At 39.2% G+C, this 119,448-nt stretch overlaps 2 protein-coding genes and 1 pseudogene across 17 annotated transcripts; 1 reads left to right on the top strand and 2 right to left on the bottom strand.

Annotated features, from left to right (window-relative positions):
• Nucleotides 1-31,144: 31,144 nt before the first annotated feature.
• Nucleotides 31,145-87,972, bottom strand: PGAP4 (post-GPI attachment to proteins GalNAc transferase 4). 11 transcript variants are annotated; one of them, XM_063787619.1, is made up of 6 exons: nucleotides 86,891-87,532; nucleotides 85,700-85,771; nucleotides 71,344-71,434; nucleotides 63,399-63,511; nucleotides 47,123-47,215; nucleotides 31,145-35,156 (listed from the first exon to the last, which is right to left on the bottom strand). In XM_063787619.1, the coding sequence occupies exon 6, from the start codon at nucleotides 35,077-35,079 to the stop codon at nucleotides 33,868-33,870; it is 1,212 nt and encodes a 403-aa protein (XP_063643689.1). In that variant the 5' UTR covers nucleotides 35,080-35,156; nucleotides 47,123-47,215; nucleotides 63,399-63,511; nucleotides 71,344-71,434; nucleotides 85,700-85,771; nucleotides 86,891-87,532; the 3' UTR covers nucleotides 31,145-33,867. The 11 variants fall into 11 exon arrangements, 7 of the variants coding, with proteins under 7 accessions (XP_063643689.1, XP_063643690.1, XP_063643691.1 ...); XM_063787620.1 differs by lacking the exons at nucleotides 63,399-63,511; nucleotides 71,344-71,434 and adding an exon at nucleotides 87,665-87,902 and having other exon boundaries at nucleotides 85,557-85,771; nucleotides 86,891-87,041; XM_063787621.1 differs by lacking the exons at nucleotides 63,399-63,511; nucleotides 71,344-71,434; nucleotides 86,891-87,532 and adding an exon at nucleotides 87,881-87,933.
• LOC129135972 (cytochrome c oxidase subunit NDUFA4-like) lies at nucleotides 59,823-60,116 on the bottom strand (annotated as a pseudogene).
• Nucleotides 87,844-117,852, top strand: RNF20 (ring finger protein 20). Of its 6 annotated transcripts, XM_054658356.1 has the most exons (21): nucleotides 88,117-88,180; nucleotides 88,357-88,512; nucleotides 89,614-89,768; nucleotides 94,421-94,588; nucleotides 94,708-94,855; nucleotides 95,011-95,193; nucleotides 99,250-99,368; nucleotides 101,299-101,445; nucleotides 101,616-101,693; nucleotides 101,878-101,997; nucleotides 105,081-105,260; nucleotides 106,219-106,354; nucleotides 106,676-106,797; nucleotides 106,918-107,288; nucleotides 108,523-108,640; nucleotides 109,229-109,378; nucleotides 111,919-112,131; nucleotides 115,309-115,434; nucleotides 115,598-115,738; nucleotides 116,418-116,519; nucleotides 116,754-117,852. In XM_054658356.1, the coding sequence occupies exons 3-21, from the start codon at nucleotides 89,640-89,642 to the stop codon at nucleotides 116,928-116,930; spliced, it is 2,928 nt and encodes a 975-aa protein (XP_054514331.1). In that variant the 5' UTR covers nucleotides 88,117-88,180; nucleotides 88,357-88,512; nucleotides 89,614-89,639; the 3' UTR covers nucleotides 116,931-117,852. The 6 variants fall into 6 exon arrangements, with proteins under 6 accessions (XP_054514332.1, XP_016816840.1, XP_016816841.1 ...); XM_016961351.4 differs by lacking the exon at nucleotides 88,357-88,512 and having other exon boundaries at nucleotides 87,918-88,126; XM_016961352.2 differs by having other exon boundaries at nucleotides 88,115-88,512.
• Nucleotides 117,853-119,448: the final 1,596 nt, after the last annotated feature.

Here is a 119,448-nt window from a genome sequence, read left to right as displayed (position 1 = left end):
CACATGCACACACACACACACACACACGCATGTACACACAAGTTTGAGAATCAGAAAACGAGGTTTTGGCCCTAGCTTTGCCTTGATGACATTGCCTACTGGAGCGTATTCCCATTAGTTGAGCACATACTGTTAGGAAGACTTTTCTGGGCTCTAGAATGTGTCATTTAATCTCCACTACCTCAGCAGCATAGGCATTGTTTTGGAAAGGGGGGAGATGATCTGGTATCTTCCCCAAGGTCCCACCATTAGTAAGCAGCAGTGTAGGGACTGAAACACAGATCTACGACTCTTAAGCCAACCAGGGCTTTGAATTCTTATCTATACAGCAAAATGGGGGTCTCTTCTAGCTGTGCTATTCTGTGGTCTTTGCTGCCCAAATTGCTTGTTTTTGAGATATATGGTTACTCTAGAAAAAAGAAAATAATTTTAAACAGTAATATAATAAATATAGATTAGAAGATAAAATGTTTTCAGGCCAGGCACTGTGGCTCATGCCTGTAATCCCAGCCCTTTGGGAGGCCAAGGCGGGTGGATCAGCCTGGCCAATATAGTGAAAACCCATCTCTACTAAAAATGCGAAAATTAGCTGAGTGTGTTGGTGGGCGCCTGTATTTCCAGCTACTCAGGGGGCTGAGGCAGGAGAATGGCTTGAACCCGGGAGGCGGAGGTTGCAGTGAGCGGAGATAGGCCACTGCACTCCAGCTTGGGTGACAGAGTGAGACTGCATCTCAAAAAGAAGAAGGAGAAGAACAAGAAGAAGAAGAAGAAGAAGAAGAAGAAGAAGAAGAAGAAGAAGAAATGTTTTCTGTTGAGAAGTGCTGTTGGTATGGATTATTTATTGACTCTTACCTAGAAATCTTCAGAATGCTGGTATGTATGGAAGAAACGGGTAGTTCTAATATCCTGCCTCTTTTCCTCCAGCTATTTGGATTTCCTGCATCTCACTTCAGCACCCTTTAGGAATGAAGAATGCCAGCCTGACCAAATCCAGAACTACACTTTCCTGGAAGCCTGGCTAAAAGTCCCAGACTGGCAAGGGGCAAGCAGCCAGCAGCGTGTGCGGGTGGCAGGCCTGTCAGTGGCCACCTCAGTGCCACCTGCTCTCACACAAAGTGAAGAATGGAGCCACTCCGCTTCCCAGGTTATTAATCCAGTCACCTACAAATTCAACTCTCTGCCCTTCAGAAGGTTCAGCTATAAACTTTCTTGGAGTGCCAGTATAACTTAGTTATTAAGAATGTGGACTTTGAAGTCAGATCAAACTTGTTTCAAATTCCAGCCCAGAGCTTTTGGGCTGGGTTACTTTGGAAAAGTTCTCTAACCTTTTTGAACTTCAGTTTCCTCCTCAGCAAAAATAATAATAATAATAAAACGTACCCTACAACATTGTTGGAGGATTGGGTTGAATAATGAATCAAAGTGTTAAGCATATACCTAGCAAAGGTAAGTACCACATAAATAACACGTCCTGTGATGATCATTGTCACTATGCCTTTCTCCTTTCCACATTCTCCACATTTTTCTCTCCCTCTGTCACCAAAGAGAAGTCCTTTCAAAATTTTTGCTCCCACAGTATTCAATCTCATTATCTCCTGTGTCCTTCATCTGGAATCTTCCATCCCACTTCCACCCTCAAAAGATTTCTCCATTTATTATGTAGAAAATGCAGCTGGAGCCTGAGTTCATCTCAGAGGTTGTATACCCGCATCCAAGAAGAGTACCCCTGTAGAAGGCAGTGGGGAGCTATAAATAAAGAAAGACTTCATCCCCTGTTACATAAACCAATGGTGGGTATAACTTACATTCAGAAAAGATGGAGAGAAGTAGAAGCAGGTTTGAGGAAAATAGAGAAAATGGCAATATTATTTGTGGAAAGTGTAAAAAGGAATGAAGGAGGGAAGATAAATAAAGAGATAAGGCCTTGCACCCATGTTTCCTGAGTTAGAAGCAGATCGGGCAGCTGGAAGACCCAACCTTCCAGGCAGGCAGACAGCTGACCTCGTTAGCACCCCTCCGCCATGTCATTCAAGGTGTGTGGCTGGCCTGCACCAGAGCACGCCTGTCCTCCGTGGCACAGCTGACTCTTAGGCGTGCTAGATCCCCCACTGGGGTGCCAGATGGAGGTGTAAATAAGAGGCTGGAACAAGTTATCTCTGTGGCAGGGAGCCCAGGAAAATTCGTCCAATTGCTGGCACTCCAGCAGGAGGCTGCATGCTCAGTGATCATGACCAGGCAGCAGATGTCCTGGCTTCCTTGGAGGGGAGAAAAGGAGGGTATTCATGCTCTTGCAATTTATTTCCTACCCTGACCCAGGGCGGGCCTGCCCTTTTTGCCACTCCGTTTAATGGCTTTTCTTTGGGTCATTTGCCAAGTGAGAACAGAGACCCTCTGATCCGAAGGAGGAATGGAAAAGCTGTCAGTTAAAAAAAATGGGAAGAATAGAAAGGCAGTCATTTATTAAAAAATAATTATGTTTTTTACCATATGACCCAGGAATTCCACTCCTGGGTATCTACCCAAGAGAAATAAAAACATACATCCATGTAAACACACACCCTAGTATGCACAGCAGTATCATCCATAACAGCCAAAAAGAGGAAACAAACCAAATGTTCATCAACTGGCAAATGGATAAACAAAATGTGATATATCCATACCATGGAACATTATTGACTCATAAAGAGGAATGACGTACTGATACAAGATACGACATGGATGAACCTTGAACACATTATGCTAAGTGAGAAAAGCCAAGCACAAAAACTCACATATTGTATGATTCCATTTATATACAATATCTAAAATATACAAATCCACAGAGACAGAAAATATATTAGTATTGCCTAGATCAGTTAGGGCAGAGGGAATGGGGAGTAACTGCTAATGTACATTGGGGTTCTTTTGGAATGACAACATTTTTCTAAAATTAGATAGTGAAGCTGCTTGCTTGACTTTGTAAATCTGCTGAAGGCCATTGGATTTTGTGCTTTAAATAGATGAATTTTATGATATGCAAATTATGTCTCATACAGCTGTTAAGTAAATGAATAAGTAAAAATATAATAATTATATTCTGGGATGTTGTGGTCAGAGAAAACAAGCAGCTACCTCTTGCTCACAGTGTGTGAAGGTCAATTTGCCAGTCATTTCTCCAGTGCCCTCTCCCCTCCTCCAACCCCAAAGGCATAGTCTCTGACATCTTCTTCCTCAAGATGCATATACTCCCTTATCCATCCTGGACCTATGAGGGAAGCTGCCTATAGAGATTCTGCAAAAGTGAGGGTCCCTTTTGACTCAGGTCTAATAGGGAAGAGAAAGCAGGATAACACATATGTATGTATAGCTCAGATCTCAGCTGGGCTCTCCTTGTCTTTTTAGATACAGAAAGGGCTGGCTCAAATCTTCATTCTACAACTTCCAGAAAGTTCAATGCTTTCCCCTAATTTGGGGGAACTTCCTAAGGGAGTTATGATATTAATGTCACCTTGGCTCAGAGCTTCTCATTTCACTAACTCAGTTCAGTCAAGTACCTGGCTCATCACGGCAGACCCATGTACCAGCCCTGCCAGTGCCATGATGGGAAATTTGGTTCCCTTTATTTGATTTCCATAAAACCCCAAAACAAACAAACAAACAAACAAAAATTTCACTTTCAAAAAGCCTTTATGTAGCCATAACTAAAAGTTTACAAAGAGAAATGGGAATTACATGGTGGCAACAGATCAATTTAAAATTGAGCCTTAATCCTGTCAACTGATCATAGGAAGAGAAAAAGAGACAGAAAATAAACAAAATTGAGCATTAGTCTTCCTTATTTGTAGAAGTCCTTTGAAATACCACACCATATATGAGATATCATGTATGGTGTGTTCCATTCACTGCTTCAAACTCTGCTTCTCTTCTCTCCTTTCTCATCTCTCCTCCTCATATATTTCCTCACAGATTCCACTCAGAGATCTGAGTTACTTTTTCTCCCCTGGGCAGCAGTCTTCAACTCACCTTTAAACTTTATATTTCCAAACAGATCAATGTACTGGCCTATTGTACAGGGCTATCTGCTCTGCTAGCAACAAGTTGACTCACAAAAACCGTTTTCTTCCTTTAACACGTTCCATATTCTTTAAACGGCACTTTTGGTATTGCATCACAATTTTAGTTTCTCTTTTAAGTATATTCCAAGGTTGTGTTTTGAGGCCACAGGAGAGGCAAAGGGGAATGGTATAAATGAGTTCAGAGGAAAGGCAGTCTCTTTTCCTCTGATACTGCAGGGAAGAATCAAAATAAGGAAACTGCAAACAGGTTGGGAATGTGTAGAGTGTTTCTGCTCCGAGATAGAACTCACAGCGTGTTTGTATGAAATGGAGGACGGAGTTGGATGCTGAGCTGTGATGAGAAGCAGTCCTTCTACATATCTGTTTTCTCCCCTACCCCTTTGCCCTGTGACTTTGGGGGTGAAATAGACAAGAAAACACCAGAGAAGAATTAACAAAGGACAACAATTCCTTTATACTCAGATGATGTAATTTCGTTTTCTTGAGCTAAACATGACCAGAACAGACACTGGCCTTGTTAGCTAATCATTGCCAGGAAGAAAGGCAAGGGAAGATACAGGAGATTTTGAACCTGAAGCTATTTTTTAAATAAACATCCACCTTCTTTAAACTGGGTTATAAAACTCAAAGCCCACACAAGAAAAACACTTACACATTTGCTTGCTAAAATGAAGAATAACACTGCTTAAAATTAGGTATGTATCAATGTTTTTATCGTAGGCATGTAGGAAATCTAGCCAAGACTAGAGCTACTTGGTTAGTAATATACAGACTATAAGTATCTGGTGTTTTAGGGACTCATTTGAAATAAAGCAAAGACAATTTTTGAAATGGAGTAAAACAATGCTTGTATCAGCTTCCACACGTGTGTGGTTGTCTGCTGAGTAGAGGCTGAATTGTCTGGCTCCTTAACTTTCATCAGACCAATGCTAGGGGAGAGTCTGAGCTTCACAATCAAGAAAGGCTTTGTGTTAATCTGTTTGGGTTGTGTAGTAGTCTGTTCTCACGCTGCTAATAAAGACACACCCAAGACAGGGTAATTTATAAAGAAAAGAAGTTTAATTGACTTAGAGTTCGGCATGGCTGAGGAGGCCTCAGGAAACTTACAATCATGGCAGAAGGAAGAGCACCTTCTTCAAATGGTGGCAGCAAGGAGAAGTGCCAAGCAAAAGGGGGAAAAGCCCCTTATAAAACCATCAGATCTCATGGGAATGCACTCACTATCATGAGAACAGCAGCATGGGGGTACCTGCCCCCATGATTCAATTACCTCCTACCACGTCTTTCCCATGACACATGGGGATTATGGGAACTACAATTCAAGATGAGATTTGAGTGGGGACACAGCTAAAAGGAATTGCTACAAAGGAATATCTGAGACTGGGTAATTTATAAAGAAAAGAGGTTTATTTCAGCTAACAGTTCTGCAGGCTGTACAGGCATGGCACCAACATCAGCTCAGCTTCTGGTGAGGGCCTCAGGAAGCTTTTTAGTCATAATAGAAGGCAAAGGGGGAGCCAGCATACCACATGGCAAGAGGGAGCAAGAGAGAGCAGGGGGAGGTCCCAGACTCTTAAATAACCAGATCTTGAGTGAACTAGCTGAATGAGAACTCACTAATCACCAAGGGAGTGGTGCTAAGCTATTCATGAGGGATCTACCCCCATGATTTAATACTTCCCACCTGGCGCCACCTTCAGCATCGCAGATCACATTTCAACATGAAATTTGGAGGGGTCACACATCCAAATCATATCAGGCCTAAAATTCATTTTGGATGTTATCACCAAATGAGTTTTACACACAGTTATTGCTTCATGCATGGATTCAAAGCATTACTTTACTAAACGTATAAATCCAATTTATACCACAAGTTTTGGTAACTCTGGTTTTGCCATTTCTTCACTTTTATTATATTTACTGGAAACTTAAAAGTATGGAAGTAGCCTGTGTGTCCCTTGGCCTTTGAAAGGCCCTGTCTTTCACCTATCTTGATTGTTTAAATACATATATATCTTATATATGAATCACACACACACTTACATATATATATATATATCTTTATTTACACACAAATATCTTTATTCCACAGCAAAGGAAAATAAACTTGGCCTCAAGTTCCCTAATGATTTAGCAAACAATCACTGCAAAGAAATATTAGGGGAGGATTGCTTGAAGAAGATGCAGTCCATCCAGTTTGAATGATCTCAGAGGTATCAAGAATGAGAACCTTATATGCTTGTGCCTACACCTTTCCTACGGGAATCATTTTGGAGGGATAGCACTTGTGTGCTTTTGGTATGACACCATCTGATTTGTCTGAAGGTCATGATCAGAAAAAGTTCTATTCAACTTACTCTTGGGCTGTTGTCCAGTAATCTCTTCATAGGCTATGCTCTTTATGAAGTGCTCAGAGATCCCCGTCTGATTAGAAAATTAAGAATAGTTGTGCTATTCTTAACACTGTTTTATTGATTGCAGCTTTATGATGCATTTAGACATCTGAAAGAATATATTCCTCACAATCTCCTTCCAATATTTCTTGCTATTACCTCTTAATTTTTTAAACACAGTTTAGAATGATTTCATGAAGTTCCCAATTTGATATTTTGATTGAAATTATACTAAAGTTATAAACAAATTAGGAAATAATTGATATGTTAGTGAAACTTGCCATCAAGAAAAATAATATGCTTCTGTATTCACATCTTAATTTTTATAATTCACTAAATGTTTGTAGTTCTTTTGACAACTGGCCCTGTGCACTTCTTAAGTTTGTTTTAAGAAGATTTCTGTTATGTTAAATTGGACATTTTCTTATTATATTTTTAACCTATTAATGCTGTTGGAAAATCTATCTTTTTATTATAGGAAAGCTTGAGCCTAGGAGTTTGAGACCAGCCTGGGCAACATGATGAAACCCTGTCTCTACTAAAAATGCAAAAATTAGCCAGGCGTGGTGGCACATGCCTGTAGCCCCAGCTACTCGGAGGCTGAGGCAGGAGAATCGCTTGAGCCCGGGAGGTGTGGCTGCAGTGAGCCGAGTTCACGCTATTGCACTCAAGTCTAGGCAACGGAGTGAGACTCTGTCTCAAAACAGACAAACAAACAAACAAACAAACAGGGAAGAACAAAAAAAGAAAGAAAAAAGATACAAAGGAAGGAAGGAGAGAGCGAGGGAGAGAAAGAAAGGGCAAGTAAACAAGAAAGAAGAAAGAAAGAAAAAGAAAGAGAGAGAAAGAAAAAGAAAGGAAGAAAGAGAGAAAGAAGAAAGAAAGTTGAAAGAAAGGAAGAAAGACGGGAAGGAAGGAAGGAAAGAAAGAAAGAAAAAGAAAGAAGGAAGGAAGGAAGAAAGAGGAAAGCAAGAAAGGAAGAAAAGAAAAAAGAAAGAAAAGAAAAGAAAGAAAAGAAAAGAAAAGAAAAGAAAAGAAAAGGCAGGTGGGCGAGCGGGCAGGCAGGCGACTGACAATTTTAAAACATTAATAACAGCTGAACCGCTGTGGCGGCAGCTGCTCTGGCCGGTGCGAGGCAGCGGCGCCCGGCGCCTGCAGGAGGTGCTGGCGGCCCAGGTTGGAGGCGGGGACACAGTCAGAGCCGGGTGGGGCATGGAGGGCCGAGGTGGGCTATCTGTTTAGGCCGGGACGGGGGTGCAGGGCTAGGGCGGGGACCCTGTCCCGACTGGGTCACTCTCGTGGGAAGAGGGCGGCCGCTGTGTCCAGCAGTCAGAACAAGCGGCTGCGAAGGAGAAACGAAGCGCACAGAACCGTGAGCTCCACAGTGAACGGACTGATCCTTTGCTAGTCCCCGATGCCCGCACTAAACCTGTCACAAGGCGGCGCACGGGTACCTGGTGGCCGAAGAGGCAGCGGTGTCCAGTGAGTTGGATTCTGGAGGCGGTGGGAGCCAACACTTGCTGTGCATCAGTGAGCAGAGCCACAGTCAAATCCATGTGATCTTCCAAGAGCAAGCACAATTGTCCTGTGCAAATCCCAGAGGGATGTTCCAGAAAAGAGAAATAGCAACATAAAAACCATATGTCTCCAGGCAGCTTACTAAAAAGTACAGTTCATAAGTAACCATAATTCTGGGCAACAGCACAGTCTGCTGAACTAACCTTACAAGTACAATAAAATGTGTCACCTTAGCGTATTAAAGTAACATATTATCAGGCAAAGAACAGGTGCTCAGACATATATAAATATCTCCAACAACAAACGGAAAATGCATCTTTATAAAAATCATTTCCAACATCATCAAACAGCATAAAATATTTATAAACAAACCTAGCAAATAGGTAAGATCTCTATGGAGAAAATTAGAAAATCATTTTAATTTTAAAACTTAAATATAATTAAAAATGTAGTACCGTAGTCACTCTGATCTCATTTCAAGTGCTTACTAGCCATGTGTTGCTAGTGGCAAGAGTGTTGTGCAGTGCAGTATTAGACTTCTAAGGTTATAGAAAACTAAGGAAGTTTTTTAGTTTGTTGTGGAGAAGTATGATATGGTTATCAATAAAACTTCCAAGCCTAAAAATATATTACATTTACATAAAGTTCTGTGAGGGATATGGAACCGAATAATGTAAATGTTCTGAACTTTAACATGTAATTTTCTTTAATGGGTATTTAATCATTATCTTGTTTAAGATTCCATGATTTGTACTTAAAAGGGTCACCAATGTTAAAACATACTGGATATGACATCCTTTGGAATTATTTACATTTATAATAGAACATAGATACTCATTTAAAATGCAAAAGTGTATATAGTCTCTCAAAATTATTTTTGAGAAGAATGCAGGTTTTTGTTTGTTTGTTTGTTTGTTTTTAGAGATGGGGGCTTGCTATGTTGCTCAGGTTGGAGTACAGTGGCTGTTCACAAACACAGTCATTGTGCACTACAGCCCCAAACTCCTGTGAGTGATCCTCTTGCATCAGGCTCTGGAGTAGCTAGGACTACAGGCTCAGGCCACCGCTCCCAGCTTGAAGACTGCCGTCTTAAGGGTACTTAATAATTTTTTTCAGTGGATATATATATCTTAAATGTTTTACCTGTCAAAAAGAAAAAAAAGAACAGATGTTGAGTATTATCAAAGTCTTTGGGGCCATTACAAATAATTTTTTTGTTTTTCACTGCTAATATGAATATTTTGATATCATTAATTACTTTATATCATTTGTATCCTTGGAATATTACTTGATTATAAACCAAAGTCCCATGGAATTCAGTCCTGCCACGAACACATGCAAAGTCTTGTAATCAAAAGTAATGAAAAAATAATTTAAAAGCATTTTTGTGTTTCTCAAGGGACATTAACAAAGATCAGATTCATAAGCACAGTAACACTTCTTTATACCCACTTTTCTTTGATTTTTCACTCCATAAATACTCCAGAGTCTCTCACTATCTCACGCCCTCCCTTTCGTCTCTTCCAAAGGTCACCCAGATAAGTCTTTAGAACAGATTATTTTCGGTGCTCCTTCCCTGTGCCACACCACATCTCTTTTCCACAGGAAATTGAAGCCAACACTAGTATTTCTGCTCACAAGCTGCACCAGGGCTCCTGAAAACAGCTGGAGGACATAGAAGCTCTATGCCTCCATTTGTCTGTAATTCTTTACAGAGAGAACTTAAGACCCTCTAAGAAATGTAGTTGTTGTCTCACTCTGGCTGCTTTTCTCAAAAAATCCTCTTGGAAAATTCCTTAAGAATAAAACCATCTATCTTTTTGCTGGACTGAAATTTCCTTGGCCATGCTGTATTATCATCTCTATATATCATATACATGAGATGATATATATATGTACATAGATATACACACACACATACACAGATATGTTTTGGCTGTGTCCCCACCCAAATCTCCTCTTGAATTCCCACATGTGGGAAGGACCTGATGGGAGATAATTGAATCATGGGGGCAGGTCTTTCCCATGCTGCTCTCATAGTGCAAATAAGTCTCATGATATCTGATGGTTATCTAAGGGGCAGTTTTCCTGCACAAGCTCTCTCTTTGCCTTCTGCCATCCATGTAAGACGTGACTTGCTCCTCCTTGCCTTCTGCCATGATTGTGAGGCCTCTCCAGCCACATGGAACTGTAAGTCCATTAAACCTCTTTCTTGTATAAGTTACCCAGTCTCGGGTATGTCTTTATCAGCAGTGTGAAAATGGACTAATACAGTAAATTGATACCAGTAGAGTGGGGCGCTGCTGAAAACATACCTGAAAATGTGGAAATGACTTTGGAACTGGGTAACAGGCAGAGATTGGAACACTTTGGAGGGCTCAGAAAAGACAGGAAAATGTGGGAAAGTGTGGAACTCCCTAGAGACTTGTCGAATGGCTTTGACAAAAATGCTGGTAATGATATGGACAATGAAATCCAGGCTAAGGTGGTCTCAGATGGACATGAAGAACTTTTTGAGAACTGGAGCAAAGGTGACTCTTGTTATGTTTTAGCAAAGTGACTAGCAGCATTTTGCCCCTGCCCTAGAGATTCATGGAACTTTGAACTTGAGAGAGATGATTTAGGGTATCTGGCAGAAGAAATTTATAAGCAGCAAAGCATTCAAGAGGTGACTTGGGTAATGTTAAAGGCATTCAGTTTTAAAAGGGAAACAGGGCATAGAAGTTCAGAAAATTTGCAGCCTGATAATGTGATAGAAAAGAAAATCCCATTTTCTGAGGAGAAATTCAAGCCAGCTGCAGAAATTTGCATAAGTAACAAGGAGCCAAATGTTAATCACCAAGACAAAGGGGAAATGTCTCAAGGGCATGTCAGAGGTCTTCACAGCAGCCCCTCCCATCACAGGTCGGGAGGCCTAGCAAGAAAAGTTGGTTCCACTGGCTGGGTCCAGGGCCCCCGTGCCCTGTGCAGCCTAGGGACTTGGTACCCGGCATTCTAGCCACTCCATCCATGGCTAAAAGGGGACAATGTACAGCTTGGGCTGTTGCCCCAGACTTTGGAAGCCACAAGTCTTGGCAGTTTCCATGTGGTGTTGAGCCTGCAGGTGCACAGAAGTGAAGAATTGGGGTTTGGGAACCTCTGCCTAGATTTCAAAAGATGTATAGAAACGCCTGGATGCCCAGGCAGAAGTTTGTGGCAGGGGTGGGGCCCTCATGGAGAACCTCTGCTAGGGCAGTGCAGAAGGGAAATGTGGGGTCAGAGTCCCCACACAGAGTCCCTACTGGACAGCTCAAGTGGAGCTGTGAGAAAGGGCCACCATCCTCTGGACCCCAGAATGGTAGATCCACTGACAGCTTGCACAGTGCACCTGGAAAAACTGCAGACATTCAACATCAGCCAATGAAGGCAGCCAGGAGGGAGGCTGTACCCTGCAAAGCTACAGGGGCAGAGTTGCCCAAGACCATGGGAACTCATCTCTTACATTAGTTTGACCCAGATGTGAGACATGAAGTCAAAGGAGATAATTTTGGAGCTTTAAGATTTGACTGACCTGCTGGATTTCAGACTTGCGTGGGGCCTGTAGCCCCAATGTTTTGGCCAGTTTGGAATGGCTGTATTTACCCAATGCCTGTACCCCCATTTTATCTAGGAAGTAACTAACTTGCTTTTGATTTTACAGACTCATAGGCAGAAGGGATTTGCCTTGTTTCAGATGAGACTTTGAACTGTGGACTTTTGAGTTAATGCTGAAGTGAGTTAAGACTTTGGAGGACTGTTGGGAAGGCATGATTGGTTTTGAAATGTGAGGACTTGAGACTTGGGAGGGGTCAGGGTGGAATGATATGGTTTGGCTGCATCCCCACCCAAATATCATCTTGAATTTCCATGTGTTGTGGGAGGGACCTGTTAGGAGGTAATTGAATCATCGGGGCAAGTCTTTCCCATGCTGTTCTTGTGACAGTGAATAAGTCTCACAAGATCTGATAGTTTAAAAAGGGGAATTTCTCTGCACAAGTTCTTTCTTCTCTTGTCTGCTGCCATGTGAGACGTCCTTTTACCTTCTGCCATAATTGTGAGGCCTCCCCAGCAATGTAGAAATATAAGTCCAATAAACCTCTTTCTTCTGTAAATTGCCCAGTTTGGGGTATGTCTTTATCAGCAGTGTGAAAATGGACTAATACACACACACACACTCACACACACATATATATACACACACACATACAGTTTATGTCACTATTATACCTCATTGTAAATGAATAACTAGTCTTCTGGATCTATGTTTTTATCTTATGACCCTGGTTAAGATGATTCACTCTGAGAAATGTATCTGTTCTGAGCCTATAAATAAAATCCAGATATGATGCTGCAGGGCTGTAGTTCAAACCATATGTCATGAGAAATTTACCCTGTGAGGCCTGTAGTCTTGTCCTTTTGATCCCTGGATAAACCCAGACACTACCCCCATAGTTGAAAAAATGCCATTAAATTGCATTATATGTAGGGTTTTGCATTCTGCTTTTTTGTGTTCCATTACATCTTGAGCATTTTCCTATGACATAATCATAGAAAAACCATATCTGAGAATGTAATTTTTAATAGGTCTATAATATTCTAAGATATATATATATACATATATATATGCCTTTATTTATTTGACTGGTAGTGTGACAAGTCCCCCACCAGGATACTTAAGGGTATATGTCTGCTGCCTGAACCCTGAAGACTGGGCAGTGACTCACAGTCATGATGCCCTGCAGAGAACTAAACAAGTGTCCCTGAAAACCCAAATATCCCGGAGAGTATCTGAGAACCTACCAAGAAAAACAGTCTCATTGCTCAAACACAGCAGGCAAAGAGCCAGAAATTAGCTTAAAAGCAGTTTAGAGATGGGAGGTGGTGCGGATCTCTAGAGCTGTCCCGCCACCATCCAGGAGTGCCCTGTGCATAAGTCCTAATAAACTCATCTACTCATTAACCTGGACTCGTTCAAGTCATTCTTTGGTCTCTTCATTCCTTCTCAGTTTGGAGGGGACATTAAAGTTCCAAGTTTTTCTTGTAACAAACCAACTTCTGTTATTGGAAGTCTGCCTATTTCTAATTGTTTGCTGTTATTATACATAAAGATGCAATGAATAACCTTATAGGTAAAGCTTTTTATACACCTCTGCTTTTTTCATTCATAAACTTCTAGGACCAGAAATATTAGATCAAATTGAATTAATGCTGTGGCCAACTGCAAATTGTTCCCCAATATCCATTTTCCCCTTCTAAAGTAGTAGAGTTTTAGCTGGGTCTATAGCTACTTCATTAATGATATTTCTATATAGCCAGCCTGGCAGCTAGATGTGCCTGTGTGAGAGGTCTGGCTAGTGGGATGTGAGTGTAATGAAATGATGTGGGCCCATTAAAGAATTATGCTTTGCCAGGCATGGTGGCTCATGCCTGTAATTCCAGCACTTTGGGAGGCTGAGGCGGGAGGATCACGAGGTCAGGAGTTCAAGACCAGCCTGACCAACACGGTGAAACCCCATCTCTAGTAAAAATACAAAAATTAGCCCGGTGTGATGGTGCGCACCTGTAATCCCAGCTACTCAGGAGGCTCAGGCAAGAGAATCGCTTGAACACAGGAGGCGAGTTTGCAGTGAGCAGAGATCACGCCACTACACTCCAGCCTGGGTGACAGAGTGAGACTCTGTCTCAAAAAACAAAAACAAACAAACAAACAAAAAGAATTATGCTCAATTCCCTGTCATTGTTGTTTTTTCCCCAGCTCTTTACTGGTGAGAAGATAGCAAAAGCTGAAGCAGACACAGAATCCATAAGTGGAAAATACAGCGGTGCCATTAAAGGTAATAAAAGATAAAGTTTATCTTTCTTCCAAGCTCTTTATTTTAATTTCTTATAGGATTTTTGTTACTTTTTAATGTTGTTTTAAGTAAAGAAAACTAAAAGTTTAAATCAGTATAAATTTTCATTTTTATATTGTGCCACACCCATTTTAAATGCAAATATAAGAGCATTTAACTCGTGTCGAATCACAAAAATTACAATTTGTATTTTGTGGTTTATACATGGATATGTAGTTCATTCTTACCAGAAGAGTAGGAACAATGCACACACAAAAAATTCAACTGTTTTTATTTCACTACTTGATAAAATATGTTCTATCAACATGCTTTGCCTTCTACCTACTGATGAGTAAGGAAGGACTGACAGGAAAAGGAACTACAGGTTACCCTATTGTTCCCTTTCTGTGTTATTTTCAAAGTAAGTTCCTATCTGATACAGGGAAGTAGCACAAGTAATAAAGGATGTGGTGGGGTTCCTTTGTTGTTCATGTTTCTAACAATGCCATTGCTTTCTTTCTGGAACAGAAGCAAGTCTAGTTTGAATGGAATGCTTGGCCTTTTGGGATCTGTCAGTACTCTCTCCCAGACCCCTGTTAGTCATAGACATAACACACTTAACTTGTACTCACTTGGAGTCTCCCCAAACTCCCATGCATCGTGGGTCTACTGGGATTCTGTGGTCAGAGAGCATTGCCGTTACTACATTCAAACATGGTGGCATGACATGATATACCTACTGTGAATGACAGGTGTCATACAAAGGAAGGACAGATGCACCTACTGTGTATTCCTCTGTTTATGTGCATGCTTCATTGTCCCATTGGATTTGACTTACAAAATACAAATTCAAAGATGAAATTATGAAGAATTTCAAGATGGCAGCAGCAGAGCATTAGGCTACACATTGGGCCCTTCTGATTGTGGGGCTCTGTGTGACTGCACAAGACAAACCCTCATAAAGCCAGCTCTGGGTGGTGGAGCCCTGGACTGCCTGCCTACTGGATGTTAAATGAGATTGAAATAAATTTTGACCTAGTTTAAGCTGTTGTATTTTGAGGTCCCTTTTATACACTTTGCATCCTGACTTATGAAAACACTTTTAGTTCTCAAAACGTACTGCCAGTTGCATAACAAAGAGACTATGTCCCTATGTTTAGTTAACACCCCCATGAGCAGTATATGACCACAAATGTTTCCCTCTGCTCTTGCTATTGTCTCTATTTTGATATTTCAACGGCATGCCCAATTCAAATTCCCCAAACCAAACTCATCTCTCCTCCAATATCAAACACAGACACAATATCAAACACAGCAACTAATATTTATTTAGCTTTTAACATGTACCAAGCGTTTTGCAGGCTTATTTCATTTATTAGGTATCATCATTCATTGTGGCCATTTTCCAGATGAGGAAATGGAAGCTTATGTAACTTACTGAAGGTAATACTGAGCTGAGATATGATTTCAGTATTTATGGCTCCAAAGCCTATGAGCATACCACTTGTCTCTCCTTTTCTATGATGGCAAAATAATTCCTAAAACCATGGTGGTGTGATTGGGAAAAGAAATGTTTTTCTTTACATCTTGCAGCAAATCAATGTCTACAATAAATTCAGAATCCTAGTATCCTGTCAGATCACTCTGTTCCCATCATTTCTACCATTGCCAACACACCCTGAAAACTAGTGTATTCACCTGGGAGAGTTTGCTCAGGGAAGCAGAGGGTTTTTAAAAATCCCCCTAGTGACCTCTTGTGGCTGATGGACACCCTGCTGAGACCCTGCCTCTGGAATCTACCTGGCTTGCTGCTTCATGTTCACCCCTCCCCGGGCTACAGAAAAAGGGCTCCAAGGAAATCAGAGTTAGGAAATGGGTCGTCCCTGGTTTCAAACAAAGGGCATCATTCCAATATGTGTCAAAAATAAGCACAGAAAATTTGTAAGAGAGATGGGTTTTCTGTTTCCTGGACTTGCCTTTCATATCTTTTTTCTTTCTTTCTTTCTTGCATCCTCTCTCATTTTTCTTAATTTAGGTGAGGAGAAAAGGTTGTAATAACATGTAAATCAGATTAGATAAATAATGATGCTGTAACAAGCCTGGTGGCATAATAGTATATACGAAGGTGTTTACTGAAGTAGTGATTTTAACAGAAAATTTATCTATCAATCTATCTATCTGAAGGAGATTTTAAGTGATTGTATTACCTTTATACAGTGAAATACTATAAAGCCATTAAAATGTATATATGAATACACACTACAGACATACAGACATACACACACATACAGGTGACGAAAAGGGTGCAGGTAAAGAAACTAAGTTACAAAACAACTTGCATGTTATCCCTTTTTTGTAACACTGGATGTATGCTTCAATGTAAAGAGAAGATAAATTCACCAAAATATTAACTATGGTGATCATCTCAGAGTGGTGGAATTACAGATTTTTTTTTGAGACTGAGTCTTGCTCTATCGCCCAGGCTGGAATGCAGTGGCATGATCTCGGCTCACTGCAACCTCCGTCTCCCAGGTTCAAGCAATTCTCCTGCCTCAGCCTCCTGAGTAGCTGGGATTACAGGCGCGCACTACCACGCCCGGCTAATTTTTGTGTGTTTTAGTACAGACAGGGTTTCACGATGTTGGCTGGGCTGGTCTCAAATTCCTGACCTCAAGTGATCTGCCCGCCTTGGCCTCCCAAATTGCTGCAATTACAGGCATGAGCCACTGCGCCCGGCCAAGGAATTACAGATTTTTAAAAAATTATTTACAGTTTTCTGTATTGCAGTGGTTCTCAACTTAGTACATTAACAACCTATGAAAAATCTGAATGCTCAGCCCACTCTAGACAAATTAAGTCAGAACTACTGGAAGTGAACCCAGGTTCTAGTAATTTTTTAAATTACCCAGATGATTCAATGTGCAATCAAGCTTGAGAATGAGTATATTGTTTGAATGCTTTACAATCAGTGATCATGTTATAAAGCAGGAAGAAGGGAGAGCCAGAAGAAGTTATCTTCATTTTGCTAATTTATGTGCAGTGTGCATGTGTGTATACTGTGTATGCAGTGTGCATGTGTGGCGGTTGCAGACAAACTAAGGCTAAAGCTGGTAAAAATCCAAAGGAACACAGTAAAGTCACCTAGTTGATCATGAAATCTGGTCAGAAAAACCTGGCTTTGTTTCCTTGTTCTAATACTTCCTGGCTATGTGACCTTAAGCAGCTCACTTCACCTGTTTGAATGTCCATTTTCTTTTCTAGTAAGAGCAAAAGGGAAATTCTATTCCCATAGAATTGTAGGATTCAGTGTCATATTGCATGAACAAGGGCTATGTAAGTTGCTAGTTATAATATGTGGTGGAGTAAAGAAGTAGAAAAGAAAGCAGGAGAAATAACTGAGCACTGAAAGACAAAATATTAACATTCCAGGAATGTTAATATTTTTTGTTTCTCCTGAATGCTTTATTTCCCTAACAAACATAGTTGCTGAGGGCCCGCTTTGCACCAGACACCATTTCAAGGGATAGAAGAAAAAACCTAATGACAGTCTGATTGCCGTCAAGAGGCTCACATGTGAAAGGGAATGAGGAGCTGCAACAAATAGCACAATGCGGTAAGTGCTGTAAAGAGGTGTGCCCAAGGCAGTAAGAGGCGCCAGTGCCTCTTTCAGAGAAGGGGAGGCAAGACTTGTGAAGCCTACAGAGAGCTAAGATCAGGAAATACTGGCTACATGCTTTGTTCTCTAGGGGGAGCTCAAGGCTTTCTCCTTTGATACCTGAATGGAATCAGTACTTCCAGTGAGAAGGGTGTATGTAGATAGATAAGTTGAACTGGGTTAGGATAAATGCTCCAATGCCACTTGATCTTGGAGTTCTTTCTTGTTAGGTATTTTCTATTGAATGGCTTCTTCCTTTGCTCCCGCGAAGCTGGTGCTATGGAAAGACACTGGGTTATCCCTCCCAGTTAAAAATGTTGCTCCCTCCACTTAGAAGACTAAGGAAGAACCAGAGTGAAGGAAGCCCCATGGGCAGGAAGAGGACTCATTTGGGCTCAAGACATTCAGTCCAGCCTAGCTCACAAGGATGGATGAGATCATGATTTGGGACCATAACTTGTCACTTGTGCACATACGCTAAATGGTGGCATTTTTCAAGGTATTGAAAGGAGGTGGCAGGATAGGATTAAGAAATTTGACTCAGACAGGCTTATCAAACTCACTACAACCAACAGATGGTTCTAGATTTTTTTTTTCATTAATGTTTCATGACTATGTGCTCTCGATTTGAAGTTTCAAGGTCCTCTTGAAGTTTTTTGTTCGTTTGTTTTTTTAGACAGGGTCTTGCTCTGTCACCCAGTGCAGTGGTGTGATCATCATGGCTCAATGCAGCCTCTTACTCCTGGGCTCAAGTGATCCTCCCACTTCAGCCTCCCAAAGCATTGGGATTACAAGCATGAGCCACACACACCTGGCTCAAAGTCCTCTTGAATCTGGCAAAAACTCGATTTGGAATTTTCTAAAATTTCTCTTATTTGTTGTAGCAACTGTATTTCATGGGAAGATATTTCTCTGATAGATCGATGCTCTTCTTTTTTATCTCTTTGTATCACCTATAAATGCTCCCATTTGCACACTCTTAAAGAAGTAAGCTTAGGATAGTTTCTGATTGCCTCACATGGAAAGTTAAAATGTAATCTCTCAGAGTTTTTGTGATGTCTAAATGAAGGCTATATAGACAATTTTGATTTTTAAGTTGTTTTTCTTTGCTACTTTGGGCATCAAACTGGGGATAGTGTGGAAACCACCAGTTCCTGAGGTAGTTGTGGCTAGGAAATTCACTTGTATACTAAAGAGCTTCATTTTTTTGTTTGCTGTGTAATTAGAAAGTAACTGGGTCTATGCCTTTATTCTTTGCATGGCAAGGTTTGCCTTGTTAGATACCAGCCAAGGTAGCACCCCGGATATTTGCCAGGCATATTTATCCTTGTCAAAGGCACATTGGCAGTAAAGGACACTGAAGGATCCTGCTTGGTATGACTTCGGTTATCAAGTAAACTGTTGCAGAGTTGTTGGGGGGATCCAGATATACCCCCATATCATCTCTTGCTTCACCTCATCTCTGACTCTAGCCCCTGAGTAAATAGGTGGGTTCTGCTGGGGTCCGCTTCTTGGTTAGCTGTTCCTTCTTGTGACTGAGTTGTAATAGATAGGACTGGCCACTTTTGCAAACTAATCTCATCTGTATTGTATCTTGCAAAAATTCCCCTGTCTGTAGCATGTGACTGACTCTTTTCATTGATTTCTAGCACAGTATAGTGTTCTTCGTACTTTTATCTTTCGTGGCTGATAGAGGGAATCTAACCGTTTGCCGTAGAGGAGATTAGATAAGACTGCTGATGTCAATATTGTGCTCGGAAGATGTTTCTTCTGAATCTCAGTGGGGGGTTCAGAAACTTATCACCTCTCCAGTAGCTTCCCATCGCACTGAGAATAAAATGCCAGCTCCTAACTGTGACCTAAAAGAGCTTCCTTCTCCCACTTCATCTCTGACCACTCCCTCTTTCTCTTTGTACCCCAGCCATACTGACCTTATTGCTCCTTAAACAGGCCAAGCTATGTCCTCCTCAGGAACTTATGCTACTCGCTGTGCTTTCTGCCTGGAATGCTACACTCCAGATTTTTACATAGTTCACTCATTCATATCATTCATATCCCTACCTAAATGTCATTTCAGAGAAGTCTTTATAACACCTTATCAGAAATAACCCACACAACTTCTACATCCTTAAGCAGCTTTGCTTTTCTTTATAGCACTTATCACAATCTGAAATCCTATTGTGTTTTTTGTTTTGGTTTTGTTTGAGATGGAGTCTCACTCTGTCGCCCAGGCTGGAGAGCAATGGCACGATCTTGGCTCACTGCAACCTCCACCTCCTGGGTTCAAGTGATTCTCGTGCCTCAGCCTCCTAAGCAGCTGGGATTACAGGTGTGCACCACCACGCCTGGCTAATTTTTGTATTTTTAGTAGAGACGGGGTTTCACCATGTTGGACAGGCTGGTCTCGAACTCCTGACCTTACGTGATTCACCTGCCTCGGCCTTCCAAAGTGCTGGGATTATAGGCATGAGCCACCATGCCCAACCCATATTGTGTTTTATCTGTATACTTTTTAAACATTTGTTTTCTTGCTAGAATGTAAGCTCTATGGGGTCAGGGACTCTTGTCTGTCTTGTTTCTTACTCTGTCCCCAGACTCTAGAATAGTGCCAGGTGCCCAATAAGTTTTTGTTGAATGAATACATAAATGAATGAAAGTTAGCTTAAATTCTTAAGAGTTAAATGGGATTTTGGCTACAACCTCACCATCTACAAAGCCTGGGAAAAGAAAAAAAAAAAAAAACTAGTGCTGAATCCAATGTTTAGGGATTTAGTGTATTGCTTCTTCTTTAAAGGAGATGGTGCCTGAGACTAGCCTGGGTGCTGAGACCACAACTCAGGCAATTTAAGTTTATGAAGGCTGATCCCACCCACCCCTTTCCAAAACTCTAGGACTACTTGCTGGAATGTGTATTCTAAAACCATACTTCTGAATATTTTTGAAATTGAAGTGCATCTTATAATAAGTATACTCATTTATTTTGCTTTTTTCCCCTAAAAAGCTGTTAAAGAAAGCTAGGGATATGGTATGTCTTTTATAATTGAAGGCTTCTTCAGTTAAAAAAGACAGTATTTTACAAAATTCCTCATTTATAGAATCTTAGATTGATAATGTTACAGCTAGTAGGCATTAAAGATCCAGTGAATTTTAAAGCCTTTTCCATTTTTCCCCCCTTAAGCCTGGTCTTTTTGGAAAGAAATCTTTAGAGAAACTATAAACAAACCAGTGGATAAGAGCACAGTGGGGTGATAGGTGACTCAGCACGCTCACCCCTCCGCTATGCTGACCTACACTTTCAAGGGAGCTTCTGGGAGAGTAACTTGAAACTTAATGGAAAGATACAAGCCGGTTCCTTCATCTTTGGCTGGTGCAAAAACCACTGTTAAAAGTCTTTTATTAAACAACAACTTTATGAGACATAATTGACATAATAAAGTGCATATATGTAAATATAACATTTGGTAAGTTTCAACATGTGTATACACTCACGAAGCCATCACTGCTATCAAGACATTGAACATATTCGTCATCCCGAAAAGTCTTCTTATGCACCTTTGTAAATTCTTCCTCCCTGCCTCACCTCACCTCATCCCCATCTCTAGGCAACCCTTATTTGCTTCATGTCACTATAGTGATGAGTTTGCATTTTCTGCAATTTTACATGAATGACATCATACACACTTTTTAAAAATCTGGCTTCTTTCAATCAGCATAATTATTTTGAAATTTATCCATATTGCTGCATATATCAGTAGTTTTTTTCTTTTCATTGCCGAGTAGTATTCCGTGGTATGGGTATTCTCAATCTGTTTGTCCATTTGCTGCAGATGGACATTTGAATGGTTTCCAGTTTTGGGCTATTACAAATGAAGCTCTATGAATATTCCTGTATGAGTCTTAATATGGACACATGTTTTCTTTCATTGTTTTTGTGTAAATACCTAGAAGCCGAATGGCTGGATCTGATCAAATGGTAGGTATGTGTTTAACTTTTCAAGCAATTGCCTATTTGTCTTTCCAAGTGGCTGTACTGTGCAATAGTTTCAATGGCTACATAACCTCACCAATACTCACTATGTTCAGTTTCCTAAAAGTTTAGCCATTCTAATGAATGCGTGGTAGTATCTCCTTGTGGTTTTAATTTTCATTTCCCTTATGACTAATAATGTTAAGCATCCTTTAATGTACTTATTTGCCATTGTTACTGAGAAAAAGAGGCTCCTTTCCCAATGTGCTAGAAGCCAATGCTATGATACCGGGTTTTTGAGAAAAGAAAATTTTTTTTTTTTTTTTTTTTTTTTTTGAGACAGAGTTTCGCTCTTGTAGCCCAGTCTGGAGTGCAATGGCACGATCTTGGCTCACTGCAACCTCTGCCTCCCGGGTTCAAGCGATTCTTCTGCCTCAGCCTCCCTAGTGGCTGGGATTACAGGCACCCACCACCACACCACGGCCAGCTAATTTTTGGTGTTTTTAGTAGAGATGGGGTTTCATGATGTTGGCCAGGCTGGTCTCAAACTCCCAGCCTCAGGTGATCCACCCGCCTCAGCCTCCCAAAGTACTGGGATAACAGGCGGAAGCCACCACACCCAGCTAAGAATAACTTTTGATTGCAGGTCGACCAACAAGGAGACAGGTGTCCAACTCAAATCTATCTCCTCATGCTGGCTATAAGGCAATACTTTTATGAAGGTTTAGGGGATGGATTCTGGGATTTACCCCTGATTGGTGGACGGAAAGGGGAGGCCTGGAAAGTCCTCTGGCATGCAGTTATCTCTTCATGCTACCTCATGGAATACATGTGCAAATTTGGGGGAAGTTAATATGAAACATGCAGTGGAAATTCAGGCTGTGATGTCAGCAAGCTTGTTCTACACAGACTCCAGTTGGCCATAATGGTTCCAACCGATTTCAGCCAGTTGTTATCCTACAAACAGAGAGAGTTTTCGTGTTTCAGCGAGTTGTTCCTTTTCTTATCTGCCATCCTGAAAACTGAAGAATTTCTGTGTCATTTGTTTCTTTAATCATTTGCGACACTGTTCCACAATCTTCTCTGGTGGCGTGTTTGTAATCACTACTTACGTTTTTTAATTGCCCTCATTTTTGTTTTTGTTTTTAAGATTCTGCAGTAATGACAATTTTTTGAAGCATTGTCTATGCTATTTGTCTATTCTAAAATTTTGTTGACCAAACTACTAAATAAATAGCATTGTTAATGGGAAACGAAGGAGAACTGTGTTAATCTAACAGAGAACTATCACAATAGGTTATTTATGGCACAGACAGAGGCTGTTTACACTTATTCAGGCTGGTAGAACTGACGGTGAATGGGTGGAAATGATGGCATATTATTGGGAGGCAATGGGAGATAGTGAAAGAAGCCAGAAAGGGGAATATTGATTTTTGCCCCATCCAAAGTCTCCCCTCCCACACTGCCTCTATTATGCCAACCCTTCATAGTCTTTCCCCGTCTCCCCAATTTTTTTCATTATTATGGATTTTTTATTTTGTAGCAAATATGTTAAGGAGATGAAGACTAGCTCAGCAGCAGAATCTAGCTATTGGCTATTCATTGTGATAAGCTTGCCAAGAATTTTCAATAGTGGACCACATGATCAGAAATCTATGTGTTGGCAAAATAAAGTTTATATTGATTTCAGTATTAGTGCATAGCAAGTTTTATGTTAAAAATAAGAAGAACTTTATACAAAAGTGCAGTTATAAACCTAGAGTTTGAACTTGTCCTCTAGGAAGCACGTAGTAGAGTGAGGACACTGACCTAGGTTGGGGACAAAACTGTCATTTTGTCATGGAGTAGAATGAATGTGATCCTGGGGAAAGGACTGAAGGGCTTGGGCAAAGGGGAAGTGAAGATTACATTCAAGATGAATAAGAAGAGCAGAAGCCAGCTCTCCTCCCGTTTCCACTTTGGTCTGGAGAGGAAGAGGCGTTTCTGCCACCCCCGTCCCCTCTGTCTTCCTTACTTTTTAACTTCTTCCAGAGGGAGGAAGAATTACTCAAGTATTCAAAGCACAAGGCAATTACCAAACCACATTTCGCTAGAGGGCAGAGTCTCTAAGCTGATGTTCCCTCATTGGCAATTACAGTCCCCTTATTGCAGCACACTGGGAAAGGGCGTGGCCATTCTCTGTCCTGTGCATATGTACTATGTGCATAAATTGTATTTGGTCTGTTCCAGACCTTTTCATCACCCAGGGTGGAAGTGAGGGAAACCTTCCTTAGGTTTCCAAACCTACATGGTATAATCTGATTTGGTTTAACAAAGATCTCTGCCCTGGGAGAGAAATTGGCGCTTAGTTAATAAAAAGGTATTTTATTTTCTATTTGGTATTATTCTCATGTGCATATTCCTTAATTAGAAATCCCTGAGTGGTAGGATTTCATCTCCTAAACTGAACCCCTGACACTAACATAATTAATCTTAAACAAAATTTCTATCCAAAGGGAGCCGAAAAAAGAGGCAATCTTTTTCTAAGCTTATATCTAAGCCAGAAGGACTACAACTAAGGTCAAGGTAACAGGACAAGTTCATAGGGTAGATAATGAAACCAGGTTCCCTTCTTTGCATCATCTATGGAAAGAGGACCATCATTTATCCATTCACTCACTCATCAACCAATCCATCCTTTCATCCATTCAGTCGTTAACACATTTCTGAATTCCAGGCACTGGGCTAAGACTTCATAATACAGTAATAAACAAGTTGGTTATTGTTTGAAGGAGGATGGAAAAAAATGGGGAAAGAGGGTGTATGTAAATTTGTCATGAAAAATATATATATATGAGTCAGAGAGAATGGCTCATGGCTCATACATATATTATATATTATATATATAATGACTCATATATATAATGGCGCGCACACACACACACACACACACACACACGAGTCAGATAGAATGGGAAAGATGGCACAGCATTTTCTTCCCCCCTTGTCCTATGTTGGAGCCTACAATAGAGTGTACTCATGAGAAAGTTTTTGAGATTCTGGACGAAAGCTGTACTGATTGGAAGATCAAGTGACAAAACAAAGCAACAGTTAGAAAGAGGGTCATTGTTTCCACTTTCCCCCAGGACCAAGTACTGACCTGTAAAGTAGATATCACTAGTATTCACCAAAATCTGTTCTTCTCCCTTTTCATATACATGAACCTCTCTGCACTTTTTAGCCCTCTTGCAGTTAAAGTAGAGCCATATTGATTAGTTCCAGCATTTGCAGCCTGAAGCAAAGAGTTAGTGAGTAACCACCATCAAGTTATCAATTTAAACCTGCTTAGTTGACCAGGGAGGCTTCATGGAAAACAGCTGTCCTAAAGGGTTGCCCAGATCTCTGTTAGATTTTGTGTCAGCGAGAAATAAACTTTTATCATGGTAAGCCACTGAGAAGACACTGGGTCTTGCTGCACCAGTCTACCGTAGTCTGGAGAACTGATATTTGGGGAAGCATTAAAAAATAGTACCCCTGGCATAGGCACTGGTGGTTTCAAAACAGCTACTACAAGTAGGGGTAAAAGAGAGGCCTTTCCAGTTACTTTGCAAGGCAGTGTGGAGCCAGAACAGGAAAGGAAAGATAAAATCGATGCTCTGTAATGACTGTAGCTAGCAGACTTCTTTGTGCGTACATACATGTAAGGTAGCTTTTTGCAGACTCCCAGAAATATTTAGTAGGACTTTTGGGGCTTGAGAAAGAATGTTATTGACAAAGGAAACTCTGCATTATTTAATCTTAACATGACTGCTTACATCCAAAGACTGGCGACACATGGTGTCTTTAGGGGCTAACTGAGCTGTGGGATCGATTTCATTAGGGAGAGGTCACAATTCTGTTTCTAGTTGGCAGGAATGATTTTAGTTCCTGTCTTCATCCTTATTCCTTTCTTGAAGAGTAAAGGGTCACACATTGCTCAAATCTCTAGAAATTTCAGGATCTCCTAGGATTCATGTCAGACCCCCCTATATCTTTTCTGGGATACTGTGTTTTTTTGGAGAAAATAATTTAATTTCATTATCATAGTTTTTCTTCTTGAAACTGAATACAGACAGGAAAATACTTTCTGATGCAGATGTATTAACATTTGCATGCCAAAAAGAGCTTCAGAAATTTACAGCATGGTTTATACTATACATCAAAATCCATATGACTACTTTCTAAAATTGTGAATTTATTTTCAAAAAAATAAAAAGCTCTTCATGGGCCCCAAATCAACAATTCAAGACAATTCCACAATAGGTTGAAAATAAGCACAAGCTTCCGTTGCTATCTGGTCAATCCCATGTCCAATCTGAATTTGATTATCTGTACTTCCTTGAAAGTAGCAACAATGATCTTATTGTTTCCTTGATGTTTCATGTTCAGCTGTTCAGATGTCCTATCGTATGAGAAAGAAAATGCAATCTAATGGGCCGCCAGGAATCTAAGAAGCTATGCCTCTCAAAGCCCTTTGATATCTTCAAACAATTAATCTTGTAGCAGCTAGAATATATTTTCAGTAATGTGCCTAACTTAACTATATGACTATATTAAAATAAATCTCCATGTTACTTCAATTTCTAAATAAAATGGCATGAGCAGAAAGGATATTAAAAATCTTGATCACTTCCCCCACCAGCAGGGCAGTTGCTGTTCACATTTTACCCAAGAGCTATCTATGTGCCTCTTCTTCCTAGCCAACAAAAGCCCCATCTTGTTTAGGTGGTGGGTAGGGAGCCACTGAGATCATAGAAGATGGGCCCCTATCCAAGTCCCAAGAGAATTAATTGCAACTGGGCTTGTTCTGTTTTCCTTTGCCTGTGATTGGTCTAGGAGTGGGCATGTGGCCTATTTCTGGCCCTATGAAGCAGAAGGAGAGGTCTGCTGGGAGACTTCCTGAAACTGCTCTTCCTGGAAGGAGGAAAACAAACAAAGCAACAACAAAAGAACTTTACAAGAGAAAGCTTTTAATCCCAGCCCCTTCCTACTCCCATTGAATGCAGCTCTGTGAGGACACAATATTTGAAGCTGCAGTAGCTGAGGTGGCAAAAGATGGCAGAACAGAAGAGCAGACAGAATCTGGGTCCTAGATGACTTCATTGCACTGCTGCAACTGCCTTCTCCAGACCTCTTGCCAGGTAAGAAAATTAAATGTCATTATTGCTTAAGCCCCTGGGAGACTAGATTCTGTTACTTGCCACTGAATGCATCCTAATGCTGTAACCATCTCTTGCACTGAAACCAACTTGCAAAATTTACAGCACAAACTCTGTCCATGTATGAAGAGAATGTAAAAAAGCATTGCAAACATCTCTTTTGGGAAGATAAATGGATAACACCATTTTTTCTTTTCATTTGAGTTGTCCTATCTTTGGCAAGTGAAAGCTGAAAAGCAGAATTTTCACATATAAATCAAATTTCCCCATTTCCCTCCTGGCAAGGGGTAAGAAACTCTTAGCCCATACATGCTTTCTAATTAGTTAAGAATTGGATTTCAAGCCCTACTCTTATTGTTCGGTTTATTCTGCTTAGTTCATTCAGATAAGAGAATCCTTGAAGGTAAGGTTTAGGGTAGTCAAACAGTTATGAACAATGGTTGTGAATTATGACATATTCCAGCATTTTGGAGCAGCAGCTTAGTCAGCTATCCTCAGAGCCAGTCTGAGGACTCTGGCCAATACCAGTGTGGGTTGTCTAAACAAATTAATTTTTAAAAGTAAGGAAAGTGTCTTTTCAGGCCTGTGGGTCCCTATGGAAACACTGACAAGAACAGGTGGAAGAAATATGTGGTCTTCGGTTAAAAACTCTTCAGGGTTCAAAGAAGGGCACTCCCACATCATGTGATGGGTGAGCTCTAGTCATTCTGTGAGAGGAACTCCAGGAGACCAGATCCAACTCGCAATCAGCTATAGTGAAGTTATGATATGAGAAGCACCAACTTGGCACAAGACTTGGGAAAGGCAATGAGGCAGCAGGCAAGCTTTAAGGGATGACACTTACCTTGAGGGAGCAAGGACAAGTTGTGACCTTCCCAGTCCTCTCTCCATTTGCAGATCAGCAAGCTTCTATCAGCAAGGAGGGGTGGACAATGAAACTGTTTGGGTTCAGCTTGATTTGTTTTTTGAGACAGGTATGGCAAGGGGCTGCCAACAAGGTAAGTCATCTTTGGACAAGCCAAGTGCTTTGGGAGACAATTGTTTCTGAAAGTAAGTGTTTGTATCAAACATTCTCTTTGTTAGTAGGAGACATTTTTGTTGGATCATGTTGTCCTCAGCAAAAGAGGTTGCAGAGAAGTTAAGGAAGTTGGGATAACTTAGAGTCTCAGTGCTTTGGGGCAATTTACAGACAGCACTGTGTGATCCTCCCATCTCAGGACTTACATCATGTTGCTAACTCCCCCACTGGGGGCCATGGTTCTGAAAGGAAGAAAGCATGTCTTATTCACTCACCTTTGAGTCTCCAGCACTGAGCACAGCACCTGTCACTCAGTAGGCACTCAATAAATGTAAATTGATATGAAACATGACACGGGGTGCCTTTTACAGAACAAAAATTAATTTGTCCTAAAGGCCTCCAGGGATGCAATTCTGAATTTTAGTATGTGTCTACCTTAGGGTTGAGGTTAATGTTTAAGTGTGACAAGAAAGGGTTAGTTTGGCTGAAATAGTTCTTCCTGTGGTATTAACTGGTAAAATGAAATATAATGTCATTCTAATCTCTTCCAAGCCTTTCCTGATTCAAACATGGAAACGTGTTTCTGCAGATTGGGGCGTTTCAGCTAAAGGTTCAACGAGATTAAAAAGGAGAAAGCTTGAGTCGTTTGAGTCAATATCACAAACAGGATTTAGGTATTCATTAAGATAAGGATAAACTGCTAAATTTAGGTTTACTCATGATTAATTTGTTTGATGTATTTCCTTGCAGAATAATACATGAACTAGATTTTGAATGTGATACAGACACACACCATTTTTTACAATATATAGCTTTAAAAATTTAGATGTATTCTATGTGTACAATCCAGAAAGGAGATGAAATCCTGCCTCCTCTTTTATAAACTTATTTGGAGGGGGAGCTAAATGGAAGCCAAATTTTTGCTGAACTCAAATTGGCCATGGATTCTGGATACACTGGGGCTGGAGAAGGGTATGGTTGAGAAGGACAAAAGGCATTGCACAAACACATTCCTGGAAATAAATCTACACAGACTGGTTGACTTGAAAACTGGTTAATCAGAAATTTTGCCCTGCTTCGGGTAAAGCTAGAAACATTGAATCCCAACTCTGTGAGTAACATGCCTAATAGGAAAACTGAAAATTCTGTGTATTTCTTTTCCAAAATTAAATGGCAACCAACTTTTGCAGAAAAAAAAAAAAAAACCACAATGGGGAATTAGATTACAGCTGTTTGCTTAAAAATTGATAACTGATTTTGTTGTTTCTTTAATGGAAATATTTGTATTGTGCATTCTTGTTGTTGTCTGAAGAAAAATGGTGAGAATATTACAGTGCGACTGCAGAATACAAGTTTGATAGAACTAATCTGATTTACCTTACATACACTCCTCATTTGGGAGAATTTATTTAACTGGTAATTTAATTTAGGTGGAGAGGCACTTTAATTGGAGTTGATTACTGTGGGATTTTTACATAAAGTACGATGCACTCTTGAGTTACAGCACCACATGATGTAAAATTGGGTAATTTTAAGCCACTGGATATTTTTATCCCAACTATAATAGAATTTGCTGAAAAATGCTTATTAATTGAAACTGTTTTCTAGGTTGGATACTATTTGGAAAATCTTTGGGACTATGTCAAAGATGGTTGGAAATTTACTAAAGCTAGCAGACCAAAAAACAAAACAAAACAAAACAAAAAGACTTAATTTATTAGGACTGCAGTGGTGATGTGTTGTCACTTCAGGACACCCCACTACCTGAATTGCAGCAGTGTTGCGAATCATCACTCTTCAGTGAATGGGAATTTTTGGTTTAGTGTTTAACAGATTTTCCTGGTCTTTCTCCTAGCGACTGACACAGAAATACGAAAGAATAAAATGATTCCAAAAAAAAAAAAAAAAAACCTACGTTAACCATTTGGGGGTAAAAACGATGAAAATGTAAAGGCAAATGATGAATTTATCAAAAAGAATGAAGGAACAGATAGCATATGTATGTAGGAACACAGTAGCTTTAAAATATCAGAAAGATGAAGGACAGAAATGCCAAGTGAAGCAGAGGGTTTCTACATTTGTCATCTGCTCTTGCATGTCCCACATTCCCTTATATAATAGATCTTTAATGGATTCCCTACTGTCACAGAACCTTTATAAGACCAGCCTATGGAGAATGCAAAGGAACTAAATAATGGACAGTTAACGTTCTGGAAAAGCAATTTATTATCTTGCTAGGAGCTGGCTTCTCATTGCATTTAGAATAAACTTTAAACAGCTATATCATCTTCCAGGCCTGATATGATCTGGCCCCTGCAAACTTACCTTCACATCTTCCACTCCCATCCTCATTCTTCAGGCTCTAGCTACACTGGCTTTCTTTCATCCTTGGACTTTCTACACTGGTTCTTTCTGCAAGGCCTTTGCACTGCCATGCTCTCTCTGGAATGCTTTTCCTTTGACTAAATTTTTCCATGTAATTCAGGTCTTAGTTCAATTTTAATCTCCCCTAAGAGATTTCCCATCCTATCTAAAGCAGTCTATGCCCTTCCCTATCCCTAGGTCCCGCAATCACATTACCTAGTTAGATTTCCTCCAAACCTCTTGAAATTCCCTTATTTATTCTTTTGAGTTTTTTTCCACTTCACCTTCCCCATAGAACATGAGCTCCTCAGTGTCAGGGGTCTTCTGTTTCGTTCACTGCTATATCCCCAACACCTAGAATAGAACATGACACACAGTGAGCCATGAATGAATGAGAAAGAGTACAGGACTCACAGTGGAACTGCCTATGAACAAAAGGAATACTGGACAAAAAGAAATGGACTAGGGAAGAAAATCAGGAAGAAGAGGAACAAAGAATGGGGTCTAGGGACTGAGAATTGGTTATAGTGTACAATTTTAGCCCCTATAAAAAAGTTTTTTACATGCATTCCAAGCAGAGGGAATGGCAAGTGCTAAGAGGAAGCCTTTCCATCACTACACACAGCTGTTTTTTACTTTGTTGTTGTCAGTGGTTTTGTTTTCAGTGTGTGTGTTGGGAGTGGGGGGAGGATGGGTGTGAGGGATCTCTGCGTGTTTCTCTCAGGGGAAGGCTGGGTTTTCTCTTTCAGCCTACAGGTGTTGCTGCACGTTCTTGGGGTGGCCAATGGAGCACTAGACAGGAATACCACCCATGGCAGCTCTGCAACTTATTCTAAGACTTTTAGGGCAAGAGGCAGGAAAGAGTGAAGGAATGATCACCACTTTGTACCAGGGGTATACCAGTGAGAGGTAAGATGATCTGGGTGGTAGCAGTGACCCCCAATTTTTTTACCCAGAAAAAGATGGATAAATGCTCTGACATTGCTGTGACCCAGGGATCTGTGGCCATGGTTGCTTGTGCAGGCAGCAGCCAATACTTCTGAATGGCTCCCTTGGGACTACAAAACTGTGTGTGGGGGCAGGGAGCCCATACTATTTGCCACATCAGAAAAATCCATTCATGAAAAAGAAAGAGAATGATAAAAGTCTTCTCAGAAAGCCTTAGCAAAATGGGTGCTTTTATTTTCACAGACATGTCTATGCAATACACTCAGTCACAAGAGAGAGCTTCTTAAGCCTGACCATAATTTAAACTCTGAAAGGTGAGTGAGCCTGTTAAGAGACCTCCACCCTTCTAGTAACCTATGTCCCTTGATATGGGAAGGATATCTTAGTTCTCCCTAGCCCCTTGCTTAGGATTAAGTGAGAGACTTCAGCTTTGGTGTAAAGCTGTCAGCTGCCCTAATCAAGGACAATACACAAAAATTAGACTCCTTATAAGAATAAGGGATTAAATGGAGGAAGATCTAGAAGTGGGTGGGAACAAAAGAGCAGAACTGAGCCTGCATCTGCAGAAAATGTCCAAAGACAACTGGCAGAGTTCACTCCATGGGGAAAAGGCATGTTAGTGTGTAGGTAGAGAAACTGGACAAGGAAGGATGGCCTTAGCCTTCCATAATGGAGAAGTCGGGCAGGGGATGTCTGCATGCAATAGACAACTGAATTAGAAAGAGCAGAAATGTAAACCAGCAGTGCTTCCCTATCTTGGGCCTGGCTAGCTTAAAGTGGCTCCACTGTCATTGGTCAAAAAACTTTCATGAGGAGATCCAATCACTAATGCAACAAACTCTAATGAGTTCTAAGTTGGAGAGAGCTCAGTTCTAAAGCTTGGGGGTAGACAGGTCACTGAGAGAGGAGGAATGAAGGAGTGGGATCTGAACATTGTAATAAGTCATCTGGTAGCTCTGATCACTTTGGACATTGCTGGGGGTTACATAACAGCTCACTATAACATTACAACACATACTTATATCTGTTTGCTCCTCCAAACTAACATGACAATGTGTTTCTGCCATCTTAGCTTACAGAGACATGATTTAGTTCAGCTTATACTCAGATTTTACAAAAGAGACTTTGACCACATAGATATTCATAAAATTAATGTGGTTAAGAAAAAAGTGCAGGGGATTGAAGTCAGAAGAGCTCCGTTCCCATTTTGGCTATGCTGCTGTTCAGGTTTGTGACCTGCAGAGCAGTTTAGCATCTCTGGGTCTCAATTTGTTCATCTGTAGAGCGTGGGTGATCAACCTTTATGTAATCCTTCTGTGTTGAGTGGGTCTCAAGATGGAAGCTCACTATGGGAATTTAAAAGCAAACTGTGGCATCAAAACAAACTGGACAATTGCTTGAACTCTAATATCATCATCCATCCTCATAAAGTAACTTGTTGGTCACTAGTCTGACAGTACTGTTAAAAGACATTTATTTGTAACTTTTGAGAAAATAATTTTCAGACTCTGATCTTAGAATAAGCTCATGAGGAGTCTCATTTCCAAGCTGGAGATCATTTCCAGTTTGAATGAACAATTCTTCTTTTTGGCTTGGGTGAAGGTGGGGATAGGTGAAAGCTGAGCTGCACATCCTTCAGAGGTCACAATGAAAAGTCAGTCTTTATTCTAGCAGGGCTTGGTCATCTGGAATAGCTGGTACATAGGTGGCAGCTCCATGCCCTATCTCATACTTTAAACAACATCACCAATATCTTTTTCCGAAATAAGCTTGAGTTGTATATGTTTATTATAGGAGAGAAAAGTTTGCCAAGTGTCTTCTATGGACTAAGCACTTGCTAGGTGTTTTACATATATTCTGCCATTTAATCCTCAAGGCAACTTTAACAGGTAAGTATTACTGTCCTCATTTTACAGGTGAAGAAATTGAGACCCAGAGTGATTATATGACCTGCCCAAGGTGGTCACGTCGTTAGGTCATGGCAGAGATCTGAAATAAAAGTTCAGGTCTTCTGACTTCAGTCGATGCTTTTTTTTTTTTTTTTTTTCTATAACATCATGCTACCTAGAAGAAAAAGAAATGAAGGTAAGCAGTCACCCAGGAAAGTCAGGAAAAATGATATGCTACTTGTAAAGAGCTCCCCTATATTGTATCATTCTGAAATGTCCAATTTTCAAAGAGTCAGAGTAGTACAGAAATGTTCAATGTTAAATCATTACTCAACATAAGCAATCTGACTTTGATGGTTCACAAGCTCTTCCAGATCTTGTCGTGCCTTAAAGTTCTCACTAACAATATCAATTATCAGTGCACTACAGATATATAGGAAAAGAAAATCCCAGGTAACAGAAAAGCCAGATCACCTGCCTCCAAGATGCCGGGCACTGCACGGCTTTTATCAGTTTTTATTACATCAGGTCAAGGAAACAAATGGAATCTATCCACATGGTCCTGCCTCGTTGGGCATATATTCTAAACATACATCCATTTTCATACCCAATGAGAAAGAACTCAATTCCAAAGGATCTCACCTTTCACAAACTTCTACCCTTAAGATCCTAAAACAGTCATATCACTGTGCACATAATTTTTGGCAGTCACAAGCTCTAACACAAAGCAGAGCTTAAAAACAAATGGAGAATATAATCAGTGTTCAAATGCACCCTCACTGGGTGGGTCAGACTGCATGAGGCAGTGTGGCTGTGTGGAGGGAGAGGTCCGGACCTGTGGCAAACTGCTGCTCCTGCCAGGAGGCTACCAAAGCCAAGGCTCTTAACATATTGAGGTTCCTCAGCTGCCCCAGTGCCTATATCTCTAACAACAGTAAACAGTAAAATACCTGCAGGCAACCATGTCTAAATAAAGAGATAAATATTTGAATCTTCAAGAAGTGGCCAACTTCAGAAAGGCATCTCTTGGCACCCTAGAGGAGACTGGGATGAAAGTTGTACCGGAGACTGGAGAAGAGCCCGATGTGTTTCACGAGGTTCGGCTCCACTACATACGCCCTCTCTCCCTTGGCCCTCAACAGCGAGTACAGTGCCATGTCCTTGCCAAAGCCCTTGTGGCAGTACACTTGGGACAGGTAGGTGAGGGTCCGGCGGGCCGCAGGTGCCGGGAAGAGCATGGCTGGGGTGCAACACTGAGAGGCAGGAACCACACTGTACAGGGAAGGACTCAGCCGCCGCAGTTCCAGGAAATAGTGCCGACCCACCAGCTCCACCAGACCCATGCTATACAGGGAGAAGAAGAGCATTACAGGCCAGCTAAACCCTGGGCGGCTGGCAAACCTCATGTATATCCAGGTTAGTAAGGGCCCCAGCAACATGCCTACACCAACCCACTCCAGGATCCGCATGGGCTCTGGATTGATGTAGTGCTGGAGCCTCTCCGGGTGATACAGCTTGAGATAAAGGGCATCTCTGAGATGTGGCTCAGAGAAGCGAGCCCGCAGAAGGTGCTCCAAGACTGGGAAGATCTGCTCTTCTGGTACAGCATCGTCTTCTACCATCAGGACGTAGTCTGGGTTGTAGGTCTGCAGGGATGACTCCAGGCAATAGACATAGTCCTGCTTCTCTTTCTCAAACGAGTTGGTCGAAGGGTCATCACCATAATCATCCTCAGTGCCCTCATAGCGATTGGCCACAGGGACGTACTTGGAGAGCAACTTGGCATCAAAATGGCTCACACTACGCTCCACGTTGCACAGGAAGAGTTGGTGCCCCTCGCACTGGGGGCCACATTGCTGAAGAAGCCGGTGGAACTGGGACACAACCTGCAGGACGTAGTGGAAGCCAGGCTGCCTGTCCACAGTGATGATGGTGATCACCAACCAGGGCCGGGGGGTGGCCTGCCAGACAATGGGCACTGAGCCATTGGCAGAGGGAAGCTCCTCAAAATAGTGGAGGGCAGCCTCACCCTCTTTCAAGCTTTGCTGCAGGAACTCTTGGCTCATTTGGTTCAGATGCCAATGGCGCAGATAGAAGTAAGAGTGTAGAAGTCGGTGACAGGCCAGGGGGGCCAGCAGGCCAAACGTCACCACTGTTAGGATGAAGAGCTGGACAGCAGTGCTGCCCCAGGAGAGTCGCCGCAGCCTCCGGAGGAGCATGGCAGCTGGAGAGGTTGAAGTGCTCATGAGGTCAACTTTTGTTCATGTCTGGTCCCAAGAAAAAACCATCCTGGAACTCAGGCCAGAGTCATCAGAAATCAAACCTAAAGAGAGAGGAAGTAGGGAATGGTAAGAGTAACTTAAAAAAACAAACAAACAAACAAACAAACAAACAAAAAAACAAAAGGACAAGAACTGAGCTCAGCACATATCAAACCAGAAATTATAATTCAAGGCTCTGTAGCTTCTACAGACTCTAAAGTATTTTCTACAGTAAACCATTCTTTGGTTGTGTCTGCTAACAACCTCTGGGATGTTTTTATTATTTCTATGAGTAATACGATCTCAGTGCATTCAACCAAGTCATCACGCCTAAAGATACTTAGTTAGGTTTACAATGCCAGAAAATCTCCATGTAGGCTGTTGGGATCATTATTTCTATTCACCAGCTACACAGACAATGGGTTCTTAAAACGGGGGCAAAAAAGCAAGGCTTGGCACAAAGGAAATATACACATTTAGAGCAAGTTCCAGAATAAGGGCCCAGAAAATACTTGTTGATTAACTGTGCATATAGCAATTTCCAAAAAAAAACTTGTCCAACAAGAGAAGGAATACTTAGGATTCTCTGAAGTATCTTTGTTATTTAATGTCATTTTCCATTCATATGCTTCTAATCTCACACAACTATACTTAACATTGCATATTAATTTAATACTGATTGTTCTCCCATTTTATTTTTATAGATCATGGGAACCAATGAGAGGAAGTATTTCCCATAAGCAAGCAAACTCTAGAGCCCCAGGCTTGGGGAGGGAGGAAACATGTGGAGGAAGATCCATGAGTAGCTTTTCAATGAGGGAGCGGGAGGAAAGGCAGAGGTGAATATGGAAGAGACAGTTGCCCTCAGTTTGGTCCAGGAAAAAATGCTGTGTGATATGATGATTCAGAGCATGGGCCTGAGGCCAGGCTCATATTGGTGTGAATCCTAGCTCTGCCTCTCATTTGGTGGGAAGTTTACCTCTCCATATCTTATATTTTTTAGCTCTAAAATGGCAATAATAATATCTGTCTCATAGGGTTACTGTGAATATTAAATGTGTTAGAAAGCAAAATAATGCAGAGTAAAAATGCCATTAAAATCTATCCATGTGTTCAAACTCACAAAAATATTTTAGAAGTAAGCAGGTCTAATGTTCTGATGGAAAACAGACTAGTGCCAAAAAACAGAATGAAAAGGGCAAAGCCAGTATAAAATAATAATTGCTAGTAAGGTCAATGCAAAACTAAATGGTGTCTGCAGTACAGAAAGTAAATCTCTTGCCTCAGACACATCATAAGGTTTACACACATTTGGAGGAAAACTGTGTAGTTTGTGAGTTATTGCAAAGGGAGGATTGCCCAGGAACCATACGAGGCTGCTGTGGAGCAGACTCAGCCTGTGCTCTCATATCCATGGTCTCCCCTTGGGCACACAGAAAGACCTCATTTCCTAGTTTGCCTTCTCCAGGTGGAGTCATGTGACTAGGGCTTGTCAGCAAAGTGACAGATGTCACACCTGGGACAAGGTAGTTGAGAACAGATGTGCCATCTCGACTTTCTCTTTCCCCATCTGCCAGCTGAATGGAGAGCCCTGGTGGATCTAGAGGAGGTACAGCCACCAGATGGCAGAAGCCTGGGTCCTTGAATCCTTTACATACATATCCCAGTGTTGGGATGGCATGGAACAGATGTCCCTTCCGCTGCCCACCTCCCAGTACCCTCCCAAACTAGAATGGACTGTGTTGTGAGCAATACATAAACCACTGTGTCTAGACACCAATAATTTTTGGACTTTATTACAGAGTTAGCCTACTCTGCCCTCTACAGTTGTGTAGAATACCAAATGTACAGTGACATGGTTAATTTCTCCAGTAGAGAAACAAGTTTCATTTCAGCCACAGAAGCAGATTGTACTATGGGACTCCAAAGGTGAGACAGACTATCCTAGTACTAAGAGATCTGGATAGTACCCAAAGAGGGAACAAAGCAAGGAGAGGTTTGAATTATGCAACCCCAGTCTTGCTGGTTTGTGAACATCCAGCATATTGCAGACTGGTTGCTTCTTCCTCTGCTCTGCTCAGCGCAATGGAGTTAACAAACCATGTGGTTGAACGTGATTGAACGTGGCCTCACCACTTCCACATCACTGCTAATGGAAGCCAATACTAGAATTGGGCTGAACTCCCACTCCTGCAGTATTGGCCTTGGAAAAGGAGGCATTCGAGTGGATTTCTGCTCATACTATTATCCCTGCCTTTGTTATTACCACAAGGGAGCTGGATCAATCTAGAGGAGGGAACTAGAGACAATGAGATAGGGCAGGCAGTTTGGAAAATGCCAGGCACATAGTAAAGGCTATCACTTACTATGATATGTCAGGGGGGAAAGAAATGGAAACACCTAGAACTGACATCAGGAGAACCTTTGGTCCCAGGGAATTTATCCTACTGGGGACAATAAAATCATTAACATCTCACATAGTCCTTTACTTTAAAACTACGTCTGTGAGACTGCTGTTCTACTGACAATCAGGAAAAGAGAGGGATTTGGTTCAGAGGACACATGGTCCCTACCTATATTGATCAGCTTTGCTGGGGTGATTAACAGCCTCAAATCTTTATAACTTAAAGTGATAACATGTATTTCTTGCATACGGGTTTGTGGATAGCTGTGGCTCAGTTGGGGTCAGCTCCAGAATGTAGGTCAGAATTAGCTCATGCCACATGCCCCTCCTTCTAGATCAAGCTGCAGAGGAAACAGCCACCTGGGGCGTGTTCTTACGTTGCCTGGAAGCTGCACAAGTGGCCAAGTCAAAACATGCAGGTACATTTACATCCTTGTTTCAGTGTGCCACAAATCAAGTCCACTCATCATTCATTGGCCAAAACAATGGGACAGGAAGATTTACTCCTCCCACAGAGCAGAAGGAGGGGAAAATGAAGATTCAATAGAAAAAAAAAAGGCAACAGGCCAATTTCTAAATCCTCAGGAGAAAAGAAAGCACCTAGCAATCTGCTTACGGAGTATGGAAATTTTTTTTAGAATGCTTACAGGGCTTAAGACCCAGCCCCCAACCCCAATCATTACACACTACACAAATAAGGACAGGCTTCAGTAATGATCCCCAAAATCTCAGTGGCTTATAAGAACTAAGGTTTAATTCTTGTTCATATTACTTGTCCTTTACAGGTCAATTGTGCCTCTGTTGCCTGTTGTTTGTACTCTAGGACCCAGGCAGATAGAACTGTTTTTTTGTTTGTTTGTTTGTTTTTAACATTGCTGGTTTTGTGGTAGAGAGAAAAAAGGGGAATAGTGCACCACAAGCTGGCTCTCAAAGCCACTGCTCAAAAGTGACACAGATCACTTCCACCCACATTTCACTGACTGGAATAATAACTCAAGTTCACATAATAACTCAAGTTCAACAGAGCAGAAGGGAGTGCCAAAAGATACATGGCCACACCTGAGACCAATGACTGGAGAAATATTTGTATTCCAGGGAGGGGCAGAAAATGTACTCCAGGGAGGGGCATTTTGAACAATAATGCAATCTACCACACCCACCTAGGACACAGGAGCTGGGATCAGATCCTTCATTCAAGATTAGATGACTGCTTTGCTGAAAATCCAACCACATGGAGTTATGTAGTCATTCAGGAGTATGTTCTTGTTTACTTTTTAAAACATTTTTTAAAAAGATTTAACCAATTGTTGCACAGTAGCCTGTGGTGTCCAATGGCACCTATAATTTATTTCACCTTACTGATCTGGTTTTAAGAAGAATGGCCAGCTGGATGTGGTGCCTCAAGCCTGTAATCCCAGCACTTTAGGAGGCTGAGGCAGGTGGATGGCTTGAGCCCAGGAGATTGAGACCAGCCTGGGCAACATGGCAAAACCTAGTCTCAACAAAAGATACAAAAATTAGCCAGGCATGGTAGCATGTTCCTGTAGTCCTAGCTACTCAGTAGGCTGAGGCAGGAGGATTGCCTGAGCCCCAGCAGGTCGAGGCCGCAGTGAGCTGTGATTGCACCACCGCACTCCAGCCTGGGTGACAGAGAAAAACCCTGTCTCAAACAAAAACAAACAAACACACAAACAAAAAAAGATAAAAGATAAATGGCCTTAGGGGAACAGATATAAAAACATAGGATTTTTCACTGCTAGTTTGGGGAAGGAGTTTTTTTACTCCCAGCCCAATCATAAGGGTGAGACAAGAGGGCTATGTCTATGTTACCACTCTGATGGTCTTTTTCCAGAATTCCAGTTGCCCATCATGTCACAGGCTGAGGCCCACACTCCAGAGACACTGTGGACTGACTGGCACCTATGAGCTGACCTAATAACAGTTACACCATTACAGCTCCGATTCTACAGAACAATACATATCCAGTTCTTATCTATGCTTTGCATGTGCTCTTTGAAACACAACCCTTCCCTAAACAGAATTCTCTACCTGTTACCATGTCTAGAGTGTAGGGCTCAGGGAAGACAGTAAAGGGCACAGACTCTGAGAAATGAACATGAACTAGGGCTTAGATGAATAAATGGAGCTACAACAATAGTTATATTTTAGTGCAACTTCTGAAAATTAAACTAAAGGATCCACGGGTGTGGAAGACACAATACCAGGGTGTGAGTCAGGGGATGAGTGCTCAAGAATGTTCTGTGTTTCCCAAATCCACTATATGAATGGCACGACCACTTTCCCAGGCAACTCAGTCTAAAACACTAGTTAGTTCTCACTTCTCACCTCCACGCAGTCACTTCCTAATCCCACCTCTACGGCCTCTTTTATTATGCCTCTCTTTTCCCCTCGCCTTCCCCTTGTCAAGCTTTCCTCCCTGCCACACTCTAGTTCCTCCTCAGCACCTCCAAGCCAGCTGATTGCAACAGGCTCCTAACAGAGCTTCTGACCTCCAGAATGAGCAACACAAGCCAAAAGATCTAGGTCCAGTTCTTGTCCCAACACTCACTAATTTGATCAATTGGTATAAAAAATCATTTATCTCTCTGAGCCTATTTTATTTCTCTGTGAAACAGGAAAATAAAAGATACTTCAACCAGGCGCGGTGGCTCACGCCGGTAATCCCACCACTTTGGGACTCCGAGGCGGGCGGATCACGAGGTCAGGAGATCAAGACCATCCTGGCAAACATGGTGAAACGCCATCTCTACTAAAAATACAATAATTAGCTGGGTGTGGTGGCACGTGCCTGTAATCCCAGCTACTCAGGAGGCTGAGGCAGGAGAATCGCTTGAACCAGGTAGTCGGAGGTTGCAGTGAGCCAGATTATGCCACTGCACTCCAGCCTGGCAACACAGTGAGACTGTGACGATGAAGAGACAACAGCTATGATAGCCCTTTGTCAGGCATAGGATACTGTGCAAATGATGGTGATGTTTTACCTGATCAGCATCCATCTGATACTCTGAAGCATAAGTCAGAACATGGCATTCTTTTCTGTAAAACTATTCAATGATTCCCCCATGACTGCAGAATAAAGTCCAAATTATTTGCCAAGATTCTTCACAATCCAGTTCCAACTATCTTCCCAGCTGCATTTTTGCTTCTCACACTGTCTAACTCAACCATCAAGAATTAGCTCAAAAGGTACCTCTTCCAAAACCCAACCCTGACCTTTCCAACCAGAAAGAATCTCTTTTTTTCCCCTCAAGTACTGGGGCCCTTTCTATGAACTTTTCCTCCAGGGCATTCATTTGTCACTTTCTACTTCAGACTCATCTATTTATAGCTACCGCTTATTAAGGCCATACTACATATCCCAATGTTGTGCTAGACCCTTGCATCTATTTCTTCTGAACAAAATAGCAACTCTCAAAATAGCAATGGAATTAATCCCATTTAGTTGACAAAACTGATGCTACCAAGTTGCAAGAGGAAATTCAAGGACAAGGATAAATTTCAAAGCTCATGTTTTTCTATGATGCCTGTTGTCTTCCATGGCCTTGTTTATGGCCCTTGACTTATGATCTGATTGGACTCTTGAATCCTTTTTTAGTAGATTCAGTCTGATTTATCTTTGGTATCCCTCACAGACCCAGCACAGAACTATGCATAGAAGATGCTCAATGCTTGTTAAGCAAATAATTGGCCTCTTTTGACCTCTATGGGTCTCAGGTCCTCAGCTATAAAATTGGTAGTATCAAAGAGCTGGTCATATACTGTGTAGAGATCGACTTATTTGTAAATGTTTCCAGAACACTTATGTGCCAGGCACTGTTCTAAGCATCTCATCTATCGATCCTCATAAAAAGCCTCCAAGAAGTATGACTATTAAGCCCATTTTATACTTTAGAAAACTAAGTTTTTAAGCAGGGTGGCAAAACTTGAACCCAGGCAGACTGTGTCCAGAACCCACATTCTCAACCAATATGCACTACTGCCTACATAAATTTGGAGCCCAGGAAAATCAACTGAAAAACCATTAGAAATGGCAATAGACTCAAAACATGGTTGGTACCAGAATTAATATGTAAAAATAATATATAATATACATAGCAAGTATATATACACATGTACTATATATATGCATTACATATCCATATCTGTATCTATATTATCTATATTATAATGACTGCTTTCATGTAAATGATCACCAATGAACTAAGGGAGTAAAAGATCCCAGTCAAAAGGGAAAAAAATAAGCAACTCAAATATCTAGAAATAAATTTCAGAAATATGCAGAATATACACACATACTACAAAATTCTACCAAAGGGTAATTAAAAAGTCATTAATAAACAGAAAAATAATGCTTAGGTGGAAAGACTTGGTAATAGAGCTCCCTTTCTCCATAATTAATCTCTATATTTAACATCTGAATTTAATTTACTTCAAGAGGGAGTGTCACAGTTCAACAACTAGGCACTTTAATATAAATTGGTGCAATCTTTGGAGGAAATGTTGGGGTGTTGGGGCAGTATCTATAAAAATTTTATAAGTGCATCCCCTTTGACATAACGATCCTACTTCTAGGAATCTACTCTGCAGAAATGCCAACACATGCTACCAAAGATGGATAAGAAATGTTGAGTGCTGTTTTGTATGCAGTAGGAAGAAAAAGAGAGAAAGAGGGGCAGAGGAACAAAGGGAGAAAGGGAAGAAAGGAAGGAAGGAAGAAAAAGGAAAGAAGAAAGAGAGAAGGAGAGAGTGAGGAAGAGGGTGGGAGGGTGGAAGGAAGAAAGGAAGAACTGCAGGCAAATGAAATGCCTAGCAAAGGGAACAGATTTTTAGAGAATCATAAAAGGGTATGCTGTGGAAATGTTAAGAAGAGAAAGGTTTAAATATGTTGACATAAAAGAAATCTTAGCTAGGTTTGTGCTTTGGACTGAATGTTTGTCCTCCTCCTGCCCAGCCAAAATTCGTGTTATAAATCCTAATCTCCAATATGATGGTATTTGGAGATGGGGTCTTTGGAAGGTAATCAGGTCATAAGGGTGCAGACCTCAGTAATGCATGTTCTTTATTAGTGTCCTTATAAGAAAAGACAGGAGAGATCACTTCTCTTCTCTGCTTTCTCACATGTAAACCGGAAAGAGAGCCCTCACCAAAACTTGACCATGCTGGCACCCTGATCTGGAACTTCCAGCTTTCAGAATTTTGAGAGATAAATGTGTCTGTTGTTTAAGCCACCTAGTCTTTGAGAATGTGTTACAGCAGCTCAAGTAGACTAAGACCAGAAGGGAGAAATGCAAACTATATCAGTGCAAATTACAGAAAAATGTACAGAGATATGACCATTTTATTTTTAATGTGGAGTATAATTTAGTGAAGGAGAAAAGAAGGGTATGGGGATGGCAATTTCCTGTTTTGATATCTACACTTCTGCAAAGAGCATTACTTTTATAATCATAATTAAGCATTTGATTCAACACTGAGTCTTGTGTTAGACACTGGGGAGGTGAACATGACAGTCAGGGCACCTGTTAAGTCCATTTTTAAATTTGTGATTTAAGTTGCTATAGCTATAATAAATTAAATTACGTATATATATATATCTGTTTGTGGATTTTGGCATCTATCTCTCTCTGCATTGTGGTGCCAGGGCCATGTTATTTTCATTATGAAAGCTTTATAACAGGTTTTAATAACTGACTAGGCAAATTCTCTCTCATTACCCAGGATGATAATTTTCTAGGCCTTTAAAAATTAATTTTATTGAGGTACAGTTTACATACAGTACAATGCACCACTTAAATATATATATATTTCGATGAGTTTTGTCAAATTTATACGCCCATATAACCATCAAAATAAAAAATTGACCAAAGTATCCAAAAGATCATTTGGAATTAGAACTAGTAAAAATTAACAGAAAATACTCGCTATAGTGCAACACGTGACAAAGAATTACTACTTCAATGTGTAATACACATAAAGTGTTTAAAAGTCAGGAGGAGAAAGATACTCCAACTGAAAAATGGGCAGAAGAATTAACAATCAACTCACCTACAGAAATGCAAAAGGCTACTACACAGAGGAAAAAGTGTTAATTCCCATGGGTAATCAAAGACATGCAAATTAAGACAAGATACCATTTTTTGGTCCACGCTTTTGATTTAAAACTTCAAATGTGTATACATAGAGAAAATTTTAAGATATGCAGAAAATCTAAACCATCTAGAAGTTGAAGTTTTAAGTTATTTTTATTTTGTTTCTCCTTTGGATTTTTGTTTACTGGATGTTTTCTAATATGTGTATCCTTACAACATTCTAATAATTCTAATAATGTTGATTTTCTCTTCTCACCTCATAAAGTACCTAGTGCAGTGCATTCTAGAAATTCACCCCTAAAAAAAAAAAGCTATTTCCCCTATAGAAGGATTCTGTGTGTTTCTTGGAGAAACACACACATGCACGCGCACACACACCCGCATGTGTTGCTAATGGTCCGCATGGTGAGATCATCATTGGAGCCGCCCTGCGGTCCCCCGGAGAGAGCGTGGGCCGAGCAGAGGATGCGGGTCACAACGACCCTGCAGGAGCTCACGCCCCAAGACACCGTGAGCGCAGTGCGACACTAGCGACGCCGGAGCCAAGGGCCAGAAAGAGGGCGAGACACACCCAGGTGGACCTAATTAACCCTCCCTCTTGGAAAAAGAATGGGGGACGATGTCCAGGGCCCTGGATCTAATGTCTGTCGCTGACCTTGGGCAGTCCCTGCCACGCTTGAGCCTCAGTTTCCCACCCGTAGGCCGAGCTGACCGTCTCCATCGCTGCGCTCCTTCCCTTCTGCTGGTTTTTCCTGGTGCTGGGAGGGACGCCTTCCTCTGCCCAGTCGCCCTCCCCCAGCCCTTGGCTGCGAGGTCGCCCGCAGAAACCCAACACTGCGGCCGCGCTCTCGGCGCGCCCGGCGAACCTAAGGTGTGGACGCGCCGCGAGGGTCCCCTGCTTGCGGGCGGCCATTAGGCGGCAGGCCCCTTGGCGCTTCGGCCCTGCTAGGCTCGGCGAGGGTCTTACCCAGACTGGCACGCGCCCCGCTCGCGTCCTTCTATTGACCTGTCAGCGCAGCTGGCGCAGGCAAGGGCCAGGGAGGCGCCCCCGAGACACTCAACCATCCCCGCACTGATGCGGGCCCCTGCTGCCCTGGGGACCCCTGCGGGGTCCTCGCAATCCTCCGGCAGGAAGCAGTCGGAGCTGCGGGCAGGGCCGCTAGGCAACCCGCCTGCCCGAGGCGCACTGCCCGGGGCACAGGCCCTCTGCGATGCCTCTCCCCAACCCCCAGCTGCCCTGCTTGTGCCAGCTGTGGCCACCCCTAATCCTTGTCCCCTCGCTGTAGTGTCCAGGGCTCCGACCACCGCGCCAGAAGGGCTGGGCAGATCGTGCGCAACAGAAACCTACCCGGTTGGGGCGATCAGCTCGGTCCCCTGCGCGCGCCGAGGGCCGCCTCTGGTATTGCCCAGGCTGGCTAGCTCATCCCGGTGGAGGCGCCATCTCCGGGGCCCGGAAGGAGCGGGCGCAGCGCGGTTTGGGTGTGCGCCGGAGCCTCACCTCCTCCCGCCTCGCAGCTCAGGCGCAGGGCTCCCCTTGCTCAGGCGGGCCATGTGACCCGCGAGCTGCGGAGAGACCGCGGCCCCCAAAGCGGCTTGGGGAAAAAGGACGGCAAAAGGCGCCAACTGATGGGCAGCCAGGGAAAAGCAGGAGTCGCCCCCAAGTCACGCAAACAGGAAGCCTGTTTCTTTTGTGAGGGGACTAGAAGCCAGCATTATATTTCATCAGGTGTGTACATAGAGACTTATTCACACCAATGGAACGATATCTCTCAATGCGTGTAAACGCTTCATGAGAAAGCTGTTACTTTGGGTCTTGAATGTTTTTCAGTCTTCCCCAAACCCTCAATTTAAACACAAATGGCCACGAGAGACATAACGCCTGAGGTATGAGAAAGTATGCACATTGATTGAGAACAATCCCGGCAAAGCAAATAGGAAAAAGATACGGAATGATCCGAGGGAGGAAAAATGTGGGGGTCAAAAGAAAAGTAACAGCCTCCTACATTCCACCTTGGACTTTCCCTTCTGAATGGGTTTTCAGCACACAATTGTACGGCCTTACTCAGTGCTTCTAATCCTAGGTTTGCCTGTCTAGGCCACAGGTTAGCAACTACAGCTTGCTGCCTGTTCTTGTACAGCCCACAAGCTAAGAATGTTTTTTTGCAATATTTCATGGTTAAAAATGGAAGAATATTTCAGGGCTACGAAAATTATATGAATTCAAAATTTGATGATCGTAAACAAAGTTTTACTGCAACATAGTCATCATTTACATATTGTCTATGGCTGCTACGATGCAAGAACAGCAGAGTTGGATAGTTGTGACAGAGACCTTATGACCCACAAAACCTAAAATATTTACTGCCTGATTTGCCAACACCTGCTCTAAAAGGTCTGTTCAGTGGTCACAAGATAAAGCATTAAAGCCAGTAAATGCTCATATGATTTCTTCTTGTGTAAGTAAAATTGATACTAGATATTAACTTCCTTTAGAACCTTACAAACACCCACCTGAGCACCCATTCATCATCTACTCTTTCAGCCAGCATTTACTGAAGAATGGTTCTGACATAGTGCCATCACTATAGATGACAATGAAGTAAGAATGAGGTGTGGATCCTTCACTCAAGGAATTTGTCATTAGGAATGCTGGAAAACCTATATCTGAGGCTGGGAAGTATGAGAGCTGGATATAGCACAGAAAGGGAGCTTGGCAAGGTAGTTTCATTTCCTGGGAGAAAAACTGGGAGTCTGATATTCCGAAATTGGAGGATTGTAACCAACACGAGTCGAATTCAGTTCACTGTCATTGGCTCAGTGCTGGGGTCTAATCTATTTACTGGCTATGACAAATTAACTCCTCTGTGCCTCAATGTTCTCATCTATATATTGGGGACAGTGATATTTCCCTCATAGGTTTGTTGAGAGGTTTACATGAGATAATGTATATAAAGTGCTTAGCATTCTACCTGTCAAAATATCTAGCTTTCTATAAATGGTTGGTAGTTATTCACTTGTTTAACAAAAATTCATTGAGTACCTATTATGATGTTCCAGGCAATGTCTGTGCTGTCCAATCTCATGGTCACTAGTCACATGTAACTACTTACATTTTAATTAATTAAAATTAAATAAAATGTAATAATCAGTCCCTCAGAAGCACTAGCCACATTTGAAATGCTCAGTACCTACATGTGGTTAGTGCTACTGTATTAGATAGCACAGCTATAGAACATCCCATCATCACAGAAAGTTCTATGAGATAGTGCTTTTCTAGAGAGTAAGGATTCAGCTATGAACAAAACCAAATCTCTGCCTTTAGGGAGCTTACATTTGGGTGGACAATAGATAACAAGCAAATAAATGCATACTATATCAGGTATTGATAAATATTTTAAATAGTAAGATCAAACACTTCCCTAGTACTTTCTATGGCTGATACTATCCTGAGTGCTTTTTACTAACTCTTAATCACTCCAACAACCCCATGAGACAGGTAAGCTAAGTAACTTACCCAAAGTCAAACTGCTAGAAAGGGGAAAAGCCAAAATCCAAACTGATGAAATCTGGCTTCAGAGTCCATTCTCTTAATCAACATGCTATATTTCTTCTCAAAGCAAAGCAAAAATAGAAAAAAAAAGAATAATAATAAAATAAGAGGTTAGAGACTAGTAGTGGGTACTATTACAATTATTATAGTAAACATCTTAACCTCTATGCAAGTAGGGTATTTCATTGGTTAGGCTTTGGCCAGAAATAACACACTACAACAGGATAATGAAAAAAATCTATTCTCAAAGGTGTGGGTGAAATTAAAGAAAACCAATAAGGCATAGTGCAGTGCGTACCCTAGGGTTGATACCAAGGAACTATTACTTATCCTAGGCCTGATGAGCAAAGTAAGGAAACAGTTATTAAAACAACAAAAGAATAATTGTAAAAAGGGAGACAGCCTATGGGACCTGTCACTAATAGAATGAGGCAGTGAACCTATGGTGACCCATCAGGGAAAGAGCCAGGAGAATAAATAGCATAACTCTACTTTCTTCTGCCATCTTATCTCCTGCTAGTGTCTCCCATTGGCTGAACCCAACCAGAAATCAGAGGGCAAGAGAGCCCTTGATGCAATCCATGTAGCTCAAATTCCCAGGACACAGAGCTGACTGGATGACCAGGAGGCATAAACAGAAGATATCCAGTAAAGTTTTCTTACTCTGAACATCTTCTCTTGTACTTTGTTCATATAAAAATTGAACAAACCTTTTGGGACACACAAAAAAAGTTCCAGTAACTATGGTGTCATAATAGAGTAATTGAATTTGAACATATACCTGAGACATAAAATATTAATCATTACTATTACCCTTCCTAATGGGAAGAGTGGGGATGGAGGACAAACAATATGAAACATAACTGTTAGAATCCCTACTTCTATGGTTGGTCATGAAATTTAACTTGAGAATCATAGCTTTCTTCTTCCACTACCCATTGCATATTCCCCTTTCTGCCAGCACTTCACTGTATGAGGCTCTTTACAGAGTGACCCAAACTTTTTAATGTAATTTAATTTTTTTAATTTATTTTTTGAGACACAGTCTCAGTCTGTCGCCGAGGCTGGAGTGCAGTGATGCAATCTCAGCTCACAGCAACCTTCACTTCCCAAGTTCCAGCAATTCTCATGCCTCAGCCTCCCGAGTAGCTGGGATTACAGGCACATACCACCATGCCCAGCTAATTTTTGTATTTTTAGTAGAGCTGGGGTTTCACCATTTTGGCCAGGCTGGTCTCAAACTCCTGACCTCAAGTGATCTGCCCGCCTCAGCCTCCCAAAGTGCTGGGATTACAGGCGTGAGCCACTGCGCTCAGCCCAAACTTTTGATCCTACAAGATTTAGGTTCTTGGTGCATCTCTTGTTACTGAGTTCCTTCAGTTTTCCACTGATCAGGACTATTGGATATGTGTGTACTCACATGGACTTGTTAATGAACTTCTAGGTTCTAGATATAGTCCTCCTTGACTTGATTGTATAGCAGCAACTAATTTCCCATTGGTATTGTAATCAATTACTTAAGGCTATATAGTGGTGCCTTTCTTTTCTTGTTCCAGTTTCCAGCTCAATAGGCTGTGAATTCCCTGGTGGAAGTACTTCTTCTTTGGATATTAGAGTTTCCAAATCTGCTAAGTTTGTGGGGCTTGGAAGAAAAAAATATCTCTGTAGTAAGTTTTTTGCTGTAATAGTGAGAAGAATATATCTTTGCTTCCTGGACGTCTGAATTCTGGCTATCGGCAAATTATGCCACACGTTGGCTATTGGTTTAAGGAAGATGCTGCATTCTTGAGGATAGCACCTCAACTTCTCATGGTGCTGTCTCACAGCTGGTGTCATAACTGAGACTTCAGAAGACCATTACACCATTTAATAATACCAGCTTCTTCTGTTTGATGGGATCCGTGGTAAGACCACTGAATTCCAAAGATATTAGTTAATTGTCATACTTCCTTTGCTGTAAAATGGGTCCCCTGGGCAAAAGTAATATGTGGTAGAGCAAGGCAATGGTACGCTTATTCTGTAAGTTCATGAATAGTGGTATTAGCAGAAGTGCTGTGGCCTAGGAAAGAAAATTGGTACCCAGAAATCTCTACAGAGGACAAATGGTTATTCCCCCCCGATAATAGATGTGCAGTATAACCAACCTGGCACCAGCTAGCTGGTTGGTTCTTCTGGGAAATAAAGCCATATCACAGAACCAGCATTTGATCATTGCTGTTGACAGTTTGAGCACTTAACATGAACGGTAGCAAAATCAGCATATTATTGAAATTGATCAGTACAATTATTGAAATCATTCAGAATCTGTCCCGACTGACATGGCCATTTTGTACATAGGCCCATTAAACAAGCACTACTTGACTAAAGAAGCTGATTCACATCTACCAGACAGGTCATATTGACTACCTGATTCAGATCAAAATATTTTCAATTTTTCCTTGTAATTTATTCTTTATGCATGTTATTCAGACATGTATTTTTAAATTTTCAAATATTTGGGGCTTCTCTAGGTATTTTTATTGATTTCTAATTTTATTCTTTTAATATATATAAAATACATTAACTATATGTATAAACTCAAAGAATATATATTAAATATTAAAGGATATATAAATATTTTTAAAGAATGAAATCTTAAAGGATATATATATATATATATATATATATATATATATTCTTTTAAAATCTGTTGGGACAATTTTTCAGTGGCCCAGAATATAGCCTGTCTTGGGGAATATTTCATATGCACTTAAAAATATGATGCATTCTGCAATTGTTGGGGGTAGTGTTCTTTAATCATGAGCTAAGATCTGTGTAGGAAATAGTGTCATTTACATCTTCTTCTGTACTGATTTTTTTCAGTTCTATCAATTATAGGAAAAGTCTGTTAAACACATAATTGTGAATTTGTCTATTTCTCTTTTTAGTTGTATAAGTTTTTGTTTCATATGTTTTTTGCTTTGGCACATATACGTTTATGATTGTGATATCTTTTATCATTATGAAATAACTGTTTCTGGCAGTAATTTTTTTTTTTTGAGATGGAGTCTCGCTCTGTTGCCCAGGCTGGAGTGCAGTGGCACGATCTCGGCTCACTGCAACCTCTGCCTCCCGGGTTCAAGCGATTCTCCTGCCTCAGCCTCCTGAGTAGCTGGGACTAAGGCGCATACCACCATGCTCAGCTAATTTTTTGTATTTTTAGTAGAGACCAGGTTTCACTGTGTTAGCCAGGATGGTCTTGATATCCTGACCTCGTGATCCGCCCGCCCATCTGGCAGTAATTTTTGTCTTAAAGTCTCTGATATTAACATAGCATCTCTAGCATTCTCATGCTTCTTTTTCTTTGCACATCTAATAAATTTGGTTAAGACTGGACATTGTAATGTATTGCAGCAACTCTGAATTCTGTTACATTTTCCTGAAGATTGTTGGGTTTTTTTTTCTAGTAGGCAGTTTGACTTGCCTGGTCTCAAATTTCAATTTTCAAACCATATGTCTCCTGTAGCTGCTACTATCTCTGTTGGTTTTTCTTTCTTCCCTCAGCTTCTGATTTTTTAGACTGTCCCCCTAAGTATCTTTCCTGTGACTGAGTAGATTAGTCATTAGTCAAGCATTTGGGGAGAAATTATGCTCAGATTCTGGGCTTATTCTCTCTGTCTTTTTGCTTCAGGAGTTTTCTCCCTAAACTCCCCCTTAAACTGCTCTTCCAGTTTTAAGCTGACCTCTGATACCTCAAGCAAGTAAGGCTTCTGCTTTCTGCTGCCTGAGCTGTCCACATTTAGTTTTAAAAAATAGTCAACTTAAGGCTGGGCACGGTGGCTCACACCTGTGAGCCAGCACTTTGGGAGGCCGAGGCGGGCGGATCACGAAGTCAAGAGATCGAGACCATGCTGGCCAACATGGTGAAACCCCGTCTCTACTAAAAATACAAAAAATTAGCCGGGTGTGGTGGCAGGTGCCCGTAGTCCCAGCTACTCGGGAGGCTGAGGCAGGAGAATCACTTGAACCTGGGAGGCGGAGGTTGCAGTGAGCCAAGATTGTGCCACCGCACTCCAGCCTGGTGACAGAGCGAGACTCCATCTCAAAAAATAAAAATAAAAAAAATAGTAAACTTATAAATCTCACTAAGTGCAGTCTTATCTTTCAAAGGTAGACTCTCTTCTGATTTTTCTCTGCCTTTTTTTTGTTGGCCTCCCTTGGATGTTATCCACAGGTGAGTAGTTTAGCAGTCAGCCATGGATTTGGGCAGAGTTTATACTCAGATTGATCATTACACATTCTATGCATGCAACAAAATATGTGTACCCCATGAATATGTAAAATATTTTTTTTCAGTTTAACTAATAGATACTAAATGATTTCTTAGGTTAGGTTTTGTGAAATTACCAGCAGAAGCCATTGATTGTGAAATTTTAATTAAACTATGATCTTGCCAAGTGAAAAAGGTAGCATTAAGGGGACATAAGTTTCATTATGATATGGAATCTTATTTAATGTCTTGATCAAAGCCGTTTACAGCATGAAAACATTAGCTTTTCTTTTTGATTTGTACTTTGAATGTCTCTGGTCATGACATTAGCAGTTTGGTGAACTTTTGTACAGTCCATATCTTAGGCATGAGGCTTGTTTCTTAAAATCCATTTAGTTTTAGTTTATAGAGCTTTAGGAATAAGGCAGTTTTTGTTGGAGAGTTGTAGCCAAATATTGGGGGAGATTAGGAGAATGTAGGATCTAGTTCAGTCTATAGGTATATAACAAGATCTTGAAAACAATGTACAGGGATATAATCTAGTAACAGGTGTATCATAGGGTTTTTTTAAAGAAATATAATCTTATTTTTTAAAATATTGATCGTATAAGAATTTTAGATTTAAAAACTGTTTGAGGCTTGGAAGCCAAACAAAGGCCAACTTTAGATTTTATTTATAGTCTTAAGTTCTTCAGCCTGACAGGAAGTGACAATTTTTATTTACTCATTTTAAGGCTGAGAATTCTTGAAGATAGGCATTTTATGTACATTTAAAAATATGACATTTTAGTTAAAGCCTTGTTAATATAACCAAAGTTTTAAAGCGTATTTTGTTTATAAAGAAAGAGCAGATTTTAATTGAAATTATGTAAATAAAAATAAAAATATTTATGAATGGTTTTTACATTTTCGGAGAATCAACTAGGGAGGAAAAGTAAATGCTTTCATCTTTGTTTACAAAAGTATACTTTCCCAAGTTCTCATAAACTACAGATAGGTTATGAGAGAAAATTTTCTTAAATCTGGAGATAAAAACATTTAAGTAAAGAGCCAACAATGCTTTAAATAAAAGTCATAAGAACATTATTCGTATCAATTATTCAATTTCATGTAATTAAATTTTTGTTTTGTTTAATCCTGATTAGTAGTTTTGTAAGTCCATTAGTTTTTTATTAGAGTTATGGAAATTTTTATTTAGTTCATTGATTTAAAACTTATCAGAAATCTGTGTGAGTACTTATTAGAGTTCATTGCTTTTCCATAAAAAGCAATTTTAGACTATAGCTGATTGCAAAAACTTTTAAAGGACTCAAAGCAATAACTGTGGATAACAAGGACTCAGAATAGCCATGGTCAAAATCTGATGAAAGTTTTCAGTTGACAAGGAAACTAGTTATTTTTACTGTATGTAGCATTTTAAGATAACCAGAATCAGGACTGACAGCGTTACACCAGGACCATTAGACTTTTATAAATTTTATATATTTTTTCAATTAGTTACCTGAATAGCATATTTATATAAATATAACTTTAGAAAAGATTAATATAACAATCAAATTATCACTGATAACATTAGATTTTTATGAATTTATATAATTTTTGGAACATTTATATCAATACCATATCCCTAAATGTAACTGAAAGAAGATTTACTATCATTTATTATTTGACAATGTCTTTTCTGCAATTTGTCAAATGCCTAATTATTTACTATTTCTATAAGATTTTATATATATTATATATTTTATATATATTATATATTTTATATATAATATATATTATATTTTATATATATTATATATTATATATTATATATTTTATATATAATATATATAAAATATAATATATATTATATATTTTATATATAATATATAATATATTTTATATATTATATATTTTATATATAATATATAATATATTTTATATATATTATATATATTTTATATAAAATAAATAATATATATAATATATATACTATATACTATATACTATATTATATATTATATATTTCATAATATATTATATATTTAATATATATTATATATATTTATATATATAAATTATATATATATTATATATAAATATATAATGTATAAAATATAAATATATAATATATAAAATATATATATAATATATATATAATATATATAATATATCATATATAATATATATAATATAATATATAATATATAATGTATATAATATATTATATATATTATATATATATTATATATTATAATATATATATTATATATTATATATTATATATATTATATATTTATATTATATATATAATATATATAGGCTTTCTGTGGCTCAACTGGAAAATTTTAAAGTTAATTTTAGTCAGAAAGACCTAATTTAGGATTTTGAACCTAGGGAAACCTACCAAAGATGTCAAAGTTTTAAAACACTTGTTTAAAACAGAATTACAGGTCATGGCTAAATAACATTTATTTATTTAACCAGAGTGATAACCAAAAGACTTAAAAAAATAGAGTTTTAAAGGGGTTAAAAGGGTTATTTTTTTTACATCCATGTAGCTTTCTTTATTACTTTTAAAGTAATCCAAAACCTAGTAAATTCAATGCAGCAATTATCTTAATAAAACATAAAATCTTTGAGTTTTTTTTTAAAGGCCAGTTACAAAAAGGTAAAAAAACCAAACCAAAACAAAACAAAAACATCCTCCCATAGTGTGATTACGTTTCCTTATGTGAAGCTCATTTAAATAACTGGAAAGTCAAATCTGAGGAAATGGGTACTTGAATTTAATCAGACGCCAGAAAAGTGTGTTCAGACTCCAGAAAAGTGAGTGAACTTTATTATAGAGGAATGTAAACAGGAAAATGCCTTGAGCAGGGAAATACATTGACTCTTACTAACAGCATGGAAAGTTTTGGTTATATGGAACAATTTAGGCATGTCAAGAAAAGCCAAGACTAAAGAATCAAGTTACACTGGAGGAAAATATTGTTTTTTTAGAACTTTATGACAACATCTCAGCATTATGCCAGAAAAGCAGGGTTAAAACCAGACAAAGAAAAGTTACAGGAGTTGACAAAGGTTGAGAGAGAGAGTTATCACCTCAACTAAGAAAAAAGATAAATCTTTTTTTAAGGGGAGAAAGAACAGAAGGCAATGATGTGTGATCTGCAAATCATGTGCAGCGAAGTCCAGCAAAAGTTGAACTTTTGAGATGTAAATCTGAGCAGTTTAAAAATATATATTTTAGAATTAAAAATCAAAACTTGTAATTTTAGTAAGAGCAAATTAATATTTTAAGAAAATGTTATTGTTTCAGTGTAGAAGACCATAATTTTTAGTTTTGTATTAGTGTATTTTTAATATCAAAGCTTAATCTTTAGAAAGACTTTTAAATAATTTCTAAAAAGTTATAATATCACTTGATCACCCACAAAAATTTTTAAATACATTTTTAATGAACTTCATTAGAACTTGTATACACCATTGATTACATGTTTAGACATTTTGGTTTGTCTTACATGTTCTTTAAAAAAACCAAAAACAGTTATTTTAGTTTAGGACACAAATTTACCATACAAAATTTTTTTAAGACAAAGTTATTGCTTTAGCTGTTATTTTTACCAAAAATACATTTTTATAGCATGTTTTACATTCTTTGAATTTATTGGTTTGTTTTTATTGTTTTTTAATCTATATTTTGAAACAAATTTAACATGACCTTCAAATTAGACAAAATTATTTTTTCAATAATGTTTTTTCATAATTTTTTAATATTAAAAACTTTTTGTACACTTTATGTACAGAATTACATATTAATTAGAATTTTTAACTGTTAGTAACCTTAAATTTGAGTGAAAACTTAGGAAGCAAATCTGGAATCATCTATCTCATTTATAGATGAGAACTATTTTATAATTTTTAGAAACATTTTTCTATAACAATTTTTAAATTTTATTTGGAAATAACTCAGACATTTAATGAATATCAATTATTTAATTTAACAGAACTTTAAGATTTTAAGTTCTATGAAAAGTTTATTTATAAGCATTTATTTCATTTATATTTACTTAATTTAATTTTAACAGTTTACCTAGATTATTTATAAGAACTGAGATATTAGACAAAGATAGTCACTACTTTAAGTTACTTTTTTTGTTAACAATTTTTATGACGTGTAAACATTAGGTTTTCACCTAAGTGAGAACCTTAAAGTTAAATACATGAGTATTATCCCAATAACTTGGAAGAGTTAGCTGTTGTTTTAAACCAACAATATTAATTTAGTTTTATTTATCAAAATATAACACAAAGGTCATTTTGTTTTAGTCTGGGTTAATAGTTTCATAACTCTCATGCCAAACTCTGACACCTTAATATATATGAACATATATGTGTGTGTGTGTATCTATCTATATAAGAAAAAATATAAAGTTGTCTGACCAGTAAACCCAGGCGAAAATGTATGTTGACAATTTTGAAGACATTTTTATTTTTATTTTATCAATAATTTAAAAACCAGCTTATTTATTAAAGATTTACTTAAGTCATGAACTAAGAAGCATTTGGGTTAATAACTATATATTCTATATTTTATATGAGTGCCCTTTTATCTAAATAAAAATGTTTAAGGGAATTTGGGTCAACTAAGCCAGATTTTGCCATGTAGACACAACATACAACACAATACATGTACATATGTATAAATTTATTTAAACACATACGTACACAAACAAAGAGCTTATAGTTTTTATTTTAGAATTTTAGTTAGGGGATAGTAATGTAAACTCATCAGTTTGTAAAAGATAGTTGGATCCAAATTATATTTTTGACAAAATTGGAACCTGTTTATATGGCTAAACCTTATTTGCCCCAGTAGGTAAGACTGTGGACCAAAATTTTGAGTAAAGCATTTTTCAGGGGAGTTTGATTTTTAAAAACCTCTTTTATTCCTTTTTGCCCAGTTTTAGATGAGTTTAGATTTAAACTTTTAATGTTTGCATTGTGGTGAGGACTAGCTGAATTGTATGAGAAAAACATCTCCCAACTTGCTTTGAATTAGTAACAATTTTACAATTACTAAAGCAAATTAGTAAAACAAGTCTTTTGTTTGCCAGTCTGATTTGTTTGATTAGCACATGAGGGCAGGGAAGCATTTTAACAGTTTTTTTTTAGATTATTAATTTTTGAATTAAATGTTTTATTATTGTACACAATTGCTAATCAGGCAAACCTAAATTTATATTTTTGGAAGGTGTCCATGTTGTTAGTCACTGTGGAGCTGTTGTAATTTGTAAAGCCGTTAATATGGTAGCCCTTTAAGAATTTTTTTTTTTTTTTAAATCTTGGCTGGAATGCCAGAGCAGTGAGATAGCAGTGAGTTTTATTTCACCACTAGCAGAAAAGCCAACATATTTAAAGTAGGAAGAAAAAAATAGAGAGATATAGAACTTAAAAGACTACATGTTAACTGTATAGTTGCAGGTTTTTAAAATAATGGCCATTTATGGCTGGAGGCCCAGGAAACCTGGCATGCCTTAATATTTGAGAATTCCATTGTGTTTCTTATTAATCCCTTAAGAGCAACAAAACTATAAATCCTATAAATCCAGGGAATATCAGGGGTTTAAATTGGTGTTTTAGATGGTGGTGACTGCTCTAGTGGCTTTTAATTAGCTATCTTGTGTCTACTGTTTAGAATGTTTATTTTTTTCTTCCCAGAAGATTTTCAGAAATAATAAGGGAAAGGAGTCAAACGTAATCAAAAGAAACCAAGGTAAGAGTGTTCACAAAATTTTAACCCAGGTGTGCAGATCAAATGAAATACTAAACTACACATGGAACCCAGAGAAGACATGCCTCACAGACCGAATGTAAATTCTCTAGAAAGCAAGAGTATTCAATCGAAAAAGACTTGTCTTTATACCAGGACTTAACAGAAAAGACTGGAAAAAAAAGTATTTTATAGCCCAGAAGGGATGTAAGGTTTCTTATTAAAGTGGGCTTATTTAAACTAGATCCCAAATAAAGTAAAAAAGCCCCTGTCGAAAGGAGAGAGGCTCAGCTCATAAGGGCCAAAAAGGTGAGCTGTGGAAGTGGAGGGATCAAAGGGCTCAAGTGAGTACTGCACACTGGTTCCAAAAGCCATCAATTTCTTCCAATAGTGACCTTTTTCACATCCCACTTCTGATATCATATATGTCAACCTAAATAACAGAGTCTCTCAAAAAGAAAAAAAAATTGTGTATTTGGGAATAGAACATTGCAGTGGGAATATGCATGCCATAGTAAACTATGTTTGTACTCAAGGAGGTAAAGGAAGGCTAAGGTTTTTAAAGAAAAAAAAAGGAGGCTTTCATAATTGTTTTGAAGTAATTATTCTTGACTACTAAGATCTGTAACAAGCGCAACACCATTTTGAGGTTGGACAGGCAGTTGCTGGACAGATGTCTGTGCAGAAATATCTTTTGCATAAGCTTGCAATGGCCTTTGTGCAAAGTTGTGATTTTTGTAGTCTTTTGTGTTATCAGTCATACAAATGTGAGAACTCTCTCTTCATGGCCTTCCGTGGCTTTATTTGTTGGAATTTTCTTGACATTAGTGACTCCATTTTTATTCTGACAACTTTCACAATATTTGTGTGTGCATGAGGGGGTGACTACTTGAGATTAACTTGCAGACGCAATGTTCCTTTATCTCTAACTACCTCCATGTCTATTTTATAAGCACAAAGACATTCTAGACATTATATACAACCCTAATTTAATTTTCAAAATTGAGAAATTAATATTAATATAATATATTATCTAATATACAGCCTTTGTTTAAATTTCATAATTTGTCTCACTAATATACTTTTTACCCGAAGAAAAAAGTTTAGTTCAAGATAAAATCCATTATTATGTTTTGCATGTATTTGTTTTGCCTCTTTAATCTCCTTTAATCTGGAACTGTTTCTTGGTCTTTTTACTAGTTTCCTACTTCAGCTATAAAAATTATCGCAACTTTAACGTCTTAAAAACACACAAATTTATTATCTTAGAAGTCCGAAGTCAGTCCTGGTAATCCAAAGTCATGGTGTCAACAGAGCTGATTCCTTCCTGAGGCTCTGAGGAGAGAATCCATTTTCTTGTCTTTTTTAGCTTTTAGGGCTCTCACACATTTCTTGGATCATTGAGGCTCTTCCTCGCATTACTGTAACCTTTTACATACATCACCACATTTGTGACTACTAACTCTGACTCTCCTGCCTCCTTCTTACAAGGACACTTGTGACTATAATGGGCCTACCCGGATAATCCAGATAATCGCTGCATGTCAATGTTCTTAATTTAATCACATTTGCAAGACTTGTTTTTTTTTTTTTTTTTTACTATGTATGGTAACATAGTCACAGGTTTCAGGGATTAGGAAATAGATATCTTTGGGGGGCATTAGTCAGCCCACCAGAGTGCTCATGATACAGTATGTTTTTGAAAGTCATTGTGAGTCCTTTTGAAAAGAAGGTAGATGGAAATGAAGACAGAAAAGCAGGGAGAAGATAATGAGTGGGAAATTAAAAGAAGCTCAGGAAAGGGACGAGACAGGAAGATACACCTATTAGTTTGCATTTCTGGTTTGGCAAACTGATGAAGATCTAGATCCCCTTCTTGATAGAAGTAAGGAAAAAGGCAATATGCCCTTTCCTGGACCTATTTTTTAAGTGCTTAAAGTTTGGGAAAAAGTTGATGTCTGATGTCTGTGGTGGGGGACTGTCATGAGAAAAAGTGATTTCTGATTCCTTAAATTCTATCCCAGTGTATAGACTATAAATTTCAAAACATATACACAGCTATACACCTGTGGAATTATTTTTCTGCAAGTGGATACATTTCACGACTTCACAACTCATTGTAAAAAAGTAGTTGATTTGCTTTATGTGAAATAGAAGTTGGAGCTTAAAAAGAAAGTCAACCTTTTCTCTCTCCAGGATATCCAGCATGAAGCCACATTACCATTCCTCCCTTTTGCACATACACATCTGACTTCTCCTGGGCCTACAGAAGGCAGTTTGATTCTTCTTTGCATTTCCCAATCTGTGCTGTACTGCTACCATAGTGATGCTGTAGCCACAACAGAAAAACTTACCCTTAGAATTAGCAATGATTCAGAATATGAGCTGAGCTGGATCTGATGGCTGAACAACATGGTACCACGGAAAGTGAATTCCATTGACAAGCAGGAAGAAGAGCCGCATGAAAAGAGGAAGGTGATATTTCAGATTTCCAGACTCCAGTTTTCTGACTATCAAGTTGGATAATAACTTTTTTTTTCAAGTTTCAGTTATTTATTAATCAGTGTAATCTCCCCAGTAGATTACATCAACATGATTTCATGCATTTAGAGGAGAAATATTTCCTGGTTAAGTGGAAAATTGTGTGGATTGCTTCTGGAAGACCTTCATTCTAAAGCAGCTTTATAGTGAAACATTTCATTTAGAAATCTGCACCTTCTTTCTTCAGTTTGCTGTAGTCCACATTCACTGAGTAGAACTTGTATAGATCATTGGGACCCAGTTTGTTCCAGGGCTCTGGGTTATTCTTTCTGTCCCAACTAACATCTGGATTGAACAATGCCAGACACAAGAGATACAGTGCTGCTCTAGTACCTCCAGCTCCAGTAAATACAAAAAAGGGGGATCAAGTTCAGATGTATCTTGGCCTGACTGATGATCTGGTGGAACATGTTTGCGGCAGAGGCCTCCGATTGGAAAGGAAAGAACCAGCGTAGCCACCAGGCCCTGGGCTAAGTAGTATCTGCTGGATAATAACTTTTAAGATCACAAAAGACACCTATACAGATAAAACAAGGTTTTCCTTTCTCTATCCTCTCTCATCACCAAATGTCCAGCTTAGAGTCGCCCTCTTTCAAAAATACCAAACACATCTCAGGGTAGGTCATTTCCTGTGGTCCCCAGTGTGGGTAAAATCCTTGGCTCTACAGATACATTTCAAATGGGTTTGTTTTGGAGGCATCTTCCTCTCTAAATCCTAAATACTCTGTTGATCCTCTTAATCTGGAATTTTTGAGGGGTAGAAAAGGGAAGTGCGATCTGAAATGTTATCCCAGTTTCATGTTTGAACTTGTTAAGAAAATACCTCTGTCCTCAGTGATGTACTCTTTTGGGTTTGTATGTGGTATCCTAGAAGTTCCAAATGATGAAAACTTTAAATGGATGAGTTCTCATGGAGATAATTTCTAAATACTTATGCAGTTAAAACTAAAGCGATGCCTCTGTGATTCCAGTAATGAGACTCTTCCCCCTCACCCAGCCAAATACCTCCAATGACAGACATTGAGATTTATACTATAAAACAAAATGTCACCCCACCATCCTGATACCAAAAATCTGATCTTATAGGGGTAGAGGATTAGGAAAACCATGAGGAGCCCAAAAGAAGAATACATTGTGTGCCTTTACATTTCCTGTTAGGGCATCCTTCCATCCCCAGACAACTAGCTTTGGATGTCCCTTGCTCTGGTCTCTGTGCTATCTCCTAGAGACCTGGCCACACCTACAGCATTTTGCAGGTCAGAGGCCAGAAGAACATGAATCCTGGCTCTGTCAGATTCTTCAGAAAAGAACATCTATAAGAAAGACACCTTTTTCTTGCCACTTCTCATAATCATAATTTTGATGCACTTTGGGCCAAAAGTTCCTTTTTTTCATGGGGAATGGAAGTGAGTGAGGGAAGAATAAAGATGTGGATTGATAAAAATATTTTTCAGTGTTGAGCAGCATTTGTGCACGAAGCATGTGGCACAAGATTGCCAGATGCCAATCCAGTAGCAAATACTCCTTTTCATCCTTTGTGATAGATTCTAGAGCAGTGTGCCCGAATGAAAAACTACATTTCTCTCTCACTTCTCAGGGTTGGGGTGTGAATGAGATATAAGCTGAAGTAGTTGGGTGAGTTTTCCAGGAAAGCTTCTCCTGCTGTCTGGAATGCAGACATGAAGCTTGGAACTCTTACAGCCATCTTGGACTAAAAAGCGATCTTGCAAAAAAAAGCTTCAAGTTAAAGATGGCAAAGCAAATGAAGGAAGTCTCAGATCCTTGGTCACCATGGAGCCTCAATCCTGGTCCTCCTTCTTCCAGACTTCTTTCACTTGAGAAGGTTAACTATTTTTTTTTTCAAGTTACTGTTACTTTGTCTTATTATATGCTATTAAACAATCCAATATGGATTATGAAGAGGAATACCCAGTTATTTGAAGTTGTTTCATACTCAGTTTGTTAAAATCATAAGGTTATAATTTTCATGTTGGGTGGTAGTTTCAAGGATGTTTATTATTATAATTTTATATGATTATTGTTATGCATAGATAATAATAATTACATTCTCTACCACAGGGAGCCATTTTTTTCAGATTAGAACCCCAAATTGAAAAGCCATCAAGGTATTTTATAAAAGAAAATGAATTGAAAAGTTCTGGGGTGGGAGGTGGAGGTAAGAGAGGTGGTAACGTGGGAAAGCATGGAAAAAATCCTGGGAAGACAAGCTTATAGCATCCTGGTTCCCCTCTGGAAATCCCCCTTTTTGATTCTACCCTAAACTTCTCCCCTCCCCAAATCATTCACTGGGTACCAATTGTGGTAAGAAGAGTTTGCTATGTTTCCCCATTCTTTTGTTCTGTTCTGCTTTTAAAAAATTGGACTTTCAGGGTTGTTAAATAAAATTTATAGGAGGCCATTGTTTTGGACTGAGCTCCTGCACTAGACCCAAATGGACCAAACCAAAATGTAGTCCATGCTAAGTACCACATAATCAAACTGAAACTCAAAGGAAGGAAGACAATCCCCCAAAAGGCCAGTTTTTTTCTAAAAAAGTGGGAGATTCACAGCAAACAATCAGAAAGGGACCAATCAACCTGAGCCAGCATGATAAGAAAGTCCTCTCTACTTTATCCCTTACTATGAAAGTAACCTGATATTAACCAATCTGCTTTCTGTTTTTTATTTGTTTGTGTGTGTGTGTGTGTTTGTTTTTTTTTTTTTGGTTGGTTTCTTAGTTCTTGTATTACTCTCTTTTCTTTTTCCTGCTTAATCTACCTTACAAAAAAACCACTGTTCTGTTATGTTCAGTGGAGTTTCCCTGTATTTGTAGGTGGGATGCTGCCTGGTTCATGAGTCACTAATAAAAGCCAATTACATCTTTAAATTAAATTTGTTGAAACTTTATTTTTAACAATTCTGGCAACCACAAAGGGACCCAAAGGAAAGACTGCTGATACCTTTAAAGTCTACTGTCTTCTTCATAGAGCCTGGAAGTCATGAGCAACTTTCTCTCTCTTTCTGTGCCTCTCTGTTTCTCTCAGGTCCAAGCTCTGCTGTCTTTTACATTTGAGCACCCTGATCTCTTTGGCTTTTTTGTCCCAAGAGTTTGTTTGTGCTGTCATAGGGCATATGATTTTGGGTGTTAACAGTGATCAGTGGGCTTTAGTTTTAAAGGTAACTGAGAGCAATTGCAGTAAATGGCAGTTACTTCCAGAAGGTGACTCCACCTTTCACAAGTTTTCAGAAATTTGGGTTTCCTTCCCTTCATTACTTTTATTCTAATGGGCTAAGGTAAGGAAAAATCACTGGCTAAGTTGGTCAAGGGAATCTCAGAGCCAAGCCACAACTTGGCTGGTGGGCATTGGGTTGGGCACCAAAAAGCTGCCAGTGGAACCTGTCACCTACAAAAAGACTCCTATGTTAGGATAAGTTGGTCATAGATGGGTTAGATGATACTAGGTCACCCGCCAACCTCAAGAAAATGTCTACGCAATGAAGAACATGATGAAAATAGCACACAACTGAACCCTATGACATTTCCTCCTTAAGCTTTTATCTCAGCTCCGAGAGACCCAAGTTTCAATGTAAAAATGGGATCCTACTATCTAAAGGACTGAGTACTCCACTTTGCAGTAAGCCTATCTTTTTCACATATGAAAATTATGGCTCCAGAAGCTGTGAATACTTACAAAAGTGGCATTTTTTTTTACGAAAGATAATTCAGAATTACAATAGCCATATGTGGAACATTCCAAATGGAGAAGATTGTTCATCTAAAAGGGGTACTTGAAACCCAGGTTTCCTGAATTAGGAAGACAGAATTGGATGCGTATTTTAATTGACAGATAGAAGCTTCTAAGAGATTACAAGATTCTAAAATGGACATTTTAGATTTATTTCAAAAAGCTAATGAAAAATTGAAAATACAAGCTATCTCCCACACCAAGGATGGTATGATTGATAGGAGTCCTACTGCCCCTCTCTATTCTCCTTTTCTTGGGTATTTCCAGCCTACTGACCCTCTGTCTGAATTATCTTTCTTCTCTGAATAAAAAAAATGGTTATATAGTTTCCTTATAAGAAACAACCATCTGAGAATTCAGGAGATAGTCCTCGAGTGACTTCTGATCTTTGGACAAAAAATGAGGGCTAGAGTTAAAGAATTTTCCAAACCTAGGGCTATAGTTAAAGAATTTTCCAAACCTAGGGAAGCTTTCTTCTTTAGCATTCTGCCTTCTACACAGTGGATAATACAACCCGACCAACCCTACCCACCCCCTTTGTAAATGGACTCTTCCCTGAAATTATCTGGTTCGTAAAAACACAAAAGATAGGTAGGTGCCTACAGGTTTAGCTGAATTAGTGATTATAGCTGAATATTTTGAAAGGACCTTAGAATAAGATAAAAAACAAAGAGCTTCCAAATATTGATTTTGCAATTTCAGCAACTCCATAGCATCAACAATTTAAATGACCTTTGGACCTACCACAGTGCTTTCTTAAGAAGTTACCCTTAAAAAAGCAGTTTCCAATAAAATGTTGCCATTTGTGCAAACAACTGGGACATTGGAATAGGAACTGCCCTCAAAGATTTCAAAGGAGGCCTCTAAACACAGGCTGCCTATTCTCCAGTAGTAGGTGACATGACACCAGGACTGATGGGCCTCTGTGGAAAACTATGGTAAGCCGCTACCAGTTATGCATTTAAATAGTCAGGAGGATACAAAGATAAAAATCCATTGGACATCTCACCCAATCTTGGTAGACACTCGAGGCACTCTTTTTAGTTTACACCCCACTTTTACAAGATAGCCTTTCTCTTGGAACAAAAAGGAAATGTTAGCTGTGGAGGTATGAGATCAAATTCAAGAAGAATTTGCTTCTCAACCTATACAAGTGACTCAAGGCCCTTTTCTGAAAAACATTGTATTTTGCTGTGTAACACAACTCTGGTCAAGTTATTGGGCAGAGACCTTCTGTCTGAGCTAAAAGGCCTGATATGATTTGCCTCTAACAGAGACTTGACTCTGAAATTTCCTGACTCACCTGAGCCAGATCTCCTGTACGCTTGACCATCTGTCCTAGATACAGAGGAAGAGGACGGTCTACAAAATGCTCCTGACTTAACCGAGAAACTCAGTGGCATATTGGCCATATCTAATACTAGTATTGAAAGAATAAAAAGTGCAGAGCCTATTAAAATTTAAATAGACCCCACTAAGCCTCTTCCCAAATTCCCTTAACATCCATTAAAGCTGGAGGCCATACAAAGTCTTGAGCCAATAATAGAAGACTCAATTGCTCAGAGATTAATTATATCATGTACCAATCCTTGTAACTCCCCAATCTTCCCTGTAAAAACCTAACAGCCAAAGGTAGCAATTTGTTGAGGATTTACAAACCTTTAACAGGATAGTTATTTCCCATTTTCCCGTGGTTCCAAACCCTACTCTTTTGTCACAGCTTCTCCCAAATTCTAAGTGGTTTACAGTGGTATACCTATGATTAACCTTCCTTAGCATTCTAGTTGACCCCAACAGTCAATATCTGTTTGCTTTCACCTGGAATAATCAATAATATACCTGGATAGTCATGCCTCAGGGGTTCACTGAAGGCCCCTCCTATTCCTCTCAAGTGCTTGAGACTTGAGTGCTCTCCAGTTCCTAGAGGCTTGACTCTCTCTTGCAATATGTGGATGGCCTCTTACTGTGTTTACTGACTAAGGAAGTATCCCAACAGGACTCTATCTATCTGTTACAATGGTTAGTAGAGAAGGGACATAAGGTTTCCCAAGACAAATTATAGTTATCATCAGATACTGTTCACTATTTGGGACATGATCTAAGTGCTGCAAGTCTCCAACTGTCTCCTAATAAAGTTAGGCTTATCCAAGATTTGCCCAGACCTGTAAATAGGAGACAACTTTGCAGGTGTTTAGGTTTAGCTGGATATTGCTGTCTGTGAGTCCCTAATATTTTCCTATTAACATTTATGAAGTCTAAAAGCTCAGTTCTTGAACCCCTAAAAGCTCAGTTCTTGAACCCCTTCCTTGGGAAGAAAAAACACGAGACAGCCTTTGTAGGATAATAAGGGCATTACAAAATAACAAAGCTCCCCTGCTTTGGGATTGCTCAATTATTCAAAACCTTCCACCCTGTTTGTGCAAGAGAGTAATAACCAGACTTTGGGAATGGTCACACAGCTACATGGTGGAAAGCTTGGGCCATGGATTATTATAGTGATTAATTAAACTCAGTCACTAGGGCATACCCAAATTGTCTTAAAGCTAGATGTGGTGGAAAAACTGGTTTTAGCTTCTGGAAATCTGATCTTAGGTAATGCTGTGTATCCCCACACACCACTTGCAGTACAGTCTTCTCAATTCTAGCTGTGTCCAACATCTTTTTGTGAGCAGACTAATCTCTTACGAAATCCTTTAAATCTCACTGTTTAATCTTCATTTGAAATGCTATCATGCTCCCAATCCTACTTTGTTGCCCTTATTTGATGAAGGTCAACCACATGACTGTAAAATGGTAACCTCTCAATCAGTCATTATTTCCCATCTTGATTTGCAGGACATTCCTTTTCAAAATCCTTTTTGAGTGTTTTTTTTTTTTTTTTTTGGATGGATCTTAATGTTAAAGATCAGGAAGAAAACTTTTGTGCTGGATATGCATTCACCATCCAATATGAGTTCATTGAAAGTGGCAAACTTCCCTACTTGAAGTCCGCTCAACAGGCAGAGCTTTGTGCACTTGCCCGTGCCTGTATTTTATCTAAAAACCAGTCTGACTGACAGTTGCTATGCCTTTGTGGTGGTTCATAACTTTGGAATGCTTTGGAAACAAGAAGATTTCTTCACATCTGCAGGCACGTCAATAAAAAATGACCCATAAGTTGATGAGTTCCTTACTGCTATACTGCTGTCTAAAGAGATTGCTATCATAACAAAGAGGCTCCTATAAAAAGCCTCTATTGCTATCAGGGAGATGCTCTACCCAGCTTTCATGCCAAAACTATTACTCCACCCTGTGAGGTCTGTTATCTAAATCCTTCAGCTAAAAAGAAAAACTATAAAGCAACGGTCCTCAACCTTTTTGGTGACTGGCTTCGTAGAAGACAGTTTTTCCACAGATAGGGTTGGGGGATGGTTTCAGAATGATTCAAGTGCATTACATTTATTGTGCACTTTATTTCTATTATTATTACATTGTATTACATAATGAAATAATTATAGAACTCACCATAATGCAGAATCTATGGGAGCCCTGAGCTCGTTTTCCTGCAATTAGATGGCCCTATCTGAGGGTGAGGAAAGACCATGACACCGGAAATGTGTTGCTTACATTCAGTCTACCCTGTAACCTCGTTTTATTTACTGTCACTGCAGAAAACCCTGCTTTACAGAGGTAGGATGTTAGAAATGGAAACAGGCTTTTCAGTGCTCTTGTGGCAATTGCCGGATATTCCACCTTGACAATTAGGATTTGAAGTTGTCTTAAACATACTTTTAAGGCCACTGTCACTTGCAGTGTCAAGCAGTTGATCCTCTTCTAGCGTGGACAAAGTCAATTCACCTGGCTTATTCACAAATGGGTCGTGTATCCATTCCTTCCCAGTTTGGGGGTCTTTTGCGGTTGGGAAGTAATGCTCAGACTCTTTTGAAAGCTGAGATAGGTGATCACCCACCAGCTGAAAGAAAGAAGGCCCTGGCTCAGTCTCTCTCAAAATCTCTCCTAATGTTTGAAATATGTCAGAAATCCCCACGTTCACTCGTGGCCCCCATAATTTTAGTTTGGCTTTGAATGCTGCCACTTTATCTGCCAACTTGAACCCAGTTGTTGTTCTCCCCCAAAGTGACAGGTTGAATTTGTTGAGCAGGTTGAATGTGTCACACAAGTAAGCAAGTTTTGTGACCCATACTGTGTCACTGAAATGTGCTGCCAGTGGTGACTATTTTTCTAAAAGAAATCTTTGAAATGGCTCTTGTAATTCAAAAACTCTGGCCAGCAATCTACCTTTAGAAAGCTATCTCACTTCTGTATATAAGAGAAGGCCTGTGTGCTCTGCATCCATCTCCTCACAGAGCTGAACAAACAGACATCAGTTAAGGGCATGTACTTTGATGTGGTTGATCATTTTAATCACATGCTGCAAAATGATAAGTTCAGGTGATGTTTCTCAGCTTGCAAGCATTTCTCTATGGATGACACGGTGCATTTCTCTGTGGATGACATGGTGCAGCTAGCAAGCATTTCTCTATGGAGGACACAGTGCTTCTGACTCACATTCAGAAGCAACCTCTTGGACCCTAGTAGTGAAACCAGAAAGCCGTCCAGTCATGGCAGCCACTCCATCTGTGCATATGTGACACAACATGACCATTTCAGTTTTCCTGATATGTAATCGTTCAAAGACTTGAATAGTTCTGCAGCCATAGTGTTGGCTGGCAACGAAAAGTGCACATAACACATCCTCATGCACATCCTCCTGAAAAATATAGTGCCCAAAAACAAGCATTGTTGCCTTGTTGTCAACATCAGTAGGCTCATCAACCTGGATTGTGTACCACAGAGACTCATTCATCCTCTCTAACAGTTGTGCCTCAGTATCCTCTGCTATTTCATCAATTCATCTAGTTATGGTGCTAGCTGAAAGAGGAACACATGCCACCTTTTGAACTGCAGTCTGTCCTAAAGTTCATGATATATGTCCTTAGCAACAGGCAGGATCAATTATTCACCAATAGTAAAGGGCTTCTTAGCTTTAGCAGTGCAGTTAGCCACCAAGAATTATTCTGAGTGCAGACACATTTGATGAAGCGGTGTCCTTCAATAATTGCTTCTGTTCGTTATGTTCATGTTTTTTTTTTTTTCTTTTGAAAAACTGCAGAGGCTTACCTTTTAATGCAGGGTGCTTTGTCTCTATGTGGTGAAGCAGTTTTGAAGGTTTCATAGCTTTGTTGGATAGCCAGTTGCCATATGTTATACATAGTGGGCTTGGAGAATGTGACTCACCTGTTGCAATAAACCTGTAATTTAAGTAGGACTCTTGGTATTTTCTTTTAAATGGAGCTTTCTTTTTGCTCACAGTCTTAGTCTCCTGCTGTTTCATAATTGGGTATTTTCCCCTTTTCAAAGAAGCTCTCCATTGACGTTTGTTTTTTACTCATTTTGGCTATGGTTAGCATGTGGGCTTACCAAAACTGTGACTGTGACAAGTACACAATGCGGGAAAGAGTCATGGACAGCAGTGGTGAATAAAATAACGGGCGGGCCACACGTGGACTAAAATAAGTCTCAGATTCTGACTTAAAGCCTGCCACCAGATGCAGCTATACAATTGAAGTACCTCAACTTACTTTCCACTATAAAGCCTGCCACCAGATGCAGCTTAATTGTCACTTGCCACTCTCTGATAGGGTTTTGATATGAGTCTGCAAGCAATTGATTTATTATGGTCTCTGTGCAGTCAAACCTCTCTGCTAATGTTAATCTGTATTTGCAGCTGCTCCCCAGCGCTAGCATCACTGCCTCAGTTCCACCTTAGATCATCAGGCATTAGATTCTCATAAGGAGCATGAAACCTAGATCCCTCACATGTGCAGTTCACAATAGGGTTCTTATTCCTATGAGAATCTAATGCTGCTGCTGATCTGACAGGAGGCAGAGCTCAAGTGGTAATACGAATGATGGGGAGTGGCCTTAAATACAGATAAAGCCTCACTTGCTCACCTGCCACTCACCTCCTGCTGTGTGGCCCAGTTCCTAACAGGCCAAGGACCTGTTACCAGTCCAGGTAGCAGGGAGCATGCTTTATAGCAGGGGTCTCCAAACCCCAGGCCACAGACCGGTTAAGCAGGGGTTGGGTATCCCTGCTATAAAGCACATTCCCTGCTACCTGACTTTGCCTCTTTAAACCCAGATACTATTGGCTATGGACAACAAAGTGCTTCTAAGGATGAAAAAGAATATTGGCAATGAGTGGGATGCTATTTTAATTTCCTTTCCTAACTGTGGGAAAATGAAGAGGGTTATATGGTTTCCCAGGCTTCCTTAAGGGACCTTTGTTAGGCTCCTTACATTTCATTACCCATAATGGTATTGGTAAGATGATACAAAGAATCAGTAGGTATTGGCGAGGAAACCATTATAAAATTGCAAACATTATTTATAATCAGTGCTTAATCGGTCAACCTCCGAAGCCAGGAAAGTCTGTTTCTGTTCTTCCTGGGATGACTCCTGTCCATCAGGCCCATCTGAGCATTTATAATTAGATTTCAATTAACTCCTACCAAGTATGGGTTATCAATATGTACTTGCTATAGTCTGTATGTTTTCTGGATGGGTCAGACCTAGGATGGGATAGTCTTCCTGGTGCATGCTCTCAAAAGTCTTAAATTCCTGCATGCAGTCATCCACCCAATGCCAAATAGTCTCTCTCCAGCCAGAATGACAAAAACTCAAAGAAATGTGTAATAATGAGGACACTCTAACCTGTGAATAATGTGTTGAGACTGAAAATCCAGAATGATGATCACTGAGTGTAGCACTGATGCCCTAAGTCTCACCTGGGTGAGAGCCTGAACAAAAGCAGGGGTTTGTTAAATAAAATTTATAGGAAGCCATTGTTTTGGATTGAGCTCCTCTGCTAGACCCCAACAGACCAAACCAAAATGCAGTCACTCATGCTGATTGCCGCATAATCAAACTGCAACTTTAAGGAAGCAAGATAATCCTCACCCTGCCCTGCCCGCCCCAAAGGCCAGTTTTTCCTAAAAATACGAGATTCACAGCAGCCAATCAGAAAGGGCCCAGTTACCCTGAGCCAACATGCTCTCTGCTTTAACCCTTACAAAGAAAGTGACCTGAAGTAACCTGATGTTAACCAATCCACATTTATTTTTGTGTTTTTCTGTTTCCTTGTTCTTGCTCAAGCTATCTCACAAAACTGACTGTTCTGCCACGTCCAGTGGAGCTTCCCTCTATTTTTACATGGGAGGCTGACTGATTCATGAATCACTAGTAAAAGCCAATTAGACATTTAAACTAAATTGGTTGAAATTTTGTTTTTTAACAGGGTACATGAAGAGATTAATCATGATTCTTGATTCATGATATGCTTTTATCAAATGTCTATATAAGGACTTCTATCTATTAACAATAACAATAACAACAATAATACACATTGTTAAAACCACCACCTAACATGAAACTAGAACCCTGACAATAGCTTTCATCAATGTGGTTTCTACTCATTTCCTCTCCGTGGATTTAAGGGGGAAATATTTGCATTCAATTTTTTTAAAGGAGCAAAGAAAGTAAAAGCATCTCAGTGGATTTTCCATGTTCAAAGAGTTTGAGTGCTTCCCAGCGATTCTCTAAGGTTTCACAAATTGACTCACCTTTTTAGGAAGCTGACTCTTTGACACTTTGGGAGCTGAATTTTATAGTAGCATTAACCATGCAAATTTCCTAGAAACCTCAGTGTCATTGAACAAGTAAATCCTATTGCTGCATTTGTCACTAGTCATAGGCAGAAACATCTTTTTTTATAAGAAATTTTAACCCTTACTTTGTTAAAACTATTACTTTACCAAAATACCACAAAAATTTTATCAAAGACACATACAGACTGTGTGCTGAGCAGTGGCTATATCTTGCCTGATCACCCTTGATTTTCTTCATTGTCCGCAATGAAGTATCTGCAATTGCTCATAAACCTAAAGGTGAGAGGACACTGGAAATGGTGTTATGGTCCTCTCTGCCCTCTAACCATCACCTAATCTTGTGATTCTTCCAACCTTACAAAAGAGAAAAAAACAAAAAGCAGGCACCATTTTGGGTAAGTCCAAAATATGTTCTAATCTATTTTTATCACAGTAAAACTTTGATTAGCCCAAACTAACATTCTGAATCTAGGAACAGTCAGACCCGTCACTCCACACACTTGAATTTTTAACAAAAGAACATGATGAAACAAGGACATCACCTCCCACAGATGTGCTAAGTGCCCTGTTGTAGCTACAATGCCACTCTATTGATTGAGGATTGTAATGCACATGCCTCTTAGCAACAATTTTAGTTGCCTAATTTGAGTTGGCAGCTGTATTAGGATTTTTAGAGGAACAGAACCAATGGGATGGATGGATGGAGAGATAGGTAGATAGATAGACAGACAGATAGATAAGAGATTTATTAGGGGAATGGGCTCACATAATTATGGAGACAGGGAAGTCTCACAACAGGCTCTCTGCAAGCTCAAGACCCTGGGATGGCAATATTGTGGTTCATTCCAAGTCCAAAAGCCTCAGAATCAGGAAAACCATAGAGTAATTCTCAGTCCAAGGCTGAAGCCCTGAGCACCTGGGAGGCCACTGTTGTGAGTCCTGGAGTTCCAAGTCTGGAGAGCCTGGAGTTCTGATGTCCAAGGGCAGGAGGAGACTGTCTCAGCTCTAGGAGAGGGTAAGAGAAAGTTCTTTTCTCTTCTTTTTTTTTTTTTGTTCTATTCAGGCCCCCAGTTGATTGGATGGTGCCTGCCCACATTGAAGGTGAATCTTCCCCACTCAGTCCACTGATTCTTATGCCAGTCACCACTGGGAACACCCTCACAGATAGCCAGAGGTAATGCTATACCAGTTCTCTAGGTATTCCTTAATTCAGCCAAGGTGACACATAAAATTAGCCATCACATTAGTTAACTTCCATCACTCTGTATTCAGCCTCTTTGCTGCAATGATTGGAATCTACATTCCTTTCGTGTCTCTCATGTTTTTGTCTAGCTCTTGGCAGCAACTCCATAGTCCTTCTAAAAATAGGTTTAACTGATTAAAATATTTTGCTTCAAAGTTTTATTTACTTATCTTACAAATGATTTATTCTCACTGTGGAAAAATAACAATATAGTAAAGCAGAAAGAAAATCAAAATTTTATAAGTCAGATTAAACATCATTGTGGTCCTTTCTCTGTCTCTCATTCTGTATGTTTGCATGTGCATGTGCATGTGTGTATGTGTGCCTGTGTGCGTGTGTGTGCATGTAAAAGGACAGTTTTGGCTGTTTGAAGTTGGCAATTATCTCACCAAAATTTCCCACCAGTGTGTGTTTGCATCTGTTGAAATGCTATGGCTTTTCTTTTGCAAGTAGAGGAGAACAGAAGAGTTGGGTTGGGGGCAGAGTGTAAGAAAAGAAGGAGGAAGCTAAAGGGAATAAGGTGGCACCTCTCTCATCCTACCCACTCAACTAGGTTTGAGTCACTAATCAGAGCCAAAAATGGAACAAACTGAATTACAGTTGATCAGGTCTGCACCATTTCCCTCATCATGACTTTATACTGATGTGGTATGTATATAGGATCTGTTGGGAACTCCTCAAAAGAACCAGTGGACACTTCAACTGGCTCTAAGTTTCTGCTTTGAGGAGGGGAAGCTGAGAGGTGTTATATTTGGATGTACATATATGTGATGCTATTTTACATTCATTCAACTTTCCAGTCAATCTTTGTTGAGTGCTATGTTAGTTTTCTACTGCTGTTGTAACAAATCACTACAGATTCAAAACAACACAAATTTATTCTCCTAAAATTCTTGGGGTCAGAAGTCCAAAATGAGTGTTATGGATTAAAATTAAGTTGTTGGCAGAGTTGCTCCTTTTGAAGTCTGTGAAGAAGAACCCATTCCTTGCTTATTTTGCATTCTAGAGGCTGCTGCATCCTTGGGCATCATCCCACTCATGTCACCTTTCATTCCCCTTCCTCTGTTATTACATCACCTCTTCCTTCTTTGGCCCTTTTGCCTCTCTCTTATGAAGACCCTTGTGATTACATTTAGTGCCCACCCAGATAATTCAGGATAATTCCCCTTCTGAAGATCACGTCGGCAAAGACCCTTTTGCCATATAAGGTTTTCAAATTATTAAAGGAAGAAAACTTGGAATCCAGAATTTTATATCCAGCAAACTGTTATTCAGATGTGTAGGCATGGTAAAAATGTTTCCAAGTATAGGCACTCCTCAGTTTACATGGTAATGCAGGACTAAAAAGGTTTTGCTGAAACCATGCAAAGCTATATTAATAATTAATCAGAAAACTGGGAATTGTTCCATGCCCTTCAGAAATTTTTGTCAAAATATTAAAAACTCTTATTCATAAATGTATTAGGAAATGAAAAAAATAGTAAAACGAGTATTTATTTAGTATGTTATGATTTAAATCTTAGAAACATTGAGAATTAACATATTTCTTTGTGAAAAATATCAAGAATATGATATTTTCATATCTTTGAATTGTTTGATTAAAGGATATAAAGTTTCAGATAGATGGGAGGAATAAATTTTGAGTTCTATTGCATAGTAGGGTGACTAGTTAATGATAGTGTATAACATATTTCAAAATAACTAATAACGTAAATTTCAAGTGTCTCACCACAAAAAAAATGGGTGAGGTGATGAATATGTTAATTATTTTGATTTAGTGGTTCTACATGGTAAAATTTATTAAAACATCACATTGTCTCTTATAAATACAATTATGATTTGTCAATTAAAAATCATAATAAAAAGTATCAAGAGTAGTTTGAATAATGCTTGCTTTCTTTACTTCATATAAATTATGGTGTATCAATTACCTCCTAATTAAAGAAGTTAATCTATTTTACTCCTTATTGGCCACTTTGTGATTCTTTCTTTTTTTGCCTAAATTCTTGATGATATTCCCTTCCAAAAAAAGTCTGTCTCATCGATATAAATATTTGCTGATCATTATAACCATCTGCCTTAACTATTTCTCAGAATCTGAGTGCAGATTTTACAGCAACATTTTTATTTGCAATGGTAGCTTCACCAGATAGTTTAACATTAATCAATTCACGCTAATTTCTGAAATGGTGAAATCAGACTTTATCTTCATTCTCCTTGTAATTACTGTTTGTGTTCCATGTGGTAACTAATTTCACATTTTGCCATGAATTCTTGCCAAATGATTGGAATTGTTTGTTAAATCTTTAAAGTAGAAGTAAATGCTCAATTTCAATGATAAGTGGCTTTCTGTTAAATGGTGCAATTTAAACTAAAATATGTTGATATGACTTTATCTTATTTTTTGTATTTATCAGACATTTTCAACATGGTTCATACTGTACCATCCTGCAGACCTAGTTCTCATCTTTTGCTTTGCTGCTGCCATTTTCAAATCTTATAATTACATCCAATTTCACTTTCAGACTTAACACTTTTTATTTCTTTTGCAATTCATCTTTGTTAGCCAGTTCCTTCATTTGATTATCCATTTTTGCAAAAACATCACATGAGGTTGGTTATCACTGGGAGACAATGAGGCAACACAGCTACATGCTTTGCTCTTTTCACTTGACCTGATTAATAGACGCACAGTGACTGATTGCCAACAGACTTTGAAAGAGTGGTGTGGATGGTCACTGCTCATGATCTATCTCTTATTTACATGCTGATTGAAGACTGAAGAGCAAAATTTTTATTTTATGTAATTAATCACAGTTATAATAACTATACACTGAAATTGAACCATTGCTGTTAGAGTCTGCTGTTATTTAACTAAATTGTAGTAACTGAAATTTGCATATATCAGAATTATGCTTAATGAGGACTGCTTGTATATAAGATTTCAGAAGCTTTACCTCACCAAGTTCCAAAGTGAAGACAAATTTCGGATGAGCTGCTGAAATGAGAAAAGCAATGACATGGGAAAAAAAGAAAGAAAATCAATGACAAAGAAGATGTTGTGTTCTAAGAAATTTATGAAATAAAGGTGATCAAATAGTGTTTCTTGTTGCTTGGAAAAATATTTGAGACCAAAGAAAAATGGAAAATATATCTACATCACATAAAATTAAATGTCTAGATTATAACAAGCTAATGGGGTGGGGGAGAAGAGAGGGAGAAGGAAAGGATGTGAGAACATGCTAAACTTTTTGTTTCATTAGCAGGAAAATAAGATATCAAGTTTTAAAAACACAAAGTTAAAAGCAACTAAAATCAAATATGTGCTTTTAGAGGGGTACAGCTAGATACAAGAAAACTACATAAAAATAAAAGCAAAGGAATGACAAACATGTGATTCAAGATGATGGTTGTTGGGTTGGGGGAGGAAATGAGAGGGACAGGAGAGACTATACAGTTAGTGTAAGTTACTATTGGGGCCCTAGCTTTTGTTTTGGAGGTGTGGTATACAGCTCAGTGACTGCTGTGAGCTGTAGGTTTCCCAGGATTTGTGACTTCCATGGAAGCTTAAGCCAGACTCTATTTAGCTTCTCTTTTGTAAGGGGTTGGGATGTCTTTTAATAGTGGCAATAAAGCTCACTATTTTATGCATTTATTTTAAAAATAATTTTAACTTTTATTTTAGATTCAAGAGATGTATGTGCACGTCTGTCACATGGGAACTCTGTGTGACACTGAGATTTGAGGTATGGATGATCCCATCACCCAGGCAGTGAGCACAGCACCCAATAGGTCATCCCTCAGACCTTCCTCCCTCCCTTCCTCCTCCAGCAGTCTTCATTGTCTATTGTTTCCATCTTTGTGTCCATGTGTACTCAATGTTTAGCTTCCACTTATAAGTGAGAATATGCAGTATTTGGTTTTCTGTTCCTGCGTTAATTTGCTTAGGATAATGGCCTCCAGCTGCACCCATATTGCTGCAGAGGATATGATTTCATTCTTTTTTATGGCTTCATCATATTCCATAGTGTATATGTAGCACATTTTCTTTATCCAGTCCATCGATCTTTTTTCCCTAAGTTATTGGGGGTACAGGTGGTGTTTGGTTACATGAGTAAGTTCTTTAGTGGTGACTTGTGAGATCTTGGTGTTCCCATCACCCGAGCAGTATACACTGCACCATATTTGTAGTCTTTTATCCCTCGCCCTCCTCCCACTCTTCCCCGCCAAGTCCCCAATATCCATTGTATGATTCTTATGCCATTGTGTTTCATAGCTTAGCTCCCATATATATATAATTATAAGTTTATGTCCCAGCTATTTATCTTTGTTTTTATTGCATTTGCTTTTCGGTTCTTGGTCATGAAATCCTTCCTTAAGCCAATGTCTAGAAGGGTTTTTCCAATGTTATCTTCTAGAATTTTTATGGTTTCAGGTCTTAGGTTTAAGTGCTTAATCCATCTTGGGTTGATTTTGTATAAGGTGAGAGATGAGGATCCAGTTTCATTCTCCTACATGTGGCTAGCCAATTATCCCAGCACCATTTGTTGAATAGGGTGTCCTTTCCCTGCTTTTATGTTTTGTTTGCTTTGTTGAAGATAAGTTGACTGTATTTGGCTTTATTTCTGGATTCTTTATTCTGTTCCGCTGGTCTATGTGCCTATTTTTGTACCAGTGCCATGCTGTTTTGGTGACTATGGCCTTATAGTTTGAAATCAGGTAGTGTGATGCCTCCAGATTTGTTCTTTTTACTTAGTCTTGCTTTGGCTATACGAGCTCCTTTTTTATTCCATATGAATTTTAGAATTGTGTTTTTCTAATTCTGTGAAGAATGATGGTGGTATTTTGATGAGGATTGCATTGAATTGTTAGATTGCTTTTGACAGTATGGCCACTTTCACAATATTGATTCTATACACATGAGCAAAGGATGTGTTTCCATTTGTTCGTGTCATCTATGATTTCTTTCAGCAGTGTTTTATAGTTTTCCTTGTAGAGGTCTTTGGACTCCTTGGTTAAGTATATTTCTAAGTATTTTATTTTATTTTTATTTTTGCAGCTATTGTAAAAGTGGTTGAGTACTTGATGTGATTCTCCACTTGGTGACTGTTGGTGTATAGAAGAGCTACTTATTTGTGTACATTAATGTTGTATCCAGAAACTTTGCTGAATTCCTTTATCAGTTCTAGGAGCTTTCTGGAGAAGTCCTTAGGGTTTTCAAGATAAATGATCATATCGTCAGCAAACAGTGACAGTTTGACTTCCTCTTTACCGATTTGGATGCCCCTTATTTCTTTCTTGTGTCTGATTTATCTGGCTAGGACTTCCAGTACTATGTTGAAGAGGAGTGGTGAGAGTGGGCATCCTTGACATTTTCCAGTTCTCAGAGGGAATGCTTTCAACTTTTCCCCATTCAGTATTATTTTGGCTGTGAGTTTGTCACAGACGGCTTTTATTACATTAAGGTATGTCCCTTGTGTGCTGATTTTGCTTAGGGTTTTGGTCATAAAGGGATCCTGGATTTTGTTGAATACTTTTTTTCCATCTATTGAGATGATCATGTGATTTTTGTTTTTAATTCTGTTTATGTTGTGTATCACATTTATTGACTTCTGCGTGTTAAACCATCCCTGCATCCCTGGTATGAAATCCATTTGATCATGGTGGATTAACTTTTTGATATGTTGTTGGATTGGGTTAGCTACTATTTTGTGAAGGATTTTAGTGTCTGTGTTCATCAAGGATATCAGTCTGTAGTTTTCTTTTTTGGTTGTGTCCTTTCCTAGTTTTGGTATTAGGGTGATGCTGGCTTCGTACAATGAACTAGGGGAGGTTCCTTCTTTATCTTGTGGAATAGTGTCAAAAGGATTGGTGCCAATTCTTTGAATGCCTGGTAGAATTCTGCTGTGAATCCATGTGGTCCTGGACTTTTTTTTGTTGGTGATTTTTATATTACCATTTCAATCTTGCTGCTTGTTATTGGTCTGTTCAGGGTTTCTAATTCTTTCTGATTTAAGCTAGGAGGGTTGTATTTTTCCAGGAATCTACCCATCTTTTCTAGGTTTTCCAGTTTATGTGCGTAAAGGTGTTCAAAGTAGCCTTGAATGATCTTTTGTATTTCAGTGGTGTCAGTTGTAACATCTCCTGTTTCATTTCTTAGTGAAGTTATTTGGATCTTCTCTCTTCATTTCTTGGTTAATCTTGCCAATGGTCTATCAATTTTATTTATCTTTCAAATAACTAGCTTTTTGTTTCATTTATCTTTTGTATTTTTTGTTTGTTTGTTTCAATTTCATTTAGTTCTGCTCTGATCTTGGTTATTTCCTTTCTTCTGCTGGGTTTGGGTTTGGTTTGTTCTTGTTTCTTAGTTCCTTGAGGTATGACCTCAGAGTGTCTGTTTGCACTCTTTTGGTCTTTTTGATGTAGGTGTTTAGGGCTATGAAATTTCCCCTTACCATTGCCTTTGCTGGATCCCAGAGGTTTTGATAGATTGTGTCATTATTGTCCTTCATTTCAAATAATTTTTAAATTTCCATCTTGATTTCATTTTTAACCCAATGCTCATTCAGGGGCAGGTGATTTAATTTCCATGTATTTGCATTGTTTCGAAGGTTCCTTTTGGAGTCGATGTCCAGTTTTATTCCACTGTGGTCCGAGAGAGTGCTTGATATAATTTCAATTTTCTTAAATTTATTGAGGCTCATTTTATGGTCGATCATATAGTCTGTCTTGGAGAAAGTTCCATGCACTGTTGAATAGAATGTATATTCTCCGGTTGTTGGAAGAAATGTTCTGTATGTATCTTTTAAGTCCATTTGTTCCTAGGTATAGTTTAAATCCATTGTTTCTTTGTTGACTTTCTGTCTTGATGACCTGTCTAGTGCTGTCAGTGGAGTATTGAAGTCCCCTACTATTATTATGTTGCTGTGTATTTCATTTCTTAGGTCTATTAGTAATTGTTTTATAAATTTGGAGGCTCCAATGTTAGGTGCATGTATGTTTAAGATTGTGATATTTTCCTGTTGGACAAGGCCTTTTACCATTATATAATGTCCCTCATTGTTTCTTTTAATTGCTGTTGCTTTAAAGTTTGTTTTGTCTGATATAAGAATAGCTACCCCTGCTCGCTTTTGCTGTCCATTTGCATGAAATGCCTTTTTTCCACGTCTTTTCTTTAAGTTTATGTGAGTCGTTATGTGTAAGTTGAGTCTCCTGAAGGCAGCAGATAGTTGGTTGGTGAGTTCTTATCCATTCTGCAGTTCTGTATCTTTTAAGTGGAGCATTACTTACATTCAATGTTAGTATTGAAATGTGAGGTACTGTTGCATTTATCATGTTTTTGTTGCCTGAGTACTTTTTTGTGTGTGTTTTGTTTTTGCTTTTTAACTTGTATTTTTGTTTTATAGGTCCTGTGTAATTTATGCTTTAAAGAAGTTCTGTTTTGATGTGTTTCCAGGATTTGTTTCAAGATTTAGAGCTCCTTTTAGCAGTTCTTGCAGTGGTGGCTTGGTAATGGCAAATTCTCTCAGCATTTGTTTGTCTGAAAAAGACTGTATCTTTCCTTCCTATATGATGCTTAGTTTCACTCGATACAAAATTATTGGCTGATAAGTGTTTTGTTTGAGGAGGCTGAAGATAGGACCCCAGACCCTTCTAGCTTTGTAGAGTTTCTGCTAAGAAATCTGCTGTTAATCTGACAGGTTGTCCTTTATAGGTTACCTGATGCTTCTGTCTCACGGCTCTTAAGATTCTTTCCTTCGTCTTAACTTTGGATAACCTGATGACTTGCGATGAATTTCCTGAGTGTTCTTTGTGCTTCTTGTGTTTGGATTTCTGGGTCTCTAGCAAGGCCAAGAAAGTTTTCCTTGATTATTCCCCCAGATATATTTTCCAAGCTTTTAGAATTCTCTTCTTCCTCAGAACACTGATTATTCATTCTTAGTTTTGGTCATTTAACATAATTCCAGACTTCTTGGAGGTTTTGTTCATATTTTTCTTTTTTCTTTGTCTTTGTTGAATTGGGTTAATTTGAACATCTTTTCTTTGAGTTCTGAGTTTCTTTCTTCTACTTGGTTAAATTCTATTGTTGAGACTTTCCTGAGCATTTCACATTTCTAAAAGTGTGTCCAAAGTTTCCTGAATTTTTCATTGTTTTTTGTCTTTAAGCTATCTATTTCCTTGAATATTTCTCCCCTCACTTCTTGTATCATTTTTTTTTTTTTTTTTTTTTGGATTTCCTTGCATTGGGCTTCGCCTTTCTCTGGTCCCTCCCTGATTAGCTTAATAACTAACCTCCTGAATTCTTTTTCAGGTAAATCAGGAATTTCTTCTTGGTTTGGATCCATTGCTAGTGAACTAGTGTGATTTTTTGGGAGTGTTGAAGAGCCTTGTTTTGTCATATTACCAGGGTTGGTTTTCTGGTTTCTTCTCATTTGGGTAGGCTCTGTCAGAGGCAAGGTCTAGGGTAGAAGGCTATTGTTCAGATTCTTTTGTCTCATGGGGTGTTCCCTTGATGTAGTACTCTCCCCCTTTTCCTATGGATGTGGCTTCCTACAAGCCGAACTGCAGTGATCGTTATCTCTCTTCTGGGTCTAGGCACCCAGCAAGTCTACCCAGCTCCGGGCTGGTACTGGGGGTTGTCTGCACAAGAGTGCTGTGATGTGAACTGTCTATGGGTCTCTCAGTCATGGATACTAGCGCCTTTTCTGGTGGAGGTTGGGTGGCGGGTGTGCAATGGACTCCGTGAGGGTCCTTAGCACACTAGATCAGTGGAGTTATGTACCTGTGAGGATTATGGATGCCTCTGCTGAGTCATGCAAGTTGTCAGGTAAGTGGCGGTAAGCTGGCAGTCACAGGCTTCACCCAGCTCCCATGCAAACCGAAGGGCTGGTCTCACTCCCACTGTGTCCTCTGCCAACAGCCCCAGTCTGTTTCCAGGTGGAGGGCTATATGGCTTGAAAACCTGCCCCAGGCTATCTACCTCCCAGCTGCAAAAGAAAAGGGCTTGGTTCCTTCTCAGCCTGTGAGTCTGCACACCAGATTTGCCCTGCCCTGAGTTCTGGCCAGGAGGCTTCTCACCCCATTCAAATTGTTACAAAATTCAGCTAGAGATTTCTTTCTCCCTGTGGAGTTTTAGCCCCTGCTCCTCTGTCTACTCTCCCGATGGATCCCTGTGGTGCCAGGCAGGAATGGGCTGCTGGGGGACCCCGTGAGCTCCCAGGGCCTTACTGCTACTTCCTCTACCCCTGTATTTCACTCGGCTAACTTGACTCAGCTCCAGGTAAAGTCAGAAACTTCTCCCACAAACAGACTTTCAGCTTCTTCAGTGAGGGTATGTGTTCAGGAGAAGAGGGCCTCCCTTTCTTACTTCCACAGTTGGGGCACTCACAGTTTTAGGGGGCTCTCCTGGGTCCTGCAGGAGTAGTCCGCTTCCTTCAGAGGGTCTGTGGGTCCTCTCGGGATTGCTGGTTTGTTCTTGTAGTCGATCTGGAGCTAAAATTCATAATGTGAGCTCCCACACGCTGCTCTGTCCGGAGCGGCAATCTAGTCCTGCCTCCCATCTGCCATGATGATTGCTATCTCCAGTCCTTCGTTCATGAGCACTTGGGTTGATTCCATGTCTTTGCTATTGTGAATTGTGTACCAGTGAACATATGAGTGCATGTCTTTTTGGTAGAACAATTTGTTTTCCTTTGGGTAGATTCCCAGTAATGGGATTGCTGGGTCAAATAGCAGTTGTTTTTTAAGTTCTTTGAGAAATCTCCAAACTGCTTTCTAAAGTAAGCCCTCTCTTTAAATAGCTAGGTTTGTGCTTGCTATTTAGTTTACATATTAAACCCCCTTCATATTTATTTACATGTAAATAGCTGATGAAATATTTCATTTAGAGAACAGAGTGAATAGGAGATGAGGAAGCAGAGACTACAAGTGGAGACAATTTGTGTACGTCTAAAATTGGTAATACGTTGGTTTTAAATGTTTTTTTTTCCTATGAAAATAAATGTTGGCGGGCGCAGTGGCTCATGCCTGTAATCCCAGCACTTGGGGAGGCCGAGGTGGGCAGATTGCCTGATGTCGGGAGTTCGAGACCAGTCTGGCCAACATGGCGAAACCCCGTCTCTACTAAAAATACAAAAATTAGCCAGGTGTGCTGGCAGGTGTCTGTCATCTCAGCTACTCAGGAAGCTAAGGAAGAGAGAATCACTTGAACCCGAGAGGTGGAGCTTGCAGTGAGACAAGATTGCGCCATTGCACTCCAGCCTCGGCAACAGAGCGTCTCAAAAAAAAAAAAAAAAAAAAAAAAAAAAGAGAGAGAGAGAGAAAATAAATGTTATGCATATATTCCTGAAACCGACTTATCCCATTCAACAACATATTCTTATATTTCAGTGTTAAGAAATACAAATCTATATCACAACTTTAATGACTACATAGAATTCTGTATTCTAGGACATTTCATGATTTATATAAATTGATTCTAAAAATTTTAAATAATAAATAATGCTATGTTAAACATTTTTGTACAGTCATATTTAAACAAGTATGTGATTCTATTTTTTTCAAGCATATAATCAAACCTGGAATAGCTGAATCATTGGGTATGACATAGTTTAGGCTTTTGGTACAAATTGACATTTATTTATAAAAGGACAGTTTTCATAAGAAGAAAAAAATACAAAACAAGATGTTCAGTACTTCACATATTTTAGCATTTAACAGCTTGAAACAACACATCTCCTTGCTGTTCTTCTAAATGTTAAGATCACATTTCAAACGCACTCATCTAATTAGCCTTGGCCATCACTCTGTTGTAAGTGGCTACCCACATAATTATTAGATTATTAATAAAAGCAAGCACAAATAAGAAAAAGAGAAAGGGAATAGTCTTCAAGGTTAACTGAATATTTGAAATGTCAATGTAATGTCAAAATTTGCTGCATGGTTTGGACATAGTCCATTAAAAGTATCTTTCTCTCTATACTATTGAAATCCCTATTACCCTGGCATCCAGTACTTTTATTTTTTAAAATTTATTTTTATTATTTATTTTTGGGATGGCGTCTGACTCTCTCGCCCAGGCTGGAGAGCAGTGGCGTGATCTTGGATCACTGCAACCTCTGCCTCCTGGGTTCAAGTGATTCTCTTGCCTCGGCCTCCCAAGTAGCTGAGACTACAGGTGTGCGCCACCATGCCTGGCTAATTTTGTATATTTAGTAGAGATGGGGTTTCACCATGTTGGCCAGGCTGCTCTTGAACTCCTGACCTCAGGTGATCCACCCACCTTGACCTTCCCAAGTCCTGGAATTACAGGCATGAGCCACTGCGCCCGGCCCCAGTTACTTTCAAAACCTTATTCAAGTACATGATGCGAATGAATCCAGCTTCTAGGGTGGTTCATAAATTGTAATTTCAAGGTTTAGTTCAATAAGTGAAGCATAATGACTTATTCCATTTTCCCAAAGTAAATGGTACCAACCAGAACTATGCTTGGGAGGAAGAACAGGGAAGGGATATCAGGAAATCCTGAACTTCCTTCCACCTCTTCCAAATTAACTCATGTGTCTCCTGTTTTATAAATGCCTTTGGGAGGAGATACTACCGTCATCCTGCAATAAAGATGAAGCTTGAATTCACTATATATCAGCATGTGCATATTTAAGATCAGTGTTTCCTGAAGTTGTGACAGTGAGAAGAGAGAGTCGGCTGAGTGCTACAAGTATCACAGGGTTGACGAGGATGGCAGCCCCATCTGGAAGGGCTTTATAAGCGCTGAGATTCTGGAGGCAGTCTCTGGAGAATTCATAACTCTCTAGGTAACTGCATTAGTCATCAATGTAATCAGCCTTTTTCTTTCTTCTGAGTCAGGAAAGGGGTGCTGATGAGGCAAGATTCCGAACATTTGTGGATTCCTGGCCGTATACTACTGCTGTAAGACCTCCTTTTAACTGAATTTGGCCACATGCCTTTGGGCACCAGAAATTCATATCTTAATACATGTCGTTGTTGGAGTCAATACATGTTTAAACTGATATACTATATCAGTTATATTTATATCAATTCTCCCTTATTGATCCTAGAATAATTTAAAAGAAAATGAAAAGACTAGACATAATTATGGCCACACAAGACAGTAGATACACAATTAAGTAATAAATGTTTACAAACTTAAGTAATATACGGACCCCTCTTTCAAAGGAAAACAGTTTTCTCATGGGCCACTTAATATTTACTTAAAATATTTTAATTGTAATGTTAAAATGTATAAATATAAACTTGGTATGCATGCCTTATGCTTATACAGTTTACAAACAAAAATATACTTACAAATTAAATATAAACAAGGCTACAGAGCCAAATAAGCTTAAAGTTAACAACATTTATTTAATGTGACACTTGATGTTGTTTTGCTAATATTAAGGCCCTCCTTGCTGTGTGTATACAGCATGACATGGATTCTTTGGAATTTAGTGATCCATCTCATCATCTTGACTGCCCATTGGGAAAGACGCTCAATCTCTATCCATGTGGATTTTCTTGGAACTCCTGTAAGCTCCAAGGGTAAGTTAGGGTGTGCCTGGGTGTGCCTAATTAGGTACTGTTGCCCCAAAATCTGTACTCAGATTTGTACGAAATAAGCACAATTACCCAGGGTCAGGATAAGATTTATTGCATTTTTTAAGTTTTAAAAGTAAAAACTTATTTGTTTGCTTGTTTTTTTTTTGGATGATATTAATATTTAAATTGGTAGACTAAAGCAGATTACCCTCCAAAATGTAGGTAGGTCTCATCCAGTCAGTTGAGAGCCTTAATAGAACAAAGACTAACCTCCCCTGAGCAAGAATGAATTCTGCCAGCAGACTGCCTTTAGACTTAAACTGCAAATCTTTCCTGGGGCTCCAGGTTGCAAACCTGCCTTGTAGATTTTGGTTTATCCAGCCACCACAATCTTGTGAACCAATTCCTTATAATGTCTCTCTCTCTCTTTCTCAAATCTCTTTCTACACACACACACACACACACACACACACACACACACACACACACAGAGTTGATTTTATTTTCTGGAGAGCTGTGACACCTGTGAAGGTGTTAGATAACTGGAACTTTTGAGAAAGACATATATCCCAGTTGCTAGAGAATATGGTTACCTACGTGGTGAGAATTGAAAGGTACTAGAAAAGTCTGCTCTCTTTGTAGAATCTTCTCTACAACACTCAAGTGTGGGTTGAAGTTAGGGGTGACCTAACTCAGTTGATATGGCTCCATTTCCCTGAGATTCTCTTGGTTCTGCTCACCCCTATGTGGTCGCTCCATTCTCAAGAATGATCTCAGGAAGCCTCCAACAGTTTCAGCCTCACACAGAAAATCTGGAAGATAAAAATCTGCTTCAATTCTAGTATTCAAAGAAACTCACCCTGATTAAACTGTATATTGCTGACTAGGACTTTGGCTTGGGAAATGGAATTTAGTATTTAAGACAATCCTTGGAGATTGGGGTGAAATCAGTTTTCCCTAAGACTTAATGGAATCAAAGTGCTATATGGATACATGAAAAAAATCCTGGTTCTGCTAAGGTGAGGGAAGGGGAATAGCTGTTGGGTAGATCACCAATAATATCCACCAGACACTTACGTAGTAACAGCAATTGATTTATCACAATATAACACACAAGTGATGATACTGAAATTAAACTATACTAGTGCTAAGGAACCAGTAAAGATTAGTGGGGATTATGGTAAACAAGAATAACATGATCTATTAATAAAAGAGAGCCACGCCAAGCGTGGTGGCTCATTGCCAGTAGCGGTGGCTCAGGCCTGTAATCTCAGCACTTTGGGAGGCTGAGGTGGATGGATCGCCCGAGGTCAGGAGTTTGAGACCGGCCTGGCCAACATGGTGAAACCCCATCTCTACTAAAAATACAAAAATTAGCCAGGTGTGGTGGCATGTGCCTGTGATCCCAGCCACTTGGGAGACTGAGGCATGGGAATTGCTTGAACCTGTGAGGTGGAGTTTGCAGTGAGCCGAGATTGTGCCACTGCACTCCAGCCTGGGCGACAGAATAAGACTCTGTCTCAAAAAAAAGAAAAAAAAAAAAAAAAAGAAGAAGCCACTACTTTGCTCTAAGCAATGTGACCATGCAAAAATATAACCCTTCTGTTGCAAGATCATCAACATTTTTTAGAGAAACTGATAATTTGGATTTTTATGTAAAATAGCCATATTTTAAATGTTGGCAACTAAGTTCATTTTTGTTCTTGTTTTTAACCATGCAGGACAGCCAATACTGTCTAAAATAAACAAAGCATAACTGTTGGCTAAATGCAGTCTGTGAATCTCTAGTTTTCTGGGCTAGAAAAACCATTACTTGCCATTCAGTAGTTCTATGAATGAAAGGCTTGCTAAGAGTAGAGGAACCAAAGAAGATGAGAGAATGAGTGTCATTGTCTCATACAATGCTTTTCAGCAGGTGTGTCCCCACTCACATGTTCTCAGGCTCCCACTTCACGGAATGAAATGTGAAGTCCACTTGGGGCCAGTTAATTCTTTCCAAGATAGTCAAGGTGTTCCACTGCCAGGCACCAGGAACACTTGTTTCCCTGGTGTTGACCATCTTACTTCATTTACAGATAAGCCCTAGCAGGTACAGGGACAAAAGTCTTCACACTAACAGAAATCCAGTGTAGATTAGCTTCTTTTTTTCCCAAGATGCCTAAATTCTATTTTTTAAAAAAGATATAGCGATCATTCTTCCATTTCTAGACCCTTAGCTGACGTCATTAGGTAGTTTATCATAGTTCTGCGAGACATACAGCTTTTCATTAATAGGTTAGATTAATTACCGTCCTATCATTAAAACGCATTTAGTTTAACTGAATGGAAAATAGCAGTTTGTCATAAACTTAAAAAAAAATCAATGCTTAATTAGCTTAAAATAGACTAGTACTGAGATCAGAGACTGATTGGCGTTTATCTTTTCCCTGGACAATTTCTTGTTCCCAAAAAAGCACAAGGGCAGTAGTTGTCACTCCTGCTTACGCATTAGAATCTAGTGGGTGGAAATGCGGGGTTTGGGGGGAGGAGAGGAGGGGAACGCTTTTTTAAAAAAGCTTTTGTCCAGGCCAACTAATTCTAATGTGTAGACAGGGCAGAATACCGTTCCCTGTGCGGGGGAAAAAATCCCCAACATCTGAAATTCCTCAAATCCCTCAGATTCTCTCCAGAACTCTTCATTTCAGCACGTAGGGGTACCAACGAACAATTTTCTGAGGTGTCTGAGGCTAGTCATTTCCCCCGAGATTGACGGGACCATCAGCCAATCGGCCGTCTGAACGAGTGATGGCAACCCCAATGACAAGCAACAGAATGAGGAACTTTATCCCCGCAGAAAGACCAGATCGCAGTAGCAAAGGTCAACAAGTCAACAAAAGCCAAGGGCTCTCCGTCGGGCATCAGCGAGGCCCGGGTACTCTTACAGGTCGTAGCCAGGAGAGGGTCCCGCGCTAGCCCAGCGTTGCTAGGGAGGCGGCGCTTGCTCAAGCTTCTCGTGCCCGCTCCGTACGTCACTTCCGCCCGGCGGGGTCTCATAGTCCTATGGGCTGGGTTGAAGCCACTTCCTTTTTTCTTTCCCTTTTTCCTCTCCGTGGCTCCGCCTCCCGGAAGTTCTGCCTCGTCTCCGCTGCGGGTCAGGGGTGAGAGCTGGAATCGCTGCACGGGCCTTGGTGAGTAACTGCTGCGAGTTCTGTTCCTGCGCGGCGCCAGTTCAAAGAACTTAGGTTAGATCACGCTTAGGGCCCAACAGGACTGTGCCGGGCCTCAGGAGTCTCCACCCTCTCCAATTCTGGGGCCGTCAGTCTCCTGGGCCTGCAATTATCCACGCTGAGGCTGAAGTCTTTGGCTTTTAGCGAGTTGGATTGCAGCCTTGTTCTGCTTCTGTGTCTTCTCTCTCCAGGCGAGGTCCTACTCAGGTTGTTGCCAGCGATAGTCCTCTCCTGGAGCTTGAATTGGAAGCAGAGTAGTCTTGTTAGTCTCGGTGATGGCTGCGTTGTTTCCTGAAGTAGCCAAAGTGCTTTAGCATCCATTCCGCCTCCTTTGAGCACCCTGGGAGGTAGGCAGGGCAGACGAAAAATATATTCGTTAATATTGTGCAGTTGAGGAAACTGAAGCTCTTGGCGAATTCACTGTTTCAAAGCAACACGGCCTCTAACAGGCAGAACTGAAATTCGCACCCAGGTCTAACTAACGTAGGGTTGCATAAAACAGTGGAGAGAGCGTTTGGAAATAGGGAAAACACTGCAAACGTTAAAGAAGAGCTGGGGTTTCTGAGTGCTTACTTTGTGTTCGGCTTTGTGCCAAATTCTTTCTATAATTATATCATCCATTTTAGTTTATAATAAGCATAGGAAGTATATACTGGGGTTATTTATTCCTGGGTTAGGAAACTGAGGCTTAGAGATGATAACTGACTTGTCTAGTACTAATGACTTTAGTAGGCATTTCACAGATCTCTTTCAGCTCTGTGATTCTTTCAACACTGTAGTATTAACTTCTGGCATAATCAAACTGCCCTTTTCTGATTTTGGCGTTACAGGAAGAGAGATTCCAGAACTTTATTTTTGGTCTCTTCACCCTTTGCCCATTGTCTCATTTCTTATCACCATTCTTATCACCATCCTATATAGAAATTTATAGTCATGTAAATTTAGCCTTGACTTTCTTTTTTTTTTTTTTTTTTTTTTGAGACAGAGTCCCGCTCTGTTGCCCAGGCTGGAGTGCAGTGGTGCGATCTCGGCTCACTGCAAGCTCCGCCTCCCGGGTTCAAGTGATTCTCCTGCCTTAGCCTCCCGAGTAGCTGGGACTACAGGCGCCCGCCACCACGCCTGGCTAATTTTTTGTATTTTTAGTAGAGACGGGGTTTCACCGTATTAGGCAGGATGGTCTCGATCTCCTGACATCTTGATCCGCCCGCCTCGGCCTCCCAAAGTGCTGGGATTACAGGCATGAGCCACCGCGCCCGGCCCGCCTTGACTTTTACTCTACAATTTAATTTTTTTTTTTTCCTCAAAGAGGAATATGGAGATGGTTGTGGAATTAATGGATCCAGGTTAAAGGGTTGGCCAGAAAAGTTGCTAGTTTTTACTCTATTGTTTTACTCTATTGTTGCTTTGCTTACATATATTATGTCAGTTTCTGCCTTTTTTTCTATCAGGAAAACCACTGTCATCTTCTGCCAAAATGTCAGGAATTGGAAATAAAAGAGCAGCTGGAGAACCTGGCACCTCCATGCCTCCTGAGAAGAAGGCAGCTGTTGAAGATTCAGGGACCACAGTGGAAACAATTAAGCTAGGAGGTGTCTCTTCAACGGTATGAGGAAACAGTGCCATGAAAGTGTGCTTTTCTTCTGTCAGTTGCAACTTGAAACTAAAAATTCATGGAAGCTTTCTGGAGTATGGGGAAGCTATTTGAAAAGAAGAGGGAAATAAAACAGGCTGAAAGTAGGTAAAATGATGTGGTAGTCAGTTCTAGAGGAGAGGTAGATTGATAGTTATTCTTTGTTTTCAAGGTGTACTTATATTCTTTCGAGAATTTGGGAACGTGGTGCCTGATACAACATTAACTATAGGTATTTAGCAGTGGGAAGATACACATTTATTTTTCATTCACTGAAAAAGTCAGTACCAGATTCTAAGAGACAGTTTAGCAATCATTGAGAGTATGGTGAAGAGTGAGAGTGAGACCAGACTGCCTGGGGTTGACTCTGAGCTGTACCACTTCCTAGCTGGCTGACCTTGTGTTATCCTTCCTTTGCCTGTTTTCTTGTCTGTAAAATGTAATTAGAGTACCTGCTACATTAGATTTTTATGCATATAAAATAAGAGTCCCTGTTAAGGGCTAACACTTTGCATTTAATATAGTAAATAGTCAATAAATGTGAGGCATTCATAGCTAATATTGGGCTAGATAATATAATGGTGCATAACATAGATATTATCCTTGCTCTTATGGAGCTGACAAAATGAGTATTATATACCAAAATCTCATAGTAATGTTATATATCTGTTAGACATCAGAAGTTTACAGGTTTTGATCTACGTCAAGATTTTGCTTTTTTGAAAATCAGACATGGGGATGTGATGTTAAAATGTTTTACATTTTGTAAAATGCTTTACATTTGTATGGCTTGCAAAACCACATCTATTACTTATTTGATTTTGAGGCTGAGGTTTATTTTAGAGAGGCTGATTTTTTTTTTTTGAGTCAGAATAATAGGAACATTCATAGTGAGTTGTTGATGAAGTGTCATTTCTGAGGCTGCCTGAGGTTCTGGTACTTAATATTGCTGGCAGGAAGTGATTTTTGTTTTAGCACTGCCTTGCATCATGCATTCCAAAGGCATTTATTCACTCAATATATAAATATTTGTTGAGTATTTGTTATTTGCCAGACACTATCCTTTACACTGAAGACAGCCCCTAGACTTTAGTTTGTAGGGTAGCACTGACAAGGGAATAGACTGTTTAGAGTGGGGTGTGTGCTGTTGACAGGGATAAGCACATACTTATGGGAAGCACATAGCACACACCCCAGTGTGGACTTTATCCAGAGGCAATGAGGAGTTATTGGATAGTCTTAAGTAGGAGACTAACATGCTCTGACTTGTGTTTGGAGACTATAGAAAAGCAAGGATTATAAACAAGAGTCCAGCTAGCAGACTTTTTTCTTTTCTCCTTCTTACTCTCTTCCGCTATAACTGCATCTCTCCAAAGGTGGGGATCTGAGGCATGTATCCACTGATCCCCGCTCCAATTGGTTGAAGGTTGCCATTGAAAGCAGTCCCTCCTGTGCATTTTGAGATTGCTGTTAGGAGCCAGCTGTGATTGCGGGACAGAAAAACTGAGTCTCCAAAGTGTGCTTGAAGTGGGAACAATGGCAGTGTAAATGGAGCTGTCCACCACAGCTGTGCTGAAATCTGGCAGGCTGACAGGACTTAGCACAGAGTTTTTGCTATAGGAGGCCTTTGCAGTAATCTTAATGAGAAATCATGGTGGCTTGGACCACTGTGGAGGTAGCATTGATAAGATCTGCTGATGGATTGGATAACTCACATGAAAGATAGGAGGGAAGATCATCCCAGGATTTTGAAAGTAATGAAATTTTTACATACTGAGCTAGAGAAGTGTATGAGAGGAGCAGATTTTTGGGAGTCATGGAGGATGAATTGAGTTTGGTTTGGTTTGGGACATATAAGTTTGAGATACTTATTTGACCTCTGAATGGATAGGTAGTTAATAAGCTGGATACTAGAGAGAGGTCTGGGCTAAAGCTGTATATTTGGGAATCGTCATTTTGTAAGTTGCGTTTACATCTATGAGACTACAGACTCCTTTAATGAATAAGCATAAAGAGGTCTGCTGGGGCACTACAATATTTTCATGTCAAGGAATGAGAAAGGACTAATCAAAGATACAAACAAAGAGGGACCAATGAGGTAAGAGGATAGGAAGAGAGAATGGGTTCCCAGAAGCTCAATGAAGAAAGTATTTCAAGAAGGAGCTGATTAGGTGCTGCTGATGTGTTCTCATTCAGGTTTCAGTTGGAACAAGGGGAGTAAAGGGAGGACTGAGGTGTTATATTTAATAATAGAGAGTTCACTGGAGATACCAAAACACCTTTGTTGGTGAAATAGTGGGGATGGCACCCTGTTTTCAGTGAGCTTAAGAGAATATGAGGGGAGAGGAATTAGGAAAAAGAGAGTAGAGACAATGCTTTATAAAGGAGTATTGCTGTAAAGTAGATGACTATATAATGACTGATCATGGAATTTAAGTTCAGTAAAGAAGGAGGTGAGAGAAGTGAAAGGTATAGGACCAATGGATTGTAGATCCTGGAGAGGTTAAAGAATTTTTGGAGTAAGGAAACTGGAGAGAGTGAGCTGGAAAAATAGTGGTAGTTGTGAAGAATGAGGTGTTTGAAATTGAGCTTATAGAGGACATGTAGGTACAAGTAAGACTAAATGTGGGAGTTGGTGGCTGAAGGAGGTAGAAGACAAGATCATTGGTGAAGAGGAGGTCAGTGACTTGATGATTCAAGTATAGGAAAGGTTATCTGTATGGGTATTGAAATCATTAAGAATGATGACAGGAAAAGTATTGGAGAGTGATAATAAACTAGGTGCTAAGTCTTTGTGAAATGTGAGGAAACGACGTGGGCATTTACAGATGAATTCAACAGAGCATGGCGGCAGGTGGTATAGGCTAATGGCATGAGCTGCAGAGGTAGGAGGTTTTAGGGAGGAAGGTGGGGTAATGGCCTGGAAGTGGCAATGGAAAATAAGGAGAATATTCATCCCTCTCTGGCTTCAAGGGGTGTGGAAGAGAAACAGCCACCACTAGAGAAGCCTGCAGGGAAACAGTTTCTCATCCAAGTTTCAGTTAGAGCAAGAAGGGAAACGCAATGTTCAGAGAAGAGTTTGAGGATATAGTTTATTAATAGTGTTAATAAACTGGTACAGTGGGAAAACTGTTGACTACTTTGACATATTAGGAATGTTTTAATTAAAGTGGAAAAGAGAAAAATGAAACAAAAATTGGCGGTGTAATAAACAATTGTCACTTTAAAATAATGATTTCATTAATTCCTCAGAAAAGTAAGACTATTTTTCCACATGCTGGTTCTTTGCTTGTTATATCCCCCAATCCCACCTCCCACCAACCCCTCCCTGGTTTGTCCTAGGGAAGGAGCTGGAGAGAGAAAAATATTGAGAGGGATGTGAAATTACTAATGGAGTGAGGGTTTTGTAGAGACAGAAGAGAACAGGATCCTGAGCACAAGCTGAGGTTTTAAGAATGTGTGCATAATTGTGTTAATGGGTCAAAGAGATGGGGAATTGTTTTCCATCTGATGGCTTCTATTTTCTCATTAAAATAGGAAGTAAAGCCATCTGTTTTGTATGATGTAAAAGGGGGCAGGGTTTGGTAGAGGTTGATGTTGCCTTGCTGGAGAATGGGAAATAGCTCACTTGATAAAGAAATATTTCTGGACAAATTATAAAATCTGTTTAGGCTCAGAATTCATTTTGTAAAGGCACCGGTTTCGGTGGTTTGATGAACTTCTCTAGAAGTCTCAGCATACTGGGTACAGGAATGGAATAGCCAGATAACTGGATTAATTCAGATTGGGGTTTGTTGACAGAGATAGAATAAAAGGATTAAGGGCAGAGAACCAAGGAGGCTGTTAGGCAGGTGTTTGAAGGAATGTACTATATAGCATATGATTAAGATATGGAAGGTAGCAGAGATAGAAGGAGACCGAAAAGGAGAAAGAAAAGAATTCAACATTCTGGAGATCTAGATGAGGTAAAGGGATTGGTATATTGGGTTAAGGGCATGAGATACCTGGAAAGACGTGGTGTTTTTCAGGGAATGGGAAGTTGGAATATAAGATTTCAGATGTGGTACAGTTCCAGATAATGACAAAAGTCTGAGATGTGTCTTTTGAAATGCATGGCTGAAGCACAGTGGAGGAGATAATCATGGAGTGAAGGAACTGGAAAAACTGACAGCCTAGATGCTAGAGGATTAGATGGTTTGTCCACATGCATGGTGAAGTCACCAGATATATTGGCAGGAACTGGGATAGACAGGGACCCAGGTGCTGAAGTCTTTAATGAAGGAAGGATGGTGCTTACGAGATAGATGACAGTGTTGATTGGAGTCGAGGGTGATCTAGCTGGATGGTGGCCTTAAAGCAGCATTACTTTGTAGATGTTTATGTGACTAGAACAGCGAGATGGGTTGAGGTTCTGGTGTATTTGTGTGTATTATTCTTTCCTCACACCATCATATACCTGTTGTTTATCTCTTCTGCTTCTACTTCTTAATTACTTGTAAGATTTTTAAAAAGTCAATAGCTTTATTCATAGAAAATAACTAATGAATAATTGTGACCTTGTTGAGTTTAACGGCTCATTTTTCTAATTTCTTTGTGGAGACTAATATGATTGGTTTACTGGGCAGGAGGAACTAGACATTCGAACACTGCAAACCAAAAATCGCAAGCTGGCAGAAATGTTGGATCAGCGGCAGGCCATTGAAGATGAACTTCGTGAGCACATTGAAAAACTGGAACGACGACAGGCCACTGATGATGCCTCACTATTGATTGTCAACCGATACTGGAGTCAGGTAGCTAACTTGTTTATTTGTTCAGATTTTTATTTGACCAGTTTAGTTCTCCTTACTGTTCTCTTCATTTCCAAAGTTGTGTCCTTTGTTTCTTCATAATTGTACCTACCCTTCTCCAGTTTGATGAAAACATCCGTATCATCCTTAAACGTTATGATCTGGAGCAGGGCTTGGGAGACCTACTCACAGAACGAAAAGCCCTTGTTGTGCCTGAACCAGAACCAGACTCTGATAGCAATCAGGAGCGTAAAGATGACCGAGAGAGAGGCAAGTGTTCGTGATGGATTCTATCACTGCATGCTATCTGGGTTTTTAAAGTAGAGCTCTGCTTTGAGGCTTTCCATTTGAGGGAAAAAAAATGGATTTTGTTATTTCAAGTTTATAATTTTGGGGGGCTTCTTTTTTTCCCCCTGTGTCCTCAGGGGAAGGGCAAGAGCCAGCTTTCTCTTTCCTTGCTACTTTGGCCAGCAGTTCCAGTGAAGAGATGGAGTCTCAGCTGCAGGAACGTGTGGAGTCTTCCCGCCGAGCCGTGTCCCAGATTGTGACTGTTTATGATAAATTGCAAGAAAAAGTGGAGCTCTTATCCCGGAAGCTAAACAGTGGAGGTGAGGCAAGACCCTGGAGGCCGGGAGTAGTGGAGGAGGAATAAGAATTCATTTTTGCATGCTAATTTGTAGTTTGCAAGCTTACATATTTATTTTTATTTATTATTTACTTTTTAAGAGATAAGGTTTCACTGTGTCACCCAGGCTGGAACACAGTGGCACCATCATAGCCCATTGCATCCTCGAACTCAAGCAATCTTTCTGCCTCAGCTTCCGAATAGCTAGGACTATAGGCACGTACTACCACACCTGGCTAATATTTTAACCTTTTTGTAGAGAGGAAGTCTTGCTATGTTGCCCAGGCTGGTCTCAAACTTGGCCTCAAGAGATCCTCTCTTCTGGCCTCCCAAAGTGTTAGGATTACAGGCATGAGCCACTGTGCCTGGACTATGTATTTTAATTAAATTTTTAGAAATTCTAACCTTCAGTGTTACTGGTAATGTCTTCATTATGGCATATTAATCTTTTATCAATGCTTCTCATTTTGAGCCACATGACAGTCCTTTAATAAGCTGAGGAAAGAGTTTATCAGCTCTATACTGATATACTCTATTAATGACAGTTTTGTAAATAGCAGAATTAACTTTATTATTTAATAAACAGCTCTAATATCTGGATATGTTTATCGTGTATGTAGGCTATTGATTTATAGTGATAATACTTTATTTTAAATAACAACTATATTATTTAATTATTAGTTACAGAATTTTGACTTGAAAAAGTTAATTTTTACTTAACTTTTTTATTTTTCATTATCGCTAATGTTTTTAAAAAGAGTTGGTGCAGGCTTTAGAGTTGACAGATCATCTGTATGGTTAAAAGGATTATTAGAAAATATTCTATGGATGAAAGAGTATTTGAAATAAAATAATTATTTGGAATAATTGTGTTACTCAGAGTTAATGCAAAAATTTAAATTTGTACAGTAAAGTATTTGTGTAGCTAGGTTACATCTTTAGTCATTTGTGGCGTAAATACCTTGCTCAAATGCAAAAAAAAAAGCCTTGATTTCATGTTTTCAATAATAATCATGGTCTAGTTGTAATATCTTAATTTCCCTGCTTATCATTAAGATGTTTAACCTTTCATTTCTGAAGGAAATAAGTTGAATGTAATGGAGGTTGAACCATTGGATGAGCATATAAGAATTGTATTATTCTGTAATTTTGCTTTTAAGGGTAATTGGGCTAAGTTGTCAACAGAATTAAGCAGCTTGTAGAAGGCCTGTGAAAATTTGGTCAAGGGTTTCTTTTGCTTTTCCATTAGATTATGCATTTCTGTATTTTATTATAAGGAAAACAGATACTTGTTTAAAAATATACAAGTCAGAAATACAAATAAGTAGACTACAAAAGTTTCCCCATTCTCATTTCTCAAAAGATAACCATTCTAAACAATGTGTTTTATGTCCTCTCAGACTTTTGTACTTTTGTATTAATATCTTACATCTACTTGCATGTCCCCAGCTAAACTGTGTCTTGGTTCAGTAGTTTGGCTCACTCTTCTTTGTTTCTCTAGTTTCTAGCACTGCATCTGGCATCTAGCAGATGTTTAGTCAATGGGGAATGAATGGATGTGAACCTCCCTGTCACCTAATGTAAAATAATGGTGCTTTGTGTATGCACATATGCTTCTTTCTCCTTGGGCTCTAATTGAATAGTTAGAAGGTATTGTTAAATTTTAGTAATATGGTAATTAATATGCCATGTGCATAGACTATGTTAAACTTGATTTCATAAATGAATATCAAGTGAAACAATTGTTTTATTTAAAAAGGGAATAAAATGAGTAGTATATCAAACGACTTTAAAATTACTATTTGATGGCATGCATTTTAAGGTCGGGTTTAAGTTAAAAAGTAGAAACATTACAAATAGCCATGCCATTATTTGTAACACAAAAGGCAATTGCCATTGGTAAGCTGAACTTTCTAAGAGATAAAGATGTATGAAGTATGAATTATAGCATCAGTTGTAACTTGTTTGAAAGTTCATCCCCCTGACTTAGACTGAAAATTGACATTCCTCAAATTGCTAGGACATCATCAATACAGTAGTTTCTACTTCCCCATTCCCTGTGGAATTTCTACCACGCCATTCCTCAATAACACTATACAGTCTTTTATATTTAGGGTAATTCATTATTTGGAGGTTTGGAGTTGTGTTGTGTTTTACAAAATCCCCTATGATATGATAGGCCTTCTAGAGTAAGGTAAGGCCTTCTAGAGCAAGTATAGGCCTTATAGAGTAAGGTCTATAAATTCATCTAACCCTGCCAGAGCGGCACTGTCTAACCTGCCACGGCAGTACTGTCTAACCGTGCCAGGGCGGCACTGTCTAACCCTTCCAGGGTGGCACTGTCGAACCCTGCCAGGGCGGCACTGTCTAACCCTTCCAGGGCGGCACTGTCTAACCCTGCCAGGGCGGCACTGTCTAACCTGCCAGAGCGGCACTGTCTAACCCTGCCAGAGAGGCACTGTCTAACCCTGCCAAGGCAGCACTGTCTAACCTGCCAAGGCAGCACTGTCTAACCCTGCCAGGGCGGCACTGTCTAACCCTGCCACTGCAGTACTATTCAACCCTGCCAGAGCAGCACTGTCTAACCTGCCAGGGCGGCACTGTCTAACCTGCCAGGGCGGCACTGTCTAACCCTGCCAGGGCGGCACTGTCTAACCTGCCAGGGTGGCACTGTCTAACCTGCCAGGGCGGCACTGTCTAACCTGCCAGAGTGGCACTGTCTAACTCTGCCAGGGCGGCACTGTCTAACCTGCCAAGGCAGCACTGTCTAACCCTGCCACTGCAGTACTGTCCAACCCTGCCAGAGCAGAACTGTCTAACCTGCCAGGGTGGCACTGTCTAACCTGCCAGAGCAGCACTGTCTAACCTTGCCAGGACGGCACTGTCTAACCTGCCAGGGCAGTACTGTCTGTTTGTTTGGTCTTTGATTCAAAAGAATTGCATTTATGGGCTTGTTTATAAATTCACTAAACATTTATTGAATTTTATTGTATTCTAGCCCTGTCCTCAGTGCTTAGGATATTGAGAGGACTAAAATTCAGTCTCTACTTCTTAACTCAGGTTATGAATCAGAATAACCTTGGGAGTTTTCTGAGCATATTCTTATTTTTGGCTTTGCCCATGGAGGTTCTTATTAAGTAGGTATGAGATAGGTCCTAGGGAAATGTCTATTTTAAAAGTTCCACAAGTGATTCTGATGGGCAATCCTAGCTTGAAAACCATGAAAACCACCATATGACCAACCTGTTCTGTATTGATACTAAGAGTAATGCCAAGAGGTGATATGAGAAAGCGTGTTTTTCTTCCTGATAACTCTCTTTGATGGGTGGTATATATCCTGAGAGTATCTGGTTTCATTTAATTACATTTGGATTTCAGCTATAGTATTTGCAACTCTAATTTTAAACATACGAACTTGGTGTAATAAGTTCTATGGATTTACCTACCTGCTTTGTAAATAGTAGTGTACATTTTGGTTTTTAAGCTTCAGAAGTGCCCCTAACAACATAGTATTTCAGAATATATGATATGAGAATATGTGATAAGAGCATATGATTCTTGCTTTGTTATTCAGGCTGGTCTTGAACTCCTGGCCTCAAGTGATCGGCCTGCCTTGGGTTCCCAAGGTGCTAGGATTACAGCGTGAGCTGCTATACCTGGCCAAGGATACACAGTTTTAAAATTTGACACTATAGGCCAGGCACGGTGGCTCACACCTGTAATCCCAGCACTTTGGGAGGCTGAGGTGGGTGGATCACCTGAGGTCAGGAGTTCGAGACCAGCCTGTCCGACATGGTGAAACCCCATCTCTACTAAAAATACAAAAATCATCCGGGTGTGGTGGCATGCGCCTGTAATCCCAGCTACTCTGGAGGCTGAGGCAGGAGAATCGGCTTGAACCCTGGAGGCAGAGGTTGCAGTGAGCCAAGATTGCGCCACTGTACTCCAGCCTGGGCGATAGAGCAAGACTCCGTCTAAAAAAAAAAAAAAAAAAAAGACACTCTAGATGCTAAATTAAAGTATAGTTCTTCTTCCCCAGATAATCTGATAGTGGAGGAAGCAGTGCAGGAGCTGAACTCTTTCCTCGCACAGGAGAATATGAGGCTACAGGAATTGACAGATCTTCTTCAGGAAAAGCATCGCACCATGTCTCAGGAGGTACTTAACCAAAAAGGAGAGATGGCTGTGTCTAGTGGGCTGTGGCAGATGTTGACTTACAATTCTGAGCACCTCAAAGATTACCTTACTCTAGAAGGCCTATCATATCATAGGGGATTTTGTAAAACACAACACCACTCCAAACCTCCAAATAATGAATTACCCTAAATATAAAAGACTGTATAGTGTTATTGAGGAATGGCATGGTAGAAATTCCACAGGGAATGGGGAAGTAGAAACTACTGTATTGATGATGTCCTAGGAATTTGAGGAATGTCAATTTTCCGTCTAAACTTGGGTGCAAGTAATGCCATGATTAAACCATGCCAAGATTTGGACATTTATTTATTTACACAAAATGATCAAGATAAAGTGATGATAGGCCTTAAAGGACTTTTCTGATACTTCTGATGATCATTTTGATTTAATTCAAAATATATTCTACTGGAATTTGCCCTACCTTAGTTTGGCCACTGAATTCTTATGCTAATTAGTAATTTAGTAGTTGCCATTTACTTAGTGCCTAGAATTTAAGCACTTTATGAATGTTATCTCTAATGGCAAAACAACTCCCATTTTATTGCCAAAGAAACAAATTCAAAGAGGTTAATGATTATTCTGAGGGCACATAGCTAGAAAGTGATTGAGCTGTGTTGTGACTGTAGGTCTGTTTGACTTCAAAGCTCTTGTTCTTCATATGCCTTTGTTTACTAAACCCCAGTGTTAAGGTCCATGCTGGCCTGGTTGCATGAATATCATCTGGGGAATTTATTAATTCATATGGATTATCCTGGACCTTCAAAGGGGTTAGAATGTAGTAGCCCTTATAAATAAACTGGAGTCTAGTAAGAAAATAGAATATTCTTATCATGTTTTAAGACATTGACTAGGTGCTACCAAGATGGAGAGGTCTTCCTTTTCTAGCCCTTTGACAAATCTCAGATAGTATTACTAACCTGGAGGGCAGTTGTTTGCTAAACTGTGATGTCCTTGTTGGCTCTCATGGCTGGCTGTTGATGCTGCCTGTCAGCTGGGTTAATTGTCTACTGGGATACCTGCAGTTTGCCTCTCCATCATGGTAGTCTCAGGATGGTTGGAATTTTTACATGTTGGCTGACTTCTTCCACTGAGCATCCCAAGATCACCAGGTAGAACCTTCATGGCCTTTCTGATATAGCCTCAAAATTGTGTAGTGCCATTTCCATTGGGTCTCTAAAGTTGACCCAGATTCAAGAGGAGGGAACAAAGATCTCACCTCTTGTTCAGAGGACTTTCAAAGGATTTTTGTGTCATGTTTTAAAGCCTAGCACAAAGGGTATATATAGATTAATGTGAACTTGTAATAGTTTAGTAGTTAAAATACTAAATAGTGTTAGCTGGTGTATAGCTCCTAAATAGAGTATCTGACTCTAGATTATAGTATAATCTATACTGTATTGTATCTGACTCTAGATTGCTCTGGGGTGAGCTTAAAAAAGAGTATGGAAGTTTTCCTTTTGTTGTGAATGGATTACCTTTTGTGGGACTGTGGAGAGAAATTTGGGGGTAAAAATGGTTGTTTTGAAAAAATATTTATCTAACAAAACAAAAGATACTATTTTTTATCTCTTAAAAATTACAAAATTTTTATGAGTTTGTGGTCTGTCCAGAGAAATGGTGCTTTTCAGAGGTAGAAAAATTATTGAATCTTAGGTGGTCTTTTCTTTGTGTGAGAGTTCTTATAGACTTTAGACTTAAAGTTTGCATGATTATAACTGACCCAGAATTGTTGGAGGAATCTGTGATTTCATTTTTGTAATCATGCATTGGGAAGAGGGTGAAGCATCTTCTATTTGCCTCTTTTCTATAATTACTCATAAGCAAGGGTTAATATTATGGAATTTGGTCTTTTTTTGCTATATGTTTCTGAATGTTTGTCTTTGGGATGTAGTTCTCCAAGTTGCAGAGTAAAGTGGAGACAGCTGAATCACGAGTGTCTGTCCTGGAGTCCATGATTGATGACCTGCAGTGGGATATTGACAAAATTCGAAAGAGGGAACAGCGACTCAACCGACACTTAGCAGAAGTCCTAGAACGGGTCGGTGCTGTTTTATGGCTTGGAGACTAGAATCATTTTAAGGAGTGTTCTCAGGAAGACTCACCTTGGGGCATGGTATTTGAGGAAAAAATCTCATCCTTTGAAGGTACATTGGTTATAGACTGAAATCTTAAGAGTCTCTCACTAAAGAATCTTTGTGTTCTCTGTAGGTGAATTCCAAAGGTTATAAGGTGTATGGAGCGGGGAGCAGTCTGTATGGCGGCACAATCACTATCAATGCTCGGAAGGTAAAATCAGTGACTCAGGACATGTTTTGGACTGTATGTCAGCTTTCATGCTTAGGTACTTAGGATTGTGTTCACAAGTGACATTGTGGGGTTTTGCTGGAATAGCCAATCAGTGAAGAAAGGAAGCTTAGAAATGATTTAAGAAGAATACTTATTTATTCTCTATTTTTCTGCTTCTCTCCAGTTTGAGGAAATGAATGCAGAGCTTGAGGAGAACAAAGAGTTGGCTCAGAACCGTCTCTGTGAGCTGGAGAAACTTCGGCAAGACTTTGAGGAGGTCACTACACAAAATGAAAAGCTGAAGGTAGGAACGCATCCCTGAAGGGCAGTAAAATCAGACGTTCTGCTGATCAACTCACGTATATACATAGTTGTGAATCTGCGTATTCATGAGGGATAAGAAAAATGTAGACAAGATCCAACATCCTTTTATGTTAAAACTCTAAACAAATTAGGTGTAAAGAAGTGTACCTCAACATAATAAAGGCCATATAAAACAAGCCCACAGCCAACATTATACTCAATGGCGAAAAGTTGAAAGCTTTTCCTTTAAGATCAGGAACAGGATAAAGATGCTCGCTGTCATTACTTTTGTCCTAGCCAGAGTAATTAGGCAAGGATAAGAAATAAAGGCCTCTTAATCAGAAAGGAAGAGGTAAAGTTGTTTCTGTTTATAAATGACATGACTTTATATATAGAAAACCTTACAGGCTCCACGAAAAAACTGTTAGAAATATAAATGAATTCAGTAAAGTTGCAGGCTACAGAATCAACATACAAAAACAATTGTGTGTCTATATACCAACAACAAACTCTATAAAAAAGAAATTAAGAAAACAATCCCATTTACAATAGCATTAAAAAATATTGTGAATAACCTTAACCAGGGAGATGAAAGAACTGTACACTGAATGGATAAAGAAATGTGGTGTGTGTTTGTATGCGAGTGTGTGTGTGTATATGTGCAACAGCATGGATATATTTAGAGGACATTATGCTAACTGAAATAAACCAAGCACGGAAAGGCAAATACTGCATGATCTCACTTGTATGTGGGATCTAAAAAAGTCAAAATCTTGGAAGCAGAGTGTAGAATGGTGGTTACCAGGGTTGGGGAAATCGGAAGATGTTGGGGAAAAGGTACAAAGTTTTAGTTATGCAGGATGAATAAGTTCTGGTGATGTGTAGCATGGTGACTATAATTAATGCTGTATTGTGTACTTGAAATATGCTAAGAGTAGATCTTAAATGTTCTTGCCACACACGAAAAGATAACTGTGAGGTGAAGGATTTGTTAATTAGGTGGATTGTGGTAATGATTTCACAGTGTATATGTATAGCAAAATGCCACATTGTATACCTTAAATATGTATAATTTTTATTTGTTGATTATACCTTAATAAAGCTGGGGGGAACAAAGAAAAAATGTTAAGTTTTGTTGATATATCTACTTCTTTACTTACATATTTACTTATTATATGTACTCTGCCTTGCCCTGAAAAGGATTTAAAGCAACATACAAAGATATGTAGACTAAATCAAGGCGCTGTAATGTAGGAGTTGTTGAGAAAAATGAGAAGTAGGGTAAACTAGGGTGAGGATCCAAAATGCATTAAAGTGGGGCTTGTATACAAGATGTTTGCAGGGGGCATATATATACTGTGGAAGGGAGGCCATTCACATGTCAGTGCTTACCGAAGTGATTCCACAGGTTTGGCTCTGCAGTTTTTTGCTACCAAAACAGAAAGAAACACGATTGGTGATCCTGTTGGTCTTCAAACCTGCCCAGAAGAATTTTCTTCTTAGGTTGTTAGTGTAGGGGCCAGCCCCACAGGGTCGGTGGGTCTCTCCCTGTGTGCGGAGACGAGAGAGTGTAGAAATAAAGACACAAGACAGAGATAAAAGAAAAGGCAGCTGGGCCTGGGGGACCACTACCACCAAGTCGCGGAGACCGGTAGTGGCCCCAAATGCCAGGCTGCACTGATATTTATTGGATACAAGACAAAGGGGCAGGATAAGGAGAGCAAGCCATCTCCAATCGTAGGTAAGGTCACGTGGGTCACATGTCCACTGGACAGGGGGCCCTTCCCTGCCTGGCAGTCGAGGCATAGAGAGAGAGGAGACAGAGAGAGAAACAGCTTATGCCATTATTTCTGATAATTAGAGACTTTTAATACTTTCACTAATTTGCTACTGCTATCTAGAAGGCAGAGTCAGGTGTACAGGATGGAACATGAAGGCGGCCTAGGAGCGTGACCACTGAACAGGTTAGGCCTCCGGATAACGGCGGACGAGCCTGACTAATGTCAGGCCCTCCACAAGAGGTGGAGGAGTAGAGTCTTCTCTAAACTCCCCCCGGGAAAGGGAGACTCCCTTTCCTGGTCTGCTAAGTAGCAGGTGTTTTCCCTTGACACTTACGCTACCGCTAGACCATGGTCCGCCTGGCAACGGGCGTCTTCCCAGACGCTGGCATTACCGCTAGACCAAGGAGCCCTCCGGTGGCCCTGTCTGGGCATAACAGAAGGCTCGCACTCTTGTCTTCTGGTCACTTCTCACTGTGTCCCCTCAGCTCCTATCTCTGTATGGCCTGGTTTTTCCTAGGTTATGATTATAGAGCGAGGATTATTATAATATTGGAATAAAGAGTAATTGCTACAAACTGATGATTAATGATATTCATATATAATCATATCTAAGATCTATATCTGGCATAACTATTCTTGTTTTATATTTTATTATACTGGAACAGCTCGTGTCCTCGGTCTCTTGCCTTGGCACCTGGGTGGCTTGCCGCCCACATCTTAGGAGAAGAAAAGAGATTCTGGAAGTCTTTCTCACTCCTCTTTCGATCATAGTCATCTCTATTTTACAAGTTGTTTGTAGGTTAAATGATATGAATAAAGATGTTTGAACTGAAAAATAAAAAACAAAAACAACCTAAGTTAAATCAGTTAAAAGTGTTTGAGTAATTAAATCAGATAGTTGCTTAGGAGAGGCATAACTATTTTTGATACCCTGTCAATTTTTTTCTCTGTCACTGTTATTAAAGAGAACAAGTTAGTGACTGGGGTCCTCAACTATGTTTTTAAAATAAGCATCCTGACAAATTTCACTCTTCTGGTGGCTCATTTGACACAGAATATAAAACACATATCAAAACAATTCTAGGAGGAAAGAATACAGTATATCCAGGTACCATCTCCTAGTTAGTCTAATTTAATTTTGGGGTAGATTTTACATAACTACAGCAATGGGTAGATAACTTAATAATCTTTATAAAATTGTCTCTCTTGTGTAGGACATCAGTGAGTTCAAAATTTTACTTCCTGTCTAGCGTCTGGGGCAATGCTAGATTCTGCTTCTGACTTTGCTTTGGGCCCTCCTAAGGTGGAATTGCGGAGTGCAGTGGAGCAAGTCGTTAAGGAAACTCCAGAATATCGCTGCATGCAGTCACAGTTCTCCGTCTTGTATAATGAGAGCCTACAGTTGAAAGCACACTTGGATGAGGCTCGGACCCTGCTTCATGGCACCAGAGGAACCCACCAGCACCAGGTTGAGCTTATTGAGGTAATAGCCTTGCCTTGTCTTTTGTGTATAAGCTTTCTTGCCTCCTAAATTTTACAATTTTACTCCCTCATGTGCAGTTAATCTCTCATTCATTCAGCTGTCATTCATAGAGTGGCAGTAGGTCTTTACTCTGGTAGGTACTGGGCATATAAAGATGAGATGACAAAATTCCTGCCCTCACAGATCTTGTAGTCTGCAGTAGTGGGAGAATAGTATCCATTAGAATGCAATGTGGTACAATGGCAGCATAGCCAAAAGATGTGATACATGAGAAAAGAGTGTCTGATTTGACTGTGGAAGTTTCCTGATTCCACTTAAAAAGTAAGGTATAAATATTAAGGATAAATTATTGGTAGTTGAAAGTAGGAGAAGAAGAATTCCCGGCATGAGAACAGCACATATAAAGGTATGAGAGAGCATGAGAAATAGTTTAATATGGCTAGAGCTTACGTGTATGTGAGAAAATAGTGGGTAGAAGCTGCAAAATTACTTACATTTCTTAAACAAAAAGCATACAATGGCACCAGTAGATGATTTTTTTAAAAGATAGAAACTTTTATTCATATGTTCATTTCTGTATCTTCCATAGTTTTTAAGGTAATGGTTATAATAGTTGGTCTTTTAATATATGCCTGACAAATGAATTGAATACTATTTTACATATGTTTATATACTGTTTTATAGTTTAGTTCTCCAACTAAATTCTAATATTCTCAGAATTGGTGGCCATTTTCTTTATTTATCAGTATCCTGTCAGTTTCCAAATTAGTCTTTTGTAGATATCTGGTTTCATTACGTATAGATTGAACTGGAAATTTTCAGAGTAATCCATTATTGATATATATTTTTCTCTTTTTAGATTCTTACAGATCAAATTTAGGAGACAGAATAATAGAATATGATGATATTTCTACATTTTAATAAGAATTTTTTTATTGGTTCCTTTATCTGTGTGTAGCGAGATGAGGTTAGTCTTCATAAGAAGCTGAGGACTGAAGTAATTCAGCTAGAAGATACATTGGCCCAGGTCCGCAAGGAGTATGAAATGCTGAGGATAGAATTTGAGCAGACCCTTGCTGCCAATGAACAAGCAGGTATAATGATTCTCACTCCATGCTGTAGTTTGCTGTAAATACCTTCCTTGAAAGATACAACACAGACCCCCGGGTTTGTTAATGCTGACTTCAACTCAGAAGTCATAAGTACCTTAAACCCTATAATTCATTTTGGTTCACAGCCTGGATGTTTGTTTTTTAACTCAAGTTGACCAGTTTTGTTTTCATCTTCTGAGAAGGAATCTTTTATTTGGTAATTCTCCCTATTTCTCAGTGCCTCCTGATGTGTTCTGTTCTTTCTCTCCTTGTGCCTTTGCCCTTACCACGGTTCCTCATAACATTGTTGTTCCTGTATTTAAGGTCCTATAAACAGGGAGATGCGCCACCTCATCAGTAGCCTCCAGAATCACAATCACCAGCTGAAAGGGGAGGTCCTGAGATATAAGCGGAAATTGAGAGAAGCCCAGTCTGACCTGAACAAGGTAACCAGAGGGAATAGAATAAATATCATTTGCTATTAATGTCGTAAAGCTGCTTTTGAATGAGGTGGGCAATGTGGTTATCATAAGAGATGTGCATCTTTCTTTTCTTTATTCTCCCAGACACGCCTGCGTAGTGGTAGTGCCCTCCTCCAGTCCCAGTCTAGTACTGAGGACCCGAAGGATGAGCCTGCGGAGCTAAAACCAGATTCTGAGGACTTATCCTCCCAGTCCTCAGCTTCAAAGGCATCTCAGGAGGATGCCAATGAAATCAAGTCTAAACGGGATGAAGAAGAACGAGAACGAGAAAGGAGGGAGAAGGAGAGGGAACGGGAAAGAGAACGGGAGAAGGAGAAGGAGAGAGAACGAGAGAAGCAGAAGCTAAAAGAGTCAGAAAAAGAGAGAGATTCTGCTAAGGATAAAGAGAAAGGCAAACATGATGATGGAAGGAAAAAGGAAGCAGAAATTATCAAACAATTGAAGATTGAACTCAAGTAAGAGTCACATTTAGAGTAACAGTTTCGACTGAAAAGCTGAGATTAAGACATCATGCATGAAATGTTTGGTTGATGGCATGGCTTGTCTGATCGTTTTAATGTTTTAGATTGTACAATTAATTTGGTTTCAAGTCGTGTTCAAGTGCACAGCCAAAATGGCTTGCATGGCTATTTAGTACTTTGGTTCAGTGATCGAGTATCGGTAAACCGATGATGGTAGCCTTATTTTTATGAATCCAAATTAAGGAAAAGGATGTCATGATTGAGGTAATACTTCTGAGAATTATTGGAAATTAACTACTGCTCTTCACTGGATTTGAGCAGATCTGGCGTTAATTGTAATTTAAATGATATTAAGTGGAGTATTTATATATCACTGTAACTTGAACAATATCTGATCTATTTGCCTGAGAGTTAACTGGTTTGTGAATATGCCATATCTTTCTTAGGAGATTTACTCCTATAGACATTGACACACTAAGATAGACCTTTAACTTGTTGAATTTTTCTGTGTCATAACCTTATGCATTGGCCCTTCTCCTGTATAACCAATAACTTCTCTGGCAGAACGGCTTACTTCTTGCTCCTTATTTGCTATGGTTGATCCTTTGTTGATGTTTGGACTTGAGAGACCACTGTGCTCAAAATGCTTGAACTCTTTTCGTATATAAAAGTATAGTTAAGAGGTTTAGTAATTTAATAAGAGGTGAAGTTTTAGTCTTTGGCTGATGGTTAATCACTCAGCTGTCAAATCTAGGATTAACAGTATATCTCAGACTTTCAAATTTTTCCCTTTTATTTCTCCCTCTTGAACTCTTTAAGGCAATTTTTTTTTTTTTTCTGGTGTGGTATCAGAATCATCTGAGTGACTTGTTTAAATCACTTGTTTAAATTTTTGGACTCCATCCCCAGACCTACTGAATCTCAGTTACCCAGGGTTGGGGGCCACAGAAATTTGCCTATATAACAAGTACACAAATGTCTGTTTTATAACTTTGTTAGAGGACTTTGAAGGGAGAAATGATTCATTTTTATACAGCTTACTTTTCTGTACTTTCTAAGCATATCCAAAAGTCTTTTGATAGTCTGTGCAAAATTTTATCTTTTAGGTGTGATATGAAATGTAAAATGAAACTGTTTTAAAATATTCTGCTCAATCAAAATTCCCTTGCTCTGATGACCTTTATTTTCTTATTACATCGTTCCCCTCCCTCTACTACGCCTGTCATAGGAAGGCACAGGAGAGCCAAAAGGAGATGAAACTATTGCTGGATATGTACCGTTCTGCCCCAAAGGAACAGAGAGACAAAGTTCAGCTGATGGCAGCTGAGAAGAAGTCTAAGGCAGAGGTATTCTAGTCTGCTATTACCTGTCCTTCTGGTTAAAATCTTCATTTGTGGGATTTTCCTTTATACTTGCCAACGATATAATTTCTTTCTTTATCTTTAAAATAAGTGTTTAAGTGCAACATTTTCTGCCTTTTCAAAGACCATCTGAAGTAGAGATTTTAAAACTCTCCATAGGATGGTAAAATATATCTGAATTACTGGGGTTATGAGTAGGCTTTCCAAAGTATGTATTCCTTGTTTTTCCTATGTAATTCATTGCTACAGGGATAATCTTTTTCATTACTTTTGGGAGGAATGTCTTATGCTCTTAAAATTTTGAGGCCTAAAAAAAAGGATGAGAACCACTATTCTAAAGAAAGTTACCTGTGCACTTCTCAAAAGTGTTGCTTATAGAAGCATGTCATAGTAGAATGGAGTGATGTTAAAACAGATGGTGTTATGTAATGTTTTAGTATATTATGTATCTTGTTCTATAATTCTGTAAAGACTCTTTTGGTATTATGGACCTTCTATCTTTGCACAGTATTAATTGATTTTTGAAAATGTGTTATAACTTTTTATTTTTGTGCAATTCCTTTCCTCTTATAGTTGGAAGATCTAAGGCAAAGACTCAAGGATCTGGAAGATAAAGAGAAGAAAGAGAACAAGAAAATGGCTGATGAGGATGCCTTGAGGAAGATCCGGGCAGTGGAGGAGCAGATAGAATACCTACAGAAGAAGCTAGCCATGGCCAAGCAGGTGGACTCACTTTCTTTATTTAATTGACTTTTTGAGTAAATGTTACTTGACAATAAGTTATTGCCAGTGAAATTTGCTTTTTTATTTTGGTCTTTTTTTGATTATTAATATGTATTTTTCCTTTTTGTGTGTGTGTTTTAATTCTTACCTTCAAGTCTTTTATCTCTCTGTTATTTTGTTTTGTGTATTTGTGAGGCAAGAAATTTACTTTTATTTAAATTGACATTTATTGAAGATCTAGTCTTTCTCTGCTGTTGTTCAGACATTTATTGAAGATCTAGTCTTTCTTTGCTGACCTGGAATTAAGGGTTATAGTGAATATAAAATGAAAAATAAGACATAAGATTTTATATACATTATGATTACAAATATATGAAACTAAGAAAACTATGCTTATAAATATATATCATTATATATTTCTATGTAGTACATATACTACATAGAAAAACTATGCTTATAAATATGTGATTTATATATAATAAGGATATAATCTATTAACCAATATAATAACATTGATTAAGCAGTATGTTAACTATGGCTATTTTGGGGTCATAGAACTGTAGAGATTGTTCTCCTCCTTATAATGAATATGTATGTATTTTTAAATGCCAGGGAATTTTTATTAAAATTCAATAATAAAGATACTGAAAATGCTTGAAAAAACCATATATGTATTCTCTGTTAGTACACCTTCATTGTTTCTAAGAAATAGCAAAATAACAGTGAGATGGAGTAGGTTTAATGGTAAGTTGATCATGAAGTGCCTTGAAAAGAAGAACTTCATTAGATCCTATACACATTCCTTTTGTTAACAAGTGTAATTTTGGGCTGGGCGCGGTGGCTCATGCCTGTAATCCCAGCACTTTGGGAGGCCAAGGTGGATGGATCACCTGAAGTCGGGAGTTCAAGACCAGCCTGACCAACATGGAGAAACCCCATCACTATTAAAAAAAAAAAAAAACAAAATTAGCTGGGCTTGGTGGCGCATGCCTGTAATCCCAGCTACTTGGGAGGCTGAGGCAGGAGAATTGCTGGAACCCAGGAGTGGAGGTTGCAGTGAGCCGAGATGGCGCCATTGCACTCCAGCCTGGGCAACAAGAGCAAAACTCCATCTCAAAAAAAAAAAAAGTGTAATTTTGACTTTTCTTAAATCTGGTAAATGCCACTTTTTTTTTTCTTCCCTCTCTCTTAAGGTAATTATCAGGAAATTATACTATTATAGGTTCTAGAACAAGTAAAAAGAAAGACACTATGTTCTTGTATAGGATGACTATCTTAAAAATGTTCAGTCTTTCTAAGTTTATGTATTAATATAATGTGATCTCATAAAAGTGCTTTTTTTAAGTTTTGCTTTTGTTTATTTTGGTACTAGAAGAACTGGTTTTAAAGTACATGTGGAGAAGTAAACAAGAGTAACAAGAGAAATTGAAAAAGAACAGCACTGGGGTCTCTTCCATATATTAAAACATAAAGTTTCTGTAGATGAAATAGCTTGGGACTACTAGACAGGCTATTAGAACTGAATAGAAACTTGAGAAATAGTTGAAAGTACACATGATACTTATTATATGCTAAATACATAGTTTTAAATCAGTGGGGAAAAGAAAAACTGTGACATGTGATGGGACAAAATTTAAAAAAATAATATTAGAGAAAAGTTAGATACATACTTGAATACACTAGGATGATTTCCAAATGGATCATAGATATGATATTTTAAAAAATGCATCCATCAAAAAGCTAGAAGAAAACCATTAAATTCCTTTATAATTTGGAGTGGAGACCTTTCTATGAATAAAAGACTAGAAAACATGAACAAAAAATTGATAATTTTGAGTTATTTTTTAAAATGATGCAAAACTTCTACATTGCAAAAAACACTGTTAGCAAAGCCAAAAGATTAAATGACAAAAAGTAAAAAATATTTTTAACTCTTATTACAAAGAAGGCTTATCTGATACAAAAAAACCTCTCCAAAATAGGGAAAAAAACTCAAGAATCCAGTGGAAGAACAGGCAAAAGAAATGAGTTGGTTATAGAAAGAATACAAGTGGTCTTAACCATATGAAAAGATGCTCAGTCTCACTTAAAATGAGATAGATATAAAGTAAAGCTATTATTAGATACCAGTCTTCACCTATCAGATTGTTACAAGGCTTTAGATGTTTGCAACTGCTGGAAATCCTGTAGATCCAGTATTTTAATTGTGGAAAAGCATGAGAAAATGTGAGAGGTTATGATGGAAGTACTCTTAACCAATTGCTGCTTGATCCGTTTGTCTAGATTAAGGTAAATACAATTATTGTCTAATTTAACTGACGTTGAGTACAGATCAACTAATAAGTATCAGACCAACAATTGGTGCCAGTGACTTCAGATAATAGAGCTTCTGTATGCCTAGTGACAAAACACAACTTCATAAAACTCTGTCACTAAATTAATTTATATCTAAATGAACAGTGGGAAAATTTAGTTTCCTGTGCTCTTCCATTGAAGTTGGAAGATTCTTCTAAAATCAAATCTCTTCCTTCATCCTTTAGGAAGAAGAAGCACTCCTCTCTGAGATGGATGTCACAGGCCAGGCCTTTGAAGACATGCAGGAGCAAAATATCCGTTTGATGCAGCAATTGCGGGAGAAGGATGATGCAAATTTCAAGCTCATGTCAGAGCGTATCAAGTCCAATCAGATCCATAAGTTGCTTAAAGAAGAGAAGGAGGAGCTGGCAGACCAGGTGTTGACTCTGAAGACTCAGGTAATTAGGATGAATAGAGCTTTCTATTCTGTTGAAATAGGGTGCTTTCTACATGATGATATAAGTAAAAGAATGATTATTGTGGCACATTTTTGTGATTGGAAAAAAATTTGAAAACTAAATGTTCATCATTAGGGTATTGGTAAATAAATTATACATCTCTACTGTTATTCCTACAAAACAGTACAGTGTACTTGTCAAATATGGATCTGCTAATATGGAAACATGTCTGAAATAAAATCAAGTGATGTGTTTTGTTATCCTTTTTGCGTTAAAGTATATGTTTACTTGTGTTCCTGTGCTGTATATTTTAAAAATTTCTGGAAGGCTGCATGAGAAACTGTTAGAATTGTTACTTCTGGATATTGGGATGAGTTGTGGGTGAGGTTAGGAGGTATGTGTGATTTTACTTTTTTTTTTTTTTTTAAATTTCCATAGGTTTTGGGGAACATGTGGTGTTTGGTTACATGAATAAGTTCTTTAGTGGTGATACCAAGATTTTGGTGCACCCATAACCCAAGCAGTGTACATTGTACCCAGTGTGTAGTCTGTTGTCCCTTGCCTCCCTCCGCCAAGTCACCAAAGTATTGTATCATTCTTATGCCTTTGCGTCCTCACAGCTTAGCTTCTACTTATGAGTGAGGACATACAATGTTTGGTTTTCCATTCCTGAGTTACTTCACTTAGAATATTGGTCTCCAATTCCACTTCCATCCGGATTGCTGCGAATGCCATTATTTTGTTCCTTTTTATGGCTGAGTAGTATTCCATGGAGTGACTTTTCCTCTGGGTAGATACCCGGAAGTGGGATTGTGGAATCAAGTGGTAGGTCTACTTTTAGTTCATTAAGGACTCTCCATACTGTTTTCCATAGTGATTGTACTAGTTTACATTCCCACCAACAGTGTAAAAGTGTTCCCTTTTCATCACATCCATGCCAACACCTATTATTTTTTGATTTTTTGATTATGGCCATTCCTGCAAAGTGAGGTGGTGTTGCATTGAGGTTTTGATTTACAATTCCCTGATAATTAATGATGTTGAACATTTTTCTTATGTTTGTTGGCCATTTGTATATATTCTTTTGAGAATTGTATATTCATGTCCTTAGCCCACTTTTTGGTGGGATTGTTTGTTTTGTTCTTGCTGATTTGTTTGAGTTCCTTGTAGATTCTGGATATTAGTCCTTTGTTGGATGTATAGATTTTTTTCTCCCACTCTATGGGTTGTCTCTTTACTCTGATGATTATTTCTTTTGCTGTGCAGAAGCTTTTTCGTTTAATTAAGTTTCATCTATTTATCATTTCTTTTGTTGCATTTACTTTGGGTTCTTGGTCATGAAGTCTTTGCCTAAGCCATTGTCTAGAAGGATTTTTCCAATGTTGCCTTCTAGAATTTTTATGGTTTCAGGTCTTAGATTTAAGTCTTTGATCCATCTTGAGTTGATTTTTGTATAGGGTGAGAGATGAGGATCTAGTTCCATTTTTCTACATGTGGCTTGCCAATTATCCTACCACCATTTGTTGAATAGGGTGTCCCTTCCCACTTCATGTTTTTGTTTGGTTTGTCAAAGATCAGTTCACTACGTATTTGGCTTTATTTCTGGGTTCTCTATTCTGTTTCATTGGTTTACATGCCTATTTTTATACCAGTACCATGCTGTTTTTGTGACTATGGCTTTATAGTATAGGTTGAAGTCAGGTAATGTGATGCCTCCAGATTTGTTCATTTTGCTTAGTCTTGCTTTGGCTATGTATGCTCTTTTTTGGTTCCATATGCATTTTAGGATTGTTTTTTCTAGTTCCGTGAAGAATGATGTTGGTATTTTGATGGGAATTGCATTTAATTTGTAGATTGCTTTTGGCAGTATGGTCATTTTCACAATATTGATTCTACCCATCCACGAGCATGGGATGTGTTTCCATTTGTTTGTGTCATCTGTGATTTCTTTCAGCAGTGTTTTGTAATTTTTCTTGTCGAGGTCTTTCACGTTCTTGGTTAAGTATATTCCTAAGTATTTTATTTTATTTTTTTGCAGCTATTGTCAAAGGGTTTGAGTTCTTGATATGATTCTCAGTTTGGTTGCTGTTGGTGTATAGCAGAGCTCTGATTTGTGTACATTAATTTTGTATAGTGAAGCTTTGCTGAATTCATTTACCAGTTCTAGCACCTTTCTGGATGAGTCTTTAGGGTTTTCTAGGTATATGATAATGTGATCAGCAAACAGTGACAGTTTGACTTCCTCATTACCAATTTGGATGCCTTTTATTTCTTTCTCTTGTCTGATTGCTCTGGCTAGGACTTCCAGTACCATGTTGAATGGAAGTGGTGAGAGTGGCATCTGTGTCTTGTTCCAGTTCTCAGGGGGAATGCTTTCAACTTTTCCTTGTTCAGTATAATGTTGGCTGTGGGATTGTCATAGATGGCTTTTATTACCTTAAGGTATGTCCCTTCTATGCTGATTTTGCTAGAGTTTTAATCATAAAAGGATGCTGGATTTTGTCAAATGCTTTTTCTGCATCTATTGAGATGATCATGTGATTTTTTAAAAATTCTGTTTATATGGTTTATCAGATTTATTGACTTGCGGATGTCAAACCATCCCTGTATCCCTGGTGTGAGACCCACTTGATCATGGTGGACTATCTTTTTGATATGCTTTTTGAAGGCAGTGTGAGAAACTGTTAGAATGGTTACCTCCACATATTGGGATGAGTTGTGGGTGAGGTTAGGAGGTGGGTGTTTGTGATTTTACTTTTTACACTTTAATATTGTTTGATTCTACTTTGTGCATTAATTTCAAAAAAGACTCTTTTAGAATGTCTAGCCATTCTGAAGGAAATACTCTTGGACTTTTGTTTGAGTTCTAATTTATATGTTATAGTATGAATTGCCAGGTTTTAAGCATTAGCATGCATTCTCTATTTTTGGCAATTTGGAAAAGAATCTTTTCAGTCATTTTTCAGACTCTTATTGAATCTTCCACAATATTTTATATTAAAAGTAAAGCTTTCAGTTATCATAGTCTTGATGTATTTTGAAGGGTTCATGGGCAAAATCAGTAATAGTTTGAGATTTCTAACATATTGTATTTTGTGGGCTTATAGATTAATAGAATAGTTTTTTTTCTTTTTTTAATCTTTTCATTTGTGTTAAAATCTGATTTTCTGTTGAAAGGTTGATGCCCAGCTACAGGTAGTAAGGAAACTGGAAGAGAAGGAGCATCTGTTACAGAGCAACATTGGCACAGGGGAGAAAGAGCTGGGTCTTAGGACCCAAGCCTTAGAGATGAATAAACGCAAGGTATGATTGATTAATCTAATGATGGTTAGTCTCAGTGGAACAAATAAGTATAACACTGTTGAGATTATAAGTTCGCTTTATTCCTTCAACTTGGGCTAACATTTTGCCTCACTGGGAATAATAGGTGATACAATGGTGTTACTTATTTGTACATCCTACATAGGCAATGGAGGCAGCCCAGCTTGCAGATGACCTCAAAGCACAACTGGAGTTGGCTCAGAAGAAGCTACATGATTTTCAGGATGAGATCGTGGAGAACAGTGTTACTAAAGAAAAGGACATGTTCAATTTCAAACGAGCCCAGGTAAAAGCAGTTGTCTTTTCTTGTCACCTTTTAGGTGTTTTCTGAGGTCGGAAGTGACCCATATCATGAAAGAATCATTAGTCCAATGTATGTCATTTCCTACTAGACTTGAGGAAGTTTGTTGAGGGAAGAGAGTAAGTCTGTTTTCTTCACTGCCATATCCTCAGACTCTTTTATGGTGCCTCGCACCTAGTAGGCACAAAATAAATATTTGTTAAATTAATGAATTAGTAAATTGTTAAAGAAGTAACAGCATAGCAGCAGTAGAGGATTTTCAAGTTCTTGTATAATGTCTCTATTTTTGTCATGCTAGCTGTTTCTTATGATGTCTTTCTGTCTTTATCCGTAAGTCTCTGAATTATTTTAAACCGTTCTACCTTCAGCTTAAAACTAATTACTATAAAACAAAATAGACTGTCCTCTAAACTCTTAGATGTGTTTTCACAGGACTGAATTGGTAATAGATGCAGTTCTAATTTGGGGATATAATTATGGTTGCCTCTTCTGAAACAAAAGAAAATATCCTGCCATTTGCAGTTCTCTACATTTCTACAAGATAATTGACCATAAAAGGATAGAAAGTCCTCTCTTTTCACAACAGAAAACTCAAGTCTATTATTTTTCTCAAAAATGGTAGATTTGGGTAAGTGTGTCTAATGGGTATGCTATCCTGCCACAGGAGGACATCTCTAGACTTCGCAGGAAGCTGGAGACCACAAAGAAACCAGACAATGTACCCAAGTGTGATGAGATTCTGATGGAAGAGATTAAGGATTACAAGGTTAGAAAAAATGCCTCAGTGATTTGTTTTTTGTCAAAGCTTTAAGTGGCCTAATAGACTGGGAGAATAATTTGCATGATAGTAACCAGAGAATGGTTTATTTTGGAGGTTGGGGGGAAATGATGCTCTTTTTTTAGTGCCTTGTGGGTTTTCTTCTTGGTTGTGTAGTATATGAGAGCCATTTGGATCATAAACTTTCATGGTTGTTCAAACTCTGACATCTTTTCTTTTTAGGCACGCTTGACCTGTCCGTGCTGTAACATGCGTAAAAAGGATGCTGTTCTTACTAAGTGTTTTCACGTCTTCTGCTTTGAGTGTGTGAAGACACGCTATGACACCCGCCAGCGCAAATGTCCCAAGTGTAATGCTGCTTTTGGTGCCAATGATTTTCATCGCATCTACATTGGTTGATCTAAGTCAAGAGAAGAAGAGGAGCTGGCTAGTCAGGAACTTATTCATTAACCACCAAACCTCTACCTCTTCTCTCCTTGACTGTCACCTGTAGGACAGTTTATCAGTCAGCTACCTTTCCTCCAGACTTTACTTCCAGGCTCTCCTCTTCAATAGCTGGATGACTTTAGCAGAAAGGACTGGTAAATACAAGCCTTGGGTTTCAGAATGAATTAGAAACAAATAACTCTTACTGTCTTCCCTCCCAGCTTTGTTTATTTTGTGCTTTTAGACTTTTCAGTGTTTTCTTTTTCCAGCCCACTGTATAAACTTGGATTGTCCATTCCTCCTGAAGAAATCAAGTTGGTATTTTTGATGTGGAAAAGGGAACAAAAGTGGAAACATGGCTACTTTTGGGGAGTGATATTTTAAGAAATAAGTTGTCTATGGGCACAAAGTTTTCTTCATTTGTGTAGCAAACTTCTTGTGAATGTGGATTACAAAATGGTATAATTGTGCTACTCTCCCCTGGGTGGTTTGCAGCCCTAATGAAATTATGTCTAGGATGATTCAGTCTATTTCCCATTTACTAGCAGAGTAACTTGTTAAGATCAGCTGGCTTTCTTGTTAAAGTTATTTAAGTTTTGAATGCTCTACTACTTCAAGTCTTTAAATTTCTTGAGACTAGAATAATTTTAAATAATATGACCCTTTGTCTTCTAATGAAATAAAGATTGAAGAGGTTGAGTCAGGACTAAGCTGGTGAAGAAATCTTGTGGGTATTCTGGAAATTTGATACGGAGAGAACTTGGTGAGCTATGAATTACTCTCAGTCTCCTTTTTACAGGGTTGTTGTGATCCCTCTTTTCCAGAAAATTCTGTGGAATGTTTCTGTAGGACTTTGTTCTCCACAAGCTTGAATTAAAGCAGGATTCAGTTTGCATTTGTGTTTATGGTTTTTCTTTGAAACTTTTGTCTTTATTATTACAAGTTGATTTTATATCTGCTGTTATAGAATTAAATTTTCTTGCATGGAAATAATCAGCTTAGGTTAAGAGGTTGGCCTTGTTTAGAGTATTTAGATCTTTGCTTAATTGAAGCACTTTTCTCCCAATTCTTTTATTGAGTCTATTCTATGGAGAAATTATACCTAAAAGATTAATTTATTTGACTACTCAGTTATCTTTCATAGTTCATTAGGTGGGGTAAGAGACTATAATTTGTTTTTTAGGGGAGCATATTGCTGCCTCTAGCTTTAGGGTGAGAGTTCTTGCATTATGTGGTGGTGGGTTTTTTTTTTTTTTTTTTTGAGATGGAGTTTTGCTCTTGTCGCCCAGGCTGGAGTGCAGTGGCACAATCTTGGCTTACTGCCACCTCCGCCTCCTGGGTCCAAGCAATTCTCCTGCCTCAGCCTCCCGAGTAGCTGGGATTACAGGTGCTCACCACCATGTCCAGCTAATTTTTGTATTTTTAGCAGAGATGGGGTTTTACCATGTTGGCCAGGCTGGTCTCAAACTCCTGACTTCAGGTGATCCACCTTCCTTGGCCTCCCAAAGTGTTTTGATTACAGGTGTGAGCCACCATGCCCAGCTGCATTATGTTTTATAATAACCAGCAAACCAGAGGTTTCATAAATCTCTGACAAGGGGTTGTGTAAAATGGATCCTTCTTGATCACCACCTGTCCTAGAAGACAGGTAAGAGCAAATTCTGTGTCTTTTTGTGGTCACCAGCTATAATCAGCAGGATTTGCACTGAATTCCACAAAGTCATGTGGTATGAATTAAGCAATGAGTCTAATTGGAGAATCTTACTAGGTCATCAAGAGAGGTCATGGGTCCCTTGATTCCCCTGCTCAGCAAACACCCCCAACCCCACAGAACCATCATGACAGGATTAGCTCCTGCTTCTGGACACAGTGAGTTTTCATTTAGTAATAGGACACTTTCCCCTTGCTTCTTGCTCTTCTTATAGGGTAAGCTTGAGCATAACTTTGTTGGTTGGGTGCAGATATACTGCTTGGTCAACAGGTGGTTTGGGCTTGGCTATTGGCTGTTTGTGACAATTGGCTGAGAAAGCCAGCTGCCCAGCACCAGGGGACCATAGGGCCTGTGGAATGTTGTGGAGGAAACCACTAGCCCCATGGGAAGTTGGATTTAGAGGAAGTTCCTCTAGTTGAGATGAGCAGGGAGCCCCTGATCCCAACCGGCTTGAGGTCCTGGCAACACAAGTTGAGCTCTCACAGTCATTTTCAGATAACAACCAAAAATGATGGTGATTTTTTGGCAGTTGGCTTCTCTCACTGCAGAAGAGGTCAATGAATGCGCTTTAGGAATACTCCCAAACTGCATACCAAATTTTATTTGTATTGTATGTACGTTATTCATAGCTTTTTTGGATCCTAGTTAGCAATCACAGCCCTTGATCCATATGAACTTTAAAGGGTACTTTCTTTAAGGTAATGCTTATAAATGCCAATTTCAAAGATTATTATAGAAGTCCTAGAGGCTTCTCATTTCTTTAAAACACTTCAGGCTGGG

Source organism: Pan troglodytes, chromosome 11, assembly GCF_028858775.2.
Source record: "Pan troglodytes isolate AG18354 chromosome 11, NHGRI_mPanTro3-v2.0_pri, whole genome shotgun sequence".
NCBI classification, from domain to species: domain Eukaryota; kingdom Metazoa; phylum Chordata; class Mammalia; order Primates; family Hominidae; genus Pan; species Pan troglodytes.
This window is presented reverse-complemented; position numbering and strand designations above follow the sequence as displayed.

What these genes read in the sequence shown, in the direction of transcription:
- PGAP4 (XM_063787621.1), bottom strand. Translation starts at nt 35,079, where the DNA reads ATGAGCACTTCAACCTCTCCAGCTGCCATGCTCCTCCGGAGGCTGCGG.
- RNF20 (XM_016961351.4), top strand. Translation starts at nt 89,640, where the DNA reads ATGTCAGGAATTGGAAATAAAAGAGCAGCTGGAGAACCTGGCACCTCC. An exon ending in TAGGAGGTGTCTCTTCAACG is followed by an intron (nt 89,769 to 94,420) that starts GTATGAGGAAAC and finishes TTTACTGGGCAG; the next exon opens with GAGGAACTAGACATTCGAAC. An exon ending in ATCGCACCATGTCTCAGGAG is followed by an intron (nt 99,369 to 101,298) that starts GTACTTAACCAA and finishes TTTGGGATGTAG; the next exon opens with TTCTCCAAGTTGCAGAGTAA.